Below are 144179 nucleotides of genomic sequence, written 5' to 3'. Positions count from 1 at the left end.
GCGAGCTAAATCATGCGCTAAATGTGTCACCTAGTATTAGATCCATTCGGCCTGGGCTCAGGGTGGGCCGTTTGCATGTGGTGGGAGGGATCAGGCCGCGGTTCGGCTGTGGTCGAGTCAGTCATGGAGGGGTAGGCGGATATCAGTCATTACCCACTGGCCCAGACAAGATTCAGCCAGTCAAGCAGAGCTCCCACTGCGTCTTGAAGATCAGTTGGACAATAACATTTCATGCATCCATGAACAACACGGGTATTTTGCACTTTAAGTACAGCGTCAGGGCTGTAGCATGTTCTTTGCTTTTATTTTTTCTGAGATGAAGTTGTAGCTGTCAGAGGCACATAGCATCACATGGACGAAACAGCCAGGCTTAAGAAAGCCAATACTTTCTTCATCACTCTCCTCTCCAGTTCATTTAACATTAGCTGGGGATTTATGGTGTCACCAGAGAAAATGATTCAGGAGGCGCAGTTGGCTCAGACAAAAGGAAAAGTCCAACACTTTGAGGATATGCTGTTTTGGTTTGTTGCAGAGAGGTAGATGATAAGATCGATGCCAATCACATGGCAACTTGTGGAGACTCCAGGAAATTACAAAATTACTGGTTACAGCCTTTACCTTTTTCAAGCGTGACAAATACTGACGTTGTTGTTGTTGTTTTCCATTGCTTTCACCTCGGCATCCGATACCACACAGACACAAACTTTCAACCAGAATTCTTAAAGTTTGGAAGAATCATTTTTCTGTTAGAGGTGTTTGTGACACGTTCTGCATGCCTACATGCCATGATGGTTTTCCTCATCAGAACTGTTCGCAGTGTGAGACACAAGATTTTTAGTGGAGCGTTGCAGTTAAATGCACCTGGCTACCCAGTAGCTTTTAAATTCTGTAAAGTGAAATAGTAAAATGAATTTGAAGCCATTTTGCAAATATATGCCGATAAGGAAGTGAATGTGTGTACATTCTACCTTGGTACTTGCCTTACATATGTTTACAACTTTGTATATTTTGTACGGTTGCCGTTTATCAGCAGGAGCAACGATGCTACCTGTCGTCCGCGTGGAAAAGAAAGAGGGAGGAGTTTCAGAGACAACGCAGGCCCATGTGAGCACACGGGACGGGCAGGTGACGGGATACAGGAGCAGGCCCTCCAGGTGTCCCGTGGTTCTTTGCTTTGAGGGTCACAATGGATAATACAGCATACTGTATATTTGATTTCAAACATGTTGATGATGACTAAAGGGAAACACTTATATTAAATGAAAGAAATTAATGAAAAAGGGGAAAGAAGGATATTATGTGACTTTCCATAAATGCATATAGTTGCCATTTGGAGACAACAGCTACCCAGCTAAGATGTTCTTCAAATATTTCCTTTCTTTCAGGAACATATAGCTATTTTCGGACTGCCTGGGATTGTGTAATGCGTTTACACACACACTCACTGCCGTGTTGAGCGGCAGAGAAAGAGACACAGCGTGCAGAGGTCCACAGCAGGGAAACTAAGAGGGAGCAAACTAAGTGAGAGAGGATGTCATTGTGCACATCTGTGGGTTAAAAGAACACACAAATATTTCTAAATATTATTCTGTACTCAAAAACGCTAATCACTGGCCCACCACAAATATGACTCAATAGATTTAAGCACAACTTGACTTTGAGTCAGTCCAGTGACAAACGTCCCGTTGAATAGTAATATTGTGATGCCTTGTTTCTGGCGGAAGTGTGTAAATATTGTTTAGTGTGAGAAAAACACGACAGCAAAACAACCCCGAGTCAGTGTAGGGTATTAATTGCACGCATCTCATTTGCATGCATTATGTACGGATTTTATTTTTATTTTCCGGCTTAGCAAACTAGAGGTAAGAATCAAACACGGGGGGAGATGGGTGTGATTTCACGTCTAGCGAGCTTTGGGCCATGTCTTCCCTGTTTTCATTTGATTCCAATCAGCCAGGGATTCTCCTGTGTTTGAGAGTTGGCAGTAAACAACGGTGTTAAACGGTCTGTTCCTCGTCGCGTGGCAAGCTGGTTATCGCATTTTAATTCAGATCAAACGTAGGCTATACCTGGAAGCATCGGCTCATTAATGTGTCATCAACTTGTATCTCGTTTCTACATAAATGTTTCAATAATTTGCTCCGACGTGAAACGCAAAATGAAAACAACAACAAAATCAGAGGCCTTCGCTCGGGTGACTTCGGCTCTCAAAGAATCTTCCCTTAATCTTTGGCAGTTTTATCCTTTGCAAACATAAAAGGATTTTGTTTTCCCTTGTTGTCCACATTGCTAGAAAATAGCAGAATTATGTTTGTGACTAATTAAAGGAAGCTAAATTGAATGGAGTTATTTCTCCTAGGATATAGCTCAGGCATTTGTCTGATGACAAACACCAGAGAAATCCTCTGACACCAAGAACGATCACAGAGGGAGGAATTAAATCACTGCTTTGGTAAAATCAAAGGACTAAATTCTCGCACGTTATTGCCATGAAGCGTTTAATACAACTGCAATCATTGTTTTCTAATTTTTGTGTTGGAAACATGTCCCAAAAGGAATGACACAGATACAGTAAAATGACTGCTGCAGTCTTTCATTTCCCCATCATGACATCATGCCACGTTTGACACATTCCTCATTTTATTTGGCTACATATTAGCTGCAGATAGCGATCTATAATCATTTCAGGAGGTCTTTATTGATGATAATAAAGTTTAATTTAGCCATGTTTGATTCTCTGAGTAAAGAATTACACTGCAAAAGAAATTCAGCGATGTGCAAGAAAGTCCAACTCAATCTTTCAGTCTGTCTCGTAATAAGTTGCGGTGGACCGTAGCTAATGCAGCACTGAGATATAATGATAGCAGTAATCCATTCCATTCAACAGCCCCGTATAGCTGTGCTGTGTAATGTCTGTAATTTGATGGTTTAATCAGCTGTTTTTCGTGCTACTTTGTCGCATCTTGTGTTATTTAACAGCCCATACAAGAACTGTGGCTTCTTTTCTTTGTAGGTGTTGGTGGAAAATGGTGGTTTGGTCAGTAATGCAATGCAAACAGGACAATGTTATTTATATAACCAAAAATCAGAAATCTGTACAACATACAAATTTCTCAGGCGGTTCATTTGTTTTTACACTGTATTCCACAATGTGTACACAATTGTATTGTTATTATTTGGAGTCATGTTGTAAGTAATTGTTGTAGATGGATAAATATTTCAGATTTTGTTGTCGAAGCCTTGACTGATCGTGTCAATAGTTGGAATAGGATGGTATTTAAAATGAAACAAATAAAAGGCCTTTGTATCTTGTGTCTGTAGTACAGGAATTATAATGTCCATCCAACCATCAGTTTAGAGATGCTTTTAGCCAAATATATACTTGTGTTAAAATATGAAAGAAAGACTGAAAGAAAAAAGGAGTTACAGAATTCTCCAATGAAAGCCAGTGATGCATTTATAATAACGTCAATCAATACAAAGCATGTAATCCGTAACAACATATTGTACTCTCGGATTTTAGCCCAGCTTTGTGTTTCAGAAGCACATCAATCGGTGCAGCTGAGCCCAATAACCTTCTGTTTATACCTGAAGGAGTTTGTGTAAAGTAGCAAAAAGAGCTCTTCCACCTTCCCATGAAGCCATAAAGAACGAGACGAGCTGGGTTTAAATTAAGATAAAGTAGAAGGACTGAGCTCAGTGTTCTAGTTATAACTTCCCCCGCAGGTCACAGGTCACACCTGGGCTATTCTTTCTGCTGCCGCTCGGTGTCACTTCCTCCACCGAGGTCAGTCCCACAAGGGCTGCGTCTCCACGCCGGACCGCGTGACCTCAAACGGTCACCCTGATCAGGCCCTCTTTGTCTCTCTCGACAACAATCGGGTCTTTTTCGCAGGGGGGGAAAAAAACTGATCCAGATGGGATGTTGGTTTGTGTAGCTGCACAAAGGCAGAATCAGGGAGACACTCTGTAGAAAAAAACGCTGCGTTATTTAATGAAATGAAAGATGTGACAGTTGTTTTTTTTTTTCATCAAACAAGCAGCCCGCCTGTTCAATATTCAGATGATGTTTTCCAAATGACACATGCTGACACACTTTTCAAGCCAACCAGGACTTGTCATTCTTCTTCTTCTTCTTTTACAAAGATGCATGTTTTGTCTGAGCTGAAATTGGATGAAAGAACTGAAAAAAAGAACGCAGGAATAAAAATAGCTAAAATGAGGCAGAGGTAGTCGCAACAAAAAGTCAAAGGCCCAAGGAAAAGAGGCAGAGATAATCAGTCTTTCTCCGTCGGCAAAAAGTGTATTTCAGATGAACTACTCATGGAATATAATTTAGAGATTAAAAAAAACAACATTTAGCATATAACATCACAGTTGTTATGACTTAATAATAGCGATGCTTCATAGTACCAGTAGATTGCATGGATTCACAAATGCCCATCAGTGTTTTCCCCGGATAAAGCCTGGACAGTCCCATCAGCTGGTGTTACGGCCTCATCGCCGCTTAGTCTCCATCACTTCAGCGATCTGTGTAGCACGGTTTTGTAAAAGGGAGGAAAATTCACCTACGCCGTGGTGCCGGACGCCCTGAGTCTTTGTCTGCTCGTGCTGTGAGCACAAAGACGCACACATTATCTCTGAGCTTTTATCACGTGAGTGGAGGTCGAAAAGACGAGCACGCCGTCTCTGTCAATGGTCCCCGAAGCAACGGCACACGACAGCATTCCTCTCTCTGCACCGACGAGCCCCCCCCCCCCCCTTCCCCCACACCACGAGAAAGAGCTGCTGAATATGCATGGGAGTCAATGTGTTGGAAGCTTCCCTTTGGCGGGTCATCCAGAGACTAATCTACAAAAGGGTGTTATGGCGGGCGGGCGGGCGGCAGGGGAATCCAATTGTATATTACGAAGTTACAGACGATTGACTGGATACCAGCCAGACACTGAGGCCGGAGAGAAGAGGATTGCTTCTCTTAGTGGCTTCCATCATTCTGTCCACACCGGCCACTGGAGCGGAAGATGTCTCCTCGCTCAGCCCTCGTGTCGATGGCGTTCCACTTAAAGGCATGCGGGAGATATTCATGTCCTCCCCTCAGACGAACACAGAGATTGCTTTGTGTGGTGGAAGAGGTCAGCCGGTGAGAGACATTCAAGCGGTGCTGCAAAGTCAAACCATTAATACTTTACTCTGCCTTATGGGGCCGTGCACCTGTTGCATTGAAAAGCCAGCCGTGTCACTTTCATCGTTTCACCCAAGGTGTTTGGGGAGGTTGCGCTCCTGTCGCGCCTCCTGTTACCAGGCAACCAAAACCTGGGCGATGCAATGACAATGATGATGAAGTTACGCTAATTCGGCCTCACTGACTAAACAAAGTGAAAACAAAGATAAATGGATTTCCAGAGCTACAAATGGCTCGTAGTAGCTTTACTGCTCGACGTATCTGCGTGGGCTTGACCTTTGTACCGGATGCTGTGACGTCCTTGGACTGAAAGTGCAGCAGTGAAATACACCGTGAGACTCATTGTAAAGCCCTGCAATATAATGATTGACTTTATCGCGGACTGAAATTTGTGGAAGTAAGAAAAGATTTTTAATACTTTAACAGGAACATCCCATTCTTCTAGATTTAAAAAATATTGTGTCCTTTACAATTGTATTTGATTGTTGAGACAGGATCATGAGTCGTATTAAAGATACCAAAAAGGTGAAATATAGATTTACAGTTGGCGAGGAGCAAATCACATGGTCCTCACTTTGAATTCCAAATAAGCAAATACAGCATCACTATTTACATGATGTTTGTTACTGCTAAGATGGACTTTATGACCAACAGCATGTTAACGTGCCGAGCACCAATATATCTAAAGGTGTGTACACTATATGTCACTCTTATAGATTCATATTAATGGATTATCACAGATCAGCATGTATTATTTCTAGACATTAATGAATGTTTTAAAGGAACGCCTTATTGGTTATTTGTAACAGCATTCTTACATCTTATGCTTATGTACCGGAAGCACATACTGTATATATATATATAGTATATATACACACACACATTTTTTACTATTCTTTATGCTGAGGAATATTGATTTGGCTGCAGAATATGCGGCTAAAACAATTGACTCAATATAATTCATGGTGTTGAAACATAATCTTTACTTCTTGTCCATAGCATACCATTTTACAGTTTCACTACAAAGCAACCCTGTCCTTTGTGTGAGCCTGAGCCGTAAGAAAACCCATTGTAAGCTGCTCTGAATGGGAGATTGGTTTTGGCTAAGGTCTTCTCACCCCTTTAGCTTGTTCAACATCCTTCAGCCCACGTTTTCTTCAAACTCACAAAATGTGAGTTTGTCGGACGCCTTCGGGACCCCCTCTGCTCTCTTCATCCGGCTGCTTGTGTTGGATGTGAAGCCCGGCTGCTGAAGCTGGAGGGGGGGTGAGGAGGTGGAGGGGAGGGGGGGGGGTAAGGAGGGCACAAGGAGCCACTCCCCTGGTCTGTACTGTACCTCCAGGCCTCGCGCTTAGCCCCCCCTCCCTTCCATACGGCCACCTGGTCCTTGCTCCACTTTCAGCTCTCCAGCACTGAAATGACCTTCCCACTCAAGTCGGGACAGCTCGGATACCTTCAAGCTCTTCCCGAATGAGGTTGGAAATTCTTCTCTTTGAGAAACACTTCACGTTCCCCATAACCCCCTGAAACCCTGAATCATATCTCCCTTCCCTACTTGCCGTTTAAAATTCCTCTCCTCATCCCCCCTCATCTGCCATTGCTCTTACCTAAATGTGTAGTCATTTCCTGACAGTTTGCTATCTTACTTTAACGGTAAAAGGAATTATTAAAGACACTTTGCCCTACGCACCATTTTGCTGCTAAGTTAATTTCAGGATATTAGATGATTCAGTGTATGTCATCATTTTAGGTTATTTTAGTAAAGTAAATTTAGAAAGTAGTTAAAACTTTAAATCTGTTTATCCTATTTGCAGGATTTGACATTGATTTGACATTGTTTTATTGACAAGAAAGGGGTATTTAGGTCTTTCAAGAAACCCAACCATATAAGTGGCCTAACTGTTTCCTCTCTGTCTCTACAGTAGATTTGCATGGATGGGATTCTAATAATAATAATAATAATAAAACGCATCAGCTTTGACAACTGTGACGGATGAATGGAATCTCTTCGCTGTTATCTGGAGCCCTGTGGACAGGATGAGCAGACTGACAGTCCCTTTACTAACACATTGATATCCTACGAGAAAAAAAACTCATACGCATCATATTTTTCAAAATGACATGAACGAAGTTGGTTTAACGTGGTTATGTTTTATTTGAACACATCCCTAATTCACGATGCATAAGCAGTGTTTGAAATATTAGCAGAGGATTTGTAATACTATACAAACTTAACATAAATGATAATAAATTATTTTCTGCCAATGGGATTTTAGAATTGGTACATTAATTCTTGATTAACTGAATGAGAATTTGCACTATTTCTAAAGGGTCTATTGACAGCTTTTACACGTAGTCAGTTCTATCGTCATGGTTACAGCTCTAATGTTTTGTGGCCCTGCATCAGCGTCTACATTGAGTTCAGTTTTTTGGAGAATACAACATTTTCCCACAAAGCGTTACAAACTGGGGACGTTGATTATGAAGGATGTGGGCAGGAACAAGGCATGGGAGAGTCCATTAAAAGTGCAGGTTCCAGTGGGTTTGCTTTTCTGGCTTGACCAATATTACTAACTAGGTTATTGGCTTCTGCAGCATGGATTCTGAGTCTTGTTTTAAAACAAGTTTGAGTTAAGTACCATTATAAATAGCTGCTGCTGTAAGATCCAGGAGATTTTTGAACATGTCTCTTTCTCTGATTGATCTCTGTGTTGGACTGATATTTCACACAAAGTGGTATTAAACTGTTATAGTTCCACAGCTCATTGAGCTGCCAGCTCTACCGGCATATACCTCTGTACCCCCCCACGGGAAACTCAAGGCCTCGGTTGCCATTTGTAGATCCAATTACGTGTGTGATATTTTTTATTGTTTTGTTTTTTTCTATTTATGATTCCTCACTGTTCATTTTTATTGATTTTCTCGGACACTATTTATTGTTATTGCTCATTCCTTGTGTGTAAAATATGTATTATCATTTTTATTATCATAATTTGATCAGGGCATCTGGAGCCAGCTCGATGCTATTAGACCGTGCTGAACAGCTCGCTCTCAGTGTTTGTCACCAGTAAATCTGGAGAAAGAATTGAATCCTGATGTATTTGGTGTGATTTACAGATGGTCCTCGAATTCTGTTTGCAATCTTCAGGCGAATCGGTTATTGCCTTCTTTGTTCAATAACCGCCTATAATTTCATCTGGGCAGAGTTGACAAAGTATTGATTCTGGACTCTGTATGCATTACATTCTCCTTAACTGTTTGACAGAAGCCATATTTCAATTATCTTTAGTCGTGACTGTTCAGACTCAGAATGGCGACGCGCCGGGCCTACCTTATTATACCCATCAAGCAAACTAATGATCTAGCCCGGGGGCACAGGTACAGCCCGTTCATTTATGGGAGCTGGCGGAAATCTGCAGGCTAATGCCCTCCATCAGATGTCCACAGAGGAATGCAACGCGATGCAGCACACTGGATGCACATGTCACTTTGCCCCGCTCGCTAAACAAAACCTAATCTTACCACTTTGCTTGACGGTTATGCTATCTTCCCCCCCCTTTTTTAAATACCACATGCCACTTGACAGCCAAGCAAATGACATGTTCATGGGGGCAGCGTGTTCCTGTCAGTCGTTGTTGGTTTCTTAGTTTGAAATGAAACCCCCCCTCAACCTCCCCCCGCCACCCCTCCCAGCACCCCCTACGCTACTCTCGTTAATTCTTCACGCTGTGGTTTGGTTGAATGGGCAAAATCCCCCGACAGATTGATTCATCGAGCTCGCCGAATTGACGTGCCCCCCCCCCACATCCTCACACACACACACCTCCCCAATAGCATAGCCACAATTACCTTACGTTCACCCCCCCCCCTCCCCAACCTCCCATCGCCATGAGCTGCGGAGGTGACAGGTCATAAATCCCTTCAGACATGGGCGTGGGGTTTTTGGAGGGGGGCGGCTGGGTGGAGGAAGCTGGGGAGGGAGGTTGATGTCGATGGTGGAGACATGGGGATTCGAGGGGGGGGGGGGGGGCTGCAACACAAACCTGAAGGAGATTTCTTCTCATGCATAGAAAGCTGTTTCCCCCTCACCAACAATGTGTCCCTTGGGGATGATACTGCCAGCACACTGCATGCAAAGCAGTCTCCCTCTCTCTCTCCCCCCCTCTAAATCTCTTCCACTCTCTCTGTGCAAAATTTGGGTGTGGGGTCGGGGGACCTTGTGCGCGGGATACAAGGCAGGGAGCGGCATCTCTCAAAAATGTGCCACCCTCCCTATCATCCAGATGATCCTGAATGCCTATTACTCTCCAGGCCTGCGGGGAGCGGCCTGTCACTCAGGATGCAGCTCGTGTGTGTCGGCCTTTGAGTGGAGAGTTTGACGCTGGAGGAGTCAAAATCTACAATATACAGCAATGGTCACTTCTGGGCGACAGTGGGAAGGTGTAACACACATATCTCCACGCTTTTAACGGAATGCAGGTCCACATAGAAACACGCACCGAGTGGTAACATGTCAAACGCTTTCATGACATTACAGACGATCGTAGAATTAGTGTGAAGAACTCATTTCTAATTGTTTAGCAGGAGAGAAAAAGGCTTTGAAATGAAGCTAAAAATGTATTTCATGACAAGATGTATATTTGAATGGGCTAAATTCAAAAACCCTCTAAAACACTCTTCTGTTTGGTTTTATGGCCTCTTTTTTGATATCACAGCAGTTAACTTGTTTCTGACAGTGCCCTGCAGCAAACGGGACTCAAAGCTCATACTAATGTGACTCCAAATCAACTTATTTAGGTTATAATGTGTAAATAGTACATTTAATAAACGACTATGTGACTTTGGAATGCTGATAGTAAATTAGCTTATCTTGAGTGGCAAAAGGTCAGAGCCTGGAATGTCAGCCTAAGGGCTGCATCTCCCCTATATATCCTAATACACTTCATCCACATTTATCAGTTTTAGCACCAGGCTGACTGCCTCCACAATGTTACTGTTTCACCAGTTTGTCTTCTTCACTGGTTTAGCTTCAGTCTAATAATACACAACCATTGAGGTGTGCCTGTTTGACAAGATTCCAGAAGTACAGCCATCTGCTTCCAGAGAGAATAAAATATATGTATGCTATCATATACAATACACTTAAGGTTCTTCAGTCACTACATAATAGGGTAAGAATACTATTGTAGAAAGAAAAGATACTTAAGGGGTGGTCATGTGATCTCTGTCTGACGTGACTGAGCCTGCGTTGACATTTACCTCCCTAAGCCGATGTTGTGAGGGCCTGCGTTATCTCCCCGTCATCGTCTTTTCGACCACCGTTTTGATGATTCAAACAGCGCTGCGCTATCGGTCATTCTTGTGAGCAGATGCTGCCCAGATCCCTCGATGTATTGCCATTTCGTTTTTACTGCTAGTCGGCTTATCTGGCACTGATGGAATTGTTAAAAAGCAGATATGAGCAGAATCCACGAGGACCAGCCCTTTGTCAGAGCATACATTCCCATCAGATGAGAGCATGGCGATAAGAATTGGAGCAACGCCTGCAGGTCTTGTCTCTCAATGCATAACAATCTACAGCTGTGTCTCAGGAAGAAAAACACGTTTAGACGCGAGCGAAGTGGCTCGCACGGGGCTGTTTCGCTAGTGAACATGATTAAGGTGGCTCTACTCTCCCTTTTGTCAAGCTTGATTGATCAATATTGCACTCCACAAATCAATGTCTTGTTCACACTATATGGAGGTGTTTACAGGTTAAGAAGGTTTTCACGCGTACGTATGATTGTATCCTTCTTTTTTGGGCAGAAAATGAACTGTAAGTGATATTTTATTCCTCTTGATTATTAATTGGCATAAATAAATAAAGTGGCTCAATAAGGAGTTGAGCATTTCTATTATATACAATCTGCATTGAAAGGTCAGTATTTTTCAAAAAGGATGCTCCTTCATTTTCTGGAAAAAGTCCCAGCAACATCAATTTCTGATCACTACGGGAATACGGCCTTCTTAAAATAAAGTTGTCTTCACACTACACACTCTGCATTAACAGGCCTTTGATGGTTTCAGTTGTTGCTCATTTTATCTTCAGATGACACCATAACAGAATCATTTCAAAAATTGTTTTACTTATTTTTTCTAAAACTCGTGGCCATAAGGACAAGTTTGGAGGCTGAACAGCAGTTCCGGTCAAAGAATCAATGTTCAATTGACACTTTTAAATTCCTGAAGTTTATTTGGTTGACTCTGCAGGTAGGCGACACAGAGGACACAGTTTCAATATAGTTAGGATCAGCTGTCACCACCAGTTATTTTCTGCCAGTAGAAAAGGTGGCTGTAGTGCATTTCTCCATTTATTAAACGTCAACGTATTGTAACAGTATCAATAGTAATAGTAATAGAAAGAAAACATCAGTTAATCAAGCATATTTCAAAAGCACGTTCGCCAAACTAAACTAATCTTCCAGAATCAAACCGGGCCGCTATCCGACTTACTTCTCCACCCTGGAGATCTGCGGGAGCCCCCACAATGCTCATCTCACATCATCTCTCCTCCGACGCCTTCCCTGCTGATACTTCTGCACCCACTCCTTGACGAGGAGATGAGGTCCAGGTCTCCTGGCACCCCTGATCTCACTTCCAGTCTTCTGTCTGGAAAGTATACTCCACGATTCTGCCCTTCAGCCCTTTACAATATTATCTAATATATATATATATATATATATATATATATATGTATGTATACATATTTTTTGTGTTTTTGTATTTTTAAATAAAGTAATGATTGCACAGATAATTTAAGCGTCTCGGTTATTGTGATACAGCATATAGCACGGATACTTTAGAAGAAACAGTTTGGGAGAACATGGAACAGCAAGGCTTAAAGATCGCCCATTTTCGGATTCCACTCGACCCCAAACCTTTTCCCACTGACCTTTAGCGTTGCCCTCGCCTCACTATTCCCCTGCATATGCGGGGAGAATGCATTTTGCCATGCCAAACATCCCCGGACGGTGGGACGGGACGAACGCCAGCGATCAATAGAGACAGTGGCCGGAAAAGGTCAAGCGGGCTGTTGGTAAACCCTGCAATTAAACTGTTGAGCCCTGACTTGGCCTCTTGATCAGCACCCAACACAGGCTCTGTGCATGTGGCCTGGGGACCAGTTCGGAGCATCGCTGGATAGTTGTTGGCTCTCCTTTGCTGTTTGGATGGAGCACGACTGGGCGGCAGAAAGAGGCAATGCCAGGAAATAAAGACAAGATTGGTTATTTCTACTTTGACACACCTCCATCAACCTTTGCACCACCTACTGTACATTGGTGTTGTTGTTACATTACAGGTCATTTAGCTGAAACTTTTATCCAAAGCAACTTACATTGCATTTAACCCAAGGCTTTTTACATTGTTCCCCGGGGAGCAATATCGGGGTTAGATGCCTTGCCCAGGGACACTTCGACATGGAGCAGCCGGCGCTCAAACCGCTAACCTTGCGGTTCCCAGCACACCCTCTCTACCCCTCTCTACTACTATAGATAGTTTCGTGGACTATGTATGAATACATGTCTGCTTGTGGTAATGTGGCACAGCCTAATCTTTTTCTTCCACGTCATGGTGGCGGGGCAACTTGCTACAGGCACGGAAAGTGGGCACTGGCTGGCCCTATGTGCTTTTCAATATGGCAGCTCTGCCCGCAGTTTAAAACGATAGTCCCCAGCCTTATCTAATGTTACTAGGGGCCTTTCTTGGCCGTGCCACAAAGCTGCTTTGAAGCATCTGTCAATGCCCTACCCTGGATAAATGTCATGTGTGGAATATCTCAGGTGGCAGCTGTGCCATTGCAATGGCAAAGGCAGGTAGCCAGAAAACAACCCTATGCCTAACACTCCAACATTTGGAAAAGGGGAGGTTTTTTTTTTCTTATTTTTCCAGCTTTTGCGCTCTCTTTTGTATAACAATTGGCAAGGTCACATATCAGCAAAGTGACAAAAAGATAAGAGGTTTATCTGAAGATACTTTACCTACTCTGCTGCTTTCCATTTTCCATCTATTTTACTGCATTTAGTTATTATCAGAATAAATAATATTTGTGTCTGCAAACAAGACGCTTTGCCATTTGAAGAAAATCAAGTCTTTGAGAATCACTGCTAGCCAAACACCTGGTTCCCATTTCTCACAGGCCATTGTATTCACATTGCTATTCACATATATCCTTTTAACTGGAGGAGATGCTTTGTACCCTCAGGATACCAATGGCTGGTAAACCTTTTACGCTATTCAACCTCACTGAGCCTAGCATGTGTATTTTATTCTTTGTTTCATGCTATAAGACTGAAGTGGAGACATGGAGCAAACCTTGAGAGTCGATTTCGATGTCCTAGCATCCACAGAGAGTCTTCTTTTGCACCATGGCGACATTCACCTAGGGAACGTTCATTTGCACTTTCTTCACCTACTCAAATGAATACATCGATGAACAGCCTGAGCCATGAATGATATGCTTTTCCGCAACCGAATAAAAGCAACAATCCCTGTGATAGTAGCATCATTACCATTTATGCAGTCCTAAATGTGGCCGTGGCTTTAATAAAATCACCATCATGGACGGAGCATCCAGGCCGCTCTCCAAAAAAGGGATGTCATTGTAACCTCCCTTCTACTACCACCTGTATCTTGACAAAGAAAATGAGGCTTTCATGTCAGTGAAGATGGAACATTCTTCAGACTCCTTTTGCGGTCAATTCAATTTACAAAGAAAATGTATGATGCTATATAATAATAACAATCATATATTACGTTTTATAAATTGGGATAATTCTGAGCAGTGAATTATGATCGAAGCAGAATTTCAGTATGCAGATAGCTTCGTTATATATTTGTCCAGTAAAACTATTTTGTTGATAAATCTGATATACACAAGTGATGTTTATTACCACTCAGAGCCGTAGTTACACGTTAAGAACACAGCATTGACAGATCATCTTTGAACGTTGATACGGCGAAGAGCTGCTTATTTACGCCTCCAGCTGTCAAAGACCAGTTTAGTTTAAGTCACTGTACAGCGAATACTCCTTTCAGCTACATTTCCGTTAACGTCCAACGTTAACTGATTTGCTGAAAACAATTACCTGCTGCACCCACAACTAAACTATGACAGGAGTGAGCGTTACCCAAACAGTAAAACCTTGTGGACATCTAAACAATCAGATGAATCACAATGAAGCTCCATAAAGCACAGAAGAGCTACCGATTCAATACGTTTTTCTCACGAGAACAGAAAGCTTTGTTTCTGTTGCTGGATCAATAAGGTGAACTCCTTTCCAATGGAAGTGAAAATGCATTATGTCTGGAGTTGATGTAAGCTCTTTTAAATCTGAATCGCCTTCGAAAGATGGATCAGTGATTTAATCATGGAGGATCTGGATTGGGATTAGGCTTTACTGTGAGGTTATTGCATCACGGTTTGGGTTTTCTTCTCTCATGTTTGTGTTGTATCCTGTAGTTTTTGATGAGATTCATGTTGTTTTATTTGTCATTTCTGGTGTCGTTTCCAAATGTGGTTTGGATGTATTTCTCTTTTTCATGGCTTTCTCTTTTACAAACTGTAAACACTCTCTTCAAAAATATACATTCAATTATTAGATTCTCTTTTAAAAAAAGTTATTTTTGTTGTGATTAAGTTATGATTACAAAAAAGAATTGGTTGTGTGCCAGGTCATCCTTCTTTTGGCTAGTAGACACCATCTTCGGCGGATGGGGAAAGTAGATTTGAAACGATACATTTTAAAATGTTTAGCAATTTAACTAGACTTCCAAAATACAAGCAGTTCAGAAATCAGCATCAGCATGTGAGATTAAGCAATTTCACATTATGATGAGAATGTTTGACATAACAATTACGCTGTCTCGCATCGGCTGCTCTTTCAGCAGGGAAGACTGGGCAGTAAAGCAAGTAGTGAGAAGTTGAATGATGTCAGTGCAGTGTGAATGTTGTTTTCTGTTTTTATACTCATCCAGCAAGGAGAGAGTAGCCTTTCCACTTGAGTAAAGACAAAGAGTTTTTTATCAAGATCGACACTAGATGAAAGTTGGTTATTAACAAAGGGTGAAGCATAGCAGATTGTTTATTAGAATCCTGTCACTATGTAAACCCAAAAAAAGGAGACTCTTACTCAAAGTGCACAGTGTGCATTTTTAACATCAAATTGGTATTATTTAACACAACAAAAGCTGCTGTGTTATAGATTTGTGGAAAAATAGTTGAACATGACATTTAAAGTAAAAATATGCTGTTGTTCAAAAACTGGGAAGGATACAGGCAAAGACTGTAAAAGAGAAAGCATCCGATCGATATATATATAAATAATCAGATTGTTTCTCTTATACAGTCTGTAAGTTAGTTTGAAAATTTTGAAATTCATAAATCGATTAATTGCTATTATTGTATGTTGTTGTTGACTAAATCTTTAACGGCTGTGTTTGAAGTGCCAACAATCTCTCCATGTTTAACCAGAACATTTTAAAACCACGGCCTTTTAGGGACACAGTGGTGGTCCTCTGCAGACTGTGTTCCGCGCAGGGTAACCGTACATGTTGAGATGGAAGTAGCATAGCAGCTAGCTTAGCCTAGAATCGAGCTTAGCATACCAGTGCTTTATGTGGTCCGTTTGCCACTCGCCCCCCTTCCGTTTGACCCGTAATTCCTCTGCATGGTTCTCCGCTGTATATCAACGCTGTCCACCCTGAACCTGTCACACGAGTAATGAGGGGGCTTCACGCCTTCTAAAGGGCAAATGGTGTTTGTTTATTGTCAGGAAAGACAGCTTGGGCTTTCAAAGTATATGTATGATGCTGCTCGGTGTATTGTTAGCTGTTCATATGAAGGCAAATACAATGTGAACCCATGTGCGTGTGAGAAGTAACTTCTTTCAAACTTTTTTCTTTCTCAGCACTGGCTTGAACAACTCGGGATCCTTGCCGAGCTCGAAGCTGTCCTTGGTGCGGGGGATGGGGGGGGGGGGGGGTATGTGAAGGGAGGTGTTGGTGGTGCTGGTGTGTCAGTGTGTGAGGCAGGTGGTGTGTGGCTTAGTGGCTGAGTATTGCTGCTTTACCCTCCCAGTAAGACTATGCGCAGAGATCTGCCATCAGTAAGCCAGGTCTGAGTCAATCTCTTCCACTAGCTCCTTTTCTCACTCCTTTTCTCACTCCTAATCTCGTTCTCCCGCCCTCTGTCTGTCTCCCACTCTCTTTCTCAAATAGTCACACACAAACAAGTGAAACAAGCTGAAACAAACTTATCTGAAGCGTGCCAGCCTTCTTAACACACCACAACATGCTTAATGAATCTGCATGGATTTTCGATGAGCGTAATCTGCTCCCACAGTATGAAATCGCTAGAAGTATTTTGTGTTTGACTTGGTAAATCTTGCAGCATCTTGGCTTCAGCCCGGCAGTTTCAATTTCTCTAGAATCCTAGATGATGACATGGAGTGTGAGGCTCTGGGACGGCAGACATACCGACAAAATTAGCTCATCTATCATGCTTTACTGCTGACATAGAAATAAAAAAATCCATGTTGTGCGTCCCCGGTCTCTCTTTCTGCCTCCTTTAAAATGTAGAGGTGGATTCCCTCTGACGACTGGTGAATGGGAAACGAGAGCGGCGCTAAATTATGCACAACGGGGATATCTGCTTTCCTGTTTTCTCGCAAGATAAAGGCTTGTTGTTTCATCCTTTGTTATGGACGGTGCGTGCCCATGGGATGATTAGCAGAACAAAGGATGGGAAAAAGCAAACCTGCTTGTAGTTCAAAACAAGTTATCCACTCCTTTGAAGATGCACACATTACTTTGGGCAAAAAAGTGGATTTGGAAGTTGGATGTGCTTCGAACACACGGATATTCTCAAGCAAAGAAGAACGTTGACGGACTGGATCACCGACCTGCAGCCTGGTGACGTGCACACGCAATTAAGGAAGTGCTTGAAAGGGAACAGATAGCATGCAGCCTCGAGGTGAAGGTTATCACAGCGCTGTTTAGTGAAGATATTTGATCCATTATACATTGTTTGTGTCTACAGCTGCTACAATGAGAATGATAAATATTGTATTAACCATGGGACCCTCGTCTCCGTCTCCCAGACAAGTTCATAACACTCCCTGCAGGGAAGGGCGGGACCTCCCATGGTTCTTCTTCTGTTCTTCCCCAACCTGCTCATGTGATTGGTTGCGGAGGAGACTCCTTACAGTGCGGAAGCATGTGCACCTCTGCTAGGCGATTGTTGCATTTTTCATTTGGACAACGAGCAACCGGAACATCAGCATCAGCGGCTTGTTAAAAATGGTGATCACTTTGTCACAAATCATAGTGCTGGTGCTCCACGTCGTCTCTCAATCCCTCTGAGGGCTTCAGCATTTGTGTGTTGCAGTGTGAAGTATGTGGTGTATGGAAGAATTCTTCAGTAAAAGTCTTTTGTCAGACTATTTAAGTAAAGCGGTTTCCATCCGCTGGTTTCTCAATGGGCAACCGTTATCTACATGCAGTTCTGTAAAAATATATTTGCATCAAAAAGAACTTCCTCAAGTGTCATCATCATATGACACCCGACCACAACAAATTGTTAATGAACCATTATTCATGGGAAATTATGCAGGTCTTTCGCACCCAACATTTAAGACGAGTCGCTCTGCAGCATTTTTAAAATTTGACTGCATACATATTGTAGTTTATTAGTAGGTTAATTGTCCAAATACTGCTTTCATATTGATTTAATACATGTATTTTCAAACATTATCTTCTTATTCCACAAACTCCTCATTATGTCACCGTAAACCATTACAATGCTCAATAGAACTTTTTCTCAGTAGATATTCTGATTTATGATTGTCGGAGAAGCAAAGGTGTTGCTGCTAACGTTTACTGTGCCATTGTTCTATTCAAGTAAGTCAGCCATTCCTTCAGTCCAGTAAGCCACGTATTGCCAGTATCATGTAACCAATTCACTGTGGCACACTATGACAACTTGGTGAGGAAGGTCTACAGTACGTAACGTCTCTTTTGAGAACTTTTTTGAATGTTTGGTTACATAAATTCTACATTGTAAATTGTAACAATATAAAAAACACAACTTGGATTTATTAAAATCAGAGTTATACCAGATTCTTGAAAGTGAATTTAAATCCAGCATGACCTTAATCTGCACAATATTACTCAACAGTGCAAATCACACCTAAGTCGCCTCAAACTATTTCTAAGTTACATTAGGAAACAGTATTTCTAAGCCGCTGTAGGAAGGTTTCCTAAGTTGACATTTGGTTTGAATTAAAAAAATTCAAAAAGGTAATCCTCACTGGGTGAACATAAGGATGAGTCTGCATATGTCAGAGCCTAAGTAATAATTGACTGCAACCTCGCTCTGCTTTCTCCTTCCGAGGTGAGTTTTGTGGCTGGAGTGGCTGACTGAACGTGTGAGGAGCAAGGGCTTAACCACAAGCCGCCAGTCAGTCGGCGTACTAACTGCTGTTGGTTGGTGGGCTAGACAAAGATGGATTAAACCTCTGATGTCTTCAAACTTCCAAGGAAAAAGCTTCAGGCAAAGCTTTTTATCTTTGTGTAATTAATTTGTCTTCATGTAGCGATCACCACCATTTTCCCGTGCCTACCTGTAGAGCAAATTGTTCGTTAAAAGCAGTTGCTGTTGTCGGACCCTGCTCCTACCAGTGACGTGCGGTCACTGGAGCCAGAGCGTCGCCTCCGTCATCATTAAATGTAAAAAAATATGTATATATCATATTTGTCCAGTGATCTGTGATAATAAACCATAAATCATGAACCGGTTGAGTTACTCATGTCTTAGTTAATGTCTCTATATGTCACCAATGTTATGTTTGTACACAGTTTTATCACATGTCCTCCCATCCAATAGTCTGGCTCCTGTATTTCACATATGTTAGTCCTGCTAATCTGACATAACGGCGCAGTGAAAAGCGGTAAGGAGGCAGCTGGACTGACAGCTTCCCTTCCTGCTTCTCACTGCTGCGGAGGCGGAGTCAGTACCTCTGCCTGCCTGAAGGGGGCGTGTGTGAGCACACAGGCTCGTTCTGCTATTGATTTTCTTCACGTATTGCGGACAGGTGTGCTACCTAAAATAGACAAATAGCGAACGTCAAGTTCACCGCATCAGTCCTGAAAAACTGAAAAATACAGAATCGAACTGACCAAAGACGATATTGTCTATTGAGACAAAGACACTGTTGAAACTAAAAGAAGATAAAGAGGATTTCTACACCAAAGTCATAGAGATCTTTGTCCAGAAGAATAGGCAAATGGACTAAACGTAATTTACAAGTAAAGGTAAGACCATGCATACACTGCTCTATACGACAAACACAAAAGACCAGCCCTATTTTTAATAATATGAGAGAAGATTTTAGCAATAATGTACGAGAGGCTGTACTTTACCATCAATTGTTGGCAAACGTTATTGCTTGTATAATACGGTTGCCCATGACATTATTCGTAAATAAATGTTTGCCTTTAAGCACAAAACAAGTTTTAGTAGCCTACAGAAAATAGTCCCTCTACGTGTGTCTGTTGCTATTCAACAGACAAACAACAGTGGGAACTACACGCCAGATGTTGGTTGATGATTAGCTAGGAGATTGACATTAATTTGTGCGGCGTCTGAAACCATCTCATTCATTCACATCGATCATGACAAAAACGGCACTTCCTTATTCCATTGTGTAAATAAAACATTTAAAAGACAACAACAGAACTTGCTTGTATTTGCCGGGGTTGTAAGGAGTTGGCATGGAAGTGGCTTGACAAATTATGCATACTGCAAGCTCATCTGGAAACGTCATGCCCAACCTCTGAGATTTAAAGTCCAGAACACCCACCAAAAGAACTTTATTTTAGTCGAGCATTGGTAATTTCTAAAAACATTAGTCCATTTTCAATTGTTCCCTCAACTCGTCCTACTATTTGTTGTGTCTTAACCTTTTTAAAGTTAACCTTTTTAAACAAAAGTAGGTGGCAAATCAGGAAACTGTCGCATGAATCACCTTAGTAATGGATATGTAATGTTGTTTTACCCATTGAGGTTATCAGAAAACACACACGGGCTCATAGGATGCATCCCATGAAGAGGCTATACTGTGTGCCTAGCCACGTATGACATGGTGATACCACAGGAAATAGCACAGGAGCAACGAGACCGCTTGTCTTGCTTGCGGAGGTTTAGTAGCTGCAGAAGCAGTGGAGTCCTGTGCTGAACTTGTCCCTGAGATTGGAAGTAATGGACAACAGACCAGTATTGGTATATTCTCATTAAACATTCGCAGCCTTGCCTCAAGCTAGGCATTTGGTGTGTTAAATACATATCTACAATTCCATGAAGAATTATCTTTTTAGTTTCACAAAAAGGGGCATATATAAGAATGTGCATATGCCGGAGTGTGTCTTTTTTTTTAAAAATAAATATACAAAAAAGCTGCTCTGGATTTATTCTGACCATGTTCACTTGGTATTTTATTGCGTGTTCAGTGCAGAGAGAGAAATTTTAAAGCATGACTTTGCGACATTTTATGTCTGGGTGGTTCCGCATTTAAGTGTGGAGGCCGCTTGGGAAAAGATATGGAGTAAGTAGTTCTCAATTGGCAGTGATATACCAATCTATCAACAGGCTGAAAGAGAGTTGTGATCGAGAGAAGCCTAAGATCCCCTTAAAGCACATTTTTATATCAGCGATAAATTGTAGATTATAAGCAGGTTGGCTGTGTCACTTTGAAAACTCCATGCCCGACCCTGACGAGATTTAAGACGACCTTTCCTGCATCACAAGTTAAGCCACTCAATGCAAACTTCTCCTGTTGTCCAATCCGTCTGAAGAGTTAGTCATATATCGTCTTTTACCTCTCTGAGACGTTGCAAGCTTCAAATCAGACTTTTAAAATTCTACTAGTCCAGCTCTTTTGATATGCTGTATTTCTATTGGAGGTGGCGAGAGCACACTGAAACCTTCAGGGGAAGTTTGTTTTTATTTATTCATCTTCTTTAACATTGTCTTTCAGCTTCCATAGCTAAGTCAACAGCACGAGTGTTACTGGCACGCCATTTTCAAACCTCCCACTCTGTGGTCTTCTTGTGGGTGGTTCGATATGAGGAAATGTAAATCACTGACGCCAAGACACAGAAGTAGTTAAACGCTGCACAAATGACACATGGTGCTCGGCAAGCCTTCAGAAGTAAATCAAACAAGTTCTTGGAATGGTGGATAAAATCAATATACTCTGAGGAATCTTCCACATTATGAGCCTCTCAGACTCGGTCTGTCGATGAAGTGGTGTGCAGAGTTTGAGAGAGTGCTTTTAAGACATGTCCTCGCTTCTTCCTTTTCTGGACAAATAATGAATGAAAAACAGAGTGACGACTAATGAACAACCCAAGTATTTCATTGGGTGCCATGTATCTTTTCCTGGCTAAAAAAAACTGAATTACAAGAATATAAATCATACATCTGCACTTAACTATGTTAATGTGCCGCAATAAACAGTGATTATGGAGACATCCGTCATCTAGTGCTGTAAATATAAAAATCACTGGATTGATCAATCCCAATAAAAGGAAAAACTAATCAAATTGTGAGTGATGTTGAATAACTCCCTGATGGAGCTGTTAATTGAATCATGTTGTGCTCTTCTGGCTCGCCTTTGAATAGCATATACTCCCTCACGTTGGGGCTCTGAGAAGAGGATCGGATGCAATCAAGGTGTTTAGCTTACAGGCCTTTTATTTACTTCAACAGCTGTTTGACTGAAGTTGAAATCAACTTAAGTAAACTTCCTTTTAAAATGTTACAACTGAGGTACCACAGATGGTAATAGCTCCCCATTAGAAGAGTAACCGACTGCTGGACAGCCAAGAAAAAATTGCTTTGACTGAACATACAATAAGAATTATCTGAGGGGATCAGAATCCACAATTTATGAATTTATTCTAGTGGGGGGGTGTAAGGGTTACAGGTATTGGAACCCAAAAGCACAACTCTTAGACAGAAATCCGATTAAAGTTCTTTACTAATTCAGGATTCCTAATATCTCGGTCAAAACCAGGATATCAGGTTTTCCAGAGGGGCAGGCAGGGAATCCGTAAACTAGAATAGGCGGGGTTCAGAACAAGGATGGCAATCAGACAGGTGAAAAAAAATCCAAAAAGGGGCAGGCGGAGAGTTCGTGGTGAAAAAAGCAGGCCAAGTCAGGACGGGATATCAGGTTAATCAAAAACCGCTGGAAAACTTGGTATACACACAAGACAATCTGGCAGAGGGTAAGTGGATGTGTGGGGACCTAAATAGTGAGGGACTGATGAGGGAATGGACTGCAGGTGGCAAGGGTAGGAAGACCAGGTGAAGAGAATGAGATGGTTTCTTCTTGACGACAGGATCTGGAATAATAGAATAGTTAATTGACAAGCAAGCAGGCAGACAGGAGAAAAAACTAATAAGATGGAGAATTCGTGACAGGGGGAACACATTAAAGTTTAAATTGTCTGAAAATAAAGAACAAATGCTTCCACACCGAGCACCAGGGGTCAATGAACGGTTTGAGGATAAATCTTGAATACTGTTGGAGATCACCTTTTCCTTTTGTTTGACCCACTGAGGGTATTATACAACCGTATTACAAAATGAAACTGCAACTGCATTCAAAGCACGATCGTATCGCAAAACATATTCCTGGAAAAAATAGATGTGTTAATTGGTTCGTGATAGGAACTTTTAAAAATAGACAGTATGCACCGTGTTGTTCTTTTCAGTGAGTGAACGGCACGAGCAACCTGGATTTAAGATACAGTAACATTTATTTTCCCGTCACCTATTGTTTTATCACTTCTGAAGGGGCCATTTTGTCTGTCACCTGACAAGTATACAAGCTATACTGGGAATTACGTTTCAGTTCTAATCAAGCAAACAGGTTTAAAAAAAACAGAAAGCTGTCAAAACCTTTTAAATCTCAAACCAGTTGAACAGAATTTGAACATAAAACTTGGACCAGTACCGTTTAAAAAACAGAGCAGCAGGAAATCTCTGGTTATAAAATGTTTTGGCTGTAAGTTCCTTAAACTTGCATTCCTTTTCTAATATCTAGGAGCAGAAGAATATTGCCCAAATGATGCTTCTTCTCTCTTAATTCCTTCTCTCAGTAAACACTATAAGCATGATATCACTTTGTCAATTCCGGTCCCAATTAGATTAAGATTAGAAAATGATAAACCAGGGGATAGTTTTCTTGTTGGTCAACTAAATGTAAATGTCAACCACTGTCATTTCCTTAACCATCTCCTGTCTTGCTCAAAAACTGACCACACATTGTAACCTGGACAATTATGGTAAAGTGCAGTGCCACTGACTAAGCTACGGTATTTATAATGAGAAGGTGCCTACAAATGAGGGACTATTTTGTATAAGAATGGCGTCCATGGTTTGTTAATTATCAGTTTAGATACAAGTCTTCAAGCGGGCAGAAAGGTTATTAACTGCCCAATTTGTTCACGACATTCTGGGTGTGAGGTGAACAATTAGCAAAACTCTCATAAATTTGAAGTAGCCCTTTGAGGCGGACCTCCACTCGTAAAGCTGTAAAGTTAAATCCCACCCCAGAATAACAATAAAAACAGGCCTTTCCTGCTGCAATCACAGAACTTCCATTGTAGACATCACCAGCATAAACTCTGTGTAATTGAAAAATAATTGAGAAAGGTTGAGTGAGTGATGGACTGACTCAGGGTGAGAGATTGGGAGGGGAAAAGGAGGAAAGCAAAGCAATTTGTACATCTCCGCCCACAAGGCTGCCAACTCTGTGATGTGCGGGTCAGAGTCCGACTAACCTACTGGCTCTGGCTGGGCTGCCCTTTCTGTCTGGCTGCACCTGTTTCACCACATTAAACACCTCACACGTTCCTCAGGGTCCCAGCTCCACACTGTCCTCCACACTCTCCACGCAGTGCCTCAAAATAAGGCCTGTACGGCCATTCCAAAACCAACAAGCAGATGAGGGGTAACGTGCAGCAAGAAAGAAGGTTGAGAATAATAAAGAGGATGTATTGAGTAAAGGTTACCCTGTCTCAAAGATGCTAATTGTTCTGTCAACAGTATTCATTTGCCAGGACTCCCAAAGGGCATCCATCCATTTTGTTTGTTCCAAGCAGATGGGTTCTCTCTCTCTCTCTCTCTCGCTCTCTCTCCCTGAGTGTGTCTGTGTGAAACCGTGTAAGCTCCATGTTGATATGTGCCTTTATTGATGCATATGTTGTGTGTTTGTGGTGTGCACACATAAGCATGTGTCTCTGTGTACGCAAGAATGCAAGTTTAAATGAACAGCCTCTTTTGTATATCCGCATAATGTTTGTACTGATGGATCCAATTGCACAGCGCAAAAAGAGCAGGTTTGCACAGAACTCTAAAGGTAGACTGAATGACATGTCATGAGGATTTTAGCCGGGGCACCGCAAGGATTTGAAGAGATTGGAAGAGCACAGACAGCCACTTTCTGTTCTGAAAGTTACGTAGACTTGTATTCTCTCCACTGACCGCCAGTGGTTGAAAAAAGACGTCTGATTGTAAAGAAGTTGTTACGCACGCCTCGTGGAGGAGGGAACGCAACGACCCGCCGCTCGTCATCTCAATGTGGTATGGGGGAAGGAGGTGTGGTGCGTGTAGGTACACGGACGACCAGAACACATATAGCCCGTAAAAAGGAATGTTTATTAATATATATATATAAATACGGGTTGCTTGGGAAAAGGGGCTGGGCGGAACCAAAACAATGAACAAAACAAAATAGTCCCTCTTGCCTATCTGACCTGAAACACCCCCCCCCTAACCTACCTTGAGCACTAGCAAGGCTCACTAACCAAATACAGGGGGTGGTCCGCCCAGGTCTTGCCTAGTGTTTCTAGACAGGAGGATGACTACGGGTGGTGTAGACCCATGGGCAGCTTGCCTACGCACTCCCAAGGTGCTTCCCCTTTTCCCTGGGAACAAAAGACAAACAAAACAGGATTAAACACAAATGACAAATTTCACAAGCACACAGAACAAGATTTAACAGAGACTCCAAGTCACTCTCTGCTCTACAACCCACACCCAACGAGCGAGAGCTTCCTAACAAAATGGCACCACTTTATGTGTTGCGAGGGAAGGAATCCAGGTGCAGCCACTGACGAGTGGGTGGGGCCAGATCTCCAGTCTGGGGACTGCTGCTCCTGGAATCACTCACCTATCAAGGCACAAAACAAAGCCACCAAACACAGAAACTGGGGAACGTAACAGAAGTCTATAAAAGAAAATGCTATTATCGTATACGTAAATTATTACCTCAGCAAACATTGTCAACGTGAGTTCATGGTCTTATTTGATAATTTTCAGTCTCCTTTATGTCAATTTGTTAAATTATAGTAAAACTTGTTAGTAAAACCGGTTGATCACCTAGGCTGAATGTGTATGTATGTATGTATGTATGTATGTATGTATGTATGTGTATATATATATATATATATATATATATATATATATACATGTATATACACACACATATATATACACACACACATACATATTTCACAGCTGTCTTTGGAAAACTTCAACATAAAACTCCCAACTATTACAAAGACAATATTGTCGGTTTCACTGAAAGGAAAAAGAGACGGCCACGTTGCGTAGTAAAATGAAAACAGAAATGGAAGCTGCCAAAAGAGAATCTGCCAGATTAGATGGAGATGGGATACAGTTGAGGCGTGTGGTCGTTAAACCATTCAACGGCTCTCTACTTCTGAAAATGATGAACTACTGCAGGCTGTCTTACCCACAGTTTATCCCATAGTGTCCTTTTTCTGCAACACAGCCAATTTGTTGCACAGAAAGGAGGAGATCAAACTCTTGACTAAAGAACTGCAGCAGAAAAGGTGTTGTGAGCACTGCCACTATTCCTTGAATAGGTGATGCTGTATGGAGTGGGTGCAAAATACTTCTACAATGAAGCAGAAGTTAAAACACCCGGTGGAAGCGACTGTCACTTGGTTTGAATGGATAAAATAGATTTTTAGAGAGTTGAAGACCTATGTGCATAGTGTAAAAGAAGTACAGAAGTGATTTAGAGCTTTCATTTTGAAACGCTACCTCAGAAAGTCTCGATTCTCTCTCAGTGGAGCCTTGAGTTGGACTGTTATAAATGAAGTAATATCATTTTGTAACTATGGACAATGTCCTTTTAAATCTAATTGAAAAATAGAGAATTTTTTTATATAATAGATTTATCGATGTGATTAGAAGAAAGCTCATGAAAGAGGTTTTGAATGGCTTCAATTTTGATCAGTTGATCCGTTCATTCTTTTGCAATCTAGCCTAATTTTGTCATTTGCTTAACATGATTACTATTCTATGAAATATTCACTACAACAACTTTTATTATTCTGCATATGTCCTGTTATTACTAACATTATCAGGTTGCAACTGAAAAATGTTGCTTGGCCAACCAGGTAACCTTCGACTCAAATCTATGTATAACATTATTTATTTGTATTCCCTTTTTATAAACCTAATCCATTATTGAATCCCAATCTATGATAAGTACCAGAAATGCAATCTAGTATAAATATGGCCTGAAAATAATCCTACAACGAATTTCTACGAAAACAGGACATCATTGATAAGAAATTAGTACCATAAATCGTTATCATCAAAAGGAGAGAAGTCATTTTACATTATGCATCACAAGAAAACAGATGGTCGAATGCTGCTACGTTCCCAGACAGGATCGGTCGCCCCACCTCATGGCCGCTGCCACACCCACTACAGCCCCCAGAATGCCTCACGGCTGGGGGTGTCCGACGATGTGGAGGCTTACCTGCATGCTTTTGAGGCAACAGCAACTCAAGAGGACTGGCCAAGGACCCAGTGTGTTGGGCTTCTGGCTCCTTTTCTATCAGGTGACGCCCCAAAGGCTTACCAAGATGTTGAGGCCCATATTGATAGTGACAGTGGCCTGCTAAAGGGGGAGATACTGAGCTGCCATGGCCTTTCTAAGATTAGCATTGCTCAACGGTTCCATGAATGGACTAGAACCAGACAAGAGCAGCTCAACAGAAATTATAGAAAACCTGGTCATAGACCGGTATCTAAGGGCCCTCCCGTTTGAAGCTAAAGGAATAATCAACCACTCGAAATAGACAACGACTATAGAGTTAATAGAAGCAGTCGTGCAGTACCAGCCGACTACAGACATGCCAAGCCCCATCTGAAAACGTTGTATGGCTTCTGGCAACAATGAATCTGGGCCCCAAAGGCTCGCCAGTGCTATGTCTGCGGGAATTGGGCGATACCCGTGGCAGTGCGGAAAGTGGGATGAGCCAATGGCTACGGCCGAATTGTCGAGCAGTCCCCATGTTCACTTTGTGGCCCTTCTGGGTGCGAGTAGAGACCACCAACCTACGTGCCCATTAACAGTGAATCAGCAGGATGTCGAAGCCCTACTTTACTCGGGAAGTGCCCGGACCTTGGTCCGAGAGTCCGTGTTGGAGACCCCTTCTGTCTGGTTTGTGTGCACTGTAGAGTACCTCACCACCATGGTGAAGCTCACTACAACAAAGGGCGTGTCTAAGGTCGTGATGGGGGCTATCAAAGACATAGCTATCCCCGTCCTGATTGGTCACAACTGCCGGCCTTCCAGATGCTGTGGAGGGAAGCCCAAAAGAGGCTCCAACGGAGGCCACGAAAACATAAGTTAAAAATGAATGATATGAATCACTCCTGGATTAATGTTGCCAAACCTTGCCCTTCCCCCCCATCGATGGGATGCGGAATCTGAATTTGGGAATTGGGGGATTTGGAACCGCACCTGGGGCCAAGTGAAGAAACGGACGTTGGCTCTCAAGAAATGCCTCCCCTAAAGGATCAGTATGGAACCGCCCAATTACAGGACCCCACCCTAGAAAATGCCCTAAGAAATGTCCAGGTCCTTGAGGGGACCTTGGTGAGAAGCAGGGTAAACCCATCCTACCCTCATTTTGCAGTAAAGAAGGGCCTCTTATATCAGGTAGTGAAAAATACTCATTGAGCCGTCATTGAGCAACTCCTTGTTCAGCAGTTAACCCACACCCACTTGCTAGGAGCTCACTTAGGGGTAGAGAAGACCAAGGGAAGGGTATTGGAGCGTTTTTTTTGGCCAGGAATTCATAAGGAAATTCCATTGGAAAGGGTAGGGATGGATATTGTGGGCCCTCTCCCCAAGAGTCTGCGGACATCAGTACATCCTGGTCCTACTTGATTACGCCAGCTGTTATCCGGAAGCCGCCCCCTTAAGAAAGGCAAATGTTAAAAAGAAATGTTAAAGAACTCCTCCTCTTCAGCAGCTGCGTAGGGATTCCTAAAGAAAGACCAAGGCACCCCCTTTATGGCCGGGGTCACCAAGGAGTTGTGCGCACCCAACTCTGTAACCAGTTCTCTAATACAAGCATGGGTTGTACAGGTGATCAGGGATTTTGAAGTGAGGGGAATATTTGAAAAATTGTATCCAGAGGCCCAACATGAAAAGAGCTGAAAAAAGACCAGTGTGTTGCTCTGAACAACTTTGTCTTATTGGTATTCAAAGTAACATATGAAGGTAATTTGGGTTGACAAAACTAGTTGTCTACAAATACTTTAATGAATTTAAATTCACCAGAGGAAAAGTAGAGGTTTAGTGAACTCAAATTGCTATTGATATCTAAGCATTCATTGGAAGTTTCCTTTTATATTCTGTGCTGAAAATCTTGTTGCAATATTTAACCTAAAAGTTACTCAAAGCAAAATGTGTTGATTTTCAGTTGTTAGATCAACAAAGTCCTTTAAAATAATCATAACAGGAACCAACTCAGGAATAAGTTATTAACATACAAACCTATTTAGCTTCAGGAAAATAACATAATTTGGGTTGAAATAACTATGGATGTGTCATTATTGAATTACATCAGTTATAGGAAAAACAAAACAATATTGACTTAATATTTCTACAAACCGCGCTCTCCCTGAGTAGGTTCTTCGTGGTCTTTATACCTCCTAATTTTTGATTATGTTCACAACATACTAAATCATTTTGTAGGATGTCTGAGAATTACGGCGCATTTTTTTCCCCAGGTTTAGCTATGGATGCTGGATGAAACCTGCCGGCTGTATAACTCGTAACTAAGCCACGGATTACATTTGTGACATTAAATGATGATTGTTAGATGCATGTGATAAAGTAAGCAGACTATGCAAACTATAAGCATCCAGACCCATGTGAAGTAATTGTGCATAACAATGACTGCTTAGGCGCTGTTGGAAAGCCTTGCTGATCCAACACAGATGGATGGAGTTCGTCGACAGGTCTAAAGACAGCTGGAGCAGGCTGAAGTATTGATATGCCAAACGATGACTGGGGCATCCATTTATGACTACCTGTGGGAGTGGAATTTAGACTTCAATTTGAGTTTGATGAAATAGAACCTTGCTTTGTACGGTTTTATAAATGTGATGAAATAGTCTGCGTATTTGTGTCTGCTTTTCTCCAGAGATTTAGTTTCATCTGGCCCCCGGAGTTGTGGAATTCGTAATGAGCGCTGAGCCAGTGACTGAAACATTCTGAATAACAAAAACTTAAAATAAATTCAATTCTAAGAACTTTATAACGTTGTGCTTACTTTCCATATTATTGGTTTGTTTCTTTCACACAGAGATAACTATCTTGTATCCTTCCTCAGGGATTCCAACTGACCTCCCATTGGTATTGTTTCCCTCGTGGCGACACCATGTAGTGCTCTGTTAACAGGTCGTGGTCATTTCATGTTTTTCTGTGAGATCGGGTTGACCAAAGATGAATTATCATTCAGTGCTGAGCATGTTTCTACAGCGGGCACTCTGTGTTTATTCAAGGGTATTTTCATGTTAAGTGAATTCCGATGTGGTTATGACAAGTGTGTTTAACAAAATAAGACCCTGTGACCCATCACGTACGCTTGGAAGATAAAGTGTTCACCTGGGCAGGACACAACTTGAGGTTGTTTTCAATTTGGCGGTTGAATGTTCAGAGGCAGAGGTGGAAGGAATGGCTTTCAGTGGAAATAGTAGGTTAGTACCTTTTAGCCAAAGGCTTCCTTTCAGTTCAGACCAGTCTGTCAAAGTGTGGCCGGTAATGAGGGTCACACAGCGACACAGTCACACTTACACTCTACGATATTAAGGTTAAATGATATGACAGTCTCTAACTCAGTCGTTTTTTTGCCTAAAAGGTCAGCTGAATATTTTATTGCCAGCCAGGCCTGGCAGTGTATTGAAATGGTAATGTAAATACCACTACAGGACAGCTCCAGTGAGGGAGGTCCCCTGAAAGGTCAGCCCGTTGCCCCCACTGCTCCTTTATATTCCTACTCATAAGGCAGCACACACACACACACACACACACACGGACACACCACACTGGTACAAAAAGACACACACTTTCAATATGTTGAAAGACACAGTCTTACCAAGACCCTTAAGGGTACACAAAAGCACATGCTTTGTCCCCTCATGTGGTCTGCACATGCTTTTGTGTCAGCATACATGCTCTTGTCCCCCCCCTTTTCCTTTCTATCACAAACCATAATGCACTGGTTCATTTCGGGACATCATTAGAGCACAAGACAATTTCTTGCCCGCAGTCGAGCCACGGACATGAAATGAAAAATGAAAATGACTCTGATTGGCTGCTGTGAGAGATGTAAGCTCAAGGGCAATATCTGAGGTGGAGTCTGGTCGGACACATTTCTCTTCTAATGCAGGTATGAGAGAGGGGGCAGAAAGCAATCTGAAAAAAACACATTTCATCAAAGGGGAAAGGTCTCTGTGGTTGGCAGAGCAAGTGTTAGGCAATGCAAATAAAGACTCAAATGATTCGGAGGTAGGCTTTTTGTATCATTATGTTACCTCTAATTGGGGGAGCTATTTGATCTCAGTTCACTCTAAAAGCTGGGAATGATTATGGGTTCAGTTGTTGTATGGGGACAAAAATGACAAGTCCACTATGTATAAAAAGACATAGATTGACTTTTTTAAAAGGTGTTCATTCTAAAAATGGTTTTATCTCGTCATTTGTACATAGCTGGCAAAAACTAGAGGAGCAGTGTCCTACCCAACAACACACGAACATGGACCAGTGGGGATCGAACCACCGACACTATGATACTACCTATAAGAGGTTAGGGGAGTCTGAGTGGCCACATTTCATATGCAATCCTACTCATTGCACCATCATGTGCTGGGAACTAAATTGTTGAATTTATTACTACTATTGTTAATAAAATTCAATTGAAAAGGGAAGGTTCAAATTATAGCAGAAGCCTCAATAACCGGCTATAACACACTACTGAGTTAGGCACAAAGGAATCAGGGAAAACTGCTCCTGTATAACACAGTATCTAACTTTAACAAATACGGATCAATAACCATTTCAAATCAATAACACCTATACAATTTCTGGCTACTACTAAACTCAAATCTGAACTTTTAATCGATAAAGTTAGTCAAAAAAAAGAATTCTAAAAATCAATCGAGAGTTGTATTCCTTTAGACAGGAAAATGTTGACGTGACTGAAAAGATCCTTTTGTCTTCTCTTCCTCTGAAGATTCTGCTTCCTCTTTCTGGAGGTTAAAATTGGTGAGAGTCCATTGTTCGACCAACATATTTAGACTTTTTGATTTTCCTGTAAAGCACTGAAGGTTTATGTAGTTTTCAAGTATGCAGCTCTGACAGTGTGTGACATGTGGAACGTGGGTAAGTAGCGTGGACGTTTTGTCAATAGACAGAGAATCATTAAAGTTTTACGGCCACATTTTAATCCTCTAAAAAAGGAAGCCTCCACTCCTTACACACACACACACACACATACATATAGCGCTCCTCCTTTCTCAAGCCGTCACTTCATCCCTCACCCCCCTCCATTTGATTTTGTCTGGGGTCAGCAAAGCTTCCTCTGCGCTCCTGCTCATGGTTGCGTTCCAAGCTGAGTTCCCACATATGCTAGGTGGTGGGGAAAGTTGCTGACGCCGGTGTAACAATGTGGAGCCCTGTAGAGCACATCTGTGATTTCAGCCCTCACTGAAACCCCGCAGCGCAGCAGAAATGCACCTACCCGTGGAAGGTAGGGATAAGAAGTCAATTTGTCACAAATACCACCAAGGTTTATGCTACTTTTATTAAATTAAACACATGTATACTTGTATTAATTACACCTGAAAGTAATGTTATTGTACTATTCTTACATTTTTGGGACCAAGCGTCCATATTTGAGAAGTTGGGAGTGTTGGTGTAGACAAATGTGTGCAGACTAGCACTAGCAAAGGTTGCACGACAAAACTGCGTAACTGCATTGTAAATAATGTCAGATATGTTTTTGACATGTCACAGACCCGGGTTATGAGAATAGCCACCGGTAGTCTGCGTAAGCAGGAGGACTAGATCGGTTCAGCCAATCACATGACCTTCACTCGGTAAAACAGCCTTTGGGTGTAAAATGCAGTTTTTAGCTTGTCACAAAGTTGAGCCTGCAGTTTTATTTTGCAGACACAAAATACTAAAAATGTACAGTTATAGTGCTTTGTGAATTTGTCACTATACAGTATCAGCTCCTACTCCTTTTACATCATTAATAATAACCACAATAATTTTGCACATAATATTGATGTTCTCAAAACCTGTGTAGAAGTTAAACAGCACCAAACTTCCTTTCCACCTTTTTTCCTCAAACAGCTGCGTTGTGGCCACACATATTGAGATCAATAAGACAAATAGGGGTGGTCTGAAAACAAAGTGTGCGCCGCCCAGAGCTCCATTGGACCTATTTATAACTGCTTTGTCCATCGGAATAATGATCCCACAGCAAGGCTGAGACATCTCCCCACGCCACGATCCATATTCCCGTTAAGGCTGCCATTGCTGCAGCCAAATACATGCCACGAGCAGGACCCCCACCTCCACCCAGACAGTGGCCTCCGTCGCTGAGGGCTTTGTCTACTTTTCGAGTCGTGAAACTCCCAAAACTTGACCTTTGTTATCTTTGGGTACAAAAAACATGTGGTCTTCTGGGGACAGTAATTTGATTTTTGTGCATATAAACCCCAAATATCTAATGCAGGCGGACTAAGTAATGATTAAAAAACAAACATCCATTTTCGAGGAAAGACTATGCAAATATTTCATTTATGCAAAAAAAAAAAAAAAAAGTAATGTGGTTTTCAGGGAAGACGAAGCACTTAAATATTAGTAAATCCAATAGACGGAGTCATCCACTATGGTCCCCATGAGAAACCAAATGCAGAAAACTGAATTATATTCTCTAGGTTTTTCTTTATTTCCTTAATGCAGACCTTTAATGGAATTACTTCACTAAGAGCAGGGTTTTCATTTATCATTTGAAACTCAGATGGGTGTATTGTGGGGGAACTTACTGACAAAATTGAAACACATAAAAGTGAAACATACGGCTGTTTCACCTCATTTAATTAGAGGTAGCGGAAAGGGAGAGAGAGCATGAAGACACTGAAAGTGGGCAGATCTTTTTTTTCTAACAATGCCGTGAAAGTGAAAGCTAAACACTCGACTTGATCTCTGTTACGTCACCATCAGATATGAATGTGCGAGCGCTATTGGACAAAGTTATTGGATTTATAATGCATCAGGCTAATATACTAGTACAGTCTAATCATTAAAGCCCAGGCCAGAGCTTTGCCATATTGATCATGCGAGGGTAACTCACATTAAATGTGTCTGTTTCTCTCCCAAGAGTTCTCTGAATATTTACAACATGTGAATTTATTATTCAAACCGGTGCAGAACCTGGTGAGGAACTGTATTCTTGGACTGACTATTTTAGGGGGGTTTATATGGATTACAATTTTTATTGATTTCAGATTTATCTGTAGTATAAGAGTCCAAAGAAGCCAGCGTCAGAAACTGTTTGGAAAAACACCATGGCGTCACGATCTGCCTATGTTCCACAGCTTGTGTTAATCATTCACCGTCTCCTACTTACTGGTGACGAAAGGCAGCATGCCGTGATCAGCGCATGCACTGAGACTAAATATGGCGCTTCACAGGATGACTAAGAGAAAAATAACATCACTTCTGAGAACCAGTAGATGCAACTAGATGCATTAGTGGTTAATAGGGATATCTTGAACCAGTTCCATTAATGCTTTCAAAATAGATTTCTCTACATAATCACTAAAATAATGTTAAATATGAAATAAAGTTAAATATATCCTTGAGATTCAGCCCAACATAAGGTATGTTCATCAAACCACTACGTTTTCTGCTAATGGGTAAAGTGAACATATCACAGAACTGATGCCCGACCATAACGACAGGGCTGCCGCCTGTGGCCCTCTAATCACTGTTGATTTAGTAGCTGTTTCTATAAATATTGGATATGGCTGACATTCACATTATGTTGTGGTAAATGGATGGTAAACAGACTTGAACTTGTATAGCGCAGAGTACTCTTTTTGCTTCAACACCACATGCCATTCACCCATAAACAACATAGACTGTCAACGTAGTGTTTGCTAAGACCGTCGCCATTTGATTAATATCTATAATCACTGAACGTAAGTTACCATATTTGCAATGTGAAAGACTGACGTAGAGACACCGTACACGACTGTGTTAGCGGCAGCAAAATGTCAATCACTATAGCCACGCCCTATAGCCTACTCTGCTTCAAGGTATACTTAACTCTCAATGGACCATCGTTTACTAATTTTAAATCATATTGATGAATAAATAAATTTTGAGTAATTCTTGAAATTAGAGATTGAGACCATTAACCCAGCACCGTAATACGGGAAGAAAAACAACAAGACATTTCGGTGTGCTCACACGCGCCCCCTTCAGGCAGGCAGAGGTACTGGCTCTGCCTCCACCCCCGCAGCAGTGAAAAGCAGGAAAGGAGGCTGCCAGTCACTGCGATTTTTTACGAGATTAGCAAGACTAACATACGTGAAATACAGGAGCCTGCCTATGGGATGTGAGGACATGATAAAAACTGTGTATATACATTACATTTTTTACATATAGAGAAATTAATTGCACAAGCTCAAATTGAGCAAAGACATGAGCAGCTCAACCGGATTTATGAGGGATTGCGCTGCCGCCTCCCCGTATTTGAACAACAATCATTGATTGGATTAATTGGAATCTAATAATTACACTTCTATCACAGATCAATGTATGTATATATATATATATATATATATATATATATATATATATATATATATATATATATACATATATATTAATATTTTTTCTAATCATCATTTTTTTTTACATTTCATGATGACACAGGGGAGGCTCTGCCTCTCAAATGCACATGCATGCACGCAATCTGTTTTGTAGGAAAAAGTAGGGGGGGGGGGGGTGGCGAACAACACACCACAGAAGCAGAAGCACTTCACACACTTAGTTAATCAGCGGACGCTGACTCCGGTTCTGCTCGGCAGCCTGGGGCACCAACTCAAGGCCCATTTAGCAGTCATCTAAGTAATCAGCTGGTACTTGCACGCTCCACATGCTCCCAGGGCTGCCTACATATATATGATATATATGTACGCAAAATGAAGAAGACCTGAAAGAAGAAAAGGCGTTAAAAATTATAAAATTGAATACATTTTTATATTTTACCTTCAAGATTCATGTGATGTGATAGCTCCATTCCGTACAGCTGGCTTACTACTCGCAATTATTTGAATCATCTCTGTTATAGGAGCTGCATGTATTGTAAATCTTTCTCTACACATGACATCCATTGCAGTCTGTAGTCTGTCCATCCCATGAGAGGGATCCTCCTCTGTCGTTCTCCCCAAGGTTTCTTCCCTTTTTTCCTGTGCTGATGTGAGGGTTTTGGGACAGAGGATGTCGCATGTGTACAGACTGTAAAGGCAAAATTTGTAATTTACGATTTTTGGGCTATACAAAATAAAATAAAATGAATTGAATATATATGTATGTATAAGATATATATGACTGTTTCTTCTGTTAGATGGCTCTGTCCAAACACAACATGTGGTGTTTTTGTTGGCCGCCTACATTTTAGTCTCTGTCTCATTTATTCTGTTTCTGTCAAGAAATGTAACCGTGGGGTGCAGCAATAAATTGAAGCTGAGTCTGCAGAAGAGGACGAAGCGGGTCGAAAACATTTCATCTGGAAAAACTGTTTTACATAAATACTGATGTGTTGTTTTGTATTTGTTTATTCATGAAACATCCACAAAATAACTAACTAAACAAAACAGTTTAAGTTGAAATGATCAATCTTCTCTTGTCCCAGGTTGATTTAGCGACGATGGTGGACACAGATTGTAACAGCAAGCAGAGTTTTACACCTCTCAAATTAATGTATCCTCATTGGTGTGTTACAAAAAATGTTATTCCACATCTTTTTTTTTCATTTTTCCAGTCCTGCAATTTCGCTTGTAACATCCATACAGTCATTTCCAAAAGGACTTCTGTCATGACTTACTTAGGGTAAGCCAACGTAACAATTTGGTTAGGTTTAAGAAAGAAAATCTGTTTTGGTCCACAAAAATACGGTGTGGGAGGTACTCAAAAATATATCAACATTAAGTCGAAAAGGGTCAAGAAAATTGCTCTTCTCGATGAAAAGTCTGTTTAATGTTTGACCCGTCCACCTCGCCTACAAGCTGCTCTGTGGGTTTTTCTGCTCTTTATACTTCCTGGTTTCTGATAATGTGATTTACATAAAAAAATGTTTTGTGGTATATATTCAACATATTACGCGCTCTGAGGAGCAATTATTTATTCATATTTTGTCATATCGATTCCATGCAAAAAATTAAAGAGCAGAATGTTGTTTGAAAGCCGACCACAATCATAATATAGAAAGAATATGAATTTAAAGACATAATGTTGATCTTCTCATAGAAACCAGGCTGTACTCGTACTGGACATTTTTTGTAGCTTCACCCACAAAAGGTAATGCAAAACAATCCAATGGACTCCATCAAATCTGTGAAGAAATAAACGTGACAATGTCCTAATATTTACTGATATACAACCTTGTTCCATTGTATTTCCATAGAAATCAGCTTCTTCTTCTCAACTCTTTCAACCTGACAAACTTGGAAAAACTTCCTACGAAACCATCTACAAAAGTAGATCATGTTTTTGACAAGAACCCACTTTTTCACCTGAACGTTGTCGTGCTTATTCTTGAAGATCATCACACACTGACATTACTCATAACAGCATGCCAAATTGGCATCTGTTGAGTGTGAGCCGTTCTTCTAGGAGTTTAGAGGACCCTGTGTGCCTTTTACGGCAGCCTTGAACTGTAAAGCAAAGAGCATGTTTTATTCACATTTCAGGTGGAATCGGGTTCCCTCCACTACCATCTGCGGCTGAGAGATAGCCAGGGATTGATGCACAATCAAGAGAGGAGGGTTTCAGTGTAGTGGAAATCATTTCTCTCCCTCTTTCCCGTTTTTTCTTTCCTTCATCGTTATTGCTCCCAAAAAACAGCAGTGTTCATTTCGCTTTCACCTGCTTGTCTGCTCATATTTATTTATCCTGCTCGCTCCCTCCACTGTAGCTTGCTCAGGCTGACTCTGGTTACTGGGGTGGAATAAATGGGTCTGTGAATGCATGCTGGTCATGTTGAAAGAAAAGGGAATCTCAAGTGTCTGTTACCTGAGAGAGAGCGAGAGAGAGAGAGAGAGAAAGAGCTGGGGGTGGGAAAGGTAAGTAAAGGGGGAGGTAAGAAATAGGCTTTTGAGCAAAGAGGAGGAGAGGAGGGCTGTTGTCCCCGGGGACGTAATTAGGTCTAAGAAGGCTAATCATTGGACATAAAATACAACCTCCCTTCCTGTATTAACACATAACCTCTTCCCTTTACTCCCGGCGGGGATGGAGGACCCCGTAATCATTTATCCGGTGTCACATCACTGAGCGGTGGGCTGGAGGCTGAAAGTCATCTGAATCAAAAGCTTCCGAGAATCAAACGTATTTCCATGGGAATGCGGGACTCAAGTGCTCCTTCTGTACTGTTCGGGGGAGGAGCTGGCAAATTAATACAAGCCTCATGTGTTCTGTCTTCCTGAATGACTCTAATACGGAATCTCCAGTGCCCCCCTGCTGGTCCGCTGAGCGGTAGGTGTGAACTATCTGGCAGCCCACCGGGGTGTCTCTTCATCTGCCTCCCAGTGGCTGTATTGTGAAGAAAGGGAATCGTGTAATGGTTTAAACATGCATATAACACAAGTTTGACTTTGTTTCATTAATCCGAAGAAACAAATTGATTTCAATGAGTCAATAATGAGACAGTTTGCTGTTGACCTGAATACTTTAAGCAGCCAGGATCACCATAGGAAGGCCAAACCACCACTCAGGCTTTCCTCACATTTGGCCCGTGAACAAAGCCCTGGTCTTTTTCTTCCCTCACTAGCTCTCAGCTCCGTGTACGTCTCACTCGCTCCTTCTTCAAATACTCCCTTTCTTGGATATCCCTCCCCCGTATCTCACCCCCCGCCAACTTCATATCCCTCGGCCCCGCCGCTTCAATCTCTCTCATTTCTCGTAAAAAACAATATTTATCTCAGCGTGTTTGAGTTCACTCACGCTTATCATTGGGTGGGCTCCCCACGGCTCCGAGGTGGATTAGAGCGGGACTCATTGACATTACATTGGTCATGAAATATGCATCTCATGATCAAAGGTGATGGCCTACAGAGACGGCATCTCGACAAGAGCTCGCAACCCGCTAGTTGATGTGCTTGAAACACAAGTGTCGGAGGATAATATTGTGGAAAGATACAATCTTACATGTCTTTTGATTGGACGAGAGAGTTTTGTTACCCAAACCTAAATAACAACTGCATCTTATTAAGAACAATTGAAATAAGTTGGCAGACATTAGTAGGAATATGCACAAAGAATGGACTAGCATTTTTAAGACAACACATTGCGCTACAACCCTGTCACAGTGCACTAAATGACAAAGTTGACATTCTGGTGTGTAGCAGGTACAATCTGCAATATGACATGTAATAAAAGGTCTCAGTTCAGTTGCATCCTCGTTGCAGTTTAATATAAATAATGGTTCCAATAGCTGTCGTTCGCTTTGAGTTAAACATCTCCCACAAAACTAGTTCCAACAATAGAATAATGATCCTACTTTGTCGTTTCCTTAAACCTTGGATATGGACACCTTGTTGGATGCACACATCAATGTAGACAGTCTTTGATGGTTGTTATTGTTCTGTCGCTTTTCTTTAACTGTAGATAGCATCGCCTCAGTTGCCGTGCAGAGGAGGCCTCTCTGATTGACTTTGCTTTGATTTGTCTGAACTTTCTCGATGTGGAAATGTTGCCCCACGAAGCAGACGGCTCCCATCTGTCAGATAAGCAAGTTGAACTGAAAGCAAAAGGCTCAGCGGCAAACAGACACTCCGAACACCGCGAGTCACAGTTCTCAATCATCAAGAATTTAGATTTTACAACTTCTACTAACCCTATATTTATATTAGACATTAGATATATTTAAATACATTTGTTGCAGGTATGATTAAACATTAAACACACCATGTCAATGAATAATCATGGGGTTAGTTTCTGCATGATGACCAACACCGTAATGAATCTTTCCTCATTACCACTGGATCAGTGGCTAAATGGCAGATAACTAATGAACCATGAACTCCCTTATTATGTACAGATTAGTTACTTATTGTGTGTGTTCCCTCCGGTAAAGTGGTTTGTAACACTGCGGTGTACTGGGGAAGGCATCATTACTACTACATGATTGCCTCGTCATTACCTACGGTTTTATTTTCCCTTCAAGTAGAGCCCTGTTTTGATATGAAGCCTAAGTTTCTGTTAGCAAAAATATGTAAACTCACTTTGAAATAAGACTGTGTGCATAAAACAAGCTGAAACTTGAATGTTTTATCAATTATTCATCACCATAATATCTTGCTCCCTCTTATTTGGTTGTGTTTTCTTATGTTTCCAGCACCTTTAAATAAGACGAGGAGCCACTTTCAGAGGAGCTGAGAACCTGGAAATCGAAGACTTCAAACAACAATTCAAAAGTTTAAGTTATTCAAGGTGAATTAAATATGTTCATACTGAACGTACAGGCTAGAAACCATTTTAACTACTATGACATGACATTATGTTTACATGTGTGAACAGCAGCTGTCTTCACATTGTTTCCTATGAGTCTAATTAGTAAAGTTGTACATTGGATAAATAAATAAAGTGGGCATAATCACTGATGTGCTCATCTGACAGAGTTCACAAACACGTGCCCGGCTTCATATGTAATTGACTTCACTTTGAGAAGACAGCTCCGAGGCGACCGTGTCTCATTTGTTAAACGTGGGTCTTTGCCTCGTCGGGATGATGAAAAGCACCCTCCCCACGCCCCTGCTTGTTGGCGTCCGTGTGGGGGCGTGACTCTCCTTGATCCTCTGCCCGTCATACACATCTGTCTGCACCTGCTCTGAGTCGGAAGCGTGTCTGTGTGTCTAACTGGTCGACTTGAGTTCCTCACCTGATCCTTGACACACATAGAGGAGCTTCGCTATCTGACAAATTTAGTAAGTAGTACATTGGAAATTCTAGTTTTTGTCAATTTGTGGAGTTCAGCTCAAAAACAAACAGCATTACGTACTCACAATACGATGTATAACTGTAGGATGTAGCCAGGTGTAAAACAGCACTTCTTGTCCAACAAAGATTATCCAAACCCAATCTCTGCTCCTGCGGCTGGTTTCGGAGTGGAACGGGGCCAAGCTTCCCCCGTCCCATTGGCAGCTGTGAGGGGATCCGCCATCTCAGGAAGTGATTCAGGTCCCAGCAGTCATGGCACCGTGGAAACGGCAGGACAGTTATGAGGTAATTCTGCTGGCTGTGCTATCCACCAACAGCGTTGCTAATTAATGCTAATTACTAAAGGGGTTGGGTTACACACTCCATGGTGCATGATTAGGACCACCGTGTCAGCGACCACCAAATCAAAACAACAGCTCTGGTCCCTACCGCTGAAAGCAGGAAAACAAAAACATATTGGCGTGAATCAGAAATGGAATATGTGCATGTTATCTTCCCCTCTTTGCAAAATGATTATAATATTGCTTCAAGGGAAGAATATAGCTGTGACTGAAAAACTGTATTTTAACAAATTAAATTTGCGTACAGATTTTGTCCTTTCCAGCCTTTAATCTGGAACTCCCAACCCACAACATTACCGGAGCAAATGTCCACCTGCATGTCCATCTTTTTTTTAACAGCTGAGGATGCTGGGGGTCGTTTTTGGGGAATTTCCAGCAGCTGGCTTAATTTTTCTACATTCTGAAAATGTGACCACGTTGTCGCCTTAATTACCGGTTGCTGGAGTTCATGCGGGGGATGTGAAAGAGGAAAAGTTTAACTTCTACTTAACTGGATGTCAAAGTTTGCTGCATTAGCTTTGGCCACATAGTCTTTCATGTCAACTAAACTTTGAAAACTGCCAGCAGAATGAATTAGACCAGCCGCAACAACCATATGGTGTTTGCGTGGATCGGCGGTTCTGTGACCAATTGTGGGAAAACAAGATTGGTTGGACCATTACTGTCATGTTTTCCACTGTAGAACATTCATCCAGGAAAAAACTTCTGAGATAGCCCGCCTTTGATGATTTTCATTATCCTTTGTTTAGTCAGGTCCATTTATTCCACTACATATAGCTGCACCTGATCATATTGCTTACTTTGATTTCTTTTTGCAGTGATGTTGTGAAACATTTCTCGCAACAACCTCACACAAGATCAAAGTGGACTAAATTAGACATGCAAACACTGTTTGATGGAACTTAATTAAAAAGTTACAGTTAAGGTTATTCTGCCTGAATAAGTTCAATCATAATGAGGGAATAAATTTATATAATATAGAAATGTGTTTATCTGTGAATTCTCTCAGGACTTTGTTATCGAGAGGAAAGGTAAGACAACTATTTGTCGAAGAGAAATCGCACAGGGATTTTTTTTTCTTATATTCAGTTGTACAGATGTGTTTGTCGGGCGACTGTGGGTGAGTGGGGAGCACAGTCGTCCTCCAATCAGAGGGTTGTCGGTTCGATCCCAGGCTCTGCTAACCCGCATGTCCATGCGTCCTTGGGCAAGACACTTAACCCAACATTGCTCCTGTAGCTGCGACTACAGTGTATGAATATTAGTTACTGATGGCAGGTGTCACTGTGTGTGGTTCTCCTGTCATCAGTGTATGAATGGTTTTGAATGGGTGAATGATCTCATGTAGTGTTAAAGCGCTTTGAGTGGTCAGAAGACTAGAAAAGTGCTATACAAGTACAGTCCATTCCATTTGTCGAGGCTATGAACTAGTTTTAACTAATTCAAAGCCTTTTTTGAATGGCAATATGACTTAAATTATACATGTATCAATAAATACAATATTTTTCCCCAATTCTACAACATCAAAGTGGGACATTTTTTAATACACTTAAGAAAACAATAAGTCAATAAGAAAACATGGGATTTTGTTTTGCGGTCAGCGTCAAAAATGTCTTTTACCACAAATCACTTTCCGTAGTATCTAGTCATGGAGTTTGTTCTACTGTATTGCCATTTCATATCTTGTAAGCAGCCGTTGTTGATTAACTACAACCATTCAGCTTCTTAATGTGGGGTTATAAATAAAAATTCACAGCTCCCCAGAGCTTCTCATTGACACAATGTACCACAAGAGTCTTTTCAGTAATACCACAAGACCAATGAAAATGTAGATCAGTGGATAATGATACATTTTCTAATATCTACTAATGGCTAGGTACACAAAAGGTTACAATTCAACAGTTGGAGGCCAGTAGTCAGTTATTAGTTATTAGTTTACAAAAAAATGGAAACAGCGGCATTGTGAAGCTTGCATGATCAGCACCCTGGACAGCTACTGCAAGCGGCTCTCACACATATCTATTACTCGGTCATAGTAATAATACACCAAACAAAACCCGATACTTTCAACCACCTGGAAATAAGTGAGGAAAAGTACTTACAAAAAATCATGAAAAAAGATAAATGTGACCTACTTACTTACACTTACCAAGAAGGATCTGAAGGACATGCATTAGTCCATTTTACACCGGGTCTTTGCTTGTCATATTAGCTGTTCATAGAACCCTTTCCTGATACCCTAGCTTGTCCGGACTTTTTGTTGACATATTGTCAAATAATGATGAGATCTTGAGATCTTTTTCTTCCGATATTGTGCATGAATGGGGTGTATTGCTAATTTATTAAGTGTTTAATCGAATTACTTCTCTAGTCACAGCAAACCTGAGGCCTGTTAGATTTGCAGCACTATAGGGCTGGTTGGTTTCTCCAGCTTTTGGCAAAATCTGCTTTTTCTGTCATGTGTCATCTGCTCAGTGCTTGATGGGAGCTTGAAGGCGTCTGACTACACGTGCAGTGAAGAGAGTGGTACCATTTTCCCCCTGAAGCTCCCTGAAGGAGTTCTTTCAGCCATGGAGTCAGAAGCGGGACAAAACAACAGAAGGGGGGGGGGGTGTCATAGCAAGCCATGGTATTCACAACTCAAATTTGTATGCACAAAAGTTCGTTTTGTAATTGCCCATCGCTGCTAGGCAACGGCAATTACAGTTTTGACGCCATGCAACCCGGCGCCACAGGCCTGCCTTATAAAATCTGACACATAACAGTGGGGAACAACAAGCGCAAGGTTGTCACCCGAGGGACACGTCCACACGTGACAAAAGGGGAAAGATAATTTGATTTACTGTTTAGTCGTGCGACCTCTGTCAGACTTGCAGCCATACACAGCCGTAGGACACATGAAGATTAACTACAAATGAGCCTGCTGAGCTGCCGGGGGCGGAATATTCCGGAAAACAATTTGTGCTATCATTTAGCAGGAGACGTCAGTTTGTAAAATGTGTTCCATGGCGGATTTTTGTATCTCACTTATATTTTTATTTTATATATTTTCTTGACCAATGAGTCGGGCACATGAAGATAGCGGCGCCCACTTCCAAAAAAGCATCTCAACCACCAGAACCAAGTTTGTTGAAGGTATGTCGCAATGTGGAATCAGATGATGAGACAAGTGATATTTCTGATCTTTCAAATCAATTGTAATTCATCTTTTTAGTAGCGCTCATGTTGTTTGATTGTAGGGGCTTTATTAATCAGAGCAATCCCTGTCTCTATTATGTGTGTGTGTGTTCCATCTCTATATATAGGTGTTTTGTGCAAGTGGATTTGTGTGATTGTGTTTCTTTGTCTTCTGTGAGGCACAGCCAGTAATTGATACGATCAAACGCCTTTGTCATTTATGAAAAACCTCACTATCAGATGAAACTGAACAGAAGTCTAATCTTTCAACAAGATTAACAAAGAGCAGACTACGTTCAAAAATAAATAACTGAAAAAGGAACTAAGATTTAAAAAAAATGCGTAATCTCTTTGCTCATCAAAAAAAGTAATACATACGCAGAGTATTTATGTAACACAACACCACAATTTACATTGCAGACTAATTAAAACAATGAAGACCTTTCCCGTGGAAACATTTTTATCTCCTAGAGATGGAATCAGCAGGAACAGGATTTACACACAATGGTGTCCATGTCTTATATTTCCCCTTTGATACAACTGATAGAGATAGTCAACAGATAAGGTTGCATTGATCTAATCATCTCAACGTTAGAATCATATACACTGTCTTGAAAAATGACAAATAATCTTGCAGGCATATATAGCACGTTTACCGTGCTTGTTTGTCTGGTTCATAATCATGCATCATCATCATCGCTCTAAAAGTTTAATTGTCACAAATCCATAATGTCAAACAGATGAAGCACCCTCTTGAGATCGGACATTTTCTGTATAAGCATCCACTTTTCAGGGTTCTTCAACATCAGAGCCTTTTTGAAGCCAAGGGGAAGGTGATGGAGATTCAACAGGGACTTTTATCCTATTTCTATTTGCGTGTTTTCCTATTTCTCGGCTGTTTAGTGGAGCAGTTTCAGACCAAAGTTGTAATTATAGTATCGCGTGGCTGTGACGGAGCAGGAGGAGGACCCAAACGCCGAGCTCCAAACAAATAAAGTACTTTAATAATCAAACTCAAAAATGGCGAGGGGAAAAAAACGCAGACAGGTACGGGGACCAGGAACTCACAGGTACGGGAACCACATGGCAAAACATTCAAGATACTTGGTAAGACATACAATGACGTGACAAGGGACAAGAGACAACAGACACACATGACGTTTTAATGCTAAACGTCTAAAGACTAAACCATATTCTATAGATTTTTGGAAATAATCACATCTAGTTTGTATTATATACATTTGCATTGATCGTAAATGTTTGGATCAGGAAAGTCATAAACATTGACTCAGTGACCACTGCAATCTTTTTCAATGAATAGTATCCCACTATTGTCACCCTAATCTCTGTTTTTTCCCGTGTCTTTTTGTGTGTGTGTGCCTGGCATTGGGGGAAAGGAGGGGGGCCCCCGACCTGGTCTCCCCCTTGATTTGGGTTCATCCACTCTAGCTGCCTTCCATCTACTCAACAATATGTTTACACCTCCACCCTTGGCCAGATTGTAGCGCTGCCTCTGTGTTGTGTAGCTCGCTCCGGTCTGGTCCGTCTGAGTTCTCCCAGTAAAACCTGTTTTTCGGGGGGGCGCGGCGGGGTTAGGTTTCTTTACCGATGAAACAGAGGATGTCGCATGTGTGCAGATTGTAAAACTATTGAAATAATTGGGCTCTACAAAAAGAATTGATTTGAATTTTGGAATACTCTTTATAAATCATTTCTGTACCTGTCTGGGTTTGTAATATCGGATATTGTGGGTTTTCACGCAAGTTAACCACAACAACCCCGGCACCGCTACTCTGCCCCTTGGAGCGCTATCCTTTTTTTTTTCAAGCCCCTTGCTTGAAAATGGCATATGCGTAATAAAAATTTTCGGAATCGCCTGAAAAAAAATGTCTTGCCGGGCATCAATCCCTATAAAAGATGGTGATACTATGGTAACAACACATCTACCTGATAGCCCAGTGTGTGGACAGTACGTATGTAAAGTGTTACGTAGATACAGGCCAGATACGGCGGGATTTCAGGATTCTCTCCAATCTCAGCCTGTGGTTGCTCGTTATATTTGTTCGTGATGAGTAGAGAATTTTCGTGTTCGAAGTTGGTTCTGGCTCAGTTTTATGCCTAGAACTATTCGACTCCACTGCACATGCTTCTATTACGTTCCCATTTCAATAAATACACTATAAATACCCGTAATGTGTTTTTATTTTCTATTTAATACATGTATATTAACACGTTCTGCTGTTTTTTTATTGTAATTTATATATTGAGCTTTTTTTTTATTTTATATTTACTGTGTAACCTTACCTGCTGCTGCTGCTACACACAAATTTCCCTCTGGGAATCAATCAAGTATACATAAATCTATTTATCTACATCTATGCTAGACATCAATTTATCAAATATTTTCATGAGTCATTTGGTTGTATATTAGTGTGGCAGTGGTGAGCTGAAGAAGAGGAGCCTCTCAAAGAAACAGTTTTTTCCAAAATCAAAAGAACAAGACAAAGTCATGAGACCAGAGTGGGTCATCTTTTGATTTTGAACTAAGAACTGGAAAAATAGAATGAATCATGCTTCATTAATATTAAGAAATGATGATCAGTTGAATGAGAAGTCAGATTGCACTATTTTTCTTAATTTTATTTTGAGTCCATGTTGCAAATGAAAGCCAACACACTCAGCCAGACACTTTGAGAGAGCACAATGTCTCATATGCATCTTAATAACTTGAAATAACTCAAATGCGATCATTGGGTAAAAATCAAAAGAATTTTGGGCTGGGCCCCCAAAGATTTTTTGCAGAGTGAACCCCCTGCTCTTTAAAGGGATACTTGGGAAATTTACAGTAGTGTAGTACAAAACAATGGACACACAAATCAAAACACTTGATGTTCGGACCCAATGAGACAAGTTTCCAAATCACTTCATCCTACATCACCCATAATGCAATCTATAGGATCCTTTTTTAGTTCCTCTTCACTCGGCGACTTTTGATTGTGCGCAACTTGACAACTGTTTTAAGAAAAACACACACATCCAGCGATATTTATAAAAATATATTTCACAAAGTAGGAAACAATACAGGGTATCTTAGATTACAGTACAGGGAGTAAATAATTGAACATACACATTTATAAGCATTAAAGCACAGTACAAAATATGATCTGCGTGTAGGACTATTCCATATATATTGTTTAGTCTACTGAGAACTGCCATAATACTGTATCAGTACAAACTGAGTATGCACGCAGCTGTAGTGCCATTGAAATTCCCATTATGTGCAAGAGCTAACGTGCAGAGACAAATCTACCACCTCATTGAAAGCTAATGACGTTAGCAGTAACTCTATGTACAGAACAAGTCTTTTATTATTGATATCATACAGTGTAAGCACAATATGCACATGGTCTGGATTTGTGTCCTTTATTTTTCCTCGGTGATGCAATCTGCGTATCCTAAATGAGATTTGATGTCTGTCGAGAGTCGAATACTCAGGTATCAATTGGACTATTGTGCTCAGACGCTCACTGGCTGTACCTCAGGATATATTGCGAGATATATTTTACACAGAATCAGCATGTGTCAGAAAGGTCCCATTCCTGCAGTCCCAATTAATTCAATTTTCCCCATAGTTGCGTTTAGTTAGAGCTCTATTCTGCTTGCTTATCTAGTCTATAGTTTCAACCGCAATAGATGACGTGGTCTGGCTGCTGTGAAATAGTGTTCAAGTGGTTGAAAAAACAGCTGAATGTGAAATTATCGAAACACATTCACTTCAAATTGTCAGCACAGGGTAAAACAAATTAAAAGATTTAAGAACAGAAATACAAAAACTTCATACAACGATAATGAAGAATTAACACATCACCAAAAAAAAACTCAGTAGATTACAATTGTATTTAACGTTGCTTCTGTAAAAAGAAGGCCTCAGAGTTTCTACATTTCTCTTTTTTGTCTTCACGTCAGTCTTTTATAGGCTAGTAACACTTGCAACCCACACCGTGTAGCGTGTAAATACAAAGAGTTGTATAAAGCAAGCCTCTCTGGCCTTTATAGTTTACAAAGGTGGCAACCAGAGAACATATCAAATGCTAACAAATTCACCTAAAGCCAATACTGGTTTGTCTTTTTGCTTTTCTTTTTTCATTTTTTTTTTTCAAATCACACATACATTCATCATTTTAATGTAGACCATATATTGCTTTTTCATTGTCATTTCGTCTCACAACACCGATCGGCTGGGTGGCTTAGGGAGACGTGAAACACGTGTCCCTCTGCAGCTCCTGAGGTCCAGCTTGCTGTCCAGGGAGCATGGAGTGTCTGCTCAAGCTTCAGAGAACCCGGCGTTATCCGTGAGTTCCTTTCATCGGGCAACCACCAGCGATCTCCCGGGGTTTTTCCTCGACCGGCAGTCACAGCAAATGACTAACACCCAAAACACTGCTAGACACTCCACAATGAAATCTAAGATACACTCCACAAGAATCATAGATCTCCTAGGAAAGACATTGTTCGGCTCAACAATTACAATGCGCTCGACGTAGTGGATGGCGATTGCTATACCTTACTCTAACAAGAATACAAAAAGGTGATTTTTTTTTTTTTTCAAACACCTGTTTCTAAAAGCCAGCAAACCCCCTAGCATTTGATACACAAGTATGTGGACGTAAAAGAAATCAGAAAGGTCTTTTTGTCTAACAAACCAAAGGTCAGGTCTCGCGGTCGCTCTCGCCCACAGAGTAGAGCTCCCCAAGTCTTCTGAAGCGCGGGCCCCACTCCCTGAGATAGTCATAGTTCTGGTCCGAGTCCGACGACGCCGTCTCCAGTGAGCTGAGGGAGCCGGCAATGGATCCCCGGCCCTCGTATCCGTAGATCTGGATGGAGTCATAAGGCGGAGCCGTGGGATCGTTGTCGGCCTCGTGGAGCCGCACGTTGATGAATTCGTCCACGTCCACGCCGTTCGGGCCCGAGTGCTGGCCTGCACGGGGCATGAACTGCAAGTCGGGCTTGATGTCCTTGCGCGGGAGGTAGCCGTTGATGCCGTCCGGGTTCTGCAGCGTGGCGATGTCGAAGGCCTCCGTGTCCTCCTCGCCACCTCCTTCGTCATCGTAACGGATAATGTTCTCCCTGACATCCTCGTCATCCTTAATAATCAGAGGCTCATTCTTGTGTCTCCTCAGGGTCACAAAAAGCACTACTATTACTGTCAGAAAGACAGATGGAAAGAAAAAAGGTAGAAAGAAGAAGAAGTCTAGGTCAAGTTTTTGACAAAAGGAAGCACGTCCTCCGTTGAGGTGACATAACGAAAGAGTTAATGTACATCTGTCAAACCAATTGACCGATATTACACCGCAACAAAGAAATACCTCACCTAACAGCAGTATAATGCAGGCCAGGATGGCGATGAGAGCCCCCATGCTAAGACCGATGGGTAAGACGTAAGCCTCTACGTTGCAGGACTGGACGATGCCGTCCTTACTGCACCCGCACACTCGGATGGTCAAGGTGTTGGTGCTGCTCATGGGCGGGTTGCCGTTGTCCGTCACAATGATTGGCAGGAAGTACATCTCCTGCTTCTGTCGCCGGAAGGTATCGTGCTTGGCCAAAACACTGATTGAATTGTCTGTGAGAGAGAGAGAGGGAGAGAGGTAAAGTGGCATTCTTACATTCCTGTGCCGTAGCTGGATTCTCACCCCCTTCCCCTTTTTTTTTCTTGATACTCCAATTTGGAGAGAGGGAGAGAGGTAAAGTGGCATTCTTACATTCCTGTGCCGTAGCTGGATTCTCACCCCCTTCCCCTTTTTTTTTCTTGATACTCCAATTTGGGAATTCCGGGGTAAAATCTGGAAAGGAATTCCTGGAATCGACCGCTCCCTCTGCTCCCCCGCCCTTTGAAAAGCTGAAGAAATGAAGGGACCGCGGCAGGCGACCCAGGCTTAGAAGATGGCACATGTCGACCCAGAAAGGTGCCAGCTGCTCTTTGATGACACTTCTGTGAAGCTGTCTGCTCATTAGCTGGCTCTCCTTACCCTGCTCACATTATCAAACACTTGCATCCACATTAGAATCCACCCCCGCTGATCTCATGGAAAACGTACAAGACTCCCAATGGTCTAACCTTTGCCTCTGCTTGAGGGTGCACCGAGCAGGGAGGGGATCCGGTGCCATCGAGAGACGGGCCGCGCTGACAGAACAAACTTAATCAAAGGATGCGATGCTACATGATGGAAGTATTTACTTTCCACGATCTGTAATTCATGTGAGCATATGCTCAGATTTATTTTCATACGAGTGCTGCCACAAAGTGTTACGCTCTGCTTTGCGAGCACCAAACGTGTCCTGTTTCATTCGGATCATTCAGCAATGCAGAGCACAAACCTCTCTACTATCCCGGATAACAACCATTGGGGCTTGTCCTTTTGAGCAGGTCATTTTCATTTTCTTGGTGACTATTGATGTTAAAAATAGAATCAAACCTTTCATTCCCGTCACTTTTTTCAAGAAATAAAATCTGCAACTCAAAGAAAAACCGTTGTACTGATAACCCCTTCTTACTTTTTTATATTAGGGCACATTAAATGTCTTTCATCTAGCGACTGATGGATTCAGATGAAAAAGAAAAATGGTGGACATTTCAAATATTAATCATCCACGTACCAATAGCAGAATACATTCTCTTGCTATTAATAACTTAATATGTAGGAAGTTTCCAAATAACGACAGTGACAGAAGAAGGGTCACCAACCCTATGAGAATCTTTCTGCCCTTCCTTTTAAGTCTTTTAAGATTATTTGAACCACAATCATCAAAATATTTTTCTGTACCAACTGATTGGAAAAAGGAAAGTGTTTTTTTCTTCCCCCTTTAGGTACCAATCAAAGTAAATGCTGTAGAAGAGATATTTCAGTCAAACCTGAAATACGGGCAAAGAAATTGTAGGTACGAACGAATGCTAAAGGCTGACACGTTGTCCTTGGTAGACAAGACAGTGATAAAGTCACTGAACTGACTGACGGCTGTGTCCCTCTTTGTTTGTTGAGTTTGCCAACATAAGCCAGCACAGGGTTCTGGTCACCAGACCAGATTAGGACGCGTCTGCATTTTGTCGGTCTTCCGAAGACCTGAATAACAGCTCAGCACAACTTCATTGTTGGCAGCGAGTACAGCCTGTTGTCTCGATCACTGGCCCGCTCTGCTCTACTGCGAGCTCGCCTGCTGAACGCAGCCTCGTCAGGGTGCTCGATATCTTGTGTGCAGCCGGTGGGAAGCTCAGCCATCTTCCTCCGTGTGGGCGGCCCGTAACCTCTTCACTGTGCAGCCCCTGGTATTACACTAATCATCATAAACAAAAGAAAGCCACCGAGGCTCACGGGAACATGACCCTTTACGCTGAAGTGTCTCTCACAGCTGCCGATTCGTATAGAAATAGTCCATGAGGTCCTGGGGGACACGGTGCAAAGGAGCATTCTTTTTTCTGTTGGAATTAGCAATGCCATGGACCTGTGTTCGCCGTTGTGTGCATTGAGAGCTGAACCACGGAATATATTTACTGTGGTTTCAGGCAGATGATGAAAAGATTATGGCGTTTTTTTGTGTGTGTGAAACATTTTCCAGTGGCGGGTTTATCTTTTAGAATCATCTTAAGAAACTATTAAATCTCTTCTTGACAAAGGGGCAAGGTTCAGGAACGTGCACGTTTAATGCGCTTTTAGGTTGATCCGCTGTTAATACTGAGTACCTTAGAGAAAGCCTGTGCCTGCTAAACTCCCATTTACATTTAACTTTCTACTTTCTACTTGTGTGTGTGTGTGACAGAACAAAATCAAACAAGTGTTCCTTTGGTTACTGTGCCACTGCCTGTGATTATTTAATGACCTGCCTGCTTTTGTACCTATTTTACAATTAAAAGCTTTTCGTACATTGGTCAAAAGACTGGCTAGTCCATTTGATGACCTGATTTTTACGGACTCATGCAGTAAATTAGCCTGCAGTCTCAGTCAGAAACAGAAGGCTATTGCCATACGAAGATGATCTGCCCCAAGCTGAAAACATTACACGATGTCATCATGAACACAGCCTGTTCCGAGCCGGTTGTGGAGGAGAGGCAGGAGAAGGGGAATGAAGACAAACGGGTAAATAAACCAATTTGAGTATTTAGAAAATAAATTCGGCACCATCTGCCGTGCTGCAACCCGGCTCCTAGGACGTCACCGTACACTGAGCTACAAGACTACCGGGGAAAAGCCATTTGGATCCCATTCATTTAGCTTCCCTCTAAACTCTGGGAAGTAAAAAATGTCCACACAATTCCACATCTGCTAATTGTGATCTAAACTGAAGCACCAGATTGCGTCTCAAGCACGGCTAACACGGGCCGGTTGGAGATGGAACTGTAAAGGCATTGGACAAATTGACAGAATTTGGTCACGTTGGTTGTTCTTGATGGTGAAATTGGGGTTGTTGAGCATCTCCGGGACCAGACGGTAGTCAAAGTAGTGGCCCTGGATTGGGTCGTCTTTGTCCACCGCGCTGACAGTCTGGATCACCTGCATTGAGATGCGACAAGATATACAGAGGAGGGCTCAAAGTCATTACAGGAGGCCGCCTATTCATTACTCAGTTTTTCCTGCCGCAGATTGCCTCAGTCTAATACTGGCTGGATCACGACTGATGAAATATATGCCCTATTCATTCCTAGAGTTTGAGATTATTATCAATGGGGTCCTGTCTAGTCTGGCGCACTTTCAGCCTGCTGGCTCTATCTGTTAATCTGTCATCATAGGTCTTATCATGCACTACGTCTCTATGATTGATTGGAAATTAGAATTCTGGCCCTGCAGGACGGTTTCCCTTTTTTTTTTGTAGCTCCTTTCAATAGTGCTTCCGATTGTACAAACACAGGCCTCCTGAATGAGGTCGATTGATGAGAAGGAGAATACTAAGTACTTGTCCAGAAATGTTGGCTGGGGGAGGCATTGAGCCATCTGGAGGTGGACATGAAAGGCATATTGAATTATGATCCATTCGGATCAATCATGACTGCTCTCATTTCCCATTTGCTGTCAAGGAGGGACTGTTGCAGGGTGTGTTTGTGTGTGGGGGTGTTTTACTCCCACCTCTGTGGTTTCCCAGTGAAATAAGTAAGCCATAATTCACTGTGGACAATCATTACAGGGGAGGAGTGAGATACAGGAAGAAAGGGATAGAGAGAGAAATATCTATGTCATTGGTTTGATGAATGAAATGAAAGTCTTTCCTTACCTGTCCAGGTTTTCCATTTTCACACAGGAAAGCCTCGTATTCAGTGGCAAATTCAGGGGCATTGTCATTAATGTCCATCACTCTGATGGCCACAATTGCTCTTGATATCTGACTGTGGTTTCCTGGTGTGAAGTAGATGAATAGTAGAGAGAGTGAGAGAGAGAGAGAGAGAGAGAGAGAGAGAGAGAGAGAGAGAGAGAGAGAGATCATAAAAACATGCTAAATATAAACTTTACAAAATAACAAGGTTACACATAAAATCCCAGGTAAATGTTGTGACCTAGTTTTAATTTCCTTTATTTCAATCTTTATTTCACCCTTCATTTCCTGAGCTGATGGGAGGACGGATGATAAGCCACATCAATCTACATTTCAGCTGGTATCAGCGGTGCAAAACAGTATTCAAGGCAACAGAGAAAAAAAAGAAATCCTATTCAAAGTGCTTTTCAAAATCCCCTGTACACTGTAATGTTTAAAACATGAGGGTTAAAACATGCATATTAATGAGTCATTGGCAACTGAAGTTTACAGAGACAATAAAAATGCTGTTTAATTAGATTAGATTTTGATTGGAATTATTCATCAGTGTTAATTGACAGTCCCTTTTGAGTGTCCCCATCAGCGGTTGTATTTATTAACCAGTAGTGCAAATGCCAACTTTTAAACCAATTACGTATTAATGGGGCCCCAGTGTCAATGGGTCCAATGACACCGGTGTATTTTTGTTTTCTATGCTATTGATTCATTTAATCTTTTAGCATTAACTGTCACCTTATTGGACCAATTATACGTGAAGGGCCTTGGAGATTTTGTCATTGAATCATAGGGCCTTTTCAATCATAGGAACTGTATGTAACTGTAAGCTGTAACTGAGTTTCACTCATTTTTCCAAGATTATCTGCCAATTGCTTGATACACATAACAATGTTTTTAAGGAAAAAAGTCAAATGTAGTGTACAATGAGTACAGGTGATGAAAGTCATCAAAAAACATTAAGATAGAATGAATGTAAGGTATGCTAACATTAGCTTTCACACAGTACGCTCCTTGTCATACCAGACTATTTGATAAACCAGGAATATTCATGGCTGTGCATGTGCCCAAATATCTGAACTATGCTACTTATTGCCTCTGAATGAAACTTTCGTACACGCGTCTCTTCTTTCAAAAGTCAAATAGTTCACTTTATTTGGCACTTTTAAAGTAATAAAAACGGTGGGTTTGCCTTTTCTTTATTCAAATCTCAAATGCACCCTACACACTTTGACGGGTTGAGAAATGAGTTTAAGAAGTGAGCAGTGGGGAGAGGAAATTGACAGTCTGATAGACAGTGATAGATGGATTAAGGCAAAGGGAGAGAGGTACACAGGCTCCCCCTGCCCCCCTTCAAAAGTGACTTTCCCCCCAGCAGCAGACAGGGAATACACTCTGATTAGTCAGATGTCAACTGGTGCGAGGCGGCGGAACGCGCCTCCGTTTGGGTGGCAAATGGCATCAGGATAGAACATCGCTATTCCTCTTCACACCAGAGCAGACATCGGCTTCCCTGCAATCCGTGAAGAGGAGCAAAACTGCCTGATTTATTTTGGCAAATTCCTATTAGGTGATCTCAAGCCAGTTACTCTCCCGGCAGGCATAAGCACACTGTGAACGTATGGGTGCGTAAAATGACGAGGCTTATAAAATGATTCCTCCACCGGGCTGCCGGGCCGCCAAACGTTGTGACAGCGCTTAGGCTTTCGTTTACTGCGACAATTAATGTGCGTTTCCTTTGATTAGGGGAAGAAAGGGACGGACGGAAGATGAGAGACGGCGGGAGAAGGAGAGCGAGACGGAGAGAAGAAGAAAAATACAATTTACAAGCTGTGTACATTTCTATTCCAATAGCTTTAAGGGGTACATTAAGCTTTATCACAACATACAGACCCCCTGAAACAATCTGTATGCAAATAGAGCCGTACATATGGTTGGAGCTGTTTGCAACATTTTTACGTAGTCAGTGAGTTTGGCTGCTTCGCAGATGTTCTTTAATCTGTAATGGATGCTGGCGTTGGAGCAATCCACTCTGGAGCATGTCTTTAAAACTGTTTATTTGATACGTCTTAATGTCCTCGCACTTCCACAAATTGACTACTGAGCTGTTTAATTCAATCAAAACTCAGCAAATGAACGTAGATAATGCCTCTGTGGATTTCAGAGCTAATTATTTGTGCCACTCGGGGAGCGATTACAAGGGCCGCTTTACAAAGCGCCATTCTGTCGAACAGAGAATTGTGGGTAGCAGGTCAGCGACTCTTTTGACGCGCAACCCGCAAATTCGTTCAGAAGTCAGAGACATTGTACGTGACCAGCTGCACTTCCCACGTCTAAAAGACAATGTGCACGCTAATGAATGTCCAATGGCACTACGCTTTTCAAAACCAGGAAATCACGATTCCCAATGAGCCGCGCTCACCGCGGGGGAGCGGGAAGGGCGCAGTCAGCAGAGGTCACTTACTGACTTCGGTGGCGGTCACCGTGATGTTGTGCCACATGTCCGTCTCCCGGTCCAGCGGTTTGGCCAGCGTGATCTTCCCGTCGTCCACGTTGATGTTGAACTGCCTCTCCAGGTCTGTGTGCCGATCAATGAAATACCTGCGAAGACAATCTATCGTCAGAACTGTGAGCCGGGCCTCTTTGGCGAGCCTCCGCTGCTGCATCTTTTACCATCCTGTTTAAGTCCCGGCTCTCACTTATCCACAAGGAGACACCTGTAGATTATTGCACAGGACAAACTGTAGGAAATCAATAATCATCAAAGGAATAATTGCTGCTTTCACACAAGCAGAAGGGGGTCATTATAGCCTCACACGGCCCAAAGAGATCACAGCTCTTGCAGGAGAAAAAGACCATTAGTACGCGTCGTGTCAGGGTAAGGGATGAGGTGTTTTTAACCCCGTTTGGGATCTGTCAACACTCTACGGCCCCCAAAGGCTTTGCATTAATGAGTTAGGACAGCACTGTGTTACACAGGAGCTTGAACCACAGAGGGTAGGCGGGAATAATGGATGTGATGGAGATGAACCAATGACCGGCCTGTTATGTGTGACCTTGGCTGATCTTAGGCAAAATGATTTTGTTTGCTTTTTCAAAGCTGCGGGGAGTTTGGGGTCCTTGTCAATGAAGCGGCACACGTTCCAAATGAATCGAACGCGGCCACAGCGGCCACATTTGTGAAGCGTTCTTCTTTCATGTTCTGGCTCAACCCCCGCATGAGACGCACTGACTGCTTGAAACTTGTACAGCGCTAAGTATACAGCGGCAGAACATAAAAAAAAAAAAATTACTACAACAGCGGGTATGAAATTGGAATGCACATAAAAGAGAATATTCCCAAGCTGTGAAATTTCTCCTTCAAGTTACAGCACGAGCAACGCCAATTCTTGGGACGAGAATAACTAAAAAAAGACATCTGTCATCGTGGGTCATCTTTTCTTTCACGCCTTTAACTTGCCATGATGCGTGACTGTCACAAACATCCCACTCACCTAAAACACTGGGGCGAAGTGAGCTCATTGCGCCGCCGATTGCACGCGTGTTTCCGTACCTCCAGGACAAAGTGTCTCTGTTCCTTTTTCTCTCTCTGCCTCTCTGTCACATCTTCCCCTCACAATCTCTCCGCCCGCTTAAACGCACAACAGTGAGAACGTTTCTCTCTTTTGCCACTTGGGTCTCTTTCTAATCCAATTCCTTACCGTCTCCTTCCCTACAACGCCACCAGGCGCCCTGCATGGTGCTCCCTCTGCTCTCCTTGCTCCGCCTGCTTCCCCTGCTCCCCAGCTCTCCTTGCTCCCCAAGCTCCTCTTGCTCTCTTTGCTCTCCCTGCTCCCAAGCTCTCCTTGCTCCCCCAGCTCTCCTTGCTCCCCCTGCTCCTCTTGCTCTCCTTGCTCTCCTTGCTCTTGCTTCCTTCCTAACCCTCGGCCCTGTTCCATCCCGCAGTGGAACCGCTGGACCCAATCGGTGTGAACCTGTTGGCAGGAACCCTACGATGTTTCTATGGGAGCGACAGAGCAAAGAGATGGAAAGAGAAAAAAAGAAAGACAAAGTCACAATAACAATTTTGTATGAAGGAGAGTGCTGCTTACACACCAACGATAAGAAATGAAATAAATAAACCACTGGCCCAGATTCCAATTGTTGGGGAGATGTACCGAGCCATGACATTTCCATTTTTTAGATGAAATGGTGTAAAATCCTTTAGACGCCGGGCTGGAAGAGGTCCGTGAGGACCCCCCCTCACTCCCCCCCCCCCACCCTCTACCACCACCACCGACACCACCATCCTCTCTCTTTCTCTTTTTGCCCTGCAGACGCACAGCACTTTCAAGACAGGCAGACAGCAGCAAACCACCTGGGAGCCGCCTCTCTGCTGCAGACTGAGTGGATCCCAGTCAAACTCTGACAGCCTCACGTGGAACCGAGGAGACAGACCCTGAAATGTTCTGCCACCTGTCACTCAAGCTGACAGGGTGATGTGAAAAGAATTAAAAGCAAATAAAAAAAGTGGAAAAAATGATAGCCAGCGTTGTACGTGCGTGGTTTTCCTGAGTGTGCGAATGAGCGTCTCGCTGTGTGTGTGTGTGTGTGTGTGTGTGTTTGTGTGTCTGTGCATGTTGTCTCTTTTTTGAGACACCACTGGGCTGACTTCAGTCCAACGGTTAAACATCCAGACTGTTTGTAGCGAATATTGGAAAGCAGCGAAGCGTTTTCGCATACCGACGTCAGAATATATTCAACCTCAATAATCTGCTAATCAAAATGCATCAGTGAGACAGAGGACGTTCTGTGCATAACCATGAGCTGTAATCTGTGGGATCATTATTCATTTCTCTACTCATTTGCGGTCCTTCGGAGCGTCGACGCGGCGTCTCGGTGCTGAGTCTCTCCCAGATCAGCCGTCAATCAAACGGTGCAGCCAGGACATCCTCTCCGTTTGAGTTTCTGTGGGTGGCGAGCGTTTCTCTTTTTAGTCGCAGTGGCACCACTGCTCATCATTTTTCTCCCTCGTCACATAATGCAAAGGGTTTGCTGTAGATAAGATCTAGCAGACCCTGTCAGCATTCAAGTTCTGCAACAAACAGTAACACCAATTATCAAAACGAATATTTTAATGTTAAAAAATCTTATTGAAGATGGTTTTTCCTTTAAAAAAAGAATATTTTGAAAAGACAGTTTATGTGTTACAAGCAGAAATTGTAATGGGCCAAACAGGGGACTGCGCCGATGTGTGTGTGTGTGCAGAGAGGGCTCTATGTTTTATCTCCATGTCTGAGTGAATATGTGTGAGTGACTGGGTGTCTGTACATGCTGGAGGGAGAAGAGCTGAGAAGATGGAGAACATACATGTGTTTTATTCCTTTTCGTTATGCGCTGGGTCAATCCCACTGGCGCGTAAAATGAACTCATTTTTGCATTCCCCTGAATGCTGACCAGCCGTGTTTTAACCTTGCATTTTGTGAAGGTCGGCCTTTTCAACTCACTCAAGACACAAATAAGAAAATAAGAAGTGTTGAAATATTTGGCCTTATAACATTAACATCTTAACATTAATATCCACTCATTTCACAACCAATGAGGGTCTTTACATGACAGCTTACATTTAAGCAGTGTGTTAGCGCTAACATAAGGGCGCCTCCAGTAAGAAGCAAGCTTTAAAGAATTCCATTTCTATTTCCCGAAAGAAGAAAGGAGGCGAGGGGGGAGAGAGGGGAGAGGGGGGGGGGGGGGACTTGGGTTTTGGCACTGTTTTTCACAGCGTCAATATTTTGGACTAAAACACTGTTGCTGTGTTCCATCCTATGAAACAGCAGTTGGTGTCAGACAGCCACGCTGACTGCCAGATGTCACAGTGCTTTTTATTTGCGATCAGTCAGGTAGAAAAGGACAGAGCGCCGGGCTCCAGGGAGAGCCAATACTGGGGGAGCATTTCAGGGAATGCACCTGAAATGTTGTTGGTTGGGTGCATTAAGTACAGCTAAGGGGCTGTTTGTCTCCTGAGTGCCGAGGACATGGCAGCACACCAGAGCACTCGCCCCGAGTGCTTTCGACTCAGACTGGTTCAGTCCGGTCCGGCTGGAGGGGATGGGGGGGGGTCTAGACGGAGAGCGATTCTAATCAGAGGGGGGGGGAGGGGGGGATCGCCTGGAGAGCTTGGTCACATGGCGGTGAAGGGGAAAAGTCACACTCCTCCACTATGGATCCACCTTGCTTGACTACAGATGTCTTTTTTGGGCGACTCTGTCTCTTACCGATACGGGAGGGCAAAAAAGAGACAGTAGGCAGGAGAATAATTGTAGGATGACGAGCATGTGAGTATGTTTGCTGGAAGTCGAGGGATAAACAGACTGCTATGTTGACTGACACAAACGCTACGGTTTACAAGAAAACTTTCCTTTTCACCAGTTCATTGCATAGATCTGAAAGATTTAGATACTAAATCAGTTTACAGCCAAAAAAAGGTTGTGGTTTTTCCTGCATTTTTCCTGCATTGTTATAGATGACTTCACCTACCCACAAGATATAAAAGACTAAATCGGTAAGTCGTTTATCAGGAAAGTGAAAGCTATTTTAATAACTGTTTATTCATTTGAAAATCAAAAGGATTCTCCAGTGGGATGATTCACTGATTCTTTCAAATGCAAACTAAGCCTTTTAGTACTTGGAACGTTTCTTAGAAATAAGACACTTCAACAGGCCACATTTCCTGGTTTTCTGATGAGAAGGTTTAAAGATCAAATGATCAATTATTTAATCATAATAATGAAGAGGAATTGCAGCCCTGTGTGCTCTGCAAACAAACTCATCTTGAAAATCAAATTATTTGGCGGATTATCTGGTGAGGCTTATGTCCAGACTTTACATTTAGAATGCCATGTAAGAGGCCAGTATATCTTGTAAATCTCCCACACTGCGATCATTTCATCAGCCCAAATCTGGGAGTCATAGGAGGCTACACATGCTACGGGAAATCAAATGGTCTTTGTTGATGCATCATCTTACAGCGAGACCTCCTTAACAATAGTTTGCGTCACCTCATCCGCCACAGAAAAAAAACACTTGAGATCTTTGATAGATCACGCTCATCTTGAAGATTAGCGAGGGGGTGGGGGAAGGGGGGGGGGGGTGTGTGTGTCTGGACTTCAAAGAAAATCACATGTTGAGCCAAACGCTTTGGCCTGTGTGTGTAATCCTTGAGCGGTTTTCTCCCCACGCGCATCCGGTGGCAGATGATTAATGCAGCATTCTACCGGCCACTTACAACTTCCCCCTCTGTCACTCATGAAATACAATTGAAAGTTTAAGGATGAATGTAATGAAATAATCCAACAGTTCTTTAGCACTTCATCATAATGCTCTATTCTTATTTGGAGCCCCGAGAGTCACAGAAAGCCCTCAAGCAACAATCCATTGTTCTGACTTCTCCACAGAATTGTAAAATTGGTGATTAAAAGCATAATGAAAACTGTGAGTGTAAGCGAATGACCTCAGGGCAAAAGAGAGAGAAGAGAGAAAGAGAGAGAGAGAGAGAGAAAGGTGAGCGACCTCGTGTTTGAAGATATTCAGCCTACGAGTCTGTTCTTTGTCCGCACTGCATCACGCTCAAAGTGTCCGAGACGGGACGTTAATATCAGTTCAGCATCACAGCAAGAAATGTGTGAAGGCATCATGTCAGCTGCGTACTGCCATCTGCGAGCACGCTCATTCATAATTTAGTGACATTTCGTTCGATAATGATGCACTAAAGGAGGAGAATAACTATAGTAGATGTGTCACGGGATGAGGGTGGAAGGCAGGACTCAAACGCAGACTTGTTGAAAACAAAAAGACTTTAATAGTCCAAAGGCCAAAAAACACAGGAACCGGGGCAAAAGCACACAGGCGAGAAACTACGGCGATCCAAGACGAAAGACAGGACAAGGACATGCGTGGCAAAAGACAATGACGCGACAAGTGACACAAGAGACACATGGCTTAAATACACAAGGGAGGTGCAGGTGATTGGACACAGGTGGAAACTATTAGACGAACACAGGGGATGACGAGACTAGGCAGGAAGTGAAGTTACCCGGGGACACGAGTGGCAGAAAACTACAAAATAAGACAGGAAGTGAACCACACCGTGACAAGATGGTTGCATCTACAGTAATCTAAACATTGTGAGATTATCAAATATAGTGACCCACATGGACTTTTAACCACTTAAGATCTTGCAAATTTCCAGCTCAGTCTAAATATGTTGGCATTGTACTTTTGCAGACTGTCTGCATAGTGTAACTGGGATTTGTTCACGCTACTTGTGATGTTACAGTTCATGCGGCCATTATCTTAACACAAAACACTATCTTTTTTTCTAACTCAGGTAGTTTTGTCAGTATCTAACTAATCGTTTCACATCATCGTCCCTGCCCTGTCGTGCGTTTCTGCAAGATTGACGGGAGAATGATGAAGTGTATTCATGAAATAACGGTGCGAAAACAGAAATGTCAACATTTGGCTCGTGACCGGTTTGCCATCTCCTTCATTATTTGCTGTTATTTCCCAGGGATAAAGACAGCAAAGAACTACATTGAAGGCTGCAATAATCAGTGGGATAATCAAGTTTACATTCATAAAGATGCATTTTGTCAAATAGTCTATCAGCAGCTAATTTGTTCATCATCTTTTTACTATAACGTTTACTAACTGGACGTGTCTGTATCCCCCTCTAACAAACAGCCCTGGTCCACACACACAGGAACCCTGTGACACGCACACAGAACACAGAGAGGCAAAAGACGTCATTACACACGGAATGGACTTCTCTTTTTACCAGGGGAGGGACATCGTGCAACCTCTGGGCCCAATTCCTCCTGGCAATCTCATCAGTAAACATGAGGGATGCCACCAGAAAAGAAGGAGGAAAAAAAAAAAGAGGTAGAATAAACCGGCCCTGTGCTATGGCCTCAGTCAATCTACGAAACCAGTCTGCTCCCTGTTCGCCATGCAATTACACACAACCTGTTGAGTGTTTTTGCGAGAATGCGGTCAGCAAGTCGCTTGAGAATTAATGAAATGCCAAGATGGAGGGAGAGGAAATTGCCTGTATAACCTATCATCAAGGTGCCCTTGTGGTATTTCCAAGTAGAAGTCACACAAGGGGAGAATATAGCGGGACCGGTCACGCATTGAAAGCGAAAAGTTACCTTGCCGTTAACTCATAATCTCCTGTCTTTGGATCTAAGGAAATGAGAGCAATCATCGGTTAGCCTCCTCGCTGCGGCAGACACCGCCACCGTCTCTCCAGAGGTCTCAGGCACCAAGCGATTTATTTGCATGCCTCGGTGTGAACTCTTTTATTAAAACAACTCATTATAATCTGAAAGGACCCATTGTTAACCTGTACTCTTCAGCCCTTCTTTTTGCTTCTCAAGTTTTCTTTTTACCCAATCCAGCTCTGTTCCGTCAAGACCGTTCATGGTTGAGCAGTAAAGGTGCAGCTGCATCCGCCCATCCTACCTGACAAGGCTCCCAGTAGAGTCCGGATCCCTGGCTGTGACCGCCCCTATGACGGTGTTGACGGGGGCGTTCTCGTTCACTTCCAGCACGTACACGGGTTTGAGGAAAACCGGAGGTTCGTCCGAGTCCTCCACCACGACCTTCACTGTGGCCGTGTCTTTGAAGGGCCCGCCGCTGCTGGGCTCGGAGCGGACGTTGGTGGCTTCCACTCTCAGGGTGTAGGATCTCTTGCTCTCGTAGTCTATCGGCTGTAGGACAGAGAGAGGGAAGAGCACAAGTACTATCTAGTGTCTAAAAACATTTAGTTGGATCCCGGCTCCACTATTCCGTGTCGATGCGTGCCCAAGACACCCCAAATTTCACTCTCAACAGTGCCTTCGGTGTGTGAATGTTGTGCGAACGTTCGATAGTCCGGACGTGCAGCTTGAATGTGAGTGGTGACATTAAGTCCATTTAAAACTGCAAGCTTAACTGTGGAGAAAAATGACATTACAGAAACAGCCAATTTGCATTACAAAGGTTATGCAGTTTGTAAAAAAAAAATCCTCATTTGCATCTTCTCGAAGAAAAAATTTGCATTTGCATTGATGCCAATTTTATAGTTTGATTTCCTCAAATGTGTAATTAAAAGCATCATTGTTTAAGATTTAAATATGTCTAAATGTTGCGCCCCCCTAGTGGTAATATCCCAACTCTGTACCCTTGTGTACACAATACCCCTGAGCTCAGATGAGTGATCACGTTTTACTGTTCAGCACTTTAAGTTTTCAATAAAAAAATAATTGGGCCATCATGATTCTAGAGATTTCTTAGAACTTTCACATCCACCTCACCTGGAACAGGTGCTTAATCGAAACTATCAAAACTATGTGATTTCCAATCCGAACATGTTAGACAGGACACATCGTGCAGTGACTGACGTTTCCCTTTAATCGCTGATTTTCAATTGCTATGCAGTGTTTTCTTTACAGATGGCAGGCCGTTGATATTTAAAAGTCTCAATTTTAGTCTCTTGGCATCTCAAAGGACACCCCAGACTGTCACAATTTCATTCAGTATCACCTCAGGTCGCACTCATGCTACGAGAATAATGGGATCAAGTCACTTCCACGCTCCATAACAGGGATTTATAGGAAAATCAAAAGTGGGACTTGCCGCTTGAGGGGGTAGGAGCTGGCTCGGGGAGATAGAAGAGAGCTACGAGGAGGACGAGCGGCGAGAAATGTATTCCTTTTAAGAAAGGGAGTGGGGGGGGGGGTAAGAGGAACGGTCTCTCAGGTCAGAGGCGGGGGGGGGGGGGTACTTGAGCGTTGGGTTGGAACACTGTACTCCAGGCTTCATGGAGCTAGCAGTCAGACCAAGACCCTGAAGCCTCTCCAAGCCCCACTCCTCTGTGATCGGAGGAGCTATTGGAAACACTTTCATTTTCAACCCCCCCCCCTCCTGGCCCCCTTAAATTCAGAGGGTGGCGGAGAGTAAGAGCCTGTACGAGATTGTGACTGCATGGTCAAAATGATTGCGTGGAAAATAATTATTAGTTGGTTCAAACACCAGTTTAACTGGTTGGTTTCCAGGGTTAGCCAACTGGCACTTTTCTTTTCATGTGCTGAATTTTTAATTTTATTTTCCTACAACTGCGGCATACCTGGGAGTTGGATACTGGAAAACGCATAAAAAAAGGGATTTGTTCTCAAATTACAGCTGCATCATCTCAAGAGGCATCGACACTGAAATACAGAATTTGGTGTACTATACAACATCTGTGTGGAGTTGTGTCAGAGGCACCTTTCTTTTAAACAGATAATGCTTAAGGGAAGGGAAACCTTTTGATTGAAAGTATAAACGTTTTAAAACTCAGTGTTGCGACCTTACACAGAAAGTTAGTAGTAACATTCATGGTCACCCATAATGTCATGTTTAGCCTTCAGGTGTGCTGAAGCTGTACAAATAACAAAGACTAAAACGATTCAAAGTGCCAGTCCTCAAACCAACGTGTGACTACATGGCCACTGCGTCTACATCTCATATAGTCTGTGCGTTATTCATTCATAAAACCATATGCAGTGTTCCAATTTTTTTTCATATTTAAATAAGTCTGTTAAATTCCAGGGAAATTGGCTTCCCCCTCATGAAGATATTTATTCCCACTTGGCAGAATGTATAAGCAACTCATTACATTTGTTTCCAGTGTCCTAGCAGCGAGGAGGGAGGAGAGAGAGGGGAGAGGGGGAGATGGGGGGTGAGGGGGGGTAAGGGGGGGCATTGTTGCCACTATATTTAATTACACCAAATCCATTCTTAAGGTCCAAAGAAAACAGAACAGTTATAAACAGTTTCTCTGATGAGCTTAGTTAAGATTGATTAATTATTTCAATTACCCAAATGGAATAAGAACACAACTCATATTTTGACCCGTACAGATTATTAATTCAATAAACGCACACAGCTCTTTGAATAAGCAATCCGGGGAGAGCCACTTTGATTTTTATTCATATGCATGGTGCCTCCGCTGTCTTCAGAGATTCAAGAGTGCAAAAGGAAGACAGTTGAACTTCGCACCAGTCATATCGGAGTCAAGGTTGCACGGCCCCGTTTACAATATTTTGTGGTCCCTGGAACCGAGACGGCTGAACAGAAGACGTACGGTTTAGGACACAGAGACATCCCAGTTTCCACTGCGTTAACAACCCCCCCTATTTCCCCCGCTGTGTCATTTTTGAGCATCAGATCAGTGTGTACACACAGGTCATTTAGAGACTTCAAAGTTCAGCCTCGGGGGGGGGGGGGGGGGGGGGGGTGTGACTGCTCAGCATCCCACTAACCTCCCCGGACGGGCCTGAGGCGCGGCAGATAAAAAGCTTAAAACAGCAGACGAATGTGGCGCCCGGTTCGGGCCCCTCCCGCCGTGGCTGGATAAATGTGTTTCAACCTTTGCCGCCGAACTTTAATCGTTTGGATTTCCCCGTAGCGGTGCATCCGTCGCCAGGGAAGCGGATCGACGCTGGAGTCGTTTCTAACGTCACGCCGGCCCCGGACGACACCGTTGAGGAGAAGGAACGAGAGACGCTGCTCAAGTAGCGAGTGGTCAGACGGCCCGCTGCTCTCCCCGACACATCACCAGAGAGCCAAAGCTGGGACCTGAAAAGATTGAGGGGGGGGGGGTCTCCCACGGAAGTGGAGGTTGCCTAAAAGACTAACACAAATTTCACATTTGCTTGGCGCCAGTTTGAGATTGTATGACTCTGCGTCCGGTTTGTTCTCCCGCGCTGATGTTTTCTGTGGCGCCGTCCCGGCAGACAGCCTGATCTCGTCGCCATTCTGCCTCCCACGCAGTTCATTGTTCACACTCTGACAAAGTCGCACCACATGTCCTTGGGGTAATGTCATTTTACATCACAACACAATGGCGGGCCACATTGTGAGTGATAGCGTAGCTCTTCCCTCCGCACACTGAAAGAGCATGACTCTGGACTCGGGACTCGCCCGTCCATAAATCACACGTGATTCAATACAGAGAGCAGAGCACCTATAGGCTTAGGATACAGCATACATAAATATGTGAACAGGGGTGGTTTCTTTGATACCAATGCGTTCTAACCTCGGTTCGATATTGCACGCGTGTACTTGAGATACAGCTTCCTCTATTCTTGCAAAATCCACACATTCCTTTTAGGAAATATAGGATGTGTTGCTTTAAATGTAGAGCCGAGCAACCAGCAACCAGGGTAAAACCTCCATGGCCTTCATCCTGCAGGAAAACACCTACAAGCGTTACACACAGGAGCCGTGTGAAGAACACTAAAATCCTCAGATTCCTTTTCCATGAGCAGCAGAACATGTGCCACGGTCACACTTCAAAATGAGCTAATGAATGCGTTATTGATGCACGCCGACATGACGTTGCACCGTGCCATTAAGCGCTAATGTGTTCGCCTCAAGGTTAGAGATTGGAGTTTTGAGACATGGATGTCGCTAGCTTGTTTTCCTCAGGACCAAACACACAGGGGCAATGTCTTGAACAAATTTAATGAGCAATGTATTTTCTTTTAGGGACCGCTAGTACTAATGCTCTTGTAAGCAAAGCAATTAAGCAGCGACTGCTTCACTGAGATCGCTTTCGGTGCCAGCGGTGGAAGAGTGCAGCTCTCGCATGCGCATGTGTTCGGATCACAGAGAAAACACAACATACAGCTTTGGGTGTAGTCCATCTGCTCCTTATGGTAGTGGTAATGTGGGTGTCGGCAAAAGTGAATTGAACCAATGTTCAGAACGATTTATAACAATTTGCCTTCAGCTGAGACGGCTAAACAAGCAAGACTGTAAAGGGAAAATGAGATTATCATGTCGACACACAGAAAGTCCAGCGAGAACACACAGGCTTTACTTCTTTAAGTCTTCAAGGTACTCAACGCAGAGGCCGTCTAAATATGTGATATGTGTTTTATTTCTATTAAAGCCTTCTCTCACAAATGAAGGAACAGATTTTCCCCCGAAGTGAAACAGAAAAAAAGCAATCTGGCCAACGTTAGCTTAGAATAAAAAACACACATTTTAGATCGCTCTTGCTTCCGTCTTAAAGAAATCAATTGTTGGCCCTGGTGTTTATGAATTAATCTGGGGTCATGCATCCATAATTATATTATGTTGTAATTATAATTATTGACCTATGAATAAATGATGACTATTTTTGTATGTATTATTATTGTTATTTGCACATTGTTTTTTAGGCCTGTAGGACAACTTTAAAAACTCTGTGGCCCCTTTAAGTTGGTTCAGCTATTAAATGCAATCCAAAGCCCAGTCTCACAAATTACATTTTTATGAGTCTTTAAGGTCTTTAAGGTCAACTACTTATCGAGGGGACTTTTCCACCAGGTTATGCTTATTTTTGACATGTTTAAAATGTCTCTCATCAAAGTCTGTGGAGGAGGATGGATCTAAAAAGTAATGTATCTTAACCCAAAACAAAATCTTTAGCTACAGTATTTTGGTTGTAAAAACAACAGTCAACAGTCAAAGGTTTAGACACAATTTCTCATTGTGATAAATTATCGTTGGTGTTGTGCCTGTTTGTCATTGGGGTGGACACAATACAAAACACCAAACCAAATAACTGAATGCTTCATCCAGTTTTGAATTAATATTCCAATCACTCTGTCTTTGAAATGAGAGCCATCAAACAAATGCTTTTTCATTAAGAAAGTGGGTTACAGCATTATTGTTAATGTCCAGGACTCATTATTACCAGTCTATTGATCGCAGAAAAAGCGCACATGGTGAATTTTTCGCTGTCGTTGCTGTCATCTTGGTGGCCAAGCTGTACAAATGACAAACCTCCAAATATTGGTGGAGGGGAACTGTCTTCCGTCCTGCAGCACTCTGTTCCAGCCATTCCAATGAAAGCACATTGTCTACACATGAATAGCCCATTCAATAAAAGGTGCTGAAGACGTAAAGGCTTGCTGCTGCACACGTCTCAAACTAACTTCCCTTCAGACTAAAATAAGCACTGCACAATGTCTTACCTTCTTCAGTCGAAGAATCCCCTCTTGTGTTTGGCCGTCTGTGACTATCTCGAACATGCCTTGGTCATCGCCCTCGATGATGCTGTACGTCGACTTGGAATTCTCGCCGATGTCTCTGTCGTTTGCTTTGACCTTGCCGCCCATTTTCCCTACGGGTAGATCTTCTGGGATCACAAACTCATACAGACCTGTGGAGGGACGGACACAGCGCTTTGGTTTCGAGACATGCTGATCAAATTAAAAACAATCATGGAAGCAGACAGTACAGCATCATCATTAGACTTCACGGCAGAAAGAACACGTTACCGTGGAGCCTGTTTAATCAAATTTACCAAATAGCATTCATTTCCCCCAATGATGACAAAACAGAGAAATAACAGCGGCAATTTGTTACTCCTCTAGATTTGATGTGGGACATTCAAGGTCGTGAAGTTCCTCACTTTTGGAGAACTTTGGTGGATTGTCGTTGATGTCCATCAGCGTGACGGTGACAGTCGTGGTCCCAGACAGGCCGCCCATGTGTCCTCCCATGTCCTTAGCCTGAATGACCACCAGGTACTCCTCTCTCATCTCCCGATCCATCCCATGGAGAGCAATTTTTATGGTCCCTGGAGGTAGGAACACATAAAGGCAATTATAAACATGACTGATATACTCTGCACATCATTTTAATGATGTTCATGCTCATGTGCATGAGAAGAAAGTAGAGAGGCACGCTGTGACCTTCACGCCCACTTCACTCCTCGGTTTTTAGGTTGCATTTCTTAAAACGGTGACTTTACAAAACTAGGATTTTATATGATGCATTTCATATGATAAATAAAAAGGAAGAAGCCCTGCAGGTATAACCACAGCATGGCAAGGTGGTCATGACGAGCCATTCCCTGCACTGAGAATCAGCTGTTTGTCTTTGAATGAGCGGTTCTGCCGTCTGCAGTCATTTGTATTCTGAACGAGTTTGAACTATGCTGCCTGCCTTGTATAATCTTGAATATTGTATGCAGAATGGACCTTATTGACTCTGCCACGGCACTGAAAATGAAAAGGGCTCAGCGCCGGCGTATACGGATAATCCACTCAGGAAACAGAGGCCTGCAGGATCATCAAATGAATATAAAACCCCTCATAAAAGCCAGGCTTTGGCATGACACCCCGCTTCGGTCCTGAAATGACTTAGACAATGACAATATGCTGAGCTGTGATGGAAAATGTGGGAGGCTCGTGTTGTCTGGGCCCGCATTTTTAATTATTGTGATAGATATTTGCCACGGGATGTAGCAGAAATTCAGGGTCGGTTTGGCTTTTGGAGGTCACGCTGAGCGCTGATTACCTGAAAAAAGGGCTCAGTGCTATGAAACAAAATGTCTACTATGACTCATTAATATGTCTGCATTAAAAGAAGGAATACCTGAATAAACAGGTGTCTCTTTAAATACATTGCAGCAAGCACTATGTTTTTGAAAATGTCTCAAAAAAAAAACAATGTTGTATCAGTTGGATCTATAAATTCAGGAAAGATGTGAAAGTTGACTTCAACATTTTTTGTCGACGTTGTATTTTACAGAGTTTCTGTGTTTGGAATTAGAGCCTTGTTTTTGGTCATGATTTGGCTTTGCTTCATCGTTGCTCGGATGCGATCGGTTATTTATGTTTTTGTGTGATGTTACTCCGCTGTGGCTAAATTATACCCAGAGAGGTCCATCTTCCTGTCAGGCTTCTTAAAAATGAACTGTAGTAAACAACAGATATATTAAACCATAAATGCTTTATTATATCTGCCTGAAACTACAAAAGTGCTCAGTGAAGTGCTCTCATGCAGTAAATCCAGAGAACCTTAAAGTGTTCTTACTCTTTTTTTTTGCTCTCTGAATCTGCAACACAAGTGCACTTGTAGTATATTGCCTCACTCGTCCTTGAAAATGCACACAAAAGGTGTAAGAAGAACAGAAGCAATTGAAAACAAATGTGACCTGAAATTTGAGAAAGAATCGGCGGCAGTTTAAAAGAAATAACTGTAAAACATTAAACAATGAAAGCGTTGATTTAAAATGCTCTATTATTCTCGCACCCTGTTCTCCTGTTTGCTCTCAGTGGAGCAACGGCTGAACCTTAATGTGGAAAAGCAACACTTAAACTGCACATGTTGTATCTTTTGACTGGTCTTAGGCTGGCATCAAAACGTAGAACTGTCTCTCTTCTACTTTGGGAAAACCAAATACACACGACACAAACAAGTCACCTCCCTCCTCCACACACACACACACACACACACACACACACACACACACAGTTCAGTCATCATGCTAAAAGCAACACTCTCATCTCTGTTGATCATCGTTAATTATTCAAATTAATTCCTAATCACTGGAAAGGGAGGATAGACAAACATTCATTTCCATAGATATTTCCCTCAACTTCTTTTTTCGTTCTTTCTTTCATTCTTCACCGACCATTAACCAAGTGATGAATTGAGGTATGGTGTTTACTTATTTATTGAATGTGTTTTATTACCAATGTGGCGTGGTACGTGTTGAACGGATTCTCATGGTTGTCTTCCCCCAACCTTTTATTTTTCATCAAAATTCATTAAAACATCTGGCTCACATGAATGGGCCATCTGCATGTGCTCCGCAATCACACAGAGCACGATCGCTAATCCCTAAATTGTCCGCTCAGTGCGTCGTGCAAAGCCGCGTCCCGCCTGCAGATGTGTTCTGCGTTTCGAGGGCGAGCCCGATTTCGACGGGAGGGTTGGCCCCTGATTATGCACATAAATTTGGAGAGTCCCTTTCTTGGAGCTTGTTTATTGTGCGCCGTTTCCCCAAAAGTATGAGCAGTCGATTTCCATCTCATTTCTTATTAATGTCATTTCACCATTATTTAATCATATTGCTTACAGACACATGTTAGAAAGTCAGCTGCAAAAGCAATTAAAGATCCAATCTGGGAGCTGTTTTGAGATAACTTCATGCATGATGACGCTGCTGAGGAGTTTGCCTTGTGAAAGGGAGAAGCCACTATTATCATTATTATTTTGAGTTCATTTTACGCATTGATGTTATAGCGTATGAGCACTGGCCCATTTAGCATTTGCGGCGACCAATCGGCAAACGGAATCCCGCAACTCAGAGGTGCCCGCATGAATGTGAAACCTCTAATTTAGTGTATTTAATGATGAATCTCCATGGGACCGGTTGTTGAACCATGCCGCTGATGATCAGTTGACCCATCCCAACCAGGAAACGCACAACGGAGGAGCCGTTGTGTTTGTCTGGATGTGTCCCCCTGATAACGGCTCACTGGTGTCCTCAGCCGCCTCCATGCGTGGCCTTTGCTGCCCGTGTATCGGTGGTATTCAGCAGGCCCGGGGGGGATTGTATTATCCAGATCCCACCGATGTGTCAGTAACAACGTGTCGCCGCGATGCTTTCCGTGAGGGACGTCAGGTGCCGGAACAGCTGCCGGAGAAGCGTGACGAAGGTCCCTGCGAGATCGGAACATCATCGCAATGCATTCATTTGGAGCCGCGTACGCAAGTTAAGGGGGGGATTTATTTCTGTTTCACATCAGCTGTGTGGGGGCTTTCTACTCATTCACCCAGATTAACACACTTTCCCTGCGTGATTTCATGTTCCTCTTTTTTTAGTACTACTCAACATTTCGCCCCCCCCCGGTATACCGCTCTTGTTTGGAAACGATAAGTGTGCAGCTGTGGAGGGACGGCTGCAGAGAAAGGGGACGTGAGGCCCGGGGAGCCCGAGTTAACAGCAGCCTCATGTGGCCGTAATCTACCAGCGTCTCACACAAACAGATGGGCCGCATTACCTGCGGGTCTGCTGTGATTGTTACACACAACTTTTATAAACCAACACTGGCAGCTTCAAGACCAGAGGTTAGGCAGACATGAACATGCTGGGGAGCAACGTGGTATCCGTGGGGTCTTACTCATTCATTTCTATTCTAAATGCATGTTTTTTTATAAGAATGCACCGCGTCACCCCTTGAGGGCCAAGCCATTGCAGCACAGCTTGCTGGGACCTTCACAACCTGTCGCACCTGTGCGCAGCTCTCGTGTGCGCTAATCGCACCGCGTCACAACTACACCGGCTTTCTTTTGCATCTTTTTCAAATGCACATGTGTTGATTCCGTATAGACCCACAAATATTACATCAGATATATGAAAGAGATGTAAATGTATTACCATGTTTTATGGATGTTTTGTTGCGGTTTCATTTCATTTTTAGATGTTACAGTTTACACAGTAGCATCTACATAACCGTCAATCATATGTTAATGAATTTTTCATTAAGTAATCATGTCTTTCCAGCAATGGATCTATTAATCGGTATTATTTTGAAACTGCTGCTTTCCAATGTCCGCCACCCGCCATCGAAACAAAGCCACCAAGTGAAACTGCGGCCTCTGCACTAATCACAAAGTAAGAAAGTAAGTGTGTGGCCCTGAGTCCACATTCTGTAATGCGCTGAATGATCGGCGTCACACAGCAGCAGGAAGCATACCTTCTGCACTATAACGATGGGCAGCAGAGCTATTGCTCACAATGGAAGGGTAATGACGTTCTGTACTTTTCAGAAGCAAAAACACCCCGTTCAGCCCGCTTCTTGACCTGAGGTGACAAAGTAAGCTCATTTATCTGTCGGAGCAGGTAATGAAAGAGGACAATGTTTAAATACAGAGAGGTTCTGGCCTGGTGTGACTGACCCCACCGAGAAGAAAGAAGCCGAGGAAATAACCCTGAGATGTAATCACTGGCTCTCTCTGTTAAGCCTATTTTTCGTCTCCTTTTTGTCCCGTTGTGGGCGTGGCGTTCATTTATTACATTCTGTAATACATTACGCTCCCCATTGGTTGGAAACAGACAAAGGATGTGTGTGCGCGCGCGTCTTAATAGCTCCCATTAAATTTGATAAAGAACGTTTGGATCGCGTGGAGATCTTGGTCAGGCTTTGTCGGGCAAACAATGAGGAAGGGCACAAAGAACTTTGAATGTCCCGAAGAGGTGTCCTCCTTTTGTGTGCCCTCCTTTTTTTTCAAGTTGTAGCAAACACACTGGAACTGTGTTATTGCTTGTAATATTCATAGTGTGATACCTGAACTGCTTGCAGTGAGCGGCGTGATACGGCCCTGCTGCAGAGGAGCCACCGTTCTCCACCATGTGTGTGCCGTTTGGTCCTCAAATGAGATTTTAACACACCATCAAGCACACGGCACCATACTCACCGGAGTTGGGTTCTACAGAGAAATACGGTTGCCCCTCCAGTATACTGTAGACCAGTTTAGCGCTGTTCCCGTACACCGGATCATCGGCATCTGTTGCTGTTACCCGGGTAACCGGGGTACCTGTGGGGCAGAAAGACAGAGTCCGGAACTGTAACTCTATAGGCAATCATCTCTACATAGCTGTGGCAATCAGTGTGATATCTTTTCCACACTTGGGGTTGATTTGTTAAAGAAAAAGAAAAAAATCCTGTGGCATCTGGATCAGAATTGCTTCACAGCTCACAATGCAATGCTGCTCGCATTCTTTGAAATGTCGGCAGTGTGTGTGAAATCTATTTTCTTTCTTTTTTACAGTGAAGTACAGAAGAGAAGTGCAGCTGGACAAAGTGGTTAATTTGATCAAAACAATATACGTAACATTAAACGTCTGCAATGGTTTGGGTCCTCTTCATGTGGACCTTTATGCATACTAGCAGACCAAGGGACATCATAAAACAGGCAAAGTGCAATGCAGGTAACAACATGACCCTCTGCTCACCCTTTCCTTTCCAAGTGCGTCAAAGAACTACAGAGTTTTTCCACTGGCGATGGAGATCAGACTGCTGAAGACAGCTGTTACTTATGTTTATTTCTAAACCTGTATCATTAGTCGAGTGGAAGCATGCCGAGCTGTGCCATTTTATCCGAGCGGGAATCGGATGAGAGAGCGCGGACGGAGCCTTTTTTGTCACATGTTTGTAAAATGGCGTTCCGCCTAACTGAGCATCACCTGTCATTGGAGGTTAGCCAATTAGCCTTGTGTTATTCTAATTTCTATTGGACATGTTAGCCTGTGTGCTAATCGGTAGACATGAATGTGTCACACACGTATTGCAAGCCAGCAGGGAGGGAAAAGTAAACTGAGTCAACTAATGGCCAGGATTTACCTGCAGAGGACAAAGGTATCAGAGTTCCTGAAGGTCATGGTCAAGGACACGTGAACCAAGGTGTTTGAGACACGTCGCTTGGAGCAAACGCTCTGTCGTAGCGGACCAAGAAATGACTTCTTCAAAGAGTTTGTCCAATTAAAAGTTTGGCTATGATAATGTAATGAACATTAGCTGTTGACACATGTGTTCTTAAAGTGCTTATTGGGCATCATTCTGACCCGTTTCAGAGTATGAAAATCAAGAAAAATATTTGAAACTTGTTTTTCTCAATGAAACTTGTTCTGCATGCCTCCATTAGTTTAATCTATGTAAAAAAAATACTGTTCATATAAAATAGATAGATGCTTGGGTAAACAAACACAGATACTATTTTGACTTGCCGGGGGGGGGGAGGAAACATAGTAATGGGTCCCACCAACATGACACTGTGCACTCTGATACTGAGAACAGCAGCTTTCAATAGAACAACATGAGCAGCAGAGAGAAAGGGATGACAGCCCTGGAGGCTCTGGAGCTCCTCCTCCATCACAGTAGTGATACAGAGGAGGACGTTTCTGAGGATCGTGAAGATTATGCCTCATTCGGCTGGATTTTGAGTGAGCGGGTCATTATGACCCGAGCAGCAGAGGTGTCTCATCCCCGTTCGTCTACATCACCCCATCAACAAAAAAAAAACAGTTGTAACATTTATTTTTCATAAAAAGAGTGAGTTATCCTAATTTAACTGTGATCTATTGCGGTGTGAAGGACTCCATTCCACTAAATACTGTTTTGTTGGTGCAGGTGTTGCGGTACAGACTATATTTCTTAGATTTTTTGGTTTCTGACAACTTTTGGATGATTAATTTCCACCAGGGAACATTAATGCTGTACCTTAAAAAGGAACATTACAGCGGAGGGGGGGGGTACTTAACACTGGAGCAATTAGCCGTCACCTTCACGCCAACAATGCCAGATGTAGTAAAAGTGGTGTCCTTTATCCCACCGTCTCTATGAGCTCTATGGGAACTGTGCGCAAGGTCTTTCATGAATACGCCAGCTTTGCCGAGCGCTCAAGGCGAATCACAAAAACAGATTAGTGACAATTCAATCCACGGCTCCATTATGAGGTATCAGGGAGAAAATGCATTGAAAAACTGAATATAAAGAGACTATTAAAGCAATTAAACTCATTTTAATTCACAGTGACCTAGCTCCTCATCAGTCTCAGTGTGATGGAGTATGTGTGTGTGTGGGGGGGGGGCGAGGAGGAGAGGAAAGTAGCTGACGTGCTGACAGCCAGCAACCAGCTGGCAGGAAGCTACAGATGGTATGCTAATTGTTTCTGTGAGAGATGTTTAAAGGTGTCCTGACAACAAAGGGAGGCGTCCCTGGTCGCAGGCGGCGCAGGTCCCGCCACTGGCGCCAGCGTCTGTCCGCTGCAGATGAAAAGGCCTGTGGTGAAGACCCGCCGCCCAGTTCTGGCTCAGACATCGTGATTCAGAGGTTTCAGTCATGAATAAACAACATGAAAATAATAAAGTGCCAGATGTGTTGGAAGCAAAATCACTGCCCATCCTGGGCATCTGTTCACTAACGGACGGCTGCCATTACAAGCTCCGAGACAACGTCCATCCGACCTGCCGACTGACGTGCAGCACAGGGGTGACGTAGGTACTCTGCCCACCGCCGACCCCCCCTGAGGAGGATAGTTCAAAGATGGGAAGGGCTGGAGAAGTACGTTATCAAAAAGTCTTCAATGAGAAAGTGTGTTCAGACTTTGACTGGTACTGTACGCTTGAGTTTTTATGAAATAGTATAGTATTCGGTCTACTTAGTGTCATTGCAGCGAGTGCAACACGCTACGGTTGTTGTAGTTTTTCTCTCTTTTGAGCCAAAGGGAACACAGCGTCTCTTTTCTACGTTCATTCTGGTCCTGCAGCACCAATTTCAGATACATTTATGAAAACACCATCCATCAAGTGAAATACGTCTGCGTGATACATCCATTCAAAAAGTTCAAAAAGAACTCATGGGAATACAGCTTTTATCCCCATTCCCAATAATTCAACTCCAAGGGCATTTCACACAGAGCACCAAACCAAAGTATCTCAGACCAGTGCAGTTTTCTTGCCATTTATGACGTCAGCTACATGAGGCAGCCATTGATTAATAGTCCCTGCCGCAGTCTGTGGTCTTGTAACAGCAAAACAAAGCAAAAGCCACCTTTGCACTCTAACTGGTGGAGCAGTTTCAATGTTGCAACCCAATTATTTCACAGTGAGAGAGCCTCAAGTGGTCCCCCGAGACAGAGGTGTTCTAGTAATTCACAGTCTTATGATGACCTATGCTTTTGTGTTGCCAAAGCTTACTTTGTAAATTCCGTAGCACTTGTTAGACCTCATGCCTTTTTTTTTTTTGCAGCTTTAAGGTCACAGCAGATCATTGAGCTCTCTTTCTTCGCCTCGAGAAAAAGTCTTTCCATGATTCTACTAACCGTCTGCACACTCTCAATTTACCTCATTTCACAACGAGGTTATCCATGTGCTATCTGCAGATGCCGTTCAAAAAGACTGCTGTAATGGACTTCTGAAGACACGTTAAGATAAGTCGAAACACTTTGAAATAAATGGGAACGCAGAATGTAAGGCCACATCTCACCAATGTCTGCAGTTATCCAAATCGGTGTACTCATGCAGAAGCAAATTATATTATGTGCCACAGGCGTTTGCTAATTGTCAAACGAACAAAATTGAAAGACAGCTAAATAAATTGCCCCTCCTTCTTTTCCAGAGTTGCAGAGCCTTATCTGGCATAGAGTTAAATTACTACCACACAGGGAGAAGGCAGCGATCAGCACACCGCTAATCATGAAAAGTACCTTCGTACTCCTCTAAAGGTGTGTGGCTATTGCAAACAGGCTTCATAAATTCAGTTACGCTGCGTACAGCGGCGGGGGGAGTAGAGGGTGTGGGTGAAGAAGAAAAGAAAAATCTTCATAAAAACAGTGGAGCCGGTGAAGCATGAAATAGCTCCCTCTTTCTTCCTTTCCCACAGGGGGGAAATGCTCCTCACCAGCCCGATCATTTTTTTTTTAAATGAGGGATTAGGGAAGCCGGTGTTTTGGTCCTGTTTCAAATCAGTGCAGATTAGCTTGTCCTTCCCCCTGATAATTTAGAAAGGGACTCTGCAGGAATGGATGCGCAGGAACTCGATTGTAGGAGGAGTATTGTCTCTGGCTTTTATCCGAAGCCTGTAGCATTGTGGCCATTACAAAAATAGTAACACAACAGATCTGAAGTTACACGGATGGTAAAAAATAAAGGAATTGTTACTAAAAACCAAAAGCGGTGCAGGAAGGACGAAGGTACGTTGAAAGACCAATTGGAAATGTTTCCTCACGATGCATCTTTCCTGAACAGTGTTAGTGGAAATAGCCGCACACATGTTACTTCCTGTCTAAATGGAATTGCCTCTCACTTTTCCCACCGGCTGTCGAGCAAATGCTGGACACTGAGAGATTACAAATAGATGTCCTCCGGGACAGCAAATCTCCCTTTTGTTGCTTTCGGGCAGCAGCCTGGGGAGTGACACGCGTTACTCCTGTATCAAACCACAGCCTGATTCAAAGCAACACCATTAATTCAAATACACATCATTTTCAAAGCTCTGTCATTTCCCTGAATTTACAGCTGTGGTTTTATTGTTGTGTTGATGGGCCAGCAGTTTCTAAGGGTCCCCAGAATAAAGTCATGGAGAACGGGTGTCTAGCCTCGTCTTTTATTAGCAGACAGAAATAATATAGCACACACTTCCTATTTACTCTGCAAACTGGCTCGGTGATAGCAAATCAATAGGAATCTTCCTTGAACCAGAGAGGGGATAAATTGGGGGATGCGGCCCAGTGTGAAGCAATATGGCTGTGGACGGACTTCGAAGCTCATTCCTGTAACATATAATCCAGCGCAGCTTCATCTGTGTCGCCTGCTTGTTTCCTTTAGAATTAATCGTGAGAATGAACAGTGGGAGGTCGTACAGATCGTACAGACCCACCGTAATCACTTCATTTGCAGCTCCATCCACACATTTCAATGAACCTGACTAGAGGTCAACTATTTGTAAACCAACCTCCTCCGTGCCACGATAGAGATGTACCTGCAGGCTCTTCAGACATCTATTGACATATTTCATCTTATTCATACAAGCCATGTGAGGAAACGATCCAAGGACAAAACATATTTTAATGACACCAAAGTTGAATATATTCTGTAAAGTATTTCATTTTGCTCTCTTTGTCAGATATGTTAATAGGCCCGTTAGAAAAAATATATGTATTTGTGACAGCGGGAACAGGGCAGGCACTTAGTTACAAAGATTCAGGGCTTTACGACTGACGCAAGAACAAGAACATTTGCGTTTAACTCACCGACAGCAAGGACGGCATTCTCATGACGTGCGAGCAACTTACAGGCTTCACTACAGCGAGCACGAGGCACGCTTGAGTAAAGCCGAAAGCCAAGACACACAACACATACTTATTGCGTATCAGACCGACCCCTTCTTCTTTGACCTTTCATAATAAAACCACTCAATATTTGTATTTCACATTTTGTGTGTTTTTTTATTCATGCCCCTTTCCTGTGTCAATGCCTTGAATGCAAGTGAAATGTTAATGAACAAAACAACTTTATTGCACTAAACCATTATAGTCTTCATTATATTGTTTTATTGTGAAGGTGATCAAACATGAGCTGCTTCTCCGACTAATCACCCAGAATTCACCCTCAGCATGCTCAAAACAACTCACAAAACCGCACCACAGGGAAGCACTTTGAGGTCAGGTACCATCACACCTATAATCACTCAAAAAAAGGTAATTTACTATCGCAGGAATTCTAGACTACACCTCCATATCCCTCCGTCCAACAAGAAGGGCAGCTCAGCTTGCTGGTCGGCCTGGACCTGCTCAGAAGCGTGAAGGGTGGAGGACAGGGGGCATCCATATGTATGCGAGCACTGAGCCATACTGAAGGGATGCCACTGAGGCGTGGGGCGAGCTGTGGGCTGCGTGAGGCGTGGGGTAGCAGTGCCCTGCTGTGAGCCCTACCCGGGTAAAACAATACTGTTTATGTCTGACTGGCTTTACACTGCGGGGGACGACAAAGAGAGGGAGAGCGAAATGGAGAATGGGGCAGTGGTGTGAATGGCAGCCCAGAAATCACGGTGGTACGTACTATTTAATAGTATTTAATGTACAAATATATGTGATTCAAATATGTTTCGTTAAAACCAATTTAGTCAACATATTGTCACTCTCAACTCGCTCCTATTGTGGACATATTATTAGAAACTAACTAATGGAAGAGGCATTAAGGGAAGTGATGTGATGGCTTTACGTTGTCATTGGCTGCTTCACTATATTACCTGGAACCAACTATGTGGGATGATGTGCCAGTGTTCATGACTTAATGTAGGTTTAAAGAGCAAATGAACAATATCCTTTGTCACAGATTATTGAAAATAACCCCAAATTGCTTCTGACGCCTGGGCCTTCAGTATGGAAACGGAACGAAAGATTCATTTGACTTCTGATGGGCAGGTGGCATCTTGCACGGTAGCCCCTGACATCCGTGTGAGAATGGGTCGGTTACATGTTGTGTAAAGGCACCGTGAGTGGTCAGAAGGCTAGAGGGTCACTATAATTCATCATTTACCAATTGTACTTTCTTAATTCTTGTTGTTCTTGGTCTGTAGCCTCATGGTTGAATGCACTTATTGTAAGTTGCTTTGGATAAAAGGTGCAGCCTAACTGCTTTTGTACACTTATCCATTTCCGTACCCTCACATGATTATATTGCAGACCCTGGCCCTGAACCTGAGATTCCAAATCTGGTAGTCTAAGAAGCAGAAAGATGACTGAGCCTCTAACCGGCACTATAATGTTTCATGCTCTCAGGTAAATGTCTTGTCACAGCTTGTGACCTTGTCTTGAAAAAACTAAAATTCTCAGACGATTTAATTTCTCTCCGCCAGCAACAATCTGATTAAATTTACAAAAACTGAATTTCTTGACCGTGAAGTGAAATGATTACATGTGAAACAGCCAACTATTATTCAGAAATGTCTCAACTTTAAGCATTTTGTAAGACAGCCGTCAACAGTGGCGTGTGATAGAGGGCGCTATTTGCGTGCTCACTGTTGCTGCTCCCTTGTCATGGACTCCGTCTGTTGGTCAGTAAATAAGGGTCGGCTCTCATAACAGTCACTTCCCTCACAGCGGCATTGGCAGACTAATGCAATGAACCCAAGCATAGTGAAAATGTAATAATGCGTCCCATGGCAATGACTGTTTAAATGAGTCCAGCCTTCACTTAGCGTTTGCACCCACCCCCAACCTGCTTTTCTAGGTCAGAATTACGGCTTGCCAAACCCCTCTTTTTTTTTCTAAAATGGCTGGTCCGTCCCCTGACAGTGCCCATTGCGATGACAGGAAAGTGATTATGTATTGATCACTATCACATAGACACCAGTGTTGCTCTCTCTGCTGTCAGTGGGCAGAGAGGATAATAGCTCATGATCAGACAGAGGGACTGACAGCCCATCTCTCCAGGCCGCGCCGCAAGCACTATTTTTGGACAGTACCAACCTCTTCGATTGAAATGCGTGCGCACGGTCGGGGGGTTGGGGGACAGCGCAAGAATTAAGAGGCGATTAACTCTATGAGGCGGGGTAGCGTCGAATACCAAAGTGCCGTAGTGTGGCGAGCCAAAGCTCTTGATAACACAGAAACGATTGTAACGAGGTGGAGAAAACAAGCGTGTCGATGGGTCCTTTCATCCGTCCATCCCCTCCGTCTATTCTCTCTCAGAGGAGAAGATGACACACTTGGAGCAATGCCAGTGGATTTTTCCTACAGTACTCAGGCACAGTTTGGGTTTTTCCTCGGCTACAGATGGACATTTACGGCAACGGCACAGATGGGCATTAAGGGAAACCCTTAAACAAACTGCATAAACGCGCTCATAAACAACTGGCCCTTTTTGTCTCATTTTCCAAACCAGCCTCAAGCCCCCCACACAACCCTCTCATCTGTCACCATTTTGCACCAACACTCACATGATCTACAGTCTGACTAAAAGCGGTTGCTCTCCTCTGTGCCGCGGAGACGTAAGCATTTCAGATTACAAGGAGGCACAATAAAGTATTTGCAAGCCAGGGAAAAATATGGCCTCTCTCCTCCCATTAGTCTTCATAACAGGACTAATGCATACTCATGCTAAAGTGCGTGTTTCAGCAGCTGAGGAACCGGTGCAAATGAATGAAGCAACACCCTGCGGATGCCGAAAAGATTGGGATACATGTGCTTCTGTCGGGCCACTTTTCAAAGACCAAATTAGACCAAATACAACTTGGGCGAAAGAGGAAGGCTTCCAACGGGAACATAAAAACATTTCTTGAAGAGAAGATACGGTTGTCAGCGTCCAAGACGCTGGTCCCAAGAGCCAGCGGCAGATAAGGGACGCTGCACTTTTGAAGAGTAAGGGGATCATAACACTTAAGCACTTACGTTGTCATCGTTGTGTACAATTACAAGTCTTTTATAAGACAGAGAGGGAGCAGTCACAGAGGAATGGAGAAAGTGTGTGTGTGTGTGTGTGTGACATTGTCTTTCTGTGTGTGTCCTTTGTGTGTTCGTACGTACATGACATGAAGGAGCCGGCTTCAGAGACTGCTGCCTTGACAAGCCGTTTACGGGAGCGGCAGTAACAAAATAATTAAGAAGGTCCTTTGTTCTCCACCGATGGCCATGACATACGCCGCCATTTTAAAAGGTTGTGTCATTGATTCACTTTAATTAGTCCACAGGAAACGTGTGCAACGCGCAGATAGAGTTCGGCGACTGAAAGTGAAGGACGGAAAATTGGCCACTTCACATGTTTAATTGCTCCCAAGGCATTTACAATGGCGAGGTAATAACAAAGAATAAGGCAAAGTATATTTTCTAATGAACAACTTTATCACGGGTAAATGAACAAAATGTTGCTTAATTTGAGCACTCTGCCACGGGGGCGAGAGTGTTTAATGTGAATTATGCTTCCTCAATGAAAAAAGGAAAAAAATGTAAAAAAAAAAATAATGCGTTTCAGCACAATGCAAAACCGCATTGGAAAAGGAACTTGCGGTTTCATATTTTTTTTCACACACTACGTCAGCTCCAGCCCCTGGGAGTGTTAAACCAGAGATCAAAGTTACTACTTAACCATAAATTAATTACTCATGTAAACATCGTTGCCAAAATGCCCGTAACGAGGCGCGGAGCCCAACACCGTTCCAGCCGAGCTGCTCGGTAGCCAACGGTATCCAACCGTCAGTGTGCGTGTGTTTGCTTGTGTTTGTGAATTTCTGTATGCAACTAATGGCACAACTAGTAGAAGTAATGAAAAAATGCTTTTTAACATATGCAAACACAAGGAGGCGACCCGGAGTGAGTTTGTGTCCGGCCCCTGGAGGCATCTTGTTTAACCGTAAGCTGTGTAGCGTTCCTGCTGCTTCGTCTGGGGTCTCAGAACACCAAACGTCATCAGCATCCAGTACGCTGGCCGACCATTAGGCCGCATCAGTATGGAGGAAAAGAACGAGAGATATCTCCGTGAACTTCATCTGACAGACAGGGGTAGAGGGCTTTTTCATCCATGATGAGGGGAGACCCGATACCTCATCATTGGAAATCGACACAGTTCGCCACAATGAGGTAGGTCAGTTATTACGCAGTTGTTTTTTGCTGGCTTTTATTTATCATCTTTCACACAACAGGGTGCTTTCTTTCATGTGTGTTTGATCTGCACATCATAGAACAATATAGATGTTTTCGGTGCTCTTATTCTGCAGATGAAGGCGTCAACCAAACATGTTGTGCAGATCAGACATATTCTACACATGATGGAACTCACTACAAAACACAACAGCTCAGGAACGTTTCATCAAATTGGGCACAAATGTCCAATTAAGCATGAAGTGATTAGAATTTGGTGTTCAGGGTCACTGTGACCCCTTATGACATTTGTTGGCCATATGTCTACTCGTACCATTTAAAGAAGCAAGTGACCAACACTTTTTTATTGGAAAAAAAATGATGGTGTTTTGAGCCGATATGGAGGTAAACTTAAGAGAGTGGTTGGTGGAAGGATCAGCGAGAGGCAGTTATTGTAGTTGAACACAGTTTACAATTGTGTTTAAATATTTAGAATATTACCAGCCGAGTGTCACATATTTTTTGTTGGAATGTTGCCAGTGTAAAGTGTAAATGCCTTTTTTTGACTGACATTTAGAGGCCTTGAAAAAAATGATGTTGTGTTTCACATGCACCAAACTGGATTCAGATATTTCTTGTTTTCAATGACTGCTGGTCATCAAATCTGATCTACTCGTTAATGAACAACAACTAAGATGCATTTTCTAAAAGGGTACTTTAATTGTAGCTCATTTAGACAAGAATATCTAATGCTATTGTGACGACTGTAATGATCCACAGTGCATTCTGGATGCATTGCCCGAGCATGGTACCTCGGTGTGTTTTTTCACCCATCTGAAACAGGGATATTACATTATGTTTCCCTCCGTGGGCTGCTTCCATATTCAGAGGGCAGCCGAGGATGACGTCACATTGCAAACAAAGGCGGGTGGTCGTTGTCATCCCTCCGTCACCGACCACTTCCCCAAGCAGTGTCAAGTAGGGATGGGAAGATTCACCGGTTCGCATCGATGCATCGGCGTAAAAGCTCACGATGCGATGGCCCGGATCAAAAAAGTGTGCACCGGATACCTTGTGGGATGAATCGCGGTGCATCGTTTCCAACATTTTTGCATCGGTATAATCCGATGTATTTATAGAGATTCGTGTGTAGGCGAACACCACTCCTCTCGAACTGTTTCTAAGCGCGCTCATCTCCACTGCTGTCAGTGGCCGATTCTCGTGAAGTCTCGCGAGAGTTGGAGGGGAGAGCGTGGGAGAGCGTTACCATAGCGGATGGAGAGTTAGACGTCCCGAAAACTTATTTTAATAAATCAATAAATCCAAGGTTTGGAAACACTTTGGATTTCCAAAGAAAGATGGGAAATTCGATAAATCCCATGCCATCTGTAAAATATGTCGTGCTGCAATAAAGTACACCGGCAGCACAACTAATTGAGGGACACACCTATAGAGGCGACATGGTGAGACGTCTGCCTCCTCCCCAGATTCAAGTATACAGTATACAGTGGCGAGCTCTACCAGTACAGTTTGTGGATCAACTCATATTCCTTAAGAAAAACCTCAAAATCGGACAAATGACTGTGATTTAGTAAATTTAGTGTGTGAGGCAGTTGATCCATATGTTTAGAATGAAGCAAATTCTGTTGTGACTGCCAGGTAAAATAAAAAAAAAAATGTTACATTAAGAGAACACACACACACACACACACACACACACACACACACGCACACATATACAAATACATGTTATCTTTTGTCAGAGACCTTGTTTATTATTTGTTTTCTGACAAATAAATAAATCTTTATGTACCATATTCAATTGCATAGAACTATGTTATTTTGCATCGCATCTCGTTGAATCGCATCGTGTCGAATCGCACTGCATCGCAATAGGGGTGAATCGTATCGCATTAGTAGCTGCTTTTATGTATCTTTAATGTATCGGATCGTTGGCAGAGATGTGTATCGCATCGTCCTCAGTGATGGAGATGCACATCCCTAGTGTCAAGAGTGCACATGGTCTATTCTGACACGCTGTAGAAGCGTAATAATACGGAAGAAAGAAGTTAAGAAAAGAAACAAAAACACGGTGGCGGGAAACAGTGTTTGCAGCCCAAATAAGGCGGGTAATTGTCCTGAAAGCAGCGCGTGACAGAGGTCCGCCACCTCCGACGCAACCGCGCCGAGCCGCTGAACTCCGCCGAACCCGGCCCCGCTGAGCTCCTCCTCGGTAAACCCGCTCTGTCATCCCCACAGCCGCCGTCGCGGAGGCTTGAAGCGGTTAAAACGTTTTTCATCCCCCCCCCCCTCCCCCCAGAGGAATGCTGCCGCAACGCGCGCGCGTCTACGCGAGCGGCGACTGGATGTCTCCGTCAGCCCGGTGAGAGGCGCGCGCGGCGCCACGCTGCCTCGTGACAAGCCGTCCGTCACGGACGAGGAGAGCCGCGTGTCCGCGCCACGCGCACGCGCCACGGAGACAGACACACTAAACACTTGTTAACCCGCTGACAGCCAGTCGTCAAGCACGGGGACACAGACGGATGCAACAAAAAAAAACACACACACACTTCAAACACCGAGAAAACCTGCCCCGAAACTCTCCAAGTGGGTGGCAGACGGATACAAAATAGTGTGTGTGTGTGTGTGTGTGTGTGTGTGTGTGTGTGTGTGTGTGTGAGGGGGGGGGGCGACAAAAAACGGTGGAATGTGGATTTACACCCCTGGTAATCCCAAGGTTTGTTTACACTCCCAGAAGTGAAGTGAAATTTTAAAGGGCTATCTCTGCAGCGTGCTGGGGAGCAGATTCACCCAATTACACAGCAGACCCCAGTGTGACATAGTAAACCTGCTGGAAGATCGACTGTGCGTGTGTGTTTGTGTGTGTGTGTGTGTGTGTGTGTGTGTGTGTGTGTGTGTGTGTGTGTGTGCACACCAGACTGTGACCGTGGTAAAACCACAAACTGACTAAATCCATAATGCGGCGTTGGGAGGAACGCTGCAGACACCACGTCTGAATTTGCTCTCGCTCCGCTGTGAAATATGAACGTTTAGAGTAAACGTCTGGAAAAGAAATGAAAAAGGAAAGGTTAGAAAACTAAATCACAAAAAGGGGATCCATGAATTTTGATGGCAAAATAAAGGCGCGGTGGTGGCAGCGGCGGCGGGGGGCAGAAAGGTCTTTTCTTTTATATTGTGCTTTCCCTTCCTTGGCATCAGGCAGCTGAGGCGTGGCAGTGCAGGCGGGCGGCTTTAGTTAATGGGGGGGGAGACATCAAGAGCAGGACCTCGTCCGTACTGGAGATTTGATCCTTTCGTCTTATCGGCTTCTTTTTCCAATGACCTTGCTGCACAGACTTTTATGTCTTTGCCTTTTATTCGCCCCCCCCCCGGTGATTGGATGGGCCTCTCCAGTCTTGTCTCAAATCTCTGCCACCTTGATGAGTGTGTTCCAGTGCCATTGATGTTGCATTGACCGATCCTGCCTCCGCCACTAGATACTGTATGATTCTCTGCAGTGGCCACTTGGCGAGGTGCACACACTTCTAATGAAGGCAGGTTCTCCTTATGTAATTCTATTTTTTTTGCAATTAGATTAGTTCCACACTATCCTTTGTTGGAAAGAAATGCAGCTTTAAAGAGTGCAATTATGTCTTTCAGTGGGACGCAATCGCTGCTTTTAATTTTAGGCGCTGATTGCTGGGTTCCTTCAGGGCCCAGATAGCAATGGTTAGTACCTCAGACCATTAATAATGCATACATGGAGGGGATGAGAGTACAAGGGGATCCTGTTCTCGCCGTTCAACGCTGAAAATCACCTGGAGCATGAAATGGGAGCACTGCCTCTATCGCGCGCACACACACACACACACACGCACACACACACACACACGTTCATGTTGATTTTGGCTGCAGAGCTACACAGAGTAAAAAGGTTCTTTGCTTTTTTTGAAGAAAAAAAAAATAAGTGGGGATGACGCACCGCACAATAAACTTTGCGGGGGGGGGGGGGGGCGCCGAGCAGCAAAAAGGGATTTAATGCCAAGCAGAAAAGTGCACACAGTAAAAGAGACAAGTCCCTGCAACACAACATTAAATATATATATATTTATACACAAGCCTCCTTCTTCAATAATGAATATGGTGAGCCGCGGCTGCGTGTGAAAAAGCATCCCGGCTCCTCAGCAGATATGAGTAAGCATTCGCCAAGCTGGGGGTGTGAATCCTCCTCGTTTTATAGGACCTCCTACTCGCCAGCGTGACATCACGCGGCCCCCACGTCACTCGTGGCTCGTGAGGCCGCCTGGCGATCCGTTGAAGCGGAAGCCGTCGTGTGACTGTGCATTTAAAAATAAATACATCGAATACGTTCATTCTTAAAATCATCATAGAATCCATGAACTAAAAAGGTGAAAACGAGAGCTTTGTGATTTACAAGCCGACACAAATAAGTCACACGGTTCGGCGGGGGAGCGAAGACAAAATGCTGTGAATCCCAGCTCAGTGTGTCATCTCGAGGGGGGGGGGTTGGGGGGGGGCAATTAGTAAGTAAGTGTATGACTGTTTGAGAAGAAACAACATTTTCCTCATACGTACACAGAGTACGTGGAGCTGCTTTTAAATTGCGACGCGTTGCGTATCGTGAGTCTGTATACCGTGTGGTGCCGGTGTACTAAGAGGTCGGAGGTTAAATCTAAATCCCTCCTGCTACACAGCGCATGCGAGTCGCTCTGTGGAAAGGACGGCTCGGAACAAGGACTCCTTGTTGTTTTTCGGGCTCCATTTCTATTTACATTCACAGTCCCGCCCACTCGCGCCTGGGACGCAGCATCAGAGGCGCTCCGGATAAAGTACAGTACGCGCCGTGGTCCAAGCACACCGAGGACGTGCTGCTTTGGACAGCTCGTTCACTTTAGGGGGGGGGGGATCCTTAGGCCTTTCCCACTAGAACAGCCTGGGGGTCATTAGTTGAGACCGGAGTCGGTTGTAATGGTTATAGAATTAAGACCCACCGTTTCACAATGTTCTGGCCGTTTGGAGCTGTGATTCGATTCATTGAAATGATCGTGGCAGTTATGTTTTCATCTCCTCGGCAAAAAAAGGACACGATGTGGTGACAGTAAATGTTCTGTCCCCAAAAAACGAGCTGTTTGAAATCTAAAAAAGTCAAATGAGTTTAACAGGAAGGCTGCAGTACAGGGAGTGTGAGGTTAAACAAAGTAGTGCAAGTGTGGTGAACAGAAGGTGTTCATGGGAATTTTGTTCAGGGTTTAACAGTATATTCTGATGCAATTACTAATCACCTTTAAAGAAATGAATGAATGTACAAACATAGATAAGTAACTAACGGTTTCCGTTACTTCTGATTACCTCAATACCAAATATGCAAATATATACAGGATGAAAGAAAAAAAAGAAAATTGCTGATATTTTAACATTATTCAGCATGTAAAGCAGAGAAAGAGAAAATGAGCTGAGTGCTCTGCAAGATCCGCCTTCCAGCTGCCGAGGATCCATCCAATCATTTGGAAAATTAGTCTTGCCGGATTTTAACTGGGAGCAGCAGCACTGCTCATTTAAATGATATAAAATAAAAAAAGGTCCTTTTATTAGGTTTGTAAATTTAAAGCGGTGAATTAATTTCATACAAACTGTCTTTTCACGCTGCAATGCTTCTGCAAAAACAATCATCCCAATGATCTGGGAAGTTCAAACCATCCTGCCTTTGATAACTTTCACCGTACGTGAAATGTAATACGTACGTCCCCTTTGTATGACTTTCCTGCTGAATACAGTACCATTCAGGAGTTTGGGCCCACTTTCTCATTGAATATTATAAATGCCAATGTAATGTTCCATTGTCGAGCCTGATTGTTGGGTGTTTCTTTTGGAGCTAACCAAATTAGTAGTAACAGAAATTGGAATATCTTCGTCTTAAATTAATCAATTCAATTTTAGTTTTAGAGTATTTCTTACTCCCGGAGGTCCAATGCTACAATACTGAAGCAGTGTTTTATAATGAAAGATACTCGTCTCGGTAAAATGTCCCTTTCACAACGGGATGTTGTTCCTGGATTGTTGACGAGCTGTCGCTGTTACTGCCTCACATCACAGCCAACAGATAACAAAGGCTTAACCTCCCTCTGGGGGCCCAGCAGAACGCCGAGGGAGGGTCACGTATTTACATTATTGATTAATCTGCAGTTTCTTTGCACAAATATTCCATTCATTAAAGCAATAGTTACATCAATATTTTTGTCAGAAATGCTCATACTAGTTTCAAGAAGAGCAAAAGCTGTTGGTTGAACAAAGTAAACCCAGTACAGGGAGCACATCCTTACAACTCAGCAGCTGGATCTGAAGAAAGAAAAAAGACCAAAATAGCTGCTGTTCATTAACTAATCGATCGATCGACCGAATCAAGGTTTCAGCTCTGGTCACAAAAAACGACCGTAGCATCGGCCCTTCGTCCACAGACGGCGACGGACTGCTAATTGACTTCTCAACAGAACCCTTGTGGGGGGGGGGGGATCAGCCCACCAGTGGGCGTTGGAAGGCATCACTGTGTCCTCCTCTGGCTCAGCACCCCATGATGCGGCCCCCTGCTGATAGGCAGGCCTCTGTGTCCTTGTTTTCACTCCCACATTGACTAACTGACCTTGATAAAAAAAAAGATCAGTGGAGTGTGACAGCATGACAGCCAAAGACGACTCTTACATGCATTTCGAGGCTGCGAAACACTTTCATTACAAACACTTTGATTCACGTGTACAACGACCTCGGACGTGGGAGATTTTTTTTTTTTTGGGATGTTCCGTCCAACATTGCAACCCGATGAATATTTCAATACTTAAAATGTAATCAGCCAAATGAATTCAGATTGTAACCTTTGCTTCCCTCATGTTCCATATTGTGCCAGTGTTGACCCTGTTGCATGTAATCCATTTCTAATCATATCCAACGCGACAACACAGATGGTGGCATATTTGTCGGCCCCCGGCTCCCCGCATCCTTCGCCTCATCATTAGAGACAAAAGCAAGCACACGGCACTTTGAATACGCCGCACTCCCTCATTTACCTTCCCCTTTATGAGCTTTGTTTGTTATTTACTTTCCTTTTTTTTTAACGTGTTTCTTCCCCTGCTACTTCTTAAAAACAGGGGGACAGTGTGGACGAGGAGAAAGCTGCTTTTTGTCCTCAGTCTAATTGAGAGTCTCTTCCCATTCATGGCGTGGCAAAGGCGGCCAGGGAGGGAGGGAGGCGAGCAATCTCATGCAGATCACGTCGAAGGGCTTTATTACCAAGAAGCCGGCTACTGTTTTTTATTCCCCCTACAAGGGATGAGCGAGAGGGGGCATTAGGGTGAGCAAAAGAGAGCGCCGAAAGGAGGATGGACGAGGGAGCGGAAAGAAAACATTGCCAGCACGAGAGTGTGAGTTACCAAGAGAGTGCGTCTGTGCGTGCTCGGGGGAGCCGGGACACACTACACCTGCACAACGGCGCCTTTTACACTGCGCAACCCAACGCCAACGCCGAAGACGTATTGGCTGGTATGGGGCGGCGGTGCTTTGCGCCCGTGCACGGGAGGCTCACGCACGCTGAATGCCGCCGCAGAAGCCTTTAAAAAGGGTGATGTTACTGCATCTGGACCGGTGACTGATGATGCCACATACTTAATTCCCGGGGATATTGGACAGTAAATAACACTTGATGAATAAGTAATGCACATTTGTGCGTGATAGCGAGCAGCTACGAGCGCGCGTGCCTGTGCGCTTTGTTGTTGTTGTTGTTTTTTACCACGGGGAACATTTATCTGTTTTTCCTTGCTGTGTTATTATCGATGCTGCTGGGTGAAGACGACCTGATGTGCACGGGAATGACAAAAAGACGAAGGCGTCCACGGGTTATCGACAGGTGACACAAACAAGCCCACAAAGGAACCCACTTGCACAGGCGCGCGCGCTGTTGCCAAACGAGGTGAGATGGACGGGAGCAGCAGGTTATTTACAGAGAAACTCCGGCGTGTCAGTTAAATCCTCTCTGCCTGCGAGGACTGCCCCCCCCCCCCCCCCCTCCCCATTAAGCACGTGCACAGTAAAGGGCAGGCTGGCACCCACACCGCCTGGCAGGGCCCGGGAGAGAGTGGCATCCTTGGCCGGGGTTCACCGCTGTGACCCCGGCTCAGCCTGCGAGCCACCCACGTCTACCATTACACACCACAGACCCCCCCCCTCCCCTCCACAAACCCCCAGTCTGCCGCGTCCCGGCCCAGCCCTGGAGCCCGCTCGTCAGATGTGCCCCGGGCCCAGCACTGGCCCAGCACTGGCCCAGCTGCCCACTATGTTAAAGGGCCAGGGGCCCCCTGCCACCCCGTCCATCTGCCAAGCTGCAGAGCTGATTCTAGGATCAGAGAGAAGAGAGACACACTCGCTCCCTCTGCTCAAAGCTCAACCGAGAAATGCCTGATAAAAAGATGCACTATAAATGCGCTTCTTTTTACTTATGTGGATTGCGGTGACCCTGAAATACAGTTAAACTGCATTTAATAAATTCAGAATCACACTTTCCTGGACCAAGACGTGCATATTCACTGTGAGATCAGCAGAGTAAAATACTATTTTTAGATATATCGAAGAAAGGGATTTGTATCAAACATCTGGCCCAAGCGGAGCGTGAAATACTCTAAAAATAACTCGGCTTTCGCCTGTATTGATCTGAAAAAGAAATAAGTGAAAAGCAATATGAATCAGTCTTAGTTAAGAGATAGATATACTGAAATAGACAGACGGATACGTGCTTTGATCCAACATACAGCAGTATTTAACAACGTGTTCCTTTATACAGGCGTCTGTATTCTGGATGAAATCACCTGTGATCACAGTATATGATAAAGGTCTGCATCGCGCTCATTTCCATACGTCTGCCCTTGATCAAGTCTGCTCATTTATCGTGCAAATCTGCATCGACAAGCTTTTACTTACTTTCCCAGCTGCCGGCGGTGACGGGAGCGTAATCAGAAACCTCATTAAGGCCCACGTAGTCGGTCGTGCCTGTTCGTCCCGTTACCCCGCACCCGTAATAACCCAACCCCAGGTAATCTATTAATGTCACTTCAATTTTACGTCCGCGCTCCAATTTGGCGAATCCTGACACATTTGGCGGGGATCGGCGCTTCCGTGCAGGTATTCGTTTTGCCGGGGTTCCTGGGAGCACGGGGGCCGGCGCAGAGACGAGGCGCGCCATCTGTCCACGCGTCCGTTCATTAATCGCCTTGATAATGAAGCACACTCGCAGGCCCAGGCCCCCCTCCCCACCCCGCTCGCCCGGGCTCCATCCGGCGAAACAACTTTCAGCAAGTTTGTTTGGCAGTGTAGCAATTATTGCCATTCACACCCCCCCCCCCTCCCTCCCTGGCCCCCCTCGGCACAGGGAGGATGGTATGGCGACCTCCTCCTAATTACCTGAGGCGTCACTTGAAGCAGACGTTGTCATTTCCAACTACACGGCCCCCCCCCCTTGTTAGCCGCAGAAGGGTAGCAGAGCCGCGTAATTCCAGCATATGGTCGACAGACATTCGGGGGGGGGATTTGTCAGCTTGTACTGGCCTTAAAGTCGAAGACCCCCATTAACAGGAAAAGCGAGTGTGCTAATCCTGGGAGATCTGCGCAATCCGTGTAAATGAATTGGAATTGGAATCACGGCCGGGCTTTCAGACAACAAGCTACAAACGCACTTTTAATTGAAGTCGCAGTGAAGCATAATTATCTAATGAAAGTACGTGTGAAACCGAGAATGTAGGGGGGAAACGGAGAGGTAGAGTAAATATTAATTTGATTTTTTATCTTTCAATTAAAAAAGAAAAGCCACATCATTTACTTGCCTGATGAGGAGAAGGAGTTGAAATTAAACAAGCCATGGATTTGTAAAGCACATAAAACAAAATTAATTAGATAATTGCCCCCCCAAAAAGTAGTTAAAGCTGCACTAATTATTATCTTCGTATTAACAATGGATCAAATAAGTAAAAAAAAAAAAGAAGCAAGGAAGTGGTTGTAGTGATGAACCCATAGAGATGCACCCTGCGCTTCCCCTCAACAACACACAACTGTCTCCCAGGATATTCGTTGGTATCCTAATAGATAGAAGCAAGAAATATGTTTGGAATGAAATGAAAGGCCGACATAATGACGTTTTATTATATTTATATTCATATTTTTTTAATTAGGAGATTTGGGGATTTCAGATATGTAAAAAGTGTTGATATGCTCACTGTTAACGTAATTTATTTTGGTTGTGAATAAACTATCTGCTTGTAAGAAGCAAATCTTTAGACTTTTTTATGATTATGTTTTGGCACTTGGTAAAGGTGAGGGACGGTTTGATTTAATTCACAAAAGGTCTGCAGTCTCTTCAAGCCAGAGACACTTAAGTGTTTATTAACATTCAACTGAAACCAAAATCTTTTTCAAACCTCAAACCAAAAGTGTTTTTTTTAACCCTATCCACACATTCTCTCGAAGAAAAACATCCTCTAGCGATTAACAGACGTTGATCTCGTTTCTCTTCAGAAGAATGAATAATTGAAACACAACAAGCAAACGTTAAAAGCCGCTGCGGTTGTACACTAAAAAAAAGCTTCCAGAATGTAAAATGATTGAGGCAAAACGCTGCTGCATTGGATTCTATCACATTAACAACAGACGAATGCTGCGTTTAACCAAACGGTTGCTGTCATACCAAGCCCACATTTCCATTGTGTTGTGTTGGACTGCTTTCTATGTTTGCATCTGCGCCTTTTAAGGCATTTACGTTTTCTAACATCCCGATGTGTCGCGCTCTGCACTCTGTTTGTTCATCTGTTCGTTCACTGTCAATGTTTTCCAGCCCTTATGTCCTGCAATTGTAGGCAGCTGTTCTCATGCGGTCGCTATTACCTAGCGAACATAAATGGTGCGCAGGACTAGAAGAACACTGTCCATTGGACCTCTACTTTTCCATCAGGCCAAAAACCGATATAAAAATGTTATCGGCTTGTTCCACTCCCATGAAAGTGCACAAAGGAATCAATGAACGCAGCTTCAAAAACACGTCTGTTTTGTCTCAATACTAAATAGTTGACATTTAGGAAAAGTTTCTTTGAGCGCGACATCGGGCCCCCAAAATCCCTCCTGACACCCGACTTCTCCGTCCACTAATCAGATAAACCTGCTCGCATCTCCCTCTGGTTGTTGCGCTGCACTCAGGGAGAGACGATCTACCAACAGTCAGGATGGTGCCCCCCCCCCCCACACCCCTTCTTCTCTGCCATTCAGGAAAATGAAAGTCAGAGAAAAGTCACGGAAAGCACACGTCTTGTGCGACAGGGCCTTTTAAAAGGAAGAACAAAAGGTCTTTCTCCTTCATTTCCCATTAACCTCCATGCTCCTCCGCACACAGGAAACATGGCGACCCCGGCGGCCCATGTCACATATCTCATCCGGCTGCGGGGACCGCTTCCTACGGGGGATGCTGACATTCAATGAGGGTGGGGGAGGGGGGCTATCTAGCTGAAGTCCTTGGCAGATAAAAGGTGGGTGTTGATATTTGTCCCCGGTCTCACTGATACGCCGAGGACACACTCCCGATAAGCCAGGAGCTGGGAAGACATTGATGAAGTCTGGAGTGGAACTGACGAGCCCTGTAAAGTGGATAACATCGTCACGAGAACCGGCCCGTTACGGTGGGGATTAGATTTTTTGGGGGATTGTTTGACGCAGGTGGCTCTTCGGAAAGCAAGAAAAGCATCAGCGCGCTCAGCAAAACTCGTACATGTATGTGGCACCTCTCACCACGTGCCGTAATCACATGCTTGTGCCTCCCGGTTTGAAATAGGGATTCGCTCAGCAGACCTCACCAACATCCCTTTATTTTCTGCTCCCCTTCCTGTGGACACTGTAAGTTTTCCACTCCACAGCACACTCGCAGTAATCCAGCACGGCTTGCACAAATCCTCATTCCAACGTGATAAGAGATGAAACACCACCGTAAAGAAACCGGTTTATTTATGGATACGAGGCGGGAGAGTCCAACGGCTTATTGTTTGTCCGTCCGGAGCGTCGACGGCAAATGAAAACTCGAAAAGAGGAAAACTAGTTGGAAGGAGAAAGTGAACAACTGAGCTTTTTTCTTTTCTTCTTTTTTGCTAATGTTTAATTAATCAGGGGTGACAAAAGGGAACAACAATCAACAAAGAGACGCCAATTTCCATTTCTTATGCGTTATTCCCACCGGCGAATCACAGAGGGCCTTGAACCACCACTTCCATCTCTACCCCGTCACCGCGGCGCTCCCTTTACTGCACCGGAGAAACCCTCGGAGAGCCACAACAGCCGAGATCCAAAACAACGAGCAGCGTCGATCAAGGAACAAAGTTCAGACAACAACAGCTCACTGTTATTCTATGTTTACACAGATTATTTTGCACTGTGTTTTGTTCCCTTTTTGCCACCACAGCAGCAGCAGCGCAACCTGCAAAAGGCTGCAAAAAAGAAAAAAAATCCCGATCGCGCGGCGCTGAGAGCTAACTCGAGCATTACCGCGAGCAACTGACGTCAAGGCTGCAACCCACAGATGGGATTCACCAAAAAACATCCCACTACATACCTAGAACCATCTGCCCCGGCGTGTTAAGTCAGCTCCGTGACAGGCAACAAGAGGAACTAGATGAAAGAAAAGCTCAATAACAACCGGCCAACAACAGACCTCAGCACCCCTGCACCGAACCCCCGCCAATGTCGAAAAAAAACGACACAAAGGGGCGCTCCGATCTCCTCGCTGCTACTGATGGAAACATTTTCTGCGAGACTTGTGCTGCTCTGGGGTCAGTGGCAAGTAGCCCCCGAAGGAGGAGAAAGAAAACAGCACGGTGTCCTGATCCACTTACGAGCCGCCGCAAATCCTAGATGAGCAATACACGTGAATGATGTGATAATCATGCAGTGGTCATCTAAATGCATGGATGGAGTAAGAATGTGAATGTACGAATATATTAGCATATGCAGCGGCTTGTGAGCCAGTCTGTGGGGGGCAGAGAGAAGGTAGCTCGTGGTTATTAGCATCATTTGGTGCTGACACGCTAGGAGAAAGCCTTTTATTTGGCTCCTTCCGGTTCATCTATAATTACACTAAAGCGCTTGGTTCCTCATAATGAATAGCGTCCGTGCACAGGAGGTTTTATTGGGCCTTACTGTGTCAAGGAGGGGTGTGTTTGTGTGTGTATTTTTGTACAAAATAAAGAGATTATTTCTACAACAGATATATCAACATATTTTTTCTGAACTTTTGAAGCATTGCATAAATGTTTGATCACAACAATAACGAGCTATACCATATAACTGGCGGTCACTTTATAAATATTCCCACATTCCCCGAATGCAACACTGAACAGAGTGTCCCTTAACCTAAGCAAAGCGGAGAAAAGCTTCTTTAAAAACAAGGCCTGCCATAAAGCCAACTGCTGCGTCCACAAAGGCAGATGTGTGAAATGTGCTTTTTCCTCTTCTGTGTATGTCAAGAATCTTTAAAGGTTTGTGCATTTGGCTTGTCGCACTTGTTTGTGAGTGGGCTGTTCTGCACGTGTCTTAACATTAGCGTTAGGCAGCTTAGCACTGAGCTATGAGAGAAGTCCAAGTGATTGATCATAATTAAATTTTCCGAGATACTCGTAGCGAGCAGGCATGTAAATAGGCGTTCTCATTTCCCTCGCTTTCCCATCCACTCATTATTTTGTATGCAATAGCCCATTAGTCTCCAGGCTGCTGTGTGTGCGGCACCCCCAAAGGACACTCACCAACAGCAGACATCTCAGGAACAGCGGCCCGGTAAGGGCCTTCGTTGAACTGCGGCGGGTTGTCATTAATGTCCTGGACTTTGATAATGAACTCGGACGGCGGCTCCAAGGGCTCGTCCGTGTCGGCGTTGACGACCTGGGCCGTCAGGGTGTACTCGGCCTTCTCCTCGCGGTCCAGCCTCTTCATAGCGTGGATGTCGCCCGTCAGCTCATTGATGGCAAAGATGGTGCCGGCGCCCTCACCCGCCAACACGTACTTGATGTTTTTGCCGCCCACATCCAAGTCTGTGTGGAGCTGCAATTAAGAGGAAACATAAAAGTTAGGAGGTGGAGTTCTGGGTTTTGGCGCCCCGACCGTATGAACATGTGAATGCATGTTGATTTGTAACGTGTTGTTTTTTTGCTGCTGCGCTTTTGTTGCAGGGAGAGTAAACGTGGCTGTACATAGCCTACACTTTGCTAAATGAGGCCCGCTGGGGGGGCATAACTTAATAAGAGGCTCGAGAAAAGGACCTTAGCCTACATGGTTCCTCATTATACATTGCAAATACATCATACAAACACATTGCAGGGGGATATTGCTCCCTGCAGTATGAAATCCCGAGAACGAAGAAGCAAGAAGCGCTTTGAATGTGCATTCCATAATACAGAAGAGTATCAGAATCCATAAAAGATTAAAGAGGGAAACTCTGCTCACAATCATTCATCCTCGCCAATAGCTAGACCCAAAGTTACTGGACAATACTGCCTGTTCCTCATTACTTTTGTAATTACAGTTTCATTAGTTCACTAAAGCGGCATTACGTGCTAGGCTGAGTGGATGGCTCCCGCTCGCTGCACGGGCTGAGTATAACTAATGAGTCTGACAATGCTACGTAAGGCGCTGGAAACATCTGTGCACTGAAGAAAAACGGCTGTAGTTTACAAAAGGTAAATCAGAAGTGCAGAAGATACAACGGTGCTGGGTGGAAGGTCAGAGAAAGAAAGGGAAATAGCATGCAGGGCTTCGACCTGAGGGAGGCGAGTAACTTTGCTCTAATTCACATAAACATCAAGAGCCCTTCTTTCCCCCGTAAGTCACCTTTCAAGTAATCCCCCTGATCCCCAAGATGAGTGACTTTCAGAGCAGAGGAGAGGGGAAGCGAGTGCACCATTTACAAATCCAGCAGTGCTGCAGTGCTGTTGGGACGCGCCTGGCGGCCTTCTCCTTTACAGTTTGTAGTTTTTCGTTAATATGCATGCCGCTCAAAAAGCACACAAAGCTGGTAGCGCGCGCCGCGCATGCACAACTCCGCACACAGGCACGCAAGCAAAAAGATCTGTATTCAGCAGCTTTAATTTCATTTCCTGCCACAGCGTTTCAACAGAGGATCCCGTGGGAGAGCGGTTAGGGTGCAAAACAGCGAGGTAAAAATCCGCCGGTGAAAATCCCGACCTCTAAACCCCCCCTTCCCCCTGCAATGTTTTTATAAGGCGGCTTTTATGCATATACTGTCTCGGAGGTGTTGTTTGTAGACACTGACAAAGCACATTCACTTAAATTGTCACACCTTGCACTTTTGTTTTCCTAATTGTGCCATCATTTCACATGAATGATGTAGCTCATTAACACAAATGCCTCGCAACATCCTGCACACTGAGAAACCCTTTAAAAGAGCTCAAATTAATGATGGTCTGTCATTGTTTTTTTATCCTATGTTTGACTTTGTTCACGATGTATAGCTGGACTGTTACCTCGTTAGGAATAAAATCGGCTATTTCAACGTCAGTTTTGTTTTTGGCATGAATATTTTTAGCTTCAGTTCATTATGTCCTTAACAATTAAGACACCCTTTCTTCACTTCACAATAATAATGTGACGTCCCCCATAGAGGAAGGACAATTAATTTAGACATTTAGTTGTTTGTTCCTGATTGAATCGTGTGTGCTTTCTGTTTTAGTGGGATACTATGCATAATCAATTTTGGGATTAATGCAATTGATGGTTCAATATATACAAATGTTTGTATGATTTTCTTTTATTATTATTATTATTTTTATTTTTGACAACTAGTTTTAAAAGATTTGCACAGAGGAGATGAATCCCATGAAAAAGAAATATTCAATAGCCAAACTATTGTGTTGCAAAAGTAATTGAACAAATTAATAAAACACACAATACGTAATGTGAATGAAAGATTCAAAATCCAAGCAAACAAAGAAAAACATGTAGTTAAATTGAAATTCCTTGAGGGGAGTCCTTGAGATGGTGAGGCCTTTTATGTGATCACGTGGAGGACGCCAGCTATAATTTTCGTAGTTTTTCGTAGTGCAGAATTTGAGGATGCTGACACTTGCCTCCTCAGTTATAAGCACGCCGCCACGGTACTGAATCTATAGGCAGGTTGGTTGAAACAACGATCAGGCAACCAATGGATGAAGGACTGGGGTAGATATACCGCACGGCACTCAACCGACATTAGAAACTGAAAACTGAAAATTCTTCTCACATCGGCTGGTTTGGCCTGGAATGTATTAACATTCAGCAGTTTTCTCCCAATGGGCCATGTAGCAACGTGAAAACAAAACCAACGCATATCCACAACACAATGGAACTATTTCTTTGATTTTTTTATTATAGGGGAGCAATTCGTCAACATTCAACATTTTAATTGAGTTACCATTTTGTTCAGCTGTCTAAGGAGCAAACGCCAAGTCAAATGGATGACGGTGTCCACTACATCAAAAACAGCACGATCTTAGATTTATTTAGAGAAAAATGAAAGAGGTTATGCAATCAATCATCACTTCTCAAAAAACTGCCATCTGTTCTTCAAACACTGCACTCTCTGAAAGTTAAGCCGAGCCGGCATGAACCACCTGCAATTCTCAGCTGACGTCTCCTTTAAAGGCCTCGGTCGCCCACTTTGTCGACAGCCTTCGCATTGGAGTGCACAAACGGTCATCAAACGGTACAATTACCGAAGGAGGTTGGGGTTCTGTCAAAGGTCCCTGTCATTAACTGAGTTGCCTCGGTAACTAAAAATAGCAACAAGATCTAGTGACATTGACTGTGGCATTCAGGAAACAAGAAGCAAACTGATGAGTGTGTGCTACGATGCAGTCTGCCGCCAAAAAACACCAGCAGTGCATACCGGACACAGGTTGTTGGGAAACATAGATCATTGCCCCGTAGAAACAGTGGCAATAGAGCCGTTAGCAGAAAACGGCTATAAGGAATGCAGCCCAGCCGTAAAGTGTCTATCTGTTTTTAACCAAAACACAGAGTAGGATTGCTTCACTGTATGGATGTAAATATATTGCATAAAGGGCCGTCAGTAGATTAAAGATAATTAACTAATTAATCGCACATTTTGAAATGCATTAATTGTGATTAATCGCAGTTAATGAATGTTGTTTTTGTTGTTACAATGTTGTTGGAATGTGCGTTTTTATTCTAAAGACTAAATCTTACAAGTAATGATTAATCGCTTTAGAACGCGTGTATTTTAGCGTATACTGTTATTTAATAAGGCAGAATTCCACCAGATGGAACATGTTGCACTATTGACCGGATTCTCCCCTAATTATGTGCGCTCGTCCCTCTTGACATATTTCCCAAGCGTCACCAAGCGTTTTTCTTCACCTTTACAATTGTCCTCTTACCGTGAACGGCAGTTTCGCCCACCAGCGAACAGAGAGTCTGCGACAAAAAAGGTTGGCAACCACTGCTCTAAGTGATGAAGAAAGCCTTGGTTGACTGAAGAAATTAACCAGTGACAGTACGTTAGAGTAGTCCTAGTTCTCTGATTCCTACACATACATGCACAGCTCCATTTGTCAACCACAGCTCCCAATCAGGAGCTGCATGGGCCTGCTTATCCTGTCAGCGGAAGATGTGCCCGTCGCCGCTGAAGAGGAGCTTTTTACGAGAAAATCACTTGAACAATCACCAGTCCTAATGAGGATGAGCTTACAACCACCTCTCAACCCCCCAGCCCTGCCTGGGCTTTACATACTTCATTTTAGCCCTACAGAGGGAAACAATGAATTTTTTCCTTGTGAAGGCAGATTGTAGATGGGAGAAGTGTTCCCTCCTATGCATGTGGCAGTGGGAATGTATGGGAGGCATGGGAGACGTAACTGGTAGTGAGGGGGAGGAGATGCTGTCGCTGTGAAGCTGCTTGTCAGCTGAAGAACACTGCACCCGATACGTCTGAATGCCTCATCCAAATATTACTTTTGGTCGTCCTCCTTGTTCGGGGTCTGTCAATATTTTTGCTGAATTTAATTGGAGAAAATAACATTAATTTCTAGCTTTGTAGCTGTGACTTTTTTAATGTAACAGTTAGGTAGTCCCTTCTGAGGGGATCCTTCTGAGACTCTCTCTCTATATATATATATATCTAAGGGGGTTGTGAGATCATGTTGTTTGTTTCTATCAAAAATTCACATTTTTCTGGACTTTTGGCCTGTTATCGCTTACTCAAATGAAACAGTCCACAGGAGAAATGTACTTGGTGAATAAGGCAACATTTAGTTAAAATAACTAACTACCTACACAGTTTCTCGCTCTTTAGCTTCTGGTTTCGCAGTTATGTTGATCATAAAGAAATTCATTTTGGTAAGACATTTGAATTACGGTGCCTTATACTATATCTATGAACAGCTTCAGCCAGGAGCTGTCAGATAAATGTTGTGTGGTAAAATTGACAATATTTCCATCCGAATTGCTGTGGAGCAGTTGCTAAAAATAACAGACAATGGAAATACTCAAACATGATACAAATTATCCAATGTGTACAGAAGTGCAGTACTTGAGTTACTTTCCACCACCATGTAGAAGCACAGGATGTGATTTAATGTTTCAACAGATGCAAAGTGACAAAAGTGTGGAGCAGCATGAAAATATGGTGTATAATGCAGCACTGTGTGTTTGGGCAAGCCCTGATGCCGTGAATACGAGAGATTTGTTAAACTGAGGTTGCGTGAACACACCTGGTGATCACACTGGAAAATGTAATCTTATCCATTAAGTATGTAGTAGCTTGCATGTCGTTATGTACAATGCACGGTATGCCTCAATGCCACGTGGACTAGTTTACGCAGCACCTGTTGTAACAGCCAGATGTCAACCTTTTTTAGTATTCAGTTCAGTCCCTTTTAATGACCCAGATCTCCTCATTTGGTGGATTTGACCCAAACTCCCGAAACAAGTCCAACAAATTTATTCAAGAGGGCGTACTATTGCAGTGAGGGATCAACGGAGGGTAATTCATGGCCAAAACTGGTTAGAGCCACCTTTCTCTTCCATCTGTACGCCCTCAGGCAACATTAGCCTAATAGTTACTGCTGATAGATTCTGCTCAAAAATGTCTGGAAATTAATTGTTGCTTCCTCCCATTTTTGGGATTGTCGACCCGTGTTAATTACACCTACATGAATAATCTGTAATTCTAAATATTGCAATAACATTTTGAATGTACTGAACAGATGGTGCATGCATGATATATGATACACTTATCTATTCTTGGGAACATTTTCCTTCCAGTATGTCTAGTGGCAAGCTGTGTTTTATCAAATTGGACAGAAAGGTTCCCTTTTGGTTTGAGCCATGGTGGACTTCACTGGAGCCAAACCATAGAGAGAAACAACGTGGTGCTGAAACATCGCAAATAAATAGTTTCATTGGGAAAAAGAGTAACGTAAAACATATAGCCACCAATTTTTTTGTAATAAAGAATGCCTAATTGTGTGAATGCTGTAATATCTTAAAAGATCCATACATTTGCTTTTGTTATACAAATAAAGATGTTTCTCATGACTCAGAGAGGTTGACTCTATCAGTTGTTGCTCCATTGTTGGCTTGTTGTTGGCCAGTGGATTCATGGGCAATAGAACAATGATCGATAATGCTCTACTGCGAGGTCAAACACGCTATTCATGTAGGTCAAAAAGGGTACCTTGCCTGTTTCCCTGTTCATTCATTATCACTGAAAACACTCATTGTTCATTTAGACAATGAGAAGGAGATGGTGTCATGACCGACATACAAGGAGAGGTGACGGTTTGTAATTGAAGCCATCTCCACTCAGAAAAAGGTACAGTAATTACAATCAGTGGAGAGACTCCCCGTGTTACACCTTCTCCACACAGCAACAGAGGATTGAATCAACACAAAGCTTTTGTCTCCTATTTGCATTCAGTTTCAATTTCCTCTCAGACATTCATGGATTAATGAAACCAACAAAAACATGTGACCGTATCTACCAAGGTCAATCAGGGCTAATGTGTTCTCTGTCCATCCATGCACTTTGAGCAATGGCACACGTGTTGCATTCACTGCCGCCAGCGCGTTATTGCTTCTGGAGAATAAGTCAAAGTCAAAGCAGCTACCTTTAGTACAAGGGGGCAACACAATTAGATTTAGCCACCCGTGAAAAGCCTTTTGTTTGTGAGTACAGATGCATGGGAGGATGCATTTTAATCATAGCAGGGTACAGTATCACCCCGGTGAGAGAGAATGGGGGAGGAAAATGAAAACAATTCTACATAATGCAGCCAGGCTCTCTGCTACAGTAGCTTTCACTTCCAGAGTGACCTATTGCATATGAAAGCAATGTTCGGTATAGATTTTTACTGCCTGCTTATTACAGCCTGTTTTTAAAACAAGAGGGCATCGCAGTCTGTTCATTGGCTTGTGCCCAATGTGACCGTCGAGCTCAGGCACCCAGGTAAAGAACAAGCAGGACCTCCGGAAAAGCCTTTTGTGCTGTTCGGACCTGGCGATCAGCTATGTAGACAAAAACAAATAAACATTTAAGAGAGAAAGAAATGTTCAAAACAATAATGAGGCAGAGGTGTGAAAAAGGTGTAAATGAGCCGGGCTGCGACGCACACGCTGAGTGTTAAATAGAGGCAGATTTCTGTGGCGTTTACCTTGACTACTGTCATTACCCTACCTGTGGGCACAGAACTCATCGGTATACACAGCAAGCAGGCGAGTGGGTGTGGAGGGGTGCAAAGCAAAACAAGCATAATTAAGGAGCACAACAGTTTTCTCTTTCTTCGGCGTGGCTGACCTAATCAAATCAAGGAAGGAGATTGATTTCACGAGGTGCAGATGGATCCCGTAGCAAGTCTAATTCAATGTGCCGGCTCTCCAATATGATGTGTGTTTTCTCGGTCCAGATGGTGCCGCTCGGGTATGTAATTCACATTTCAACATTTTACCCGCCCGCCCCCCCCGCCCGCCTCCTTCCCTTTCACTCTTTCACAGGATTTTTTTTTTTAATTTATTGTTTTCCACAGAGTAAATGATGGGGGATGTAGATCTGAAAGTATCACAAGCTCATCTGTCATGCGATCCTGTGATGCTGTTGAATGTCACAACCAACCCATGCAAGTTGTGAGTGTCATGATGGAAGGCGTTGTAGCTCATGTTTAGGAGAAAAATAGAAAAGTAGAAAGGGAGTCAAAGCAAGTAGGGTATATCCGAAAAGGTTACACAACATATTAGTAAGAACAGGGGGGATTTTTAAAATTTACTTAAGGTAGAAGGGGAAAAAATAAAGTACTTTACACCTTTGAAAACTGTCCGTGCCAAACACGAGTCACTCCCAGCTAGCATTGGACGTGAGACGGGGTAAACACTGGACCAGTCATTCGCAGTGGGGACAGTGAAGAAAAAGTATTCATTCTGATTCTCTTTTGTCCTGCAATCAGCAGGTTTCAGGAGGAGTTTTGTATGTTGTATATATAGACATGCAAATATTTCCATAATTGGAAGAAAAGAAGTGCCGGAGCCCTTCTTTAGGGCTTTTTCCTGTGTGAAAATGCAGATGTGCTCCCCTGTGCCTGTTGGAGCTGTCAAAGTCATTGTTCTCAACCTGAGGAGCCTTGCAAATTATAGCCAGTTTCAATTCCAACTGCCACAGCTGGAAAAGGCATGCACTGCTGGCGTCGAAAAGATTTCCAGTAACTTTCCTGTATGGGGGACTTGAAAATAGGCTCTGACAGCTTTTGCTAAGCACTTTTGTTTGTCTTATGGCAAGCCTCCACTGAGGGCCCTTTCTGAGAACAGCACTGCATCTTGGAGCTGTAATACATCAATTGTTAATGGGCACTGAACCGCTTGATGACTGAAACATTCGTAGCATTGAATGCCAAAAGCTGCTCCGTCATGTAAGGACGGCTGTCAGATCCACCAACAAATTATGGGTCGAGACCAATCGCTGCCGAACAAACAGGGATCACAACCTGTTTGTGTAACACATCTAAGAGTAGCAGCTCTGATCTCATCATGTAGGATAAAACACCGGCTGCATTATTTTGACAGATTTTTTTAACAATCCTTTGTCTGCAGTGGGTTTTTTGCCCACATTCAAAAGAACATGCAATATCTCTCGACAGGCTACAGCTCTGATGTAGGCAGGTATTAGAAGGCGGTGTTCACTCCTGCCTATGAGAACAAAAAGCGAAGAAAATGAGGGCATCATTAGCTATATTAATAATCATCTGCCCCTCCCTTCTTCCAGAGGCGCTGTAATATCAAGAACCATTAGACATGCAAATAACAGCTCCATCCTTTGGATTAGGAAGGAAAGAGAGAAAAATGAAGAAGAGGGATGGCTCTGGCAGAAACAATTAAGACATCCTCTTCGCGGAAGCACTTGGCAGCAGCCTTCCGACTGGTAGGAGGGGTGGAGGAGGCGGGTTGGGGGGGGGGGCAGGAGAGGTCCTTTGGCTAGGCAGCAACGTCAACACGCTTGTCTGAACGAATGTGCAATTGCGCAGAGCGCGGCTTTAAGATGTCAGATCACCTGGGAGTGGACGGCGGCCACAAGCACAAAGCTCTCCCCGGCTGTGTGTCACGGTGCCACTGTACTCGTGCCACACTCCGTCTGGAGCGCCGAGCGGGAGGAGGAGGGAGAACAAAGGAGCGGGAAATCAGTGGACGAGAGGGGGAAGAGGACGCGGAGTCGTCGCTGCTGTTTTTTGAAGGGTTGGACAGCGATGGACGCGTTCCTTTCTGTCCCTTCCCCAAGTTCAACGCGCAGAGGCCTGCGGGGCCTTTCCTCCGCCACATTAGAGCAACGTCCAAGGCCCGTCGCGCTTACATAATCAGGTCCCGTAGCCATCGGTCAGCTTTTACACCCCGCTGCACCTCTCCAAGATCACAAAACCAAGAGGCAACAAGCAGAATCACACCAAAGGCCTTGTGGGAAACTTGATGAAGTAGATCTACTAAGCGTAATTTAGACCTTCCTTTTCTGCTCTGCCCCATTTCGCTGATTGCCCTGTTACCTTCACTTCATTTCCAAATTCTTTTCACTTCATAACAAAGCCAGCAGAGAAAAATCCATCTTTGTCTGTTAAAAGGTTACCGAAAGAAGAAAACAGGTTAGGCCTAGAGGGTATGCAAGTTGTAAGACCCTGCGGATGAATTAAAAGGTCCTTTGTCAAGACCAGTTAAAAACGGGTAGTTTCTCTATCAATCAATAACAGACCGAAAAATAAACATGCCGACTGTCCGTCTGAGTCTGCCGCCCTGGAGACGAACACCAGACAGCCGGGAAAAAAAAAAGTAAAATAGAGTCAAAAGTGACTCTCTGAAATGCTCGCGTCTCCTCACATCTCTCTCCCTTTCGCTCTTTATCACTCTCTTCCCCCTCTCCCACTCTCGCTCTGAGTCTTTCTCTGGAATTGCCCGTCGGTAATGTCAACAGAGATTTCACGGCACAGTGCCGGTGCATCTGCCGGGCTCACATTTCCCCTACCTGTGATTTACATCAGAGAAGAGGCTCACGGGGGATTTTCCATGCCAGCGGAGGGGAGGGGACATCGTTGGTGTGTGGTGGGGGTGGGGGGTGGGGGGATGTGTGGAGGTGGTACCCTGGGGCTTGACGCAGGAAGGCACTCTAACAATGGTGGCATAGACCACCCAACTGAGAGATGCTTTTACTGCAAAGAGAAACCTGCATGACTGCATTCAGGCTCCTTAAATGTCACCATTCTCCTTCTTGAGCACACTGCTCTCACGCCGATATTTCCTGCACATCTTTTTGGACCTGTATAGTATGTTATGTGGTTAAGCTGGAATGTTAATTCATTTTTCATTAATTGTTATTAGTTTCAAATTGTAGGTCATATTTAGTTATGGTAAAAAAACACATGAAAAGTAAAGAGGGATAATAGTTGGTTTGTTGAATTTAATAAATCATTTTAAAAGAGAGATAATACAATAGTGCATTATTACTAACCAGATGTATATGTGTGAGTTTTATTGTAATGACTTAATGCTGCGAAAGAAACAAATGAATGTAAGTAAATCTTACAATTACCTTTACCATTAATACCATTCAGTCTAATAAACAATATCTCGTTTTAGTTGCTAGCATGACTATGTATTTTTTCTAATATAAAAAACAGCTGCATGCTGGTCCATTCCCCCCACAACTAAACCCACCGGATGTATTAGCAGCAACAGGCGTGCTATCCGTCACATATTCAGCCAACAGACGAAGAAGCGGAACATGTTCCGACGCATGTCATGTCCGGAGCCAACTAGCGGGGAGCGACGCGTCTTTTGTCTCCAATAATAAGACGTGAGAGCTCGAGTCATTTCAGCATCGCACAACGTCTCGTTCCGGGAAAGACACACAGTGTGTATGCTGGAGTACATCCACGCTGTGTGTAGAAATCTCCGGCTCCAGCATGTGTGTATCCCTGTAGAAATGCCCCCTCCCTATTACAGCTGACTGGTAGATGGATGCTGGCTGTCACACCTGCCTGACTTTGTTCCTGCCAGATGCGGCGGGGTCACAGGGAAAGCGCCCAAACACTCATCAATCTCAACCATTGTCCAACATTCTCTCGGCTGCGGCAACAGCTTCCAATATCCATTTAGTCGCTCCAGATGCTGGCAAAAAATGCTTACACACAGAAATGGGGTGGCCAAACCTATTGACCCGCGCTGTGGGCATGGGTGGAGGAAAAAAGAAAAGGAGGTCACAGGATGGGGAATAATCTCTTAAGAGCTGGTGGAAAAACAAATGTTTGAGTTGGCGTCTCCCTCTGCAGGGTCGTCACTGTCGGCAGTGAAAGAAATTGAATCGGGTTTGTTTACTGGGTGTGATGCCGAGAGCATGTGCCAGTGTACTCCAGGTCTTTGCATTTAATCACAGCGGAGCTAAACAGAGGAGCTGAGGAGTCACATTGAGACAAATCAGGAGGGAAGGAGACTGGAAGGTCTAAAGGACGCAGGAACAAAACCACACCAATCACATAACATTAACAAATGGTTCCATGGGGGCTAGGGGTGGGTAGGAGGTGAATGAAGCCCCGCTAAAAGTTTGGCACTGTATCCGAAACTGGAATAGCGTGCCTCAGACGGAACGTTTTGCCTTTTGTCTCAAACACATTTGAAAGAAACTCCGGGGCTCCATAGTGGCGCCACACAGAAGCCAGAAAAGTAATTTTCATCATTGTGGCTTATTGCAGAGTTTTCCAGCACCGGAGAAGCCAATCCGCTAATGAGGAGGGTGGGGGGGGATAGTTTAAGCCTCATACACGTAATCGTTTTGCGGGGGTTATTTGGGCTTCCTGCCTGTCCGAAAACACACAGACACAAGCCATTGTGACGTCGGCGAGCAGGGAAAATCCTTGAAGGTGTGTTTTGAGACTCTCGGCCAGCCGACCGTCGCTGTGGGTCCTCACGTCGTACTGCAGAAAGATGTTTTCATTTGACAGCACAACACTTTTTCACACGCCGTAGTTACTCAGGCTGCTAAAATGCTCCACCGACAGTAACGGTGTGAAAATACAGCTCTCTCTCTCTCTCTTTCTCTCTGCAGCATTCATGTCGCTGTCTTTTTACACATTTCCACTCTCAGCTCTTTCTCTCTCCTCTTTTTAATTCCCCCCCCCCCCCACACTTCTCCTCCTCTGAGGCCTCCTGAGGGTTGGGGAATAATTTACACAAACATAACAGGCAAATGGGATAAGCGCTCATGTTGTTTACGGGAGGGATGAGTAGAGAGAGAGAGAGGAAAAAGGGGGGGAAGAAATCATCACAGCGTGCGTTTCTATTCCCGCACCCACATTAATCGCGAAGAAATGAGAAAGTTGGTATGCAGATGCACTTTGATGCTGTCACTCACACGGTGTGGGGCTTTTGATTAAGGCCTCGGCGGTGCATCGGAGGCCCCGTGACCGCACTTAGCAAGCTGGAGCCATTCAAATTAGAGCAACTCTGGATCACCCCCACCCGAACAGTCTTCTTCGTCTCCCAACTCGGTCACTCACTGGGAGAGCCTCGATACCGGAAGATAACGACATTAATTGCCAGTGCTGGTAAAGCAGGAGTGAAGCGCGAGGCGATGGGGATGTCATGAGAATTCTCCGGAGAACACTTGGTGATCATTAACACACATGTAACTTAGTACATTTACTTAGAATGTTTGCACTTTACTTGAGTATTTCCAATTGTATCTATGTGTGTGAACCATTTTTTGCATTGTTTACGTTGCTGTCTTGATGTAGTGACAGATTTGGTGACAGTTCAAGCCACTTGTATCGTAAAATAGTAATAGGCAATATTGAGCTTGGTATTTAGGTAAGATACTGTTTGTAGCAAACTCTTCCATGTTACCCTGAATAAACACCCCAGCTTTATTGCATTAATAACAATACTCCAATAAGGGACCACTCTGCATCGATTGATGCTTGAAAGTACATCATGCTGCCCCTATACAAGTATTTATTATTGGGAATATTAGGGTTTTTTCTTACAACATTTGAGGATGTAGGTACTTGCTCCAAAGTAATCAAAACAAAAGACAATCAGTTTCAAGAGCATCAGCTGGTTGCTATGGCTACACCGTGGTTGCTCTGGTAGAGCCGTCGTTCTACTCTCCGACCCTGAGAAGCCTGGTGCAAACACTACGTGTTCATCTCAAAGAAAAGATTATTATGATAGTGTTTTCTCTTTCTTTTCTGTGAGTATATGACCTTATCTTTGTATCTTTATATATCAGGTACGAGGTCACTCTGCCATATCCATTCATACTCTACTGTTATTTGCTAATGCTTTCGGGTGTAACGGCAAAAGTATTTTTGATACTTCTTCTCCACAAAAAGTATCTTCCATCTGTGACTTCCCACAAGCCTATTAACTAAAATGCCACATGACCAGAATGTGCCCAGTTCTATTCCTTTGTTGGATTTTTCGACCTTTGTTGCACATCATCCCACTCTTTTCTCTCTTGAGTGTCTCCTGCCAATGAATGAATATACTAAAAATCTCATTAGCAAAAGTGTTTTAGAATAGAGAAAGAGTCACCCTTCATTTTGTCCCTTCAATAGACGGGATGGCCTTCATGGAATTGTTTTGTTGGATTGCTTTCTGTCTCCCAGCGACTCATTCACTCTTCACATCGCTTCCCTTTTACTCCGTTACATCAGCACTGTTGCTTTGAGTGAAAATGTTAAATAATCAGACACCTATTGGAGCATAAAGCTAATCTGGGTTCAAAACCTTTCACTTGTCTCAATGTGGTTAATGTGAAGCAAAGTAATACAATATGGCGTTTCTTTGAATTGAAGAAAAATTCATCTCAATTTAAATGCCACGACAATAAAGACACTCTGTGATTCTCAAAGCTATAGAGAACTCAAGGCATCACAGCCGTACGCGGTCACAGGGATTCTTATTATCTCCTCCAGAGACTTAGTAGTAGCTGAAGCGTATTCATAACGGCGTGTCCGCTCAAGCTCGTTTGTTTTGGGATGCAGAGAACATTGGGACACGGAAGTTAAATAAATTAAGTACCCCTCCATGTTGTTTTTAAAATACATGAGAAAAGAAAAGATATTTTAAATAATCAATGAAGTAACTCTTCTGTGTCTTGTGCGTGGATCCGGAAAGCAAACCGTCTCGTTCTGTGTTATTGAAGTAAATATTCATTACTTGTAAGATTTAGTCTTTAAAAGAATAACAACTTTTAATCGCAATTAATCGCAATAAATGAATTTCTAAATGTGCGATTAATTAGGTCATTTTTTTATCTAGTGACAGCCAAAATATAATATATATATATATATATATATGAGGCGTACCTTTGGTTTGTACTGTGGTGGAATCGCTGCAGGTATTTAATAAACTGAAGAAACTCCAAATATCTGAGTGTATTTCATGTTAAAAACCCTCCTTCTCTAAGGTGAGTTTGAAGACTCATATGAGCTGAGAAAAGAGAAGTGTACTGTGGTAGCCTTCCTCCTTTTGCTCATCTCTCAAGTTCTTTCATTGTTCGCTGCTCAAGATATTGATTTAGTATCAATACGTGGCATACGAACACACCAAATCAACACCATCAACGTTATTTCCAAAACACTATAAATCAAACATCATATAATGAGAAAAAAAATATGTTGAGAAATGATGTGATACTTGTATTGTTGAGTTATACAAATATGATGCATGGTAAAAGGGCCGTACATGAATAGTGCTCCTGCAGTCTGCAGACCACTGGAAGCTCTTTAACACTACATGTGGTCATTACCTCATTTACACCCACCCATGCCCTGATGGCAGGAGACACCACACACAGTGACACCCCCCCATCAGTAACCAGCATCCACACACCGTAGTCACGGTGACGAGAAAAATCCACCAGTCGTCTGATTGAAAGACGACCCTGCTCTCCAATCACTAGTATCGCTAGTACCCCTCCCCTTTTTTCAAGGTCCGATGAGTTTTCAAATAGAAAAAATGCATAACTGATAATGATAAATTTGTGAGGACAAAGGGTTGAAAAAACTGCTTTCGGCGAGCGGCGTCCGTGTGGGTCGGACAGGCAACCAGAGAAAGAGTGACACTTACGGGGTATGATGACACTTCCACTCCGCCGCCCACTCTCTGCACGACCACACTTCCTCTCCGCCTTCGACGAGTCCCGGGGACATCTTCCATGCACGCTGGGTGTCACAGCAGACGGATGAGTGGCTTTAGCAGCACAATGCCATTTCCCCTTCTCACACTAAACTGTCACCCACCCAACCCCTCCTCTCCCTCCCCCCTCCATGCTTTCCTGGCCTGCCGGGCCTTCGTGCTTCTTGGCCCAGACTGTGATTCTCTCTCACACACTCGCACGCACACAACAAGGATGAGGCACACATGCTCAACCACAAGTCCGTGCCTCTTTCTCTCTCTCTCTCTCTTGCTGTGATTTGCACTTGGTGGGAAACCGCCGCGCTGGCCATGTCACATCCATCCCACTAACCGGCTCGGGGAGCCTCTTCTTCTTTCCAGGCTAAGTGAGTGCCAGATTGCATTCGTACTGCATTGCTAAAGGTCACAGAACAAGATCTCGCACACACAGCCCACACGGCTCAAAAACCACAGCAGACATGGGTCGTCACCGCCAGATTGCTAAACAATAACAGAATGCTTTACATGAAACGGCATGAAATCCATCAGCACTGTTTTACAAACGACACTCTTGACCTTATAGAGCTGTTACAACTCTCGCCGTCGTATGAATGATGGACGATTTTAAGAGCAATGACTGCAGTGACTGAGTACAACATTCTGGCCTGCACACACATACACACACAGACACCAAAGCTGTGTGCCCAAGTAGCTCCTACCACCAGTAATCATTATTGGGACAGTTGCCACCACTGCCAGGGAATTATCATAAGCAGCGTACTGCTGTTTTGCTCTGCCCACCAATGACTGGAGAATAAACTGGGAAAAGAATAGAGGAAAAAGAATAAAACACATCTGAGCATGAAACAAATCACAACCCCTAAGACAGCACACAACATACAGAATATTCAAGAGAGAAGAAAAACTACGGAAGGATGAAAAGACCCCCCAAAAAAAGTATCTCCAGTAGAATTCAAGGCTTGCCAATGTGAAAGTTGAACGCCACTAAGAATACAAAAATGTGCGACCAATTTCCTCCCATTTATGTTGGCGGAGGTGTGAGCAGCTTTTGTGTCCACAGTAAGAGTCAGGCGGTTTCCTAAATGAAGCCTGAGACGATACACACAGCCACACTGTATACAGGAGAGAGGGGTTCCACCAACATAGCCATTAATTTGTATCAATACTCGCGTAATAGAGTTCCTTGGGCAAAACGCATTAAGCCCTGTGGTACAATCCACCCCTCCTCTGTTGCCCCTCTCTCTCCCATTAATCTCAGAGTCTCCCTTTTTCCATCAGTATCATCACAGACAGCCACAATTTTCCATTTCTGGAGTGAGAAAGGGACAGGGGGTAAAAAGCCTCATCCAGTATTACATCTTTTCTACTTTAGTACCAGTCTTCTGGGAAAATGGGGGCAGCTTTGCAGCCAGGCTATCTGTTTACATTTTCTTTACAAGGCGATATTGGAATTATAATTGTGTTGTATGGCGCCTTCTTTTGTTGCCTTGCTTTGTTTAAAAGGTCCTGTGGACCTGGGGAGATGAAGAAATATGAACCCCCTTTTGAGGGATTTGATTACTGAGGAAGAAAATGCAGTTGCACATTGGCTTTTTTCTCTCCTCTTCTTTTCACCTTTTTTTTCCTCCAGGTGCCAATCTCTAGTGATCCTCGTTTTCAGAACCGAATAGCTTGCTGCAACGTGGCAAAACAAAACACACAAATTGTCGTAAAAAATAGTGTGTTATGGATAATTATGAATTATATTATTCTATTCTAATATTTCTGTAACAAACATACATTATTAAAACAGTTTTATATATATATATATATAAAATCAATCGCAATAAATGAATTTCAAAATGTGTGATTAGTTAGTTAATTTTTCAAGAGACAGCCCTTATATATATCTTGATAAAAAATAAACACATTTTAAAATTCATTTATCGCGATTAATCACGATTAAAAGTTTTAATCGTATTCTTTTAAAGACTAAATCTGACAAGTAATGAATAATTACTTTAGAAAGCGTGTATTTTAGACACTGTTTGATCTTTAAATGTATTGTTAACACAAAAGTTGCCACAAAAATCATCCCCATGGCAAAATTCCACTGGGTGGAAAATGTAGAACTTTATGTTTTCCTTTTGCACTTTGCTGTGCAACTCTCCATCATTTGACGGCTGTGTTTGAAGTGCCAACTTAGCTTAGCTAGGACGTTTTCCAAACCACTATCTTTTTGTGTCTTCGAGACATGGCTGTGGTTTTCTTCAAACTGGGTGCCGCGTGGGGTAGTTGAGATGGAAGTAGCCTAGCAGTGCTTAAAGTGGTCCGTTTACCACTTAATCTCGGACACATTAATCGCATAAATCAACGTGTTAATTTTGACAGCCTTTATATATATGTAAACGTACACATATACTTTAAACAATACTGCATTTATACAGGTTTTGGACCCAGCCGGTAATAATTCAATACAGTGACTTTTGAACATTGTGAATGCACGCTAAAAATAGAACTAAATAGAATAAGAATATGTTACTTTGGTGACAACTGAAAATATATATATATATATATATATATATATATATTGAGAAATTAATTTGTTTTGTTCTCCAACTGCTCAGTTTTACCATGTTTATGACAGAAAAAAGAAAAGCTTTATCGGTGCAGAACACAACAACGCAGCATACATATGGATAATTGCTGATATATTCCTGCAGCTCAAATACATTGCGTGGTGCAGTCGTGTGAGACGGTGAATTTGTATCCTTGATAATGTTCGAAATTAATTAAAATGCAAAGCCAAGGGCCCAGAGTGCAACCACAGGTTGGTCGCAGCCAGAGAAACTCTGATGAGCGCGAGCCTCCAGAACTCCATTGTCCATTTAACTGATGATTTCTAATTTCATTATTATTATTATTTTTGCCGCCATTTGAATGAGACAGGTTTGCAATTTTACACAACAATTTCCTGTGTAATATCATTCTATCAATAAGTAATTACTTGCTTGGCAAATTACTGTGTAAAATGTTCATCGGAGAGGAGAAGATCCATATCAATTGTGCATTTGCATAATGCAAATGAATCCGCCGGGAGAGAAAAAAACAACAACCTTCCTGCCATGGTTGACAAGCGGATGCCAGCGCTGATGCTGGAAAGGCGTAAGTGCCTTTACTTCAGAGAACTATTTTCTTGTGGTTTTTTGTTCTTTTAACAGACGCTGCTTCCATGGGAAAACAAAAAAAAACGAAACAATATTTGACAAGCGGAGCAAAGGTTTGTGAGCAGTTTTCCACTTGTTAGAACTCGGGCTGTAGTGGAGGATGAGCTATCTATTAGGCTCTCCCCCCATTAACGCCCCCTCCTCTTTATTTAATATGCAGGATTCAGCCCTGTCTACTTGCTTCTAATCAACTGATAAGACGAAAGGCCTTTTTCTACGGCCCCTGGAGGATGAAAACCAAACTCCTAATGGCCATTAGTAGCAATTAAGTTCTGTAACTGCCCAACCCCAAACCCCCACTCTCTCTGCTTTTGCTGCGTTGGCCGTTTAGGCGCATGCGAATGTGACGCGCGATGTGTGAGGACCGTGAATGCGGCTCTTGAGCGGTGCAAGGTACGTTTCTCTCATGGCCTACCGTGATCCGCGTTAGATGACAGACACATTTTCCGTCTGATCGCCTGCAGTGATTGGAATGCGTTTGTATATTCGTAAGCACTATGCATGCACCTCCGCATGTGCTCGATTTGAAAGCACGCTCACAGCGTGTCAATTCCCGCATGACTCAAGAAAGCCCTCAACTCTCCTCCACTCTGAAAGCGTGATTAACAACCCAAAATACTGAGTTCACTGTAATTGCGGCGCTGTCAAAGGCATCTTGAGGACACGATGCAGGGCTATAGTCTGTCCATCCCGGCATGCACCTCCCAATTAGTCAACTCAGCTACTTCTGCTTGCTGAACTCAGGAGTGAGATTTTTATGCAAAAGCGTTCAAGATCAAACAGCCTCTGCCCTAATCCCCCCGGATTCAAACCTCGGGAGTGTGATCCTTATCGATGAACGCGGAGCACAATCCCAATACGTATGCACTGAGACAGCCATGACATGCGTTTTCCCTCCCTGCAGGGATGAATACCCACGATCTGGTGATGGTATTTGCTCAGTTCAAGCGCTCCGCCCTATCTTTATCTGCGTGGTACCTGCATATGATCCGTTCATAAATCCCCCGAGATGGGAGATGACTAACTGGAGAATAAATGGGATATTGTGACTATTGTTGAGCTGAACAGCAGCATCACAAATGTTGCATTGCTTTCAGCGGGTGTGTGTGAGCAGCAGTATGTTCTGTACTAAGTGGACAAGTGTACTGTAGGATTCAGCTGTGCAAACAGGACAATAGGAGAGCCTCACACACACACACACACACACACACACACACACACAAACAGCACTCAGCAGTGACGAGGACGGACGTTGTCAGAACACTAATAAACAGCCATTGCGTTGCTGTAGTGTGGTAATTATACGTCCCGGGATATCAGCAAGGTATTTCTGAAAAAACACCGGCATCTACAACGGCAAAAAGGTCATCAAGGCAGATATGACATTAGCATTTTGACTGCACACACACAAACACACACACAGGTAGACACACCAACAGGATAATGTCATGTTTGGTTTTCTGGCCACTCAGTGAGACAATGTGTGCTTATGTGTTGATGTGCCCACGCTACAGCGGGCACGGAGGGACGCTGACAAACATGCAAAATCTCCTCGCGAGAGGGAGTTCAAGCAAGTGCCGGCTTGTGTAAACGCTGGGAGTGCTGCACAGATTGAGATGAGGAGGAGGGACCTGTGATGGGGGGACCTGTGTGACTGACCCTTACCAGATGGAAGGCTACACTGGCCTTCGAGGCGGCCCAGGTCGTTGTCCCCCCGGTGAGACAGCATTCAAAGATCTTTGGAACCATTCAAATATTACCGCCTCACTGCAGCCCCCCCCCCCCCCCCCACCGGTCCCGCGTAGCACGCAGCTACGTAATGCATACGAAGCACAGAAACTATACATGAAAAGGACAGCGTGCCATTTGGCAGCGTTCCTCCTCTCCTCTCATGAGACTCCTGTGGGGCGGGGGGGAGTGTGTGTGTGTGTGTGTGTGTGTGTGTGGGGGGGGGGGGGTTCCCTGCAAGACGCAGCTCCTCGCGTCTTTATACGCTTCTTATGTGGGCTGCTTGCTACTTGAAGAGAATTTCCTCAAAGGAAAATATTGTTGACAATGTTGTATTTTTGGATACTCAGTTCAATTCATGACTCAAATGGCATTCTTTATTACACAAGGGAAGTACAATACATTTGTTGTTGGGATAAACACCATTAATTATTAATGGCAGCACATTGATGCCACACATAGGTCAACTGGTGAAGTGGACATTCTGGATTGCCTGTACGTTTGAATGTAAGTGTGAATGTGTCAATGTGTGTTCAGCCATGTGATAAATATGCAGCCTTTGAGGGTGTAGCCCTGCCTCATGCCCAGTGCATGCTGGGATTAGTGCCAACCCCATGTGACCCAGAGCAGGATAAGCTAAGGAGATGGATAGTTCCGTTATGATGGCAAAGTCAACTATGCATTTACATATAATTATTGAAATATTTTAAATTAAAGCTGAAAACTGATTCCTGGAACTAATGAGGAAGTGCCATAAACTGCTTCCATTCTTGTGATACTTATATAGGCTTATAATAAAATAACCTTACCTCTCTCTTGATTCATTTCCTCAGTAAATATTGTAAAGGTTAGTTTATGGTCTCAATCTCTAGTATTAAGTATTCCCCAATACCCCATGATGTTCATTTAGTAGATGATGGTTAATATAGAATCTAATAGACCATAAAGCGAAGACGAATGTGAACATTCGGTTGTGCTTAGTTCCACCCTCTCGTGTCACTTCTGGTGACCGCCAAAAAAAGTAAGGTGGCCAAAGCCAAATGACTAAATGAGGCTTCCATTTAAATGGCTACACCTATAAGCTGTAAATGGTTACTAATTGCACAACCAAACAATACAACCTCTCAAGCTGTACATAACCAGGCTGTTTTATTTATTAGTAGATACATCTACATAAAGTAATCCAGGTGAGGATGAGGATGTGTTTCTTTATGCGTGCTTGTTGAAAACATTTGTGTGCCGTTCTCCAGTCTCCTGCTGCCGTGGGAGCTGGGGCCTCAGGCAATGTTTTCATAAATATATAAAAAATTAAATTTCATTCACCTATAAAAAGCACAACAAAAAGCACACGTACGAGTCGTGAATTTCCTAATTTGAACTTCAGTTCATGTTCAATTCTTGATAAACGTAAACACGCTTTAATCTTTTATGACGGCGTCACCGAGTCATGCGCAGCCCACGTACACAGCCGCACCGCATTCAAACACTGTGATAACTAAATGCTGTACTCCTCCAACATTACACCAGTCCAGTGTTTCATCAAATTCATCTGCGATGATGTTACACTAATTGGATGTTCTATTATTCATAATAGCAGACGTTTTTCTTGGAGCTCAGTGATTAAAACACAATAGAAGAAGACCGGGTGTTAGCAAAGATATAGTTAATATTTCATCAGATAGACGACGGGCGCATGTCCGATCCACGAGCACAACAACATGCAGTTGCAGCCAGGATGAAGGCAATTAGCCAGACTTCCATAACAGACGGCCTGTACACCCTGAAAGCTTTTCACATATTCCTGGCATCTCTATTCACTGTCCCTCAACACCTCACTCACTCACTTCATTGCCATTGAGAGAGACGGAGGAGCTGAGTGGGCCGAGCGTAACGCGCCGCGTCCCTCCTCGTGCGCGTGGCCGCCGGCTGACAAACGCGAGTTTGCCAGGATTCTTTGAGAAGAGTCCTAACATCCTGCACGCACGCACCCATGATTCCCATTAAGCATTCATGATTCATCTGGATTTTATATTATAACGTTGTGAATTTTTCATGCGTTTGCCCCTCTCCTCCTCCACTTCCCACCCACCCCTTGTCTGAAGTGTGGAAAAAAGCGAATTAATCAAACATTGGAGGAATAAAGAAACGAATAAAGTGTCACTTTCTCACACACACACACACACACACAGAGAAGAGTGTTTCCATCATCACCACCTGCTTGTTACACCCAGGGTATTTTTTGATTATTTTTCATGAAGTCAGTTCATTTGTAAGGCTCAGGCTAGATGTCACATGCACCTTGGAGACAAAAACACAAGGATGAGGCATTATTAGAGGGATACAGGTGTTGTCAAAGGTAGAGTGGGAGAATAAAGTATTGGGGGTGAGGTGTGCTGCCCTTTTAAGTTCTATCCTCCCCTCCCGTGGCTTTTATTTCAGTTCATTTTTTTGTCTTTCTGCGGAGGGGATCATTACACCGAAATAATTCATTTGTGAGAAAGGTCAAAGTCACTGTCTGTTGGCAACCAGATTCAGGAGTGGTTTTGTTGAATGGGAGAAGAGCGCGAAGGATGAGCATTGATTTTTGTGCGTGTGTGTTTTTTTTCTATTGTCATCCCCATGATTGAGGTGAGCAACCTTCCCCCATCCACTCAGCAGGGATGATAATCATCATATTTAATACCTGTTATAGGTTAAGACACCGATCTCCAAGTAAATGTCACATCCACTGTTTACCGTGGTCGCTTTGTTGTTATTATGTCGCAGGAGGCGGGTGAGCAAACTGGGGAAGGAACCATGGGAAACCAGAGTGAGGGGGGAGGAAATAAGGAGGCGGAGGAATGGGTTTGAGCACTGTCATCTTTGGAGTTCCAGAAATAGACACATACTCCTCCTGCTGATACCCCCCCCCAACCCCACTCCTCCCTCACCCCCACACCCTCCCCCATTGTCTTACCGGCCCCCAAAACCCACGTGCTCCCAAGCAAAACCGTGAAGCCAAAAATGCACATTCAGTCGCACAATAACAACATCCATTCTTAACGAGATTACTCCCGCAGTCCCAGTTTGGCTGATGGGACGTGTATGGGAGCAGAGGCACGGGGATAAGCCGCCTGCAGCATTTCACATACGCTGGGCTTCATCCATAGGAGAGGAGCCGCCTGGGAGGGGGAGCCAAACACTGAGCCCACAAGAGTGCACTGGCACACGGAGCGGCGTCTTTAGCTGCCGCTGCCGTGCCCACAGCTACCGCGTCAGAGGCAAGGGGCAATTAGCAGGTTTCAGATAATCATAATCTTTTGATTTGAATAATCACATTTTGAATAACTGTAACCTCATTTACTGTCACCGACACTTGGCCGTTTTGACTGGGAAGCACAGAGCAGAATGTCCGACATCAGGCTCTTTGATGGCGACTTAATTTAGTCGGCTCTCGCTGCTCGTTTTGAATATGATTACACACGGGCCGGCGTTTCGTCTTACAAATCAACAACTGCTTAAATGTCCGCACGAGACGAGGGACAAAGTAGCTTAAGAACCTCAGATTGCAAAAATGCATCTTTCGATGCTTTAAGAAACATGCAATAGAACCAGGGCAATTTTTTGAAAGGGAACCAGGCTCATTTAGCCAAAGCGCGCAGGGGCCAGGCTTTTGAGGTGAAGTGCTTTAATTCCTATAAATTAGTTAGAGCAAAGTTGAAGGCAGAGTGCCAGATAATTTAGCCTGCTAAGCGTTCCACCTCCGCACAGGCCAGCCCCGGTGAGCCAGGGAGTGTGAGGAAGGGGAGGCAGTTAAAAGGCCGCTCGGGGTGGGGGGGGGGGGGGGGGGGTGTCAGTGTTGGACGTAATGAGAGGCGGGGGCTTTATCCCGCGTTTCCACCGGAAGAGTTGCACGCCGCTGACTGACAAAACACTGACTTGGGAGAGGGCTAATCACGGCGGCGTGGTCCAAGGTGAATCCATAAAGGGGCCATTTGCTATGAATTAGGAAAATGATGCACGAGCTCAGGAAAGTATAACCCCCCCCGCTACCCACATGAGCTCCTGACTGTACAACATGGATTTAATCACGCTGAGCCACAGATGCGAGTGATAGCGGCAAGCTTGTTATTTTGCTCAGGGACTCCGTATAGCCACGGCGATGGATGTGCTTTCCTGTTAAATTATAATTGCAGCTGATGCATGTACACAGGAGAGCTGCCGGGGATCACAGACGAGACGCGTATGCCTCCTTACGATACACTCGGCTGAAACGTGATTTCAGCTCCCCTGAGGAAATAGGTGGAAATGCTGTACAGTATGACATTTAATGCATGGGGTGCGCTAGGTGCATGTGAGAGTTGGGGCGGGACATTGGGAGATGCCTGTTTGTATGAGTGAGTGTGTTTGGAAAGACATAAAAAGAATGAGCGATTTATTTTTTTCATTTAAAGTCCGCCAGATTTTAACTTCCTTTGCAGTGCTTCCAAAAAATGATGATATTACCTTCGGCTGGTAGTATGACAATACCATTTTAGGTACAAGCAACTGCAATACAAAAAGCAATAATGCCGGTGTCACAAGTAAACACATATAGAGCAATGTACAGAGACATCTTTCGTGGATATGACTCTGCTGGCTCTTCAACAAATGTTTGCAACATAGGTGGCAATACAGCCCCTCACGGACGCGCTGTATTAAATAGTGCACACATAACCCTCATGTTTAGGTATAATCCTTCCATCTATATTTAGTCCATAATACCAATAAACCCAACGGACGGTTGTACAACACACACGTACGCAGCTTGTTAATGGGAATCCGGATGGCAACAGAGTCATAGACAACCTGTCAAGCTCTTGGAGGGCAGCACTAATGTGATCCCACAGCTCCATCAGAGCCACCGCTGGCCCCAGTGTTTTATTACAGACCGGGAGGGACAGACAGAGGTAGAGATTGGAAAGGAAGAGGGAGACTGTGACCATGGACCCATTGATATAATGGCCCTGCCGGCATTAGTGATATACTGTACAGGTGAGCCTCGGGGAGAGAGGGGAGCCGGTAAGAGAGCCGGAACGCGGGTAGAAGCAGAGGACTGAGGGATGTAAGCATGCTTTTTTCTCCCTTTTTTTCTAAATTACACAAGAGGGAAGGGATGGAGATCTAAGAGCTGAGAGACAGAGGAGCTGCTGCTACACTGCAGCTCAATACGGATCTTTGTGGTCGGGCCTGAAGAGAGATTACAGAGCCGTATTCCTGGAGCTGTTGTAGGTGTGAGAAACTAAATGGCATGAAAGTCCAACAAACATCGACGGGGCTTTCTATTCCTGAAATTGATGACAGCTTCTTTTTTTTCAATCTGCCCCCACTATGACACTGGAACCTGTGTCTAATTTGGTCCATATTATGGAATATATTATATCCGAGCCAATGCTTATAATATATGTGTCATAATGGCTATCAATCACCTGCAAAAATTCTGCTAATATTCTCGTTAACTTTTCAGTCCTCGTCCATCAATCAAAGGCAGAGCACAGACATCCGCTCAACTCTTGGAGCCAGAATGAATGCAGATTGAGGTTTGATATCTTCGCTAATCGGAGGGGGGGGGGCACATAGTGCCTTCGGTCCGCTTAAAAACCAGCATCAGCGGGGCCTCCGGTAGCACCGGGGAGTCTCCAGGTTGCCCGTAGGAGTCAATCAAGCCTCAGCTTTGACTCGCGCCCGCCGCATTGCCGTAGCGAGACACTAGATGTTAACAATAACGTTGTGCCGCACCCTTCTGGCACTGGAGGCTCACCCGGGCTCAAGAGTCACTCTCTACATGACCACCCAGTCACACTGGGAGAGAAAAAGAGGTGGAGGACAGAGACAGGAACTCATCTCCCACATTAGCATTCCAAAGAGCAGAAAACCACCGAAGGAACAAATCCGGATACACCATTTAGTAAACGAGTGAATTCATATTGAGGGCACCTGCTCGGAGGAAAGCTGTGAGCCAACGTTTGCAAGCTGTGGACGGTTACCACATGAAAGAAACTCTCACAGGGAAGAACGAAGGCTCGGAGATTATAACCCTAACTGTTGAGTACTCTACCTATGATTACGATGTCTTAACCATGATTCTCTGTCCTTTAATTGGGCACAGTCTGAAGAAAGCACTCTGCTCCGCTATGTAACATTGACCCGACCACACCGCCAACTCCAGCCAGCTTGTGCTAAGCTAATGCACAGTCAGTGGGTTAATGCGTGCACGTGATATGAGGAGAATATTACCCATTTTTTAGAGGGTACATTTGTGTAAATTTCGGATTACTGGGGAAGGGTCGTCAATTTTGAGGGGGGAGCTTAACGGACATATTACATAATATCACCTCTGCCTTTTCAGACATCTTTTACCATCAATCTGTACTGTGGCTCATCTTGTTGGGATTCCTGTCAAACAGCTTGTTTAGAGGAATGAAACCTGTGTTTTTTTCCACCAGTTCTCACAGAGACAAAGACATGTCCTTTCTTACAAACATCCATTTTCTTTACTGAATCAACAATCAGAGCCCTTTTTCTCCCTTTTTGTATCACGTCTGTCTTGCAGTTCAGCCTGAATAGATAAATATTAATGGTTGATTATTAATTCTCTATAGTGCAAAAAAACACGTTCAATACTGTGGAGGATAACAGCTTATGACAATAAGATGAGGGATTAGTTAATTTACCACATCTGCACTACAATTGCCCCGACTGGAATCTATCATTATCAATCTTCACGCGCAATATTCTAAATTATCCTCGGCAAGTGAAAGGAAAGTTGTGTCTGACGTGTAAGCAACACAAACTGCCATCAATCTGCTTTGGTGCAAACACAGCAAATTGTTCAGTGTTTGTCTTTTTGGTTCAGAGGCAATGTTTTGCCTTTAATGGCCTGGTGTAAATGAGCGGCTTATTTATAGGTTTAAATAATTAAAGCGGCTTTGATTGAAGAGGCAAAAATGGCACGAAAACACGGCGTATACCTCGTACTGTGTTTGAATGGGCTTCCAACAACCCGGTATGCTAGAGAATGTTGATTCTATTTTAAAACACGGCTTACCATTTTTCATCATGGATGTGCAATCGTAAATCGAGAGCTGCTTCCCCTTAAAGTACCCTCAGCTTGTCTTCCAAACGCCCGCATGAGAGTCTTTCCTCGCTGAAGTGGGATCTCGTCGACAACAACGGGCCAACGCGAGTCAGCCGGTCTGCGGCCCCGAAAACTTTTGCGCCAATCCTCCTTCAACACTCACTTTGCCTTATTCTCAATTTAATGGCCGGATATTTCCAAAGCGTCCCCCCCGACGCACGACCAGTAATCCTAAAATCCCTCCCAACGCTATGTTCCTTTTAGCCTACAGCTGAGCAACAATCTTTTCACAGCTGTCTCCACTGCTTCCCTTTAACAGGTACTGCATGTCTGCTCCCCCGGCGCCAACGGGACCGACGGGGGCTGACGAGAACGCCACTCACTGAATCACCATGTAAAGAGAAACGACTCGCCGGAGAAGAACAGCGAAAGGGAAGGGCGCTGTCACGCCTCGTGGTCGTCCTCCTCGCTCTTCCACAACCCGGCCCTCCTCTAAATCCCCACCCTGCTTTCCCCGCATTCATGCTAATAGCCTGCGCTGAGAGAGAACAACGAGAATGACACGCCGTAAAAAAAAAAAAATCGATCGCGCAATCTCTCCCTGCCCCTCTCTCCAAACACTATCTCTCACCGCGTTGGGGTGGCTGAGGGGAGCCGCGGTCGCAGGCAGAAGATCAGGGACGTGCGCGCTGTATAATTAAAGCTCAGAGTGCAGCGGCCATGAAAAACTATGGGATGGAAAGAGTCCAATCTTCCTCGATCATAGGCCCACAACTACAGCGGAGAAGAGGGAGGGGGGGGCTGGAATATTTGAATCGCACCTCCCCACCCGTTTGATTCATTTTTTAATTAGGCGGGAGAAAAGCAAATAGAAAGGGATTGGGAGGGAGAGAGAGAGAGAGAGAGACTTATAGTCTCAAACCAATCCAGTGCCATCTTGGTTTAACGTCGGACTTATCTCAGTTCTGCCAGGCATAGTCATGAGCACTTAACCTTGCAGTGAAAGCAAGCCATCACCATCATCATCATCATTTCCTCGCGAAAGGCAATGTCGAGTTCTTCTTCATCCTCAGGCCCTCCCCCCCCGCCTCTCTCCCCTCCCCTGATCCTTGAATGTCCTTCCACCGGAAAGATGCTCATACCTGTGACTAACCTGTCCAACAGTCAAGTTTGCTGCGAAGCATTAGCCGAGGCCTTGAGAGGAAGCATCCTTCATGCACACTTGATTCGGTGCCTCCAATCCTCGGCTGACAATCCGTGGAGCATTTCTCACACGGGCCACTGGCACACTCTGTGATATTCTGTGAGTGTGTGAGCTCCGAGTTATGAATCACACCTTCCTGTCCATCTTTTTCTTCTTTGGCTTTCTTTTTCAAGAAACATTTTCAAGTAAAATATCCATCAATATATAACCAGGTTGAGATGTCAAATCTTTGATGCTCAATATCTGGCAGCTGAGATCTAACCTTTAAATTCGAAGCTCTGGTACGTACGGCCCCGGTGAGCGCTTATTTGTTCCGGCGTTCTGATGAACAGCCCTCGTCGAATCCAGCAGAGGCTGCCTAATTGACTGGCCTGAAAAATTAATGCATCACTTAACAGCATTTTTGTGTTCGTATGGTATTTAGAGAAAACAGGTGCAAATCCCACATGGTGGCAAATATTTAATTGATGCAGCCATATGACAATGATGGCGATAGAAGAATTAGACAGAAAAAAAAACAACACAACAAAAAGTATTTAAATGGACCGGGTGACTTATTGTTCTCAGGCAGGAGTATTTTTTTTGCTTCGGTGCTTTCAGGTGACGTGTCTGTGGGTGTTGAAAAGAATATTTATAGAGCACAATGCACTGCAATGGCAATATATCATACAAAACAAAAGTCCCACGAATTAAGCACCACGACACTGTTTGCAAAAGCTATTACAGAACGAGATCAAATACACTAGATGGCCTGCACTCCTGCCCATGCCAGAGAGGCTGGCCCATATATATTTTCTGGAGGAGGGAAGCGAGCGTGGCAGCCAGGCTGATTCTCCCCAGGTGAGTCCCGGCAATGAGCTGTGAACAAGCTGCTTTGGCCGCTCTGGCCAGCAGCCTTTCCCTCCTCTGAAAACCAGCCGGACACTTCCATTCAGGCCAGGGAGCAGGTGGCCCTTAGCCGGGGGATTAGCCTCATCATAGAGATGATCAAACCATATAGCAAGAATAAACTTCTCAAATAAACCAACCACGGCAAAAATAGACCTCTTTTACGTAATGCACAGATCTAATTTAACCAAGAAAAAGAAATATATATGTATGGCAAAATTTGTATATCTTTTTTTTTCAACGATTCTAAACAGCATCTGTGTGTTGTTTGGAAAAGAAATTGAGATATAAAAAAGTTACATTCTGTGTGACTGCCACATAGTTTCTTGCATTTCAAGGACAACCAATACAGCAGAAAATGTTGCCACCGTTATTTGATGAGAGTTTAATTATTTCCAAAAGCATTTCAAAAGGGCTTCCCTCCCCTCAGACGGGTCCGTCTCTCTTGTCCCCATATCTCTGCTCCCCCTCGACAAACAAAACCCCCACACTGCCCATGGGAAGTAAAAAAAAAAAACGGAGGGAGCATTCAAATGGCCGAATTAATGTTTCCACACGATAAGCGAGCTTAATATAACGCTGACAATTGCAGCACTCACCCTGCCAACCAGAATTGGATCGGGTCCAGAAAATTCCTCCAGCACAAACATTTGATTCCAAACCCATCCTCTCTTGGCGCGGCTCAGTAATCTTTGTCCTTCGGCAGGACCGCTCGCTTCCGCTGCGGACCCACCAGTTTGTGTGCTTTTGGACTGGCCTACGATGGGAGTCATGGACACACAAGGAACACACGTAATCCACACCAGTAGCAAGGACATCCACAGATCCACCAGCATCTCCTCGGACCGCTTTGGCATTCTGTCCTTGTGTGTTTGGGTTGTTTTGTTTGTTGGTTTGTCTGTTTGTTTGATGAGAGTCTTCTCTCTCTCTGTCTCTCTGTCTTGGTCTCTAGTTCCCAACTCTTCGCTTCAGATCGACGGCTCCTTCTTCGATAATAAGGAAAAGGTTACTTGTGTCCTCTTTGAGCGGCGGAGCTTGCATTCATGGTGCAATAAAGGTCACTTGCACGGCTTGGCATGCCTCCATCGCAGTTGGTGAGGGGTTGAGGAGCGCAGCGCAGCATCCCTTTGGCCGTTATTCCGACGGGGAGACCTAAAAGGGAGCAATCAGAGTTGATTGTTAGCCGTCTTTTAGTTGTGTGAGGAGTTGTGTTGGGAAGAGGTGGGGGACAAAAGGGGAGGTAGGAATATGAGAGAAGAGACATTTTAACAAATCAAATGAGTGAGCAAATGTGAAAGAGAGAACGTATTTCTGTATTTTAAAAAAGGATTTACAAAAACAGGACAATTATTCATTGCAACTGATCTTTCTTCAGCAGACACGACCCTTCGTTCCAATCTTGTTGTCATATTTTGCCGCTACAAGCGGACAACAAATGGGTATGTCTGTGCTCTGAGGCTATCCAGCCCACCACATCAGATTGCCTTGCTTTAATCTGTTTTTCTGAGGATTATCCGGGAAAAGATTTTGAGCAATTACATGTTCCTTGTGATTAATGCTTTCACAACACATTTTGTTTGAAACGGTGTTATGGGCGGCAATCAGATTCCTCAAACACCGGTGCACGCAGGCAATAGTGGAAGCTCCAGATACAGAGAGTGGCTGCAGAGGAGCAATGTCAACGGCGCTGACATTCACTGATAAAACAGTAATCCAGATGAGATGATTGTGAGGGTATTTAGAGGAGGTGTTCAATCGTTGAGCGAAATGTGTGATATTACAGCCGTTTTTCTAATCAACATTGACGTTAACTTTTTTTAACACAATATGACTAATAAAATGACTTAAGACATACAACAGATTGAAACAACTGCATTGAAAATCGTGTAAATGCCTCGACGATTAAAAGCAGTTTTTGCGTTAACGTTCGTTTAATCAGCTCAGTCTCTTCCGTGTAAAAGACACTGGTGCTCATTGTTCTCCAGAATGCCAAACCACAGGAGAAAAAAAAAAAGCACAGGGTTTTCTTTGAGCTGTCCTCGGCTACAACTAGTGCAGGTGGAAATGCTGCGTGTTAGTTCTGCTAACTTTTACTCCTGCTGTGGTCCTTTTGCTGCGCGCTTCCGCGCACGCAGTGACAGTCAGCTGTGCCGTGTTCCACCTGAAGCCAACTGCGGTATCACAACGTGCGGAACGATTCAAGTTACTGTGACGTTGCCCAACTAATCCGAAGAGCGAAAGAGGCGCATTGTGTCCTTTTTTAAAGACGAATATAAAGAAAATATCCGTCTAATAAAATTCTAAATTCTAGATCTATCTATTATCAATATTCATTTTCCGTCTTTCTTTTTGAGTTTCTGGTCGAGGCGGCGCGTGGCTAAGCGGGCGCTTTCAGGACCGCGGGGGTCGGACAGCCTCCCGCCAGAAAGCAGCCGCTCGGCCGCGGACCGAGCGCCCGGCAGCGGCGGAGCTGTCCAAGGTCCTCCATCGGCAGGCGCGATGCGTTGGTTTTTCCCCCAACGTCTCATCACCCGACAAAGTTCCAACTACTTGCCTTTTAATTTCCCCTGCGCCAGTCTGCGGCACGTACCCGGAATCACCCGAATTCACCCTCTGTCTGAAGTTGTATCCTTTGAGGAGACATCGCTTCCAATCAGCCCGTCCCACAGCGCATCAAATGGGGCACTGGAGCGCACCGGCACTCCGATTACCGGGAAACGAACCACATAGAGGCGGCGGGTGCGCGACTTCTGACTGGCGAGGGGGGGTGAGAATAAAGAAGAAACCTAAGTTGCAGACCTTCCTGCAGACTTGCTCCGTGCCTGGGAGAGAAATGCATTGCATCCACGCCTCGGAGAAGTCCTGTTAAAACCCCTCCAACGCAAACCAGTAATACCTGTTAGGTTTCCAGCACATCGCTGTGGCGGGCGTACTTACCGGTGAGACTTGCATCCTTCCCCGCTGCTGCATCGTTTCACCGTTCCTCCAAAAAAAATAGGCACCAAAAAAAACGAAAAGCAAGTCCAATGCGTTTATCTAGAGGCGGGCGGAAAACGACCAACAGAAAGCAAAAGAGCCGCGGAGAGGCTGGAAATCCGTCCTGCAGTTTGTCAAGGCGGAGTGACAGTGCCGGGGTTCTCTAGTTGAGAGCTCCGACAGGCTCGCCGGCCGACTGTAAAAGTGAGGAGGAGATGGAGGAGAGACGCGCGGAGGCGATGAGAGCCTCCCCTTCACGGCGCTCATTGGGTTGATGAGGAGCCGGGTCAACAGGCGCACAAATGAATGCGTGCAGCTCTGCCCAGCCACCGACGCGCAAAGGTTGCCGTCTCCAATCGCCAGTAACGCTGTATAGCTGTAGCTGTTACAAAAGGTGTGTGCAGGTAACTATGCTCTCATTAGTGCGTTCTTCTCTATATTCTTCTAACTAGCTTTGACGCGTGAGTTGACCCTCAATTCTCTCGGCTATTAGGGGAATGGTGTATGGAGATTAGTGAAATGGAACCGAGGCTGCTCATTTACACTGTCACTTAAGCAATGCACAGATGGACGCGCGCATTGGACGCGTAGCCCTGTGGGTAATCAGCATTTTGTCCCCGTCCCTCTAAAGTGACATTTCTGCGGTTTAGTTTATTTGTGTTCCTGACACATGAACGTGTCTGCGCATGAAAAACTAAATCCCGCGTTATTAAAAGACAAGGGAGCAGGGAGAGTGTTGCGCTGCTGTTATTAAAGACAGTTAGTGAAAAGGTCACGCTCGTCATTGCGGGGCTGGGTGGGAGTGTGAGCGTGTGAGTGGCAGCAGAGGGGGCCCCAGCGCTGCCATCCACGAGAGAGAGCCCTCTAGTGTTTGTCAAAAACACATGGCAGCAGCCAACGACGCCTTCTTGGGGGGGGGGGGGGGTGTTCAGTCACAGCATTACCTGACACTCACACGTGGCTTCTTCTCTTCATGAAACTCATTTAGGCCCCACCGAGTGTCAAACAGTGCACTGCATGCTGGGGCGCGAGCGTGCATACTCAGTGAGTCGAAAGAGTGAAATTTCCACGAGCGCAACACGTTATTTGCATGACATGCCGCAGAGCAGCACCTCTAACAAAACAGAGCAGCACCTCCAAGGCCCCGCCTGGCGAAAGCCCTTTTTGACCCGAATGCCAGAGAACCCAATTAGGAAAGACATCAAGTCTACCGTTATTTTTTTCTGTACCGTTTAATTTGCTTCCCACTCACACTTTGATGTTGCAGCTGCGTTTCAGATGGGAATTCTCCAATCATCTCTTTTTAAAAGCTCCTGCTGCATAATGCATTAGGCTGTAAATGTTGAGCCATGTTTCTCTTGCTGGATACGAGTGGAGATTTCTTTGACGGACACATATATTTTGTGTGCATGCATATGTTTGGGTGCGTGTGTGTGGGAATGGAGTTAAACATAGGAAAATGACTGCAGCAGGGGCTGGTTGTTTAAAATCACTCTATATGTTCGAGTGGATAAACAGCAAAATAAAGACACAACTTGGGGTAGCTTAACCTGTTTTATGATGCATCTAATCTCCTTCTCTCTGTGTCACACACACATGGAATGCATGCTTACAGTATGAGTGACAAACTCCTAATTTATGCATAATACAACAATACCAGACAGAATGAATATTAATGACAGCAGGCCATTTAAACATATTTTAGAAGTGGTAAATAGCTTTCCCTAATTTTAATCATTTTCTATTGGTCGCCTAAATTTAACCAATCCTTACAGCACATAGAGCACATAACCGACACATTTTGTCCTGAAGAATGTTTTCACATTTTATGTTTTTAGTCCAGTTGTTAAGGGCATTACCACAAATCTTTGCACAGAAGGACATCTTATTATAGGATATCTTACAAAAAATTATTCTTAATTTGTCATTCTTTGTTCTCTTATAAATGTATATTGTGTTTATTACAAATCGTTTGAAAGATAATCATTCAAGGTAATAGTCTGGTGATTTTGTACCTTTGATTTCCTTTGCAGGTGTTTATATATACATCATTCAGAATCATAACATGTATGACATATGTATTGGTATTATGAGAGATATAGTAATTACAGAGCCTACATTCTGCAGGTGTACCTTCAAACAGTGTTTGGAGCAGCTTGGGCATTGGCACACAGTAATGGAGCTGTGTCATGTATCCAGTCTCTCCTACATCTCGTACCATTTTACTGTTGAAGAAAACCTCACTTAGCAGCTCTAAAAGAAGTGGGACCCACTGGGACCAGTGTTCATCCACTTCCTCCCCCCAGGATTTCCCCCGAAGCTCCGATGGCATCAGGTGAATCTGAAACCATCATTCAAAATCCTGCAAATGAGATGGTTGCAGCTTGAAATTAGTGATTCATTCCACTGGCATGGCCCTTGTCAGTGATCAAAATATCAGACGGCTTTGTAAAAAGGCGGAGTAGGTGGAGGGGAAATGGTTTTTAAAATCCAAGCATCCTCAATCAATCATTAGTCACTGCTTTGTCAGCGGTATTAATCACAGAGCTGCTGTAGCGTGCACCGCTGACTTCTACATTTAAACTCTGCACCAATCACCTCCACATAGGCCACGACCATCAATGCTGTTGTTAGATTTGATTTCCTTCCATTTTATATGTTCAGTGACCAATCACTTATAGCACTAGCTTCCCTAACCGAATGCTTGGTCACACCAAGTTGCATGAATATGGGCCTGTTAAACTACTGTGAGTGTAAATCTTGTTCAAGACACATTTTTGTGAATACCCCGTCACCATGGCTTGCAAAGAAAATAAAATGGCTAGTTTATGGTCTTCTTGCAGACCCATACACATGTAAATGGAAGACAAAGGATAAGCTTTGCTACTTTGTGTTTGACAGGTATCTGCCACAATTAAGTCATTTCTGGGAGTTGTCATTTCTGGGAGTGTTTTTGTTTTAGGACTCCATTCAAATCAGGTAATTGTTACATTTTTGACGCCAACAGTTATCTGTACCGACGACCAGCAGATTGAATCATCTTTCTTATTGGTCACAGCCCACCTTCACCTCAAGACGGTCCATTTTAAGATGACCCTCCTCTATTATCGTTGCGCGAAGCAATGCTGTTACAGAAGCCACCACCTGTGTTAGTTCAGAAATCATGTTGCAAAGAAAATTGTTAATTTGGACTCCTTTCTGTGGGTTACGCGTGGTGCATGGTGTATTGGCTTGGTAGCTGCATGGCTACTAAATGAAATGTCCGTTCAGCCTCTGGTATCATAAGAACATGGTCTTGGACGAGGTAAGACTAGTGAGGGGACTGCTAGCTTGCTGTAGTTCCTGATGAATCAGTGGTAGAAGTTGGCAAACATCAAAAATCGGAGTTGTTTCCGAGAGGAGGGGGTCGGCCATTCAGTCACCGCCTTGACTTTCTCCGGATCCGGAGGGGTTCATCACCCCTCTCGATGATGAACCCCAGAAACTGAACAGAGGTCACATGGAACTCGGACTTCTCTGTCTTTACATACAGCTTATTCTCCACTAGGCGCTGACGAACCATGCGGATATGGCGCTGATGCTGTTGCAGATCTACCGAATAGATGAGGATGTCATCTAAATACACAAACACAAAAACGGTAAAAAAAAACTCGCTTACCAACACCGAATACAGCGGGGGGCGTTGGTTAGTCATGACTAAGCACTCAAAGTGGCCGAGGGGGGTATTGGACCCTGTTTTTCATTCATCCCCTGCACGGATTCGCACCAAGTGGTAGGCATTGCGGAGATCAAGCTTAGTGAAGATCGTAGCTCCAAACAAAGGTTCAATCATCCCCACCGCACAGTCATTTTGAGGGTTATCAGAGGCCAGCCAAGGGTGGCCCCAGAACTAGGGGGTTTTGAGGAGACGGAAAAACGTGAAACTGAAGTCTCTCACTGTGGTTACCAGACAGGATGAGCTGCAGTGGTTGGGTCCGGTGGGTGATTCTAGCCAGGAAGCTGCCATCAAGAGCATTGACCATTGACAGACACTCTAATGTCTCCAGAGGAATCTGGACTCTAGCTAAAAATTCTGTGTCCATGAAATTTGTTCTGTTCCAGAATCCACCAGGGCTGGTAGAGAGAGAGTGAGCGAGAGTGCAAAGAAAGAGATGCGGTCAACAATAGTCTTTGTAGGGAGTTGAGAGAAGGCTCTGGTCCGCTTACCAGTATCCCAACTGGCGAGCAAATGCAAAATAGGATATCCTGTCAAAGTAATGGAAAAATACAAAAACAACGGTGGACATACAAAAAAAAGATGTATGTATGTGTGGATAACCTGACATTTTTGTTTTGATTTACAGTTTAATTAATGATTCTGACAATGACCAGAATTAAGTTATTTAGTCATACTTAAGCTGTTTCATTTTATATCTAACACATCTGGTACCACTTTATTGTTCAAATAAAAAAAAAAGCTTTAAAAGGAAGTTGGATCATCAGGAACAATTCTCACTCATTTCCTCCTTTCAGAATCTCCCAGGGGATCAAGAGATTAACACTGTGGTTCCAAACTTGTCTTGCTGATGTCAAAATTATTGGGGCAAAAGCAAAGTTTCAATGATACGTACCAGCAAGTTATATTGCAGGTCACATGATGGCGTGGTGGGGGGAATGGCTCTGTGAACAAACTGATTCTGACTTTGGTTGAGTGGAGAGCGTGGTTGTCCTTCAATCGAAGATTGAAAGGTGATTTTGAACCCAGCTCTTCTTATCCACATGTTGGTGTGTTCTTAGGCAAGACACTTCACCCCACAATAACTAAATAGAAATGTTGACTACGGTGTGTGAATGGTATCAAGGATATTGATGGGAAGGTGGCACTGTGTGTGGTTGCTCCTGTCATCACTGTATGAATGGGTGTGAATTGAATTGACCGTGGTGGGGCGTGGTTGGCTTAGTAGGGTAGGGTGAACAGGGTGGGAGTGGTTCTGGGAAAGGGCCCCCTTGTGCTCAGGGTGTCCTTAACAGTGTTACAATGACATTCAGTGTCAAAGAGCTTGAAGCGGTAGGAGAGACCAGAAAACGTAGTACAATCCTTTTTTTTCTAAAATATTGATATCTTCTGTCTCCTCTTCACCTTGTCCCTTCCTCTTTAGTCATTAAAACCGTACAATATAATTTCTGTAAAAGTGATCAACTCAATAGGCATGTTGCTGGTGGAAATAAAAAGCTTTGTAATACTCATTGTTCTTTATCGTCAAGTGCAGGCTTGTCTATTTGACAGTATGTTATAACAGCACAATTGAGGGGCTTCACACTGGTTCCTTCCATTTGGCTCCTTCAAAACAGCCATTTCTGATTTTAGGTTCAGCTTTTAAAATGTCTATTTTTGGAGATCTGCATTGTTTAACATGTCACAATATGCAAATTATTCCTGACCTCTTTTTAATCCTACAAAGCTGCATTAAAACTAACTTTTATTCATCTCCAGAGGATACTGTACAAAAAGATTCCATTGCTTTAACTTAATTGCAAAGCTTTGTCAAATTACGTTTTGTCAAATATCCGGTTGCTCAGAAGATATAGTTGTTTCTAATGACTTAATATCTATGTTGTATATGTATGTGTTTTATACGTGCCTTTTAAACCCTACAATTAAGTACACAATTGATCTTTTATAATGTCCCACTCCTCAAATGCAGGCTGGCCAATCACACTGTAGCATAGCAGCTCCCACCAGGGAACAACAACTCTACGTCTCTGCTCAATTAACTAAGCAGAGTACTTTAGCATATAAGTAACAAGCGTTGACACGTTTATGTTATAATATATAATGGAGGTATACTGAATATAAATACATTCTGCTTTTTATCTTTATTGATTTTAACTGTCAAACCTGGTTTACAGGAGCAGTGTTTAATACATTTATTCAATTCTCTTATGTCTCTTTTACCAGAAGATGTGGGATGTCAGTTGGGTTTTTTGTCTGTCAACCACTGGTAACCAGTCCAGTCCAACTGACTATCCCATAACATTTCAAATTGTATCTATTCAGGGTGTGCAGTTAGTGACATTGTGGACTCGATTGTAGCTCTAACAGTTTGACGGAGTTACAGCTTGGTTCACTTAGCAAAGTTGAATTGCACCCTGTGCCTAATAGATGGAAAAGGATGGACACAGTAGTTTAATATATAACAGATGTTATTACATCAATTCAAACTAATAATGTTTTTCAAAAGGAAATGACTCATTGCTCCTTTCATTTCAAATATGTTGGTATCGCGAGGGATTAACCATGGCGTATACCTGCTCAGATGGAAAAGGATGGACACAGTAGTTTAATATATAACAGATGTTATTACATCAATTCAAACTAATAATGTTTTTCAAAAGGAAATGACTCATTGCTCCTTTCATTTCAAATATGTTGGTATCGCGAGGGATTAACCATGGCGTATACCTGCTCAGACACATCCATAGTACACAAACCAGAGATTCTGGGTGATGCCTTATGAGCGCACAAGAAAAAAGTTTGGCATTTGGCACATTACATTTCTAAAAGTCACACTTTAATTGGTTGCAGATTTAATTTAATTGATTTTGCGGATGGTTTTAAGCTCCTGACGATAATTAAGTGTAGTGTTGAGAATGTTGACATTTTGAGAATGAACAACCTGTAACAAGTGGGTACAACATAACATTAACTAACATCTTAATCATGCAGATTAAAAAACACAGCTGATTTAATTATCATCAAATCATTGGTCCTCATTAATTCCATTTGGCTTATTTATTCAATTTCACGTATCTATTCCACTTACTTATGCAGGACAGTCCCCCGTCACCCGCTGAAATAACAAACAGTGATTCCATTCCTGCTTCATTAGGGGATGCATGTAATAAGCGACTTAGCAGAAGGAGGGACAAATAAGTATCCAAGGTTGTACAGCTGCTGCAACACCAACCCAGGGCATCAGAAATAAGCAGCATTAGACCTTCATTATAAAAATCAATAAATGCATACATATAATATGTATATACATGCATGCTGGACAATTAATCCAATTTTTTGTCACAACATTTAATAATAATGAAGTAAATAGTGTACTGTGGATGTTTATTTTTGCACACAAGGTGTTTAAGATAATTATTCCCTTTACACAGCAGCAGTTAGTATGCCATTGCCAATGTCGATGTCCTGCCACTATCAGTGCATTGACATTTTATCTAGATTGTTACAGAAAAACAACTGTCATCTTTCAGGGTTATTTTTTTTGTTTTAAAGTAGTATAGTGGTTACAACCGACCTGTTTGAAAGTTGGAGTGCACTTGTTAGAGGCAGAGTTGTCATAACCTCCAGAAGACTGTCAAGATACCAAGGACATTGAATTCACTAATGAAACAATTCTGTTCAGTTAATGTTTCCAAACCTCTATTTACTTCATTGGATCGACAAGATCCTTCCAAAGTACGATTGCCCCATGCAGCTTACAATTGCCCTGAATCTGGTCCTTTGACAGTATTGTACAATCATTCAAAAGCAGAATTTCAAGTTGCCATTTCTAGTTATTTTGTAGATATTAACAGAGCATCTATAGGGTAAAGATGACACACCCATTTGTATATTGATTCGATTGAAGGTGCGTTTGTGTCACTAACAGCATTAAAGTTTTTAAGGCAGTTCTTTGTGGAAACTCACACTCCGGAGATAGATACATGATAACTATGTGACTGCTCTATTCATTAACATCTCTCCATCTATGTCAGCCTCTATGGTGGCTTTCATGCTGTGTGAGCATTGGGATACAGTAGCAGAACTGAATGTGGCAAAAGGGAAGTAATTACACATTAATCGAGTGTGCCGTGAGTGGGAGGTTATCGATGAATACAAGTGCTGGTGCGAGAGTTCTGTGATGAGATGAAGACGGACATCCATAGACATTGATGGTTGTAATGAATAGAGAGAGTGCTGCCATAATGACACTTTACCTGTAATAGTGCTCATTAAGAAGACCAGCCCATTGGTTGACGAGGATGAGAGATGAGCTGTCTTCATGACATGGACAAAAGAATGGTCTTATGAATTATTGAACCCTAGAAGGGCAGGACAAGTTCACGCAAAACCAGTGGCAGGGTTAGTAAATGTTGAATATATATATATATATATATATATATATATATATATATATATATATAATTTGTATATGGACAGGGCTTTAGATACATTTCAATACTCTACAGGTCTGCATTGGATGAATGGATATGTAAATGTGTACATGAGTGCATGTGCAATTCTTTGGCTGGGTTAAGCAAGTGTGAGTTTGCAGCCAACATGAATAAATAACCACTGTTTGTAACTTCCAACAATAAACAATAAGCAAAAGTGCTTTCCAACCTAGGACATATTGTCTCATTTACGATGGGGTTTAGGAAAAAACTAACCAACAAAGCTCTATGCCAGCTCAGAGAGAGACTCTGGGAGAGGAGTTACTTTCTCATCTCTATAACTACAGGTGAAGTTGTACTTTGCGACTCAGGCATTTTAATAAGGTCACATTTCAAAGTCGATGGTACCCTTAAAGTCTTGGTTGTATGCTATAAACATACATTAACTGCTGAATTTATTTTGTACAAAGCACATAACCTCCTCATATTAGCCTAATTTCCTTCTCTTGCAGTCTTTTCACTCAGCAAAGCAACTCTCATGCAGTTTAAGCTTGTCCCACTCCATCTTCACCTGCAATAACTTTTCCTTGTAGTCAATCGTTCGACTGCCACACTCCCCTTATCACAATTACACATGTAGCTTTGCAACATGGTGGTTCCTCGATTGGCAATAATGCTCCTGTGCAATGATTGTGTGTCCATGTGCACAGCATAACTGAAACGTATTAAAAGCAAAATAAAAAAACACGATGCTTTCAACAAGATGCTACAATGTCTATTTTTTAATAGAAAATATCCAAAAGGTCTGATGGACCACAGGATATTATTGGCCCCTGTATTATCACACTGTAATATAAACATGGGGTGTTTAGGATCCAACACAGTCTTATGGCAGCCTGCACATTAGCAATGGAACATAATCCATTAGTTTGGACACAAACAAGATCCATCAACCTTGCAACCTGCCCAGAAGAAAGACTGTAAAAAAGGCGAATGAAATGTGCTGTTGGTCAACTGGAGCAAAACTGAAATGAGATTTTTTTTATTTTATTTGAAGTTACTCTAATTAACATTGTTTCACACCATTCTCATTTCCAGTTCTTCAAATACAGTCCCTTTGTCAGTCGTTTTCATGGACTGACGCATTAATCTAAGATTTAACTGAATGAGATCAGAATGACATGCACTACGCTTTCAGCGGGGTACAGGATAAACCAAGAAACATACTGCCACTAGAGGACGAACTAAAAAAAAAGTTAGTGATTTGTTTTAATTCACTAACGTACCCTACGTAATTACAAAATGTATTTAAACCAAGACCATGTCCATCTGGACTGCTGTTGAAGTATTCCTGCTATGACTTTTCAGCTTTCTACCTCTTATGCTTGAATTAATATAAATCAAATCCATAAACTCTTTTTAACATGGTTTCCAATGGGTTTTTTTTCAAATCCGCTAAAACCTCTTCAACTTTCAAATCTTCCTTAATCTTTCAGTTACAGACCGTATTTCAACTCTAAAATATTGACAAAGGCCTAAAATACCTTTCTTTAAGAGACTGCTTTCGGATATTAATTCAACTTTTAATACCACTGATTATGTTTCATAGTTTTTCAGACAGTACTTACACACAGAATCATCTGCCACCTTGTCACGGGTTATTACAGAATCAGGTGTAGTAGATGTTTGGAGGCTCAAACATGCAGACACCGGACTAGGACACATGGGTCAAGGTGTTGGATGGCAACGTTAGGGCAGCCAGACTGGACAGGGTGTACATGTCTTGTGGTTTTAGCAATCGTTGGTTGAGCAGTCGCATTGGCCCTGTGATGTTCACTGACCATCACTTGGTCACACATTCACATCTCGCCAACCACCAAGTGCAGTTCCTACTGGCACTTTAATGTTGGGGTGCTTCAGGACAGGGATTTTTGTCAAAAGTTTAAGGTTTTCTGGGGGATCAGGAGAATAAGGAACAGCGACTTCGGGTCCCAGAGTCAGGGGTCGGATGTAGGAAAAGCATAGATATGTATTATTTTTACAATAGTATACAAGTCACCACAGTAAGCGTTAAAAGGGTCATTACGGGATTGGAGCACTGGCTCAAGCCAGGACAGATATTCAAACAATAAAAAAGAAGCAACAACTGTGTTCATACCGAAGGGAACCGGCTAAAGCTTGGAGCTTTGTGTTCGCACCAAAAGTTAAATTATTTGTGCAAGTAGATTCCATGAAAAGGTAATGCAGATGAAGTGGATTTTTTTTTTTGTCACAGCGTGAAAGACGCAAAAAAAAGTGAACAAAACAAATGAATCGCTTTTTCGATTTTTTTTTTTTTTGTGAAAGCCAATCAGCCTTGCCCCCTTTCAGGAACGAATGAAACGGAACAAATGGGACGGGAAATGAGGCCCAATTAACTACATCTAGTCAAGAGAGTATCGCGTTTTTTGTTTTGCTTTTGGTGTAAACACAGCATTAGGGACATGGATGCCCCCACCTCCCAGATGATTAGCTGACAACTGACACGGTCAAAATGAGACACCATGCAGTATAGTTTTACAGCGCCCTTTTCTGTAAGAAGGGAAACCACAGAGTGTTAACGAGCTGCTTCAGGATCTTCCGCAGCTGGGTCCTGATGACAGGCCCTGGAGGAAATAATTGCTGCTGTGGGTCAGATGGCTGCTGGCAGAGCTCCTGGACTGGGTGGCCTGCCAATGGATTTCTACAAACGCTTCAGGGAGTGTCCGGTTGAGTTGTCAAGTTCAAATGCAGCGAGGCATAAGGCAGGGATGTCCCATATCTGGTCAGTTTTATACCACTGCCGTTGAGATCCCATCAAACAGGACTGATGTTACCTGGGCAGCTTCAGCGACCCACACTGGCGGTGTCCGCATATGTTGATCACATGTCTTTGGGACCAGACCAGAGGGATGTCAGTGTTCTAGGTAGCAGCTTAGGTTTGTTTGAGAGGGCATCTTCAGCAAAGGTAAACTGGGGGAAAAGCTTTGAAGGTTGAGTAGTGGTTAGGCAAAGAAACACCAAAGCTACCAGGAAACATCAGATGGGGAAGGCAGAGCCTGAAGGTTTTGGGTGTTTTCATGGGGACAGATGAATTTCAATGGCAGAACTGGGAGAGTGCCATGGGCTGTTTAAATGGAAATGGCGGCTACCTCAGCTATCTTAGAAGAGAAGTGTCCTAATTGTCAATAACTTGGTTGCCTCAACCCTTTGGCACAGACTGCTAGTACTACCTCCACACTGATTGAAGAGATAGTTGTGGAATTCTGGTCAGGGCTTCACTGGTTGAGATCTGCGACAGAGCCTGGTCTACATTGCATTGCGCATCATAGCCTTCAGACTACAGACAGCTCGGAGAGTGCTGTACAGACCTTGGCCTGCCATGGACTAACACTGCCTGTCTTCTGCTAAGAAGAGCTGGACGATTAGGGTATGACAAGCACTTGTTCCTACAAGTCAACACCGGGGATGTGGCTTTTTGGAGAGCCGTTGTTTGGGAGCAGCTACATCACATCCCTGGTCATGACGTCCGTCAGTATGAGATCCAGACAGAGAGAGGCTTTGTGAAGCTGGGTCATCTAATGAAGACCTTCATTGCTCATCTAGCGGAGCTGAGCAACGGCTGGTCCAGCAGGCTGCTGCTCAGGCTGGTGGAGGAGGTCTATGCTTCGTTGCCGGAAGTCGTTCCACCATGTCTTCCCACCCCTCGCTGTCTGTCCTGCTGCAGGAGTGGAAGGATGAGGAGGACCTTGTGTTTCAAAAGCAGCATACTAGGTAAGTGTGAAGGACTCTAACTTGCATGCTTTGGCCGAAGTGAAGGTGTCAGAGTAGACAGGGGGCTGTTGATGGTCCCTGTATGAACACCCTGTGGACAAATGGACAAGGGACCTCCAGTGGAGGACAGGACATGGGGCGATAGCTACTAACCGGTATCTGGTACACATTAATCCTGGCTTAGAAGATGGCTATTCCGTCTGCTCTCAGACAGAACCATCCACCATCTTTTTGTTAAGTGCTCCAGATTCCTTTCAGGACTGGGGAAAGTAGCGCTGAAAGACGTTCTGTGTTCAGTTAGAGACATTGCTCTGGTTCGGAATTTTTGACTTGTTCTTTCTTTTGTATATATATATATTGTGTTCTGTGGGATTTAGTGTTTTTTATCATTTTTCTTTGATAAACAGTATCTCTTTCCCTCTTTCTCTGAGTGGAAGGAGTGCTGAGTGAAGGGAGCGTGAGATGAATTGTGGTTGTGTTTTTCTGTCAGTTATCTTGTTTAGTTTCTGCATCTATGTGGTGTGTATTGTGGTTTGAATGTGTAGCGTGACTTTTTTTTTGTGGGTTAGTTTTTGCATGTTTGCAGCCGATCAGCATGCTGCATGATGGACTGGCGCAGACGCGTGAAGCACAGCGTGAAGAACAACGTGAAGCACGGCATGAAGCACGGCGTGAAGCTTGCGTGCTGGGTGGACGACTGCGGCATGGCCGTGAGGGGATTGGTGGGTGGAATGTGCGTGGAATGCTTATGCCTGTTCTGCGTCTTGCCTTACTGGCGGACAGAGTGACAGTATCAAACATTCTGCCGTTTCTTCTCGACAAGGTTCTTTTTGAAGAGCTGGTGAAGAATGGGAAAGTATCCTCAGGATGCAGGTCTCCTCTGCTGAGATGTGGTATCTCACAGGAGACAGCTCCACATTGTCCTCACCAAGGCCCATGGTTCTCAGCCTGGTGATCAAGGTGAGGATCGATGGCGTTGATTAGGTCATGTTTGTTACCTCTGATGGGAGATGTTTCAATTGTGGTGGAGCGGGACACCTGGGGAGGGTTTGTCCAGAAAAGAACCCCTCTACTACCGGGATGCCATGGAGTAAGAGGTTGCAGGTCGGTCTTGTGTGTGACTAAGTGAAAAAGGGTAAAGTAGGGTTTTAATGGTCCCCCACCTGAAGAGGAAGACGGGGGAAGCAGAGGTGGCTCTTGGGGAAAGAGAGGGGCAGCGAGCAGAGGGGAGTTGGTAGGTGGGGTGACAGAGTGAGATTCCTCTTTGGAGTTTTTCCCCAGGGAGCAATTAGGGGTTAGGTGTCTTGCTCAGGGACACTTTGACTTGGGACGTGGGGCAGCCGGGACTCAAACCACCAACCCGGTTCCCAGCGCACACACTCTTCTTGCTGGAAACAAAGAACGAGAGAGGAGTGAGGCTGGATGACTCCTTCTCCGACATGGATTGAGTTCTCTCGCTCGGTTTGGCATTGCAGCAGTAAAAAGCGCACTGGAAAATACATCCAGCAGGAGGTCATCAGACTGAGGAAGTTCATCCTCAAAATCAACAAGTGAGGTGGGAGCACTACTGAGGACTGAGGGCCTCAAGTATGTACATTTGCAAACTTCAGCGTCACGGAGGATGCGCAGATAGCGCCCACTGTGATCCTTTAGCTTACGTCATATTTTCGAAACCTTCAGCGCAACAGGTAATCAGCGCCTTTCTCTGCCCACTATACCGCACATTGCAAGCATTTAAACGTGCTGAATGTACCTCCTACACTCTTTCTATCTTCGGTCAGCCAGAGTCAAAACAGCAAAAACAAAAATTCTGTGACAACGAAATTGATGGTTTATTTGGGCATCAGTGGTGGGGAAATGTATGTTTTGACTAGTGTCCTGTAGCAAAGCGTTAAGTACCTGTGCTGTGATACGGTTGAGTGCAGGCTGCGATATTCCCACTGCTGAAAAGAATCCTGCTGCCAATAATTGTAATGTAACAAGGAGCTTAACCCTAACTACTGGAATGGTATGTACATGCTGAGTTGGCGATATGATGTCATCTTTGATTTCTTTCGATAACTGTAATATAACTGCTTAATTATTTTCAGCTTTGCTTATTTCTGTATCTTCAGCAATTTTTTGAAATTTGTTTCAGCCTTTAGCATTCAAACGCATTTTTAGCAGTAAATGCATTTTCTAGTTTACTGGAAGCTTCGTGCTTTCTTTCACAGGTTTCCATGGACGGTGGTTCTATCTGAACTCTGGACAGAGATTAGGAAGTCAGGTTCTCCACATCAACAGTAAAATGGTATGATGTTAAGCTCACAACTATGTCTGCTGCCCCAAGTGTCCAATAAATAAAAGATATTATGATTAATATTGTTAATAGGCTAAATAATAATAACAATTCATTATTACCATTAATTGTGGTAAAAAGAGTATGCTAGAGTGTATATTTTGTTAATTTGATAATGTTTTAGAATGTTAGAAATTTATTTCAGTTTCATTCAATTCAAACATAAAATTTCAGAATTTGAAAAGTATTGTAGTACCACACAGCGGGTTAATTTGTAGCCATAAACCCAGAATTGCGCATGTAACGGTATCATTGTGCATAAAACGCATTAAATAAAAATGTTTTTGATTGACCACCAATAGTGTTTTGTTCATGAAATTTAATTGCGGCATCCACAAACTTGTTCCTGTGGGTATTACAAAATAATGACTCTGTTCTAACATGAAATTAAAAGCAAAAATGTTTTTTTTTTCCTTTGGGCTGGAATCTTAATGAAAAATATGAA

General features: G+C 43.5%; 1 protein-coding gene across 2 annotated transcripts; it reads right to left on the bottom strand.

The window, feature by feature from the left end:
• Nucleotides 1-47419: 47419 nt before the first annotated feature.
• Nucleotides 47420-130032, bottom strand: cdh8 (cadherin 8). 2 transcript variants are annotated; one of them, XM_040161077.2, is made up of 12 exons: nt 129418-130032; nt 127080-127632; nt 97430-97724; nt 73941-74060; nt 69139-69306; nt 68699-68886; nt 63174-63421; nt 56137-56273; nt 53640-53761; nt 52807-52924; nt 49750-50001; nt 47420-49581 (listed from the first exon to the last, which is right to left on the bottom strand). In XM_040161077.2, exons 2-12 carry the CDS (start codon nt 127335-127337, stop codon nt 49088-49090), a joined length of 2400 nt encoding a protein of 799 aa, XP_040017011.2. In that variant the 5' UTR covers nt 127338-127632; nt 129418-130032; the 3' UTR covers nt 47420-49087. The 2 variants fall into 2 exon arrangements, with proteins under 2 accessions (XP_040017011.2, XP_040017020.2); XM_040161086.2 differs by having other exon boundaries at nt 47420-49575.
• Nucleotides 130033-144179: the final 14147 nt, after the last annotated feature.

This window comes from Gasterosteus aculeatus, chromosome 12 (genome assembly GCF_964276395.1).
Source record: "Gasterosteus aculeatus chromosome 12, fGasAcu3.hap1.1, whole genome shotgun sequence".
Classification (NCBI taxonomy): domain Eukaryota; kingdom Metazoa; phylum Chordata; class Actinopteri; order Perciformes; family Gasterosteidae; genus Gasterosteus; species Gasterosteus aculeatus.
The sequence above is the reverse complement of the archived record's forward strand: the minus strand, read 5'-3'. Positions and strand labels throughout refer to the sequence as shown.

Coding starts and splice junctions, on each gene's coding strand:
- cdh8 (XM_040161077.2), bottom strand. CDS start 127,337: ATGCCAAAGCGGTCCGAGGAGATGCTGGTGGATCTGTGGATGTCCTTG. Junction 97,725..127,079: donor ATCCAATTCTGGTTGGCAGG/GTGAGTGCTGCA, acceptor TCTTAATTGCAG/CTCCACACAGACTTGGATGT. Junction 74,061..97,429: donor TCCTGAGATGTCTGCTGTTG/GTGAGTGTCCTT, acceptor TCTGCCCCACAG/GTACCCCGGTTACCCGGGTA.